General features: G+C 42.2%; 2 protein-coding genes across 3 annotated transcripts; one reads left to right on the forward strand and one right to left on the reverse strand.

Moving 5' to 3' along the window:
• The first annotated feature begins 424 nt into the window (after window positions 1-424).
• Wdr33 (WD repeat domain 33) lies at window positions 425-113,945 on the forward strand. Of its 2 annotated transcripts, XM_069989489.1 has the most exons (23): window positions 425-571; window positions 28,992-29,066; window positions 37,139-37,365; window positions 39,916-39,984; window positions 40,509-40,613; window positions 42,711-42,806; window positions 42,995-43,146; window positions 44,602-44,699; window positions 84,511-84,637; window positions 87,468-87,622; window positions 87,725-87,803; window positions 89,241-89,351; window positions 90,183-90,277; window positions 90,846-90,932; window positions 91,812-91,951; window positions 93,527-93,679; window positions 94,964-96,034; window positions 100,103-100,211; window positions 103,196-103,631; window positions 106,703-106,866; window positions 106,947-107,039; window positions 109,691-109,906; window positions 112,150-113,945. In XM_069989489.1, exons 3-23 carry the CDS (start codon window positions 37,162-37,164, stop codon window positions 112,380-112,382), a joined length of 3,993 nt encoding a protein of 1,330 aa, XP_069845590.1. In that variant the 5' UTR covers window positions 425-571; window positions 28,992-29,066; window positions 37,139-37,161; the 3' UTR covers window positions 112,383-113,945. The 2 variants fall into 2 exon arrangements, with proteins under 2 accessions (XP_069845590.1, XP_069845591.1); XM_069989490.1 differs by lacking the exon at window positions 28,992-29,066.
• Window positions 113,946-115,848: 1,903 nt separating this feature from the next.
• On the reverse strand, window positions 115,849-116,847 carry Sft2d3 (SFT2 domain containing 3). Its single transcript, XM_069989491.1, has one exon. It carries the CDS (start codon window positions 116,797-116,799, stop codon window positions 116,149-116,151), a length of 651 nt encoding a protein of 216 aa, XP_069845592.1. The 5' UTR covers window positions 116,800-116,847; the 3' UTR covers window positions 115,849-116,148.
• Window positions 116,848-121,479: the final 4,632 nt, after the last annotated feature.

Genomic DNA, 121,479 nt, shown 5'->3' on the forward strand with positions numbered 1-121,479 from the left:
CTCAGGGCCTGGGAGCTCAGAGGAAGAAAGGACACCCACTGACAAAACCACAAGAGGTTTAAAAAGAACTCTGCTTAGTTGTACACAGGGGCTTCTTCATCTCAACAAATCAGTTTATACAAGTGTCTTGAGCACCGTCACCCATCCCTGGTTCTCCCCAGACGGGTGTTCGAAGAGCGTCCGAGGCACCTCCGCGAGCCAGGCCTCATACTGCCACAGGCCGCTGCGCCCGCCGCGGCGGAACAAAGGAAGTGCGGGCCCTTAGCCTGCAGCGCCGCGCGCCGCCCCAGGCCCCGCCCTCGCTCCGCCCCCGTCCTCCCTCTCGCCGGCGCACGTGCGCAGATGGGCGCCTACCGGGGCCGGCGGCGCACCCGCGCGTGACGCACCGCCGCACAGCGGCGCGTGATGACGCAGGGACGTGCGCTCGGAGCCTCGTCGGGAAGATGGCGGCTGCTCCTCTGGAGGAACGGGGTTGAGAGGGGAAAGGACCGGGGCCAGGCCGAGGGGACGTTCCCGAACAGCGAAGACGGACATTTCGCTCGCCGTTAGGAGCCCCGCTCCGCGCCGGACGGTGAGTGCGGCCGCGACGGGGACCGCGCGCCCGTGGCAGGCGGCTGCGCTCCGCCATTTTCAGGCCCGGCGGTTGCGTGCTTTGGGGGGCCGGCTGGGAGGCCCGATATCCGGAGGCCTATAGAGACGGGCGTGGGCCTCTGTGGAGCGGTCCGGAGCCTGCAGGCCGGCGGAAGGGGAGGGCGTGAGCGGCCCGGCCGGGGTCTGCCGGCGGGCGGCGGGCCCGGGCGGGCCGGGTTCGGAGGGGAAGAGGTTTAAACTTAACAGGGGACCGGGGAGTCGCGGGCCGGGGGCGGAGGGAGGCCGGGGTGCGGTGGCCGGGCCGGGAGCGGGGTGGACGGGCGCAGAGCGTCTGGGAGCGGCCTGGCTCCGGGGCTCGGGACCGGTGCTTCTCACAGGAGTAGCATCTCCGCTCCCCTGGAGCAGTTGCGCTGCCCCTTTGCTAACTCCGCAAAAAAAACAAACAAAAAATGCCTTTTACTGACGCGGAAATGAGGACTTGGTAAGACATTCCGAGGCTCGGGTTGGCGGGTTGGGGAGCGGGGTTGCTCGAGTGGCCGCCGAGCGGGCTAGCTTTTTTGTGATCAAGTGCGTGTGGGTGCCTGGTTTTAACCTTCGTGGCTACCAGGGTCACCGAGAACTCCCTAAATCAGATCTACAAGGTTACTTGTAGAAACACGTCAGAGTTTTTTTTTCTTCTTCTTCTTATTTTGTTGGGAGACAAGGTCTCGAAAGGTGTTGCTCCAGCCGTCTTGTAACTTGGGCTCTTTCCAGGTACAGAGACTACAATGTATTCTATCTAACGCACTAGATAAGAGTGCCTTTAGGTAGTCTTCTACATAGAAATGAAGTTAACTGTGTAAGAACTTTGGAAGACAGTATATGAGCAAGACGCTGGTGTTGACAGGCACATCTCTTGGGAGCACAGCTTTTAAGCACACTCCGCCGATTGAATGCACACAGAACTTTCTTTGTCTTTGAAAGTGGTGCAGTGGTAGATCTAACTCAGACAAAAGGTGTAGGGACTGTGAAAACATGTTAATTGTTTCCTTTGTGGTATTTTCCTTTTATTTATTTGGCCAGTCCTGGGGCTTGAACTCGGGGTCTGGGCACTGTCCCTGAGTTTCTTTTGGTCAAGCCTAACATTCTTACCACTTGAGCCACAGCACCACTTCCAACTTTTTCTGTTCATGGGGTACTGAGGAATCGAATCCAGGGCTTCATGCATTCTAGAAAAGCACTGAGCCATATTCCCAGCCCCTTCTTTTGTTTTTATTTTTATTTTTTGGTGCTGGGGCATGAATTCAGGGCTTGAGTGCTGTCTCTTAGGTTTTTTGCTCAAGGCTGGCGCTCTACCACTTGAGCCACTCCACTTTGGCTCTTTGCTGGATAATTGGCAGTAAGAGTGTCACAGACTTCTGTTCTGGCTTGGAATAAGGATCCACAGAGCTCAGCCTCCTTAGTAGGACTGCATGTGTGAGCCACCAGCTCCCACCATCTTAATTTTAATTGTATTTGATGCTCAACTTTTATTACTAAAAGTTTGTGGAGTGAGTGTGTGTGTGCGTGCGTGCGCGCCCGTGTGCGTGTGCATGCATGTGCGCGTGTGTGCGTGTGCATGTGTGCGTGCACGCTACTGAATTCAGGGCCACATAATCACTGGGCTGGTTCTCTACCACTTGAGGAACACCTCCAACCCTGTTTTTTGCTTATTATTTTGGAGGGGGGGGTCTCATTGACTTTTCTCCTAGGGCTGGCTTGGAACATATGTCCTTTTTTTTTTTTTTATTTGTGGCCAGTCCTTGGGCTTGAACTCAGGACCAGGGCACTGTCCCTGAGCTTTGCTGCTCAAGGCTAATGTTCTACCACTTTGGCCCACAGCTCCAGCTTCCAGTTTTCTGGTAGGTTAATTGGAGACAAGATTCTCAGGGACTTTCCTGCCTGGGCTGGCTTTGAACTGTGGTCCTCAGATTTCAGCCTCCTGGGTTGCTAGGATGACAGGCATGAACCACCAGCACCTGGCTATACATTATACTTTTGTATTCCTAAAACTTAGGCATACAGATTGAAGAATGAATGACGTTCTTATACATTTCTGGCTTCTACTTAAGTTTGTATTCACACTGACCAGGTTTATTCCACTCTTTAGCTTTCCCTTGTGATCTTCCCTGGACTCTCTTCTTCCTTTCAGGCCACACATTTATATCCTGTTAACTCCTCAAAATCCAGCTAAATCTCATACCATTGATAAAGTCCTCAGTGATTGTTCTGTCTCTGTTCTCTGCTGTACTGTTCTGTTCTCAGGCTTACAACTTAGGACCTCTAGGTCTGGCTCTGCTTTTTTTTTTTCCTCATGGCTAGCACTGTACCACTCAAATCATGCCTCCAGCATGTCTTTTATTTTTTTATTTTATTTTATTTTTTATTTTTTGGGTCCGGTCATGGGGCCTGAACTCTGGGCCCGGGCGCTGTCCCTCAGCTCTTCAGCTCAAGGCTAGCGCTCTACCACTTGAGCCACAGTGCCACTTCCGGCTTTTTTCTTTTTGCTTATGTGGAGCTGAGGAATTGAACCCAGGGCCTCAGGCATGCAAGGCAAGCGCTCTACCACTGAACCACCTTCCCAGCCCCCAGCTTGTCTTTTATTTATAACTTGTCTCTATTCAATCTAGGATCTGTGCAGCCATCTTTTCTGTTACTTCATGTCCCATAGTACATAGCATTGTGAGTGGGTTGATGAAGTTTAAAACTGCCTTTAGCTGAGATTGTTATAAGACTCCTGCTCTTCTCTGTTTGCCTGCATCATTTAATAGACTACTGTAGCAATTGTTTTTTGCTTTCCTTTCTATGTTGGTGTTGGATTTGGGGGGGGGGCAGTTGTGGGGCTTGAAAACAGGGCCTGGGTGCTATCCCTGAGCTCTCACTTAAGGCTAACACTCTCTACCTCAGCACAGCTCCACTTCCCATTTTCTGGTGGTTAAGAGTCTCACAGGAACTTTTCTGCCAGGGTTGGCTTTGAACCATAATCCTCATATCTCAGCCTCCTGAATAGCTAGGATTACAGGCATGAGCACCTGGCTGTATGTTGGATTTTTATCATAACTTACTTTTTTTTTTTTTTGTCAGTTGTGTGGCTTGAACCCTGGGCCTGGGTGTTGTCCCTGAGCTCATCAGTGCAAGGCTGGCACTCTACCACTTGAGCCACAGCACCACTTCTGATTTTCTGGTAGTTAATTGGAGATGAGTCTCACGGAGTTTCCTGCCTGGGCTTTGAACCATGATCCTCAGATCTCAGCCTCTTGAGTAGCTAGGATTACAGGCGTTAACTACAGGTGCCCAGCTCTCTCTCTCTATTTTTTTTTTTTTTTTTTATCGGTCATGGGGCCTGAACTCTGGGCCTGGGCGCTGTCCCTCAACTCTTCAGCTCAAGGCTAGCGCTCTACCACTTGAGCCACAGCACCACTTCCGGCTTTTTCTGCTTATGTGGTGCTGAGGAATGGAACCCAGGGCGTAATGTATGCAAGGCAAGCACTCTACCACTGAGCCACCTTCCCAGCCCCTCTGTGTGTGTGTGTGTGTGTGTGTGTGTGTGTGTGTGTGTGTGTGTACGTGTGCCAGTCCTGAGTCTGATATTAGGGCATGGGTGCTGTTCCTGAGCTTTTTTTTTGCTCAAAGCTAGTTCTCTACCACTTGATCCATAGCTCTACTTCTGGCTGGTTTTGGTGGTTAATTGGAGATAAGAGTCTCATGGACTTCCTTGCATGGGCTGGCTTTGAACACTTGCCTTCACATCTCAGCCTCCTAAATCCATGGGATTACAGACTTGAGCCACTGGTACCTGGCAGCCCCCTTGATTGAGTTTTTTTTTGCTCGAGGCTAGTGCTTTGCTACTTGAGACACAGCTCTATTTTCAGCTTTTGGGGGTTAATTGGAGATAAGAGTCTCACAAAGACTTGCCCTGGTAGCTAGGATACAGGAATGAGCCATGGGTGCCTACTTAAGAAAATGGTACTTACTGCCAAAATTTGGGTACTAAGCTGGGTATAGTGGCATGTGTCTGTAATCATATCAACTAGTGAGGGGTGTCTGTGCTTCTAGGCCTTTTCTGGTAGTCAGAGTTAGAACTGTTTCAGAACATGTTTAATAGTAGTGTTATAAATGCCAAATAGTTATTTTAGGAATTACCTACACAGAAAATGGAAATGTTCAATAACTACCAAGTATACTTGAATTTTCATGTCTTTTTCTTTTTTAAAATTACTATTATAGCCGTGTGCTGGTGGCTCACGCCTGTAATCCTAGCTACTCAGGAGGCTGAGATCTGAGGATCGTGGTTCAAAGCCAGCCCGGGTAGGAGTGACCGTGAGACTCCTATCTCCAATAAACCACCAGAAAACCGGAAGTGGTGCTGTAGCTCAAGTGGTAGAGCGCTTGCCTTGAGCTGAAGAGCTGAGGGACAGCGCCCAGGCCCAGAGTTCAAGCCCCATGACTGACAAAAAAAAATTATTATTATAAAGGTGATGTACAGAGGGGTTGCAGTTACGTAAGTCAGGTAAAGCATACTTTTGTTGTTGTTGGTTATGGGGCTTGAACGCTGAGCCTGGGCGCTGTTCCTGAGCTCTACAGCTCAAGGCAAATGCTCTATCACTTGAGACCACCACGTTCTGTTTTTCTGGTGGTTGGAGATGAGTCTCAGGGACTTTCCTGCCTGGGTGTGCTTTGAATCGTGATCCTCAAATTTTAGCCTGAATAGCTAGTTACAGGCATGAGCCACCAGTGCCTGGCTTAAAGTGCACATTTCTTTTTTTCTTTCTTTTTTTTTTTTTTTGCCGGTTGTGGAGCCTGAACTCTGGGCCTGGGCGCCGTCCCTCAGCTCTTTCAGCTCAAGGCTAGTGCTCTACCACTAGAGCCACAGCACCACTTCTGGCTTTTTCTGCTTTACATGGTGCTGAAGAATCAAACCCAGGGCCTTCTGCATGCAAGGCAAGCACTCTACCACTGAGCCACCTTCCCAGCCCAAGTGCCCATTTCTTTTTGGACAGTGTTACCCCTTCCTTGCTCTCTTCCAGTTTTTCCCTCCCATCCCCACCCACAAGTTGTATAGTTCATTTTCAACATAGTATCTAGTGAGTAAGTAAGGTATTTGTTCACCCTTTGTCCCTCTATATTTTTGTGCCTTCCTTTACACCCCCAGACAGATAAACAAGACAAAAATAAAAGAAAAACAGCAACAAAGAAAAACCTTGTTGCCATTTCCTGGAGTTCATAAGGATAAATACTTTATATGGTCAGCTACACATAGGCAATGCACTTTTGTGTTCTTCTCTATAGAATATCCTCCTTTGGTCTTTCTGTTTGTGAATGCCTAGAATCCTATATATCATGTCCCATTGTATTTTAGATTTAGCCTCATGAGAGAAAACATGTGCCGTTTGTGTCTCTGAGCTTGGCTTACCTTTTCATGCCTTGTTTCTCTTGAATATATTGAACTAAATACAAACAGAGAACTTTGTTCAAAACTGACTTGAAATAGTATTTTGTTTTTTAACTTTGAATGTTTTTATCAATTTACAGTTTTATTTTATCCCAAGTACTGGGGCTTGAACACAGGGCTTTCTGCTTAGTAGTCAGAACTACTTCCACTTGAGCTGCTTTTCTATTTCCTTTCTGGGTTCGTTATTTTTTTTAAATTGTGATTAAGTGATTACATAATTTCCCAAATTTCATAGTATTGTGGGATAGTGATGCTCAGTTAAAGTCACAAAAACATTGTAACTTTCCTGGAGCAAATTGTCTATCATGGTCTATAACATTTATGAGTTCTATGAGCTTTGCATAGTTATTTCTTCCACATTGGGTGGTATGTACATTTCTTTTTAGCGTCAGCTGTTCCCTCTTTCCCATTTGTTCCCTCCCTCCTATCGCCGCCATTAAGTTGCTTAGTTCATTTTGGCCAATGTCCTGTGCAGCTAATGGGTCCCGCTGTTGTATGTTTTTCCAATTCTCTCTAGTTCTGTGTCGTCTTCCTGGTTCCCCTCCGGTGTACACATATATACCATATATGTGATCAGCAGCATGGGGTTATTTAGTAGTGATTCCACCAGATGAGTGGAATCCTGTTAATTTTGTCGTATCACCTAACATTTTGGATTTAACATCTACTTATCAGGGAGACCATGCACCGTTTGTCTCTTTGCTCTTGGCTTACCTCACTCAACATGATTTCTTCTAGCTCCATCCATTTCCCTGCAAATGTCAATATTTTGTCATTTCTAATGGCTGCATAATATTCCATTGTGTATAGATACCACAATTTTTGGATCCCATTCATCTGTGGTGGGACATCTGGGTTGTTTCCATATCCTAGCTATTGTGAACAGTGCTGCAATAAACATGGAGGTGCATGTGTCCTTGTATACTGGTTCCTGTTGCTCAGGATAGATGGCCTAGAAGTGGTATGACTGGATCATAAGGGAGGTCAATCTTTACCTCCAGACTGCTTTCCAAAGTGGTTGTATGTACATTCCCATCAGCAGTGTAATAGGGTTCCTCTTTCTCTGCATCCCCTCTAGCATTTGTCATTGGCTGACTTGTTGATGTGGGACATTTCTCTGTGTTGGTTATTTTTGAGATAGGGTCTTGCTTTTGCCTGGGCTGGGCTGGGCTGGGCTGGCCTGGCCTGGCCTGGTCTGGTCTGGTCTGGTCTGGTATCCTCTTGTTTGTACATGTCTGTGCCCCTGGAGTGACAGGTGCACACCAGAGTTGCTCAGCCTGTGCTTTCTTCCGTATGGCTTGGCATCTACTGCTTGAACCATTCTTCCAGTCTGGCATTTTGCTATTTCATTGGAGATAGAATCTCAGGCCCATTTATGTCTCAGACTCGAGAGTAGCTAAGATTATAGATAATCTGGCCCCTTCTACTTTTTTTAAAAAATAATTTTTTATTGAGATTAAGTGAATACATACATTTCAGAAATTTCGCAGTATTTTGAGATGATACTTAAAAACAAGCACATTTTAATCTTTACAAGGCAAATTGAAATTATCATGTTATATAATGTTTGTGAATTCTGTGTGCTTTGATAGTAGTTATTTTTTTTTTTTTTTGGTCCGGTCGTGGGGCGTGATCTCTGGGCCTGGGTGCTGTCCCTCAGCTCTTCAGCTGAAGGCTAGCGCTCTACCACTTGAGCCACAGCACCACTTCCGGCTTTTTTCTTAATGTGGTGCTGAGGAATCGAACCCAGGGCCTCAGGCATGCAAGGCAAGCGCTCTACCACTGAGCCACCTTCCCAGCCCCATAGTTATTTCTTTCACATTGGATGATAATACATTTCTTCCTTTTGCTTAGTGTAAGCTGTTCCGTCTTTCCCTCTCATTCCCTCCCTCCTTTTACTTTTTTTTTTTGTCAGTTGTGAGGACTGAACTCTGGGCCTGGGCACTGTCCCTCAGCTCTTCAGCTCAAGGCTAGTGTTCTACCACTTGAGCCACAATACCACTTCCAGCTTTTTTTTTTTGCTTATGTGGTGCTGAGGAATCTAACCCAGGGGCTCATGTATACGAGGCAAGCACTCTACCACTGAACCAACTTCCCAGCCCCTCCTTCTTCTTCCCAGCCCCTCTACTTTTTTTTCTTTAAGATTAATTTTTTTTGGTTTTGTTTTGTTATGGTACTGGAACTTGAACTCAGGCCTGCTCTGCCACTTGAGCCACAGCTTCATTTCTAGCTTTTGGTGGTTAATTGGAGATAAGAGTCTCAGCCAGTTAGCCAGTGGTTCACAGCTTTAATTCTAGCTACTCAGGACTTTGAGATCTGAGAATCTTGGTTTGGAGTTAACCGAGGCAGTAAAATTCATGACTTTTATCTCCAATTAAAAAAAAAAAAGCTGGAAGTGGAGCTATGGCTCAAGCTTTGACCAAAAAAGCTCAGGAACTGCACCTTGGCCCTAAATTCAAGCCCCTGAGACAGACAGGCAGGCAGACAGATAGACAGACAGACACACAGAGAAGAGTCTTATGGGCTTTTCTGCTGGGGCTGGCTTTGAAAAGCAATCCTGAGTTCTCAGCTTGAGTACCCCCTTGTGCCAGATTACAAAAATGAGTGTGTGTGTATGCGCGTGTGTGCATGTTGTATTTGTGTGCATGCGTGTTTGCGTGTGTGTGTGTGTGCGCGCGCTCGCACACTGTTCCTGGAGCTTGAACTCAGTGTCTGGGCACTGTTCTTCAGCTTTTATTTTAACAAGCTTCTGCTCTACCACTTGAGCTCTACTTCTGTCTTTTTGGTGATTAGTTGGAGATAGTGTCACAGGCTGGAACCTGCCCACGCTGGGTTAGAACTGTGATCCTCAGATTTCAGCCTCCTGAATAGCTAGGATTACAGGCATGAGCCACTGGTGCCTGGCTACAAAAAAATTGAATTGTAGTAAAATATGTGGAATAGCTTCTGATAATTGTCTTCTGCTCTACCACTTGAGCTCTACTTCTGTCTTTTTGGTGATTAGTTGGAGATAGTGTCACAGGCTGGAACCTGCCCACGCTGGGTTAGAACTGTGATCCTCAGATTTCAGCCTCCTGAATAGCTAGGATTACAGGCATGAGCCACTGGTGCCTGGCTACAAAAAAATTGAATTGTAGTAAAATATGTGGAATAGCTTCTGATAATTGTCCTTTTGGTCAATTAATTAATTAATTAATTAATTTGTCGGTCGTGGGGCTTGAACTCTGGGCTTGGGCGCTGTCCTTGTGCTCTTCATCTCAAGGCAAGAGCTCTACCACTTGAGTCACAGCACCACTTCCGGGTTTCTAGCGGTTTATTGGAGATAAGAGTCTCAAGAACTTTCCTGCCCTGGCTGGCTTTGAACCACGATCCTTAGATATCAGCTTCCTAAGTAGCTAGGATTACAAGCCCAAACATCTGCATTTTTAAACTGTATTTTTTTTTGACTGGTTGTGGGGCCTGAACTCTGGGCCTAGGCATTGTCCCTCAGCTCTTCAGCTCAAGGCTAGTGCTCTACCACTTGAGCCACAGACCCAGAGTTCAAGCCCCATAACTGACCAAAAAAAAAGAATGCAGATGTGAGACTGAAAAATGAGTTTTAAAGACTGGTTTGTTTATTTATTTATTTATTTATATTTTTATATTTTAGTCCGGTCGTGGGGCCTGAACTCTGGGCCTGGGAGCTGTCCCTCAGCTCTTCAGCTCAAGGCTAGCACTCTACCACTTGAGCCACAGTGCCACTTCCGGCTTTTTTTTTGTGCTTATGTGGTGCTGAGCAATTGAACCCAGGGCCTCATGCATGCAAGGCAAGCACTCTACCACTGAGCCACCTTCCCAGCCCCTTACATTCTTTTTTTTTTTTTTTTAATTTAATTTTATTGTAAAGATGCTGTACGGAGGGGTTACAGTTACATAAGGTACATTTCTTTTTGAACATTGTTTCCCATTCCATTATTGTTCTCCAACTATCCCTCCCCTCCCCCCACCTCCCAAGTTGTAAATTTCATTTCTGACATAGTGTCTTGTGAATATCGTTGTTGCAATGGGTCATTGTTTGTACTTCTTTCATCATTTTGTTATTTCCCTTCTCTTCCCCAAATCAGATATTGACTTAGAATCTTTAGGAGCTTTTTCCAGGTAGGCACTAAATATTTTGTTAACTGTGTTTTTTTGTTTGTTTGTTTTTGGTTTTTGGTTTTTTGTTTTGCCAGTCCTCAGGGCTTATGCATTGTCCTTGAGCTCCTTCTGCTCAAATCTAGCGCCCTGCAATTTGAGTCACAGCACCACTTCTGGTTTTCTGGTAGTTAATTGACAGACTTTCTTGCCTGAGCTTGCTCTGACTGGTGAGTCTTGGATCTTGGCCTCTTGAGTAGCTAGGATTACAGGTTCTAATAATAAGAAACTCTTAATTTGGGTGCCAGTGGCTCATGCCTATAAACCTACCTGTTTGGAGGCTGAGAGCTGAAGGTCACAGTTCGAAGCCAGTCAGGGCAGCAAAACCGTGGGACTTTCAACCGTGATCCTCAGATCTTAGCCTACTGAGTAACTAGGATTATAGGTGTGAACCACCGGTGCCTGGCTTCTGTTTTTTTTTTTTTTTTTTTTTTTTGCCGGTTGTGGGGCCTGAACTCTGGGCCTGGGCGCTGTCCCTCAGCTCTTCAGCTCAAGGCTAGCGCTCTACCACTTGAGCCACAGCGCCACTTCCAACTTTTTTTTCCCTATATATGTGGTGTTGAGGAATCGAACCCAGGGCCTCATGCATGCAAGGCAAGCCCTCTACACTGAGCCACCTTCCCAGCCCCTTCTGGTTTGTTTTTGAGAAGGGTTTCAGAAATATCTGCTCAGGCTGGCTGAGCTCAAGGGATTCTTATACAGCTAAGCTAGTACTCACACTACCTAGTTGATTATACAGGGACAGGGCTGTTGGTTATCACCAACAGGTTATGTATTTTTTTTCTTTTTGTCTTATTTTTGAGATAGTCATGCTTCCTACTTGGGTATACACATAGGCTATAGTTTGCTATTTTAGGCTTCTTTTTCTTCTTCTTCTTTTTTTTTTTTTTTGCCATTCCTGGGGCTTGAACTCAGGTTCTGGGCACTGTCCTTGAGCTTCTTCTTCTTTTTTTTTTTTTGGATACAGTCATGGGGCCTGAACTCTGGGCCTGGGTGCCGTCCCTCAGCTCTTCAGCTCAAGGCTAGCGCTGTACCACTTGAGCCACAGTGCCACTTCCGGCTTTTCTTTCTGCTTACGTGGTGCTGAGGAATCGAACCCAGGGCCTTGTGCATGCAAGGGAAGCACTGTACCACTGAGCCATCTTCCCAGCCCAATCCTTGAGCTTCTTTTGCTCAAAGCTAGTACTCTACTACTTGAGCCACAGCCCCACTTTTTCTATTTATGTGGTGCTGAGGAATGGAATGCAGGGCTTCAGTTGTGCTTGGCAAGCACTCTACCACTAAGCCACATTCCCAGCCCTCAAAAGTATTTTTTCAGTTTGATGAAAACTTTAGCTTAGTCTATGATCAGAAACAGAAAAAATACTGCTATTAAAAATTACTTTATTGTTATTATAGAGGTGATGTCCAGAGGGATTAAAATTACATCCTTTCATATGGTACCATCTGTTCCCTCACTCTCTCCCATTCCCTCCCTCCCATCTCCTCCCAAGAGTTGTATGGTTCACTTTTATCAACATCCAGTGAGCTCCACTGCTGCACTTTTTTACTTTTTCTTTGAGTTCTGTGTCCTCCCCCTGCCCTTCTGAAGATATACATTTGAATGCAGTATATATAAGGAAAAGAAGACAGAATCATCAAAAAATTAAAAAAAGTAAAAAAGAGGTCTCTTGTTTATCTTGTATGTAATTTTACATAAATATGAAGAGGCCCTTAGGCACCTTTGTGTCTCTTTTGGTCTCTATGTATATGAGTATCTAGAATTGTGTGTAATTTATCATATCCCCATGTATTTTAGAGCTAATTTCCGAGTATTAGAGAGAACATGTATCCTTTGTCTCTTTGAGCTTGGCTTACCTCAATTAAATGACATTTTATTCTTTCTAATGCCTGTGTAATTCCATTGTGTATAGGTACCGCAGTTTTTGGATCAACCCATCTATTGTGGGGCATCTGGGCTGTTTCCATATCTTGGTTGTTGTGAATAGTGTGTCAGTGAACATGAATGTTCATATGTCTTTATCAGATCCTAGCTCATGTTGTTCAGGGTAGATGCCCAAGAGTAGTATGGATGGGTCGTAGGGAAGGTCTATGTTTAGTTTAGTTTTTTTTTTTTTGGTCCGTCGTGGGGGTCTGAACTCTGGGCCTGGGCATTGTCCCTCAGCTCTTCATCTCAAGCTAGCATTCTACCACTTGAGCCACAGTACCACTTCCGGCCTTTTCTGCTTATGTGGTGCTGAGGAATTGAACCCAGGGCCTCATGCATGCAAGGCAAGCACTCTACCACTGAGCCACCTTCCCAGCCCATGTTTAGTTTTTTTGAGGAACCTCCAGACTTGCTGTCCAGAGAGGTTGTATTAGTTCAGTTTTCCACCAACAGATCCCTTTTCCCCATGTCCCTGCCAACATTGGTTGTTCAAATTCACAGTGTTGGCAGTCTAACTGTGGTGAGATGGGATCTTAGAGTTGTTTTGGTTTTCATTTTCTTTATGGCCAGGGATGATGAGCATTTCCTCATGTGTTTCTTTAACATTCTTACTCTTGGAAGAAGTCTCTCCTGAGCTCCTTTGTCCATTTAGTTATTGGTTTATTAACTTTGGAAGAAGTTAGTCTCTTGAGCTCATTGTATATTTTGGATATTAAGCCTTTTATATATTGCTGGGAAAGATCTTCTCCAAGTCTGCTTTCTTCTCCTCCCCCCCCCCCCCCCCGTTTTCTTTTTGCCAATCCTGGGGCTTGAACTCAGGGCCTGGGCATTGTCTCTGAACTATCTAACTAGGCTAGCATTCTGCCACTTGAGTCACAGAACCACTTCTAGCTTTTTGTTTGTGTGGTACTGAGGAATCCAATCCAGGGCTTCATGCATGCTAGGCAAGTACTTTACCATTAAGCCACATTCCCAGCCCTATTATTTTGATGAAATTACTGCTATTTTATAAGCCAGTATTATTCCTGCTAGGACTTCTCTGTATAGTTTTTCTCTGTGTAATTAATAAGTGTTGTAGGGGGAGCACTTAGGAATTATGTAAATACACTGTTCTTGACCACTAATTTTTTTTTTTTTTTTTTTTTTTTTTTTGTCGGTCATGGGGCTTGAACTCTGGGCCTGGGCGCTGTCCCTCAGCTCTTCAGTTCAAGGCGAGCGCTCTACCACTTGAGCTACAGCGCCACTTCCGGTTTTCTGGTGGTTTATTGGAGATAGGAGTCTCACGGTCTCTCCTGCCCGGGCTGGCTTTGAACCGCGATCCTCAGATCTCAGCCTCCTGAGTAGCTAGGATTACAGGCGTGAGCCACCAGCGCCCGGCTTGACCACTAATTTTATCTTCAATTGAGTGAGTTTATTTGCAGCGGCAGTTTCTTGGTATTCTAATGGTGATTTTCTGTTAACATGTATTTTTCTTTTATTTTGCACTCAGCTTGTACTGGTGGTTGAACTTAGGGCTAGGGCATCTCCCTTAGCCTTTTCTTTCAAGGCTGACTGAAGCTCTACCACTTGAACCACAGTTCTAGTCCAGATTTTATTTTTATTTTTATTTTTTTGTCGGTCGTGGGGGCTTGAACTCTGGGCCTGGGCACTGTCCCTGAGCTCTTCAGCAGAAGGTGAGTACTCTACCACTTGAGCCACAGTGCCATTTCCCAGTTTTCTGAATGGCTTATTGCAGATAAAACTCTCATGAGGCTGGGAAGTTGGCTCAGTCTGTGGTAGTGCTTGCCTCGCATGCATGAGGCCCTGGGTTAGATTCCTCAGCACCACATAAGCAGAAAAAAAGCTGGAAGTGGTGCTGTGACTCAAGTGGTAGGGCGCTATCCTTGAGCTGAAGAGCTAGGAGACAGTGCCCAGGCCCAGAGTTCAGGCCCCATGACCAACACACACACACAGACAGACACACAGACAGATACACACACACAGACACAGACACACAGACACACACACAGACACAGACACACAGACACAGGCACATGCACACGTTTCATGGCCTTTCTTGCCTGGGCTGGCTTTGAACTGAAATCCTAAGATCTCAGCCTCCTGAGTAGCTAGGCATGAGCCCCTGGCACCCAGCTACTTCCAGATTTTTTCTGGTTAATTGGTGATAAAATTCTCACAGACATTCCTCCCTAGAGATCAGCCTTCTAAATAGCTAATACTATAGGCTCAAGCCACAGATGTCCAGCTAGCTTTCTGAAATCTAGATTCAGATAGATACTTCAGGACATCACTATAGATTTTTTGTTGTTGTTGTTTGTCATGGGGCTTGAATTTAGGACCTGGGCTCTTTTTGCTGAAGGCTAGTGCTCTACCAGTTTGATCCACAGTTCCACTTCTGGTTTTCTGGTGGTTAATTGGCGGTAAGAGTCTCACAGACTTTCCTGCCTGAGCTAGTTTTGAACTGAGATCTTCAGTTAAGCTTCCTGAGTAGCTAGGACTATAGAGATGAATCACCAGTGCCTGGCTTTCTTTTGTTCTTTTTTCTTTTTCTTTTTGGTCGGTCATGGGTCTTAAATTCTGGGCCCACGCAAGCTGTCCCTGAGCTCTTCAGCTCAAGGCAAATGCTCTACCACTTGAGCTACAGTACCACTTACGGTTTTGGACTTTCCTGCCTGCCTGGGCTTGCTTTGGACCGTGATTCTCAGATCTCAACCTCTTGAGGAGGTAGGCATGAGCCACTAGCATCTGGCTTTTTTGTTGTTGTTGATGTTGGTTCTGGGGCTTGAACTCTGAGCTGGGCGTTGTCCCTCAGCTCTTCAGCTCAAGGCTAGCATTCTACCACTTGAGCTATAGCACCACTTCTGGCTTGGAGATAAGAATCTCATGGACTTTCCTGCCTGGGCTGGCCCTCAGATCTCAGGTCCTGAGTAGCTAGGATTCCAGGCATGAGCCACCAGCGCCTGGCTGGCATTGTTTTTTTTTTTTTCCCCCCTGTGTATGTGGTACTGAGGAATTGAACCCAGGGCATCATGCATGCAAAGCAAGCACTCTAACCACTGAGCCACCTTCCCAGCCCCATTGTTTTTAAATGCAATTTTTTTTACTTTTTTTTTTTTTTGGTCGTTCGTGGGGCCTGAACTCTTCAGCTCAAGGCTAGCGCTCTACCATTTGAGCCACAGTACCACTTCTGGCTTTTTCTGCTTATGTGGTGCTGAGGAATCAAAACCAGGGCCTTATGCATGCAAGGCAAGCACTCTACCACTGAGCCACCTTCCCAGCCCCTTTATCACTATTTTTAAGCAGATGGACAAAGGGGTTACCATTCAGCAAATTACTTTATAAATTCAATGCATTTTGGTTGATAGCATATTTTTCATCATTCTCCCCTATCCCTCCCAACTCAACCCTTCTCCAAATACATTTTACTGCTTAATATCTGTGAGAGGACAGCTGTCTTTTTTTTTTTTTTTTTTTTTGCTGGTGGTTGGGGTAGGGATGAGGATGGGAGTGGCTCCTGGGGCTTGGATTCAGAGTTGTCCCTGAGTTTTTGTGCTCAAGGCTAGGGCTCTACCGCTTTGAGCCACCACTCTACTTCCAGTTTCCTGGTGGTTAGTTGGAGATGATAATCTCTCAGACTTTCCTGCCCAGGCTGGCTTTGAACCGTGATCCTCAGATCTCAGCCTCCTGAGTATATAGGCATGAGCCACTAATGCTGGCGACTGCTGTCCTTTTGATTGCCATATTTAAACTTTGTTTTGGTAATATAAATGAAGTAAAGATATTAGATTAAAAAAAACACACCAGTATCTGTCATGAACATAGATACAAAGCTCACAATAAAAGTTTGTCAAGCCAGGCGCTAGTGGCTCACGATTTTTTTATTTTTCATAAAAAGCATTTAAAATCCAAAACTTAGCCGGGCACTGGTGGCTCACGCTTGTAATCCTAGCTACTCAGGAGGCTGAGATCTGAGGATCGCGGTTCAAAGCCAGCCCGGGCAGGAGAGACCGTGAGACTCCTATCTCCAATAAACCACCAGAAAAACGGAAGTGGCGCTGTAGCTCAAGTGGTAGAGCGCTCACCTTGAGCTGAAGAGCTGAGGGACAATGCCCAGGCCCAGAGTTCAAGCCCCACGACCGACAAAAAAAAAAATCCAAAACTTAGTGCAGGAGATGCTGCTTAGTAATAGAGGGAATGAGGTCTTTTCATTTCTGGCATTAAAAAAGTCAGTGGAAGACAAAAAGAAAGAAAAGTTTTTTTTTTTTTTTTTGTTGTGGGGGGGTACCAGTTTCTGGGGCTTGAACTCAGGAACTGGGCTGTTTCCCTGAGCACTTTTGCTTAAGCCTCTTCCCTTCAGGCTTTTTGGTAGCTAATTGGAGATAGGGAGCTCAAGGATTTTCTTGCCCAATCTAGCTTTAAACCCTAATCCTCAAATTTTAGCCCTCCTGAGGAGCTAGTAACCAGCACTTGGCTAAAAGAAGAAATTGATCCTAATTTAGATGATCCTAATTTATGATTGTCTTATTTAATTTAACTTATTTACTTTTTGGTGCTGGTCCTCGGTCTTGACCTCAAGGCCTGGCTCTGTTCCTGAGCTTTTTTTTTTTTTTTTGGGTCCAGTTGTGGGGCCTGAACTCTGGGCCTGGGCGCTGTCCCTCAGCTCTTCAGCTCAAGGCTAGTGCTCTACCACTTGAGCCACAGCACCACTTCTGGCTTTTTTCTTTTTGCTTATGTGGTGCTGAGGAATCGAACCCAGGGCCTCAGGCATGCAAGGCAAGCACTCTACCACTGAGCCACCTTCCCAGTGTTGAAGTGTTCCTGAGCTTTTGTGCTGAAGACTAGCATTTTACTATTTTTACTTCATGGACTTTTCTGCCTGGGCTGGCTTTGAATCACAGTCTTCAGATGTCAGCCTCTTGACTAGCTAGAATTACTGGTGTTGTGACCCTGGCACCCAGCTTGATATGCTTGTCTTTATAGAATGTTATATGGAATTTCCAAGAAAGAAAACTTCTAGGACTTTTAAGTTGAGTTTGACAAGCTTACAGGACATATAAATAATATATAAGAATTAATTGTATTTCTTTTTTTTTTGTTGGTTGGTTGTTGGACCTGAACTCTAGGCCTGGGTGCTGTCTCTCAGCTCTTCAGCTCAAGGCTAGCGCTCTACCACTTGAGCCACTGTGCCACTCCACCTTTTTCTGTTTATGTGGTGCTGAGGAATTGAACCCAGGAATGCATGTGTGCAAGGCAAGCATTCTACCACTAAGCCACCTTTCCAGCCCTTAATTGTATTTCTTATGTGATATGAAGCAAGACTAAAACTACCATTTAGATAAGACTCAACAATCTGTATCTTCGATACAGATTTGACAAAATGTACACAGGATGTATATTGAAAACTAGAATATTGTTGAGAGAGAAACAATCAGAAGTCTTAGGTCTATTAATTGTAGATATACTAACTTGTTCTTGACTCTGAAGACTCCATATTAAGATGTAATTATTCTTTACATCAATTCATTCTACAAAAAATCCGGTAACTTTTTTGTAGATAATGAACAATAATCTGCTTAAAAATTATTATTCAAGCTGAGCGCCGGTGGCTCACGCCTGTAATCCTAGCTACTCAGGAGGCTGAGATCTGAGGATCACGGTTCAAAGCCAGCCCGGGCAAGAAAGTCTGTGAAACTTTTTTTTTTTTTTGGGTCCGGTCGTGGGGCCTGAACTCTGGGCCTGGGCGCTGTCCCTCAGCTCTTCAGCTCTAGGCTAGTGCTCTACCACTTGAGCCACAGCACCACTTCCGGCTTTTTACTTTTTGCTTATGTGGTGCTGAGGAATCGAACCCAGGGCCTCATGCATGCAAGGCAAGCGCTCTACCGCGCTCTACCACTGAGCCATCTTCCCACCCTGTAAAGTCTGTGAAACTCTTAACTCCAATAAACCACCAGAAAACCAGAAGTGGCGCTGTAGCTCAAGTGGTAGAGTGCTCTCCTTGAGCTGAAGAGCTGAGGGACAGTGCTCAGGCCCAGAGTTCAAGCCCCACAACCAACAACAAAAAATATATATATATTATTCAGTAGTTGTACAAAGGAGTTAGAATTCCACAAGCCAGATTATGCTTCTTGGTTGGTGTCACCTCTCTCTTTTCACCAATTTTCCTCCTCCCATCCCTACCCTCAAGGTATGTAGTTCATGCTTTTCATAATGTACATTGACTATAATGACTACATTTACTCATCCTTTCTCCTTTTCTTGCTCTGCCAGAACATATTTCTATTTCCTGGTATTCATTTTGATGAATAGTGCATTTGCTGTTTAGAGGAGTTAAGCTGCCGTGTGTTGTGTCTGTGGTCTTGTCTGTCCACCCCCCCCATGTCTCCCCCTCCCCCCATCCTGAGGGTTGAACTCAAGGCCTGAGTTTTTCTGCTCAAGGCTTTTTTTTGAGGTACTTAGTTGGAGATAAGAATCTCATGGACTTTCTTACGTAGCCCAGGTTGGCTTCAAACTGCAATTTTTCAGATCTCAGTCCTGAGTAGCTAGGATTACTGGCATGAGCCACTGGCACCCAGCAATAAACTTTTTTTTTTTTTTTTGCCAGTCCTGGGGCTTGAACTCAGGGCCTGGGCACTGTCCCTGAGCTTTGCTCAAAGCTAGCCCTCTACCACTTAAGCCACAGTGTCACTTTTGGCTTTTTTTTTTTTTTAATTTATGTGGTAATGAGGGATCAAACCCAGGGCTTCTTGCATGCTAGGCAAGTACTTTACCACTAAGCCAGATTCCCAGCCCTAAACTGCTTTTTATTTATTTATTTATTTTTTTTTTTTTTTGGTCCGGTTGTGGGGCCTGAACTCTGGGCCTGGGCGCTGTCCCTCAGCTCTTCAGCTTAAGATTAGCACTCTACCGCTTGAGCCACAGCACCACTTCCGGCCTTTTTCTTATGTGGTGCTGAGGAATCGAACCCAGGGCCTCATGCATGCAAGGCAAGTGCTCTACCACTGACCCACCTTCCCAGCCCCCTAAAATGCTTTTTAAAAAGGAGAGTGGGAGGCAAGGTTCATTTAGCTTCAAGGGGTAGAGCTCTTACCTAGGCAGCCTGAAATTCTTGAGTTCAAACCCCAAAAGTACCTGGGCACTGTCTTGTAATTTTATGTTTATTTCCTTATATACAATATGATATTCAGGAACTCATACATTAGGCCAGCCCTCAACCACTGACCTATATCCCTAGCCCTAAGTTGCGAGTGTGTTCCCTCCCCTCCTCTCCTCTCCCCTCCCTCCTTCCTCCCTCAGCTCCCTCCCTCCCCCTTCCCCCTACCCCCTACCCCCTTCCCCCCTTTCTTTCTTTCTTTTTCTTTTTCTTTCTTTCTTTCTTTCTTTTTTTTGGATTATGGGGCTTGAACTAAGGGCCTAGGTGCAGTCCCTGAGGTATTTTTTGCTCAAGGTCTGTGGTATACCACTGTGAGCGACAGCACCACTTCCCATTTTTGAGTGGTTAATTCAAGATAAGTGCCTCTAGGAGACTTTTTTTTTGTTGTTGTTGTTGTTGTCCTGGCTGTCTTGGAATTGTGATCTTCAGATTTCAGCCTCCTGAGTAGCTAGGATTACAGGTGTGAGCCACTGGCATCTGGCTCAAGGCCTGTGTTCTACCACTTGAGCCACAGCTCCACTTTTGGCTTTTTGATGGTTAATTGGAGGTAAGAGTCTGATGGACGTTCTTGCCCTGGCTGGCTTTGAACTGTGATCCTCAGTTCTCAGTCTCCTAAATCGCTAGGTGATGGAAGTCAACCACTGGCACCTAGTTTGTACTTTTAGTTTTAGAGTATATTCCTATTTAAAATAAAAAAAAAAAGGTTTAGCTGAGTATGGATGGTATCTCACCCTTGTAATCTCAGCTGTGTGGTGCTGGATGTTGGTGTATCACATATGAATAAGGGACACTTAACTCAAAAGGAACTTGGCAAGGCAAAGTTTACTTCTGCAGAAGGGTTCCCCATCAGCCAAAAATCTGGTGAGCATGCACAGAATAGGCAGGTTGCTTTTTATCCTGAACTTTGCAGTCCCTGCCCCTCTGTTCTGATTGGTTAAGTTCAGGTTCACAATCTGCAAAAGAACATGGCTTAATTAACAGGATGAAACTAAAATTCAGAGAGCTTCTAATAGGATGTCTAAATTAAAATACAACAGGAGAAGGATGCAGAGTATCCCTGTGTGTGTTGGTACCAGAGCCTGAATTCAGGGCTTCAAACTCTGGTCTGGCACTCTACCACTTGAGTCACACCTCTAGCTTGGCTTTATGCTGGCTAATTGGAATTGGAGTCTCCAACACTTTTCTCCCAGATTGGTTTTGAACCTAATCTTCCAAGTCTTAGTCCTGAGTAGCTGGGATTATAGGTGTGAACCATTGGCTCCCTAAATATCTTGATTGCATAGAGAGACTATGTAGAGTCATATGGTGTTCCATAGTGTGTAAATTTACTGCTGTATACTGTAGTGTGTAAAAACACTATGATAGGGCTGGGAAGGTGGCTCAGTGGTAGAGTGCTGGCCTTGTATGCATGAGGCCCTGGGTTTGATTCCTCAGTACCACATAAGCAAAAAATAAAAAGCTGGAAGTGGCTCTGTGGCTCAAGTGGTAGAGCGCTAGCCTTGAGCTGAAGAGCTGAGGGACAGCGTCCAGGCCCAGAGTTCAGTCCTCATGACCGACAAAAACAAACAAAAAAACAAAAACCACTATGATAGTCACACAGCATATTGTCATATCAGAGTACATTTCTTTTTCTTTTTTCTTTTCTTTTCTTTTTTTTTTTTTTTTTTTTTTTTGGGTCCAGTCGTGGGTCTGAACTCCGGGCCTGGGCACTGTCCCTCAGCTCTTCAGCTCAAGGCTAGCGCTCTACCACTTGAGCCACAGCGCCACTTCCGGCTTTTTTTTCTGCTTATTTGGTGCTGAGGATCGAACCCAGGGCCTCAGGCATGCAAGGCAAGTGCTCTACCACTGAGCCACCTTCCCAGCCCACAGAGTACATTTCTTACACTTAATGCCCTCTTGTTAAGTAAGCAGTGTATATCTGTAATAGGAATTTACCTCTCACAGTCCAGGGAAGTCTGTAGAGCTCATGAAGACCACAGTCTCTACTTCTAAGGTGACACCTAGTGCTGCATCCTCTGGAGGAGATGAATTCTGTATCTTCATCTGGGGCGATTAGACTTGGACAGACCCACTCTGTTAACCCTTTCATTTACTTTTTTTTTGGTCTGTTTGTGGGGCCTGAACTCTGGACCTGGGCACTGTCCCTCAGCTCTTCAGCTCAGGCACTTGAGCCACAGCGCCATTTCCGGCTTTTTTCTTTTTGCTTATGTGGTGCTGAGGAATCAAACCCAGGGCCTCATGCTTGCAAGGCAAGCACTGTACCACTGAGCCACTTTCCCAGCCCTATTTATTTTTTTATTTTGACCTTTTTTTTTTTTTTTTTTGGTCGGTGGTAGGGTCTGAACTCTGGGCCTGGGCGCTGTCCCTCAGCTCTTCAGCTCAAGGCTAGCACGCTACTATTTGAGTCATAGCACCACCTCCGGCTTTTTCTGCTTATGTGGTATTGTGGAATCGAACCCAGGACCTCATTCATGCAAGGCAAGCATTCTACCACTGAGCCACTTTCCCAGCCCCATTTTTAACCTTTTTGTTGGTACGGGGTTTTGAAGTAAAAGACCTTGGTGCTTGTTAGGCAGGCATTCTACTATTTCAGCCACAACCCCAGCCCTTAATTTTTTTTTTTTAAATTTGGTTCTTGCCCTGGGGCTTGAACTTAGAGCCTTGGCTCTGTCCATGAGCTTCTTTTGCTCAAGGCTAGCACTCTACAGTTTAAACCACAGCTCTATTTCTGGCTTTTTTTTTTTTTTTGGTGTGTGTGTAATTTTTGAGACAAGCATCTTATAGACATTCCTGCCCTGGCTGGATTTGAACTGTGATCCTCAGATCTCAGTCTTCTAAGTAGCTAGGATTATGGGCATGAGTCGCCAGTGCCCAGCTTTAATTTTTATTCTTTGAGACAGTGTTTTACTATGTAATCCAGGTTGACTTTTAACTTTGGAGTGCTGGGATTACAGAGGTGTGCTAGCACATCTGATTGTTTTAAATCTTACAATTACGTTTAATGTATATGCAAATATGTAGAATACATGTTATTTATTCAAGTGTGTATATATATATATATATATATATATATATATATATAAATGAAAATATGCTCTATTACCCAGGCTAATCTCCAGTTCTTGGACTCAAGTGACACATGCCTCTCATCTTAGGTTGAGATTGAGAGGATAGTGGTTTCTTCCAAGCCATCCCAGGTAATTACGTCCATTGTACTTTGCACCAGTGGAAGAAACTTGGCGTAGTGACACATACTTTTTATTCCAGTTATTACAGCCTAGGTGCATGCTGGGCAGGAAGGAAACTCTATCTCCAAAATAACTACCACACAAAAAGGGATAGCTTGCTAGAGTGACAGCCTAACAAGCAGGAAGCCCCTGAGTTCAAACCCAGCACTAAGTTGTTGACTTTTTAGAAGGCTATTAAATCTTGAGAGCAGAGCCCTATTAGGATTTAAGGATTTACCAAATAAACGAAAGATCTGAACAGGCAGATTAACACAGATGATATACAATGAGCACGTGGAAAGATGTACAACATCATATATTTGCATAGTATGGAACTGTAAAATGAAAATGAGACATCACTATACAGCTGTAACAGTGACTAACATAGAAAGCACTGGCCATACCAAAAGTTGTTAATGTTTCTGTTGTCAAACAACAGGAACTGTCATTCATTGCTGGTGGAATGTGATATGATACAGCCATTTTGAAAGACAATTTGACAGTTTCTTACAAGACTTAAGAATACTCTGGCATTATTGTTGGAATAGCAGTTTTGCTTGTTGCTTCTACTTAAAAGTCTGCACATGTATGTCTTATTCAAAGCATACTTGCCAAACTGAAACAAACAATGTGCTTCAGTAGGTAAATAAACTGTGGCACATTCATATGATGGCAAAAGACCCTTAAAAGGAAGTGAGATGTCATTTAAAGACCCGGAGAAACTTTTTTTTTTTTTAAGTGTTTTTTTTTTCCCTTTGGTACTAGTCCTGGGTCTTAAACTCAGAACCTGGGCACCATCCCGGAGCATTTTTACTCAAAGCTAGTGCTCTGCTGCTTGAGCCCTAGCTCTACTTCTGGCCTTTTGGTGGTTAATTGGAGATAAGAGTCTCATGGACTTTCCTGCCTGGGCTGGCTTTGAACCATGATTCTCAGATCTCAGCTTCCTGAGTAGGTAGAATTACAGATGTGAGCCACTGGCACCTGACCCTTTTCTACAACTGTTTTTATAGATAATAAGGAACATGATAAAAATGCTATAAACAAAGCCTATTATATAACTTGTACAAAGGAGCATGCATCTGGCAATTTTAATGTATCACTTAATGTTTCAGTAACTTTATAGCTAAGTATACAGTTGGAAATTGCTATGAAGTCGTACAGGTAAAACTGTGTCTTAAATGCTATGCAGGAGGAAAACCAACTACATTTGAAGGTTAATAAAAATTGAGCTTTTAGTTGGTCTCTAGTGACTTATCCCTGTAATCCTAGCTACTCAGGAGGCTTAAATGTGAGGATGTTGGTTCCAAGCCAGCCCAGGCAGGAAAGTCCATGAGACTATTATCTCCAATTAAGCACCAGAAAACTGAAAGTGGCATTGTGGCTTGAAGTGGTAGAGCACCAGCCTTGAGCAAAAGAGCTCAGGGTCAGTACCTAGGCTCTGAGTTAAAGCCCCTTGACAGATAAAAAAGGAAAAAAAAAAAAAGAACTTTATCATGACAAATTCAGTCATCAGTTTATGATGGTTTTATGTTTATCTGTCTATCTATAGTCATATAGATAGTTTATATACACGATAACACACACATATGATCTTTCCATGTAGCATATGCTGGTGTGATCTTCCCAAGTACTAGGATAACAGGCCTGCCTTCCAGCTCTAGGCTTATAACAATCTTTTTTTTATTGCGAGTCCTGGGGCTTGAACTCAAGGCCTGGGCACTGTCCCTGAGCTTCTTTTGCTCAAGGCTCTACCACTTGAGCCAGAGAGTAACTTCTGGCTTTTTCTGTTTATGTGGCACTGAGGAATCAAACCCAGGTCTTCATGTATGCTAAGCAAGTACTCTACCACTAAGCCATATTCCCAGCCCCATAATAACAATTTTAAAATGCTCTTTTTGGGGAAAGTTTTAGGAAAGATTTATTATATAATAGTTAAAGTAGGGAGAGAGAGAGGAGAGAAATAGTTCCTGCTCCCTTCCCTGTACATGACGTGTGAATTAAAGACTCAAAATGATTTATTGACTATTTTACATGTGTTGTCTCAGCAGGCCCTTGCTTGCATACTTGTTAGGCAAGCACACTATCAAATGAGCCCTACTCTCCCTTTTTAGCCTTGTGAATGGTAAGCAGATTTCATACCACTGATCTAGACTTTCAGTTTACATTAGTTATTTTTTATTAGCATGTATTATTTGTATAATGAGCTTTTCATTGTGTATTTCCATACATGCATCCAATGAATCCTAGTCAAACTTACCCCTCAATCACTTTTCCTTGACCTGTGTTTCCTCACTCATGGTGTGGGCCTTGAACTTGAACCTCATGTTCTCACTCTGATTTTTGTTGTTGTTGTTGTTGTTGTTCATTGATGGCTTTCCTTCACTTGAGCCATACCTCCAGTCCAGCATTTTTGCTGGTTAATTGGAGATATAATGTCTTGGACATTAATGCCTGCTGGTGAACTTTTGATCTCGTGTCTGAACCGTTTGAGTAGAGTAACTAGAATTTCAAGCATGAAGTGCACCTTACACAGCTTAATACTATAAGTAAAATTTTATTTATTTTCTCTTGGCCATGGGGCTTGAACTCAGTGCCTGGCTGCTGGTCCTGAGCTCCTTTTCTGGTGTTCTACCACTTGGAGCCACTGCTGGTTCCAGTTTTCTGGTGGTTAATTGGAAAGAAGCATCTCATGGACTTTCCTGCCTGGGCTGAGTTTGAATTGTGATTCTCGGATCTTAGCCTCCTAAATAGATACATTACAAACATGAGCCACCACTGCCTGACTTGTGAGCTTTTATTGATAATTCTAGATTCATGTGCATTTGTAAAAAATGATACAGAAATTCTGAATATCCAGTTTCTCCCAATGGTAACACACTTGCTAGACTGTTACAACTTAGGGCTAGGGATATAGGTCAGTGGTTGAGGGCTGGCCTAATGTATGAGTTCCTGAATATCAGGAAACAAACATAAAATTACAAGAAAAGTGTTGAGAGTATAATGATCAAAAGATGAGATTTGCTTTCATTTTACTTGTATTCATTTTGTGTGTGTGTGTATGTATATATATATATGTGTGTGTGTGTGTGTGTGTATAGTGTGCTACAGTTTTATTATATGTATTATGTATTATGATATTATTGTTATATGCTTTTTTATCTACTACCACAGTCAGGCAGCAGTTCATTTCTGCAAGAGATCCCCATTTTATAACTACATATACCTACAACCGCCTCTCCCAACACTAGTCTTTTCCATGCCTATCATTTTTTTTTGTTGTTGGTCATGGGGCTTGAACTCTGGGCCTGGACACTGTCCCTCAGCTCTTCAGCTCAAGGTGAGTGCTCTAACACTTGAGCCACAGCACCACTTCCTCATTTTTTTTTTTTTTCTGGTCGTGGGCCTGAATGCTGCCCCTCAGCTCTTCAGCTCAAGGCTAGCCCTCTACCACTTGAGCCACAATGCCACTTCCAGCCTTTTCTGCTTATGTGGTGCTGAGGACTCGAACCCAGGGCCTCATGCATGCAAGGCAAGCACTCTACCACAGAGCCACCTTCCAAGCCCCTCCATGCCTGTCATTTTGTTAAGTCAAAATGCTTACAAGAGGCTCATCTATCTACTACGCTAGTCAAGATACAGAATCATGAGAACATGTAAAGACTGCCTATTTTAGCCTTTCTTGTTTATCCCTTTTGGTTTCTGTAAATTGTGATGATTTGTCTGGGAGTCATTTTTATTAATGTTAGGACAATAAAGAGAAAGACTGTTTGCTACTGATCCAGTCTTCTAGCCATGTAGATCCTTTCAAAATTTAGTGACAGATTTTATATTGGATCTCTGAGGGAAAATTCCTTTTTTTTTTTTTTTTTTTGGGTCCGGTTGTGGGGCCTGAACTCTGGTCTTGGGCGCTGTCCCTCAGCTCTTCAGCTCAAGGCTAGCACTCTACCACTTGAGCCACAGCGCCACTTCCGGCTTTTTTCTTTTTGCTTATATGTTGCTGAGGAATCTAACCCAGGGCCTCATGCTTGCAAGGCAAGCGCTCTACTACTGAGCTACCTTCCCAGCCCCTCTGAGGGAAAATTCTTTAAAACATTTTTTTATTTTTTGATCCAAGTCTGAGGCTCAGAGGCTGGGAAGGCAGCGCAGTGGTATAGTGCTTGCCTTGCATGCTTGAGGCCCTGGGTTCTATTCCTCAGCACCTCATAAGCAGAAAAAACTGGAAGTGGCGCTGTGGCTCAAGTGGTAGAGCACTAGTCTTGAGCTGAAGAGCTGAGGGACAGAGCCTAGGCCCAGAGTTCAGGCCCCACAACCGACAAAAAAAAATTAAAAAGCTGGAGCTACGTGCTGGTGGCTCATACCTGAAATCCTCCTAGCTATTCAGGAGTCTGAGATCTGAGGATCATGGTTCAAAGCCAGCCCAGGCAAGAAAGTCCATGAGACTCTGATCTCCAGTAAACCACTAGAAAACTGGAAGTGGTACTGTGGCTCAAGCTGTAGAGTGCTTGCCTTGAGCTGAAGAGCTCAGGGGCAGTGCCCTGGCCCAAAGTTCAAGCCCCACAGCTGACAAAAAACATACCAAAAAACCAGTAGCTGTATATGGAAAGTATAAATAGGATTGCTGTTTAAGGCCAGCTCGGACTAAAGTGAGACCCTTTGAACAGTAACTAGAGTAGCGACTTGAGGTGTGGCTCAATCATAGAGTGCCTGCCTAGCATACATGAAGTCCTGAATTTAAACCTAGTACTGTTCCTGCTTCCCGCCAGAAAGAAGTTCTTTCTAATGTACACTTTAGGTTTTTTTTGGGTCAGCTGTGGGGCCTGAACTCTGGGCTTGGGCGCTGTCCCTCAGCTCTTCAGTTCAAGGTTAGTGCTCTACCACTTGAGCCACAGCGCCCCAGGGTCTCATGCATGCAAGACAAGCATTCTACCACTGAATCACCTTCCCAGCCCTGGGTCTTAACATATTTGGCCCAAGCAGGTCTTACACCATGATCCTTCATGGCCTCTCATATAGCTGGGATCACAGGCACCTACCAATACTGGTTGCTTAGCTTATGCACATGGAGACTAGACAACATTTGTGTTCCAGCTGGCCTCAAACCAAGATTTTTCTGGTGTCTTCCTCCTGTGTTGTTGGTATTACAAGAGTGAACCATCTTGTCTGGCTTGGGTTTTGATGACAGTACCTCAGATCTATAAACTTCTGAATCTTAGTTTGAAGCCATTTCACTTAGTTGTATGAAGAGTTTAGTGAATTGAATTTGGTTTAATTTGTGGAATTAGTTGAGCTTTAGGTAGGCCACTTTCTATAAGAAAGACACCCTTGTGTTCTAGTTGAAGATACAGTACGGTAAAATATTTCTGTATTATAATGTGAGATATCTGGTTGAGGAATAGATTATTTTGGATTATTATTATTATTTGTGTTATTATTATTTGAACTCAGGGCCTCTCATTTTTTGCATAGCTTTTTGGCCTAAAACTTGTGCTCTACAATTGAGTCACAACTGCACTTCAGGCTTTTTTTTATGGAAAATTGGAGATAAGTAAGAGTCAAAAAAGTCAGAAGACTGTTTTGCCTCGGCTGGCTATAAATAGCAGTCCTGAGACTTGAGTCTCACAAGTTGCTAGATTACAGGCATGAGCCACTAGTGCCCAACTTTTGGATTGTGTTGGGTGGGAAAAAGTTATGCTGGCCATTATACTTTCAGTGAATGAGAAAGAGCTGTTCTTTGTTTCCTTCAAATGTTTTTTTCCAATCATTTTAAGCTCCTGCTCTTCAGGAGAGAGAGAGAGAGAGAGAGAGAGAGAGAGAGAGAGAGAGAGAGAGAGAGAGAGAGAGAGAGAGAGAGAGAGAGAGAGAGAGAGAGGGAGGGAGGGAGGGAGGGAGGGAGGGAGGGAGGGAGGGAGGGAGGGAGGGAGGGAGGGAGGGAGGGGGTGTAGTGAGGGGTTGTACTTGTCTTTGTGCTCTCAACCCATTTACTACTGGATTCATACCTGTAGTCTAGCATTTCTGCCCATGCTGGCTTTGAACTTTGACCTCTAATTTTCACCTTCTCAAGTAGCTAGGATTACAAGTGTGAGCTACTAGTCAGCACTCAGATGATTAGTTCTAGACATAAATGCATTTCTCATTCTAGATCCCTTTGTCACAGGGTTTTCAACTATTTGGTAAGTCTTAAGTGTGTGGCTACTAATATCTGCTTAGTTATTTTGGTGTTGCTTACTTGTAATACCGTTACAAAATCTGTGTCTGATTTCCAATTCGGTTATTTATTGTTGCACTAATTTAAAGATTTTTTTTTGTTTTTATATATAATTACTATAGTTGTAGGTATAGTTTTTGTGAATAAGTTACTTTGTAGAACAATTGTAAAATGTGAAATTTGTCGTAACTTTTTTCTTCAAGATAAGCATTTATATTTTTCCCTATCTGCTTTTTCTTCAACTATAGTTGTGGTTGCATCACATGACTAAGATTATAAATGAAGATACTATGTGAGCAGTTGGGACAAGAAACAGAATTACAGTAAGCTCATCTTACTTGTAGATTTCCTACATGCTTTTTCTTTGGTGGGTGTGTGGGTGTGTGGGTGTGTGCACAAGCACAAGCACACAGGCACTGGGACTTTTACTTGGCCTGGGTTCTGTCTTTTTTAGCTTTTGCACTCAAGGTTAGTGTTCTACCATTTGAGCCACAGCTCCCCTTCCAGTTTTTGTTGGTTAAGTTATAGATAAGAGACTTCCTTGGACTTCTTGGCTTGGTCTGACTTTGAGCCATGACCCTCGCAGTAGCTGGGATTACAGTCATGCACCACTGATGCTGGGCTACATGCAGTTCTGACCAAGCACAGTCAAAACAATTTTTAAAAATCAAGACTTTAAAACAAATAAAAAAACTTTTGCACCTGTATTATGCAGTTCTGTTAGTGTGGAGAAGCTCTTAGTCCTGTTATTTTCAATTGTGTTTAAATAGTTGTATGACTGGTGAGTTTTTCTCTTCCTTTAATTTCTTGAAACTGTATCTTACAAAAACACAATAGAAGTAAGTACACTTAATTCATATGACAAAGTAGATGTGACAGAGTTGACTGGCTTGTCTTACTTTGGTAAATAATTGAAAACTTGAATGTTTAGTATGTACTTACAGAGTTTTATGTATTTGGGAGTCTTTCTGTTTGCAAAAATGTAGAGATGGGGACCAGACACCATGGAATCTGAAAACTAAATGCTGTGTCTAATTTTATATTAGAGCAATGTACTATACCTGATGTAGTATATAATAGATGGTAAGCAGTTGATAAAAAATTGTGCTCATGGGTTAGAACATTGACGATTGGTGTGTACAAGACAGTCAAGATGAATTCATTTGTTTGGATTTATTTGTTTCCTTTTTTTTTTTTTTGGGTCCAGTCGTGGGGCCTGAACTCTGGGCCTGGGCACTGTCCCTCAGCTCTTCAGCTCAAGGCTAGCACTCTACCACTTGAGCCACAGTGCCACTTCCGGCTTTTTTCTTTTTGCTTATATGGTGCTGAGGAATCGAACCCAGGACCTCAGGCATGCAAGGCAAGCGCTCTACCACTGAGCCACCTTCCCAGCCCCTGGATTTAATTGTTTCCTGTTTATTAGTTACATTAGTTCTACAAGGAGGGTATTATTATGGCATTTCTACATATGTTTACAATGGATTTGGATCCATCCTATCCTCTTTTTGTCCTTTATCACACTCCCTCCCCTCCTTATGACAATGTCAGCAGGTTTATTTTTGTTTTTATTTATTGTTTTGTCTTTCTAATCCTGTGGCTTGAACTCAGGGCCTGGGCACTGTCCCTGAACTTCCTTTGCTCAAGTGGTAGGCTAGCATTCTTACCACTTGAGCCACAGTGCCACTTTGGCTTTTTCTGTTTATGTGGTACTGAGGAATTGAGCCCAGGGCTTCTGCCTGCCAGGCAACTTATCTACCACTAAGCCACTTTCCTAGCCCCAATTTCAGCAGGTTAAATTGCTTTGTTTTCTTTCCTCCCTTCCTCCCTTCTTCCCTTCTTCCCTTCTTCCCTTCTTCCCTCCCTCCCTCCCTCCCTCCCTCCCTCCCTCCCTCCCTCCCTCCCTCCCTCCCTCCCTCCCTCCCTCCCTCCCTCCTTCCCTCCTTCTCTCCTTCCCTGTCTCGCTCCCTTCTTTCCTCCCTTCCTCCCTCCCCCTCCTCTCCCCTCCCTGCCCCTCTCCTTTCTCCTTGAACTCAGGGCCTGAGTCTTGTTCCAGAGCTTTTTTTTTGCTCAGTCATGGGGCTTGAACTTTGAGCCTGGGTGCTGTCCCTCAGCTCTTCAGCTCAAGGCTAGCTCTCTACCACTTGAGCCACAGCACACCACTTCCAGATTTCTAGTGGTTTATTGGAGAAAAGAGTCTCACAGACTTTCCTGCCCGGGCTGGCTTTGAACCGTGATCCTCAGATCTCAGCCTCCTGAGTAGCTAGGATTACAGGCGTGAGCCACCGGTGCCCGACTAGAGCTTTTTTTTTTTTTTTTTTTTTTTTTGCCAATGGCTAGGGCTCTTATCACTTGTGTCATTGCACCACCTTTTTGGTAGATTGGAGATAAGAGTCTTCCTAGAGTTTCCTGCCCAGGTTAGTTTTGAATCACAACACTCAGATCTCGGCCTCCTGAGTAGCTAGGATTAGAGGCCTCAGCAAAAGTCCTTTGGTCATATTTATCCTTATTCACTGTCTTCAGTAGCTTTACCCCTTCCTGCTGGTCCCCACTCCCATCCAAGACTTTTAGTTTCCTGTTACTTATTTTTTTTAGTATGTAGTAATTGCACCAGTGAAATCAGGGCATGCATATATTATGTATTTTATTATGTTTTATTCAGAGCAACCCTCTCTATTTTTTCCCCCATAAACAGTTTTCATTGAACTTCCATGTCTTTTTTTTTTCTTTTTTGTTGGTTGTGGGGGCTGAACTTTGGGCCTAGGTGGTGTCCCTCAGTCCTTCAGCTCAAGGCTAGCACCCTACTGCTTGAGCCACAGTGCTGTGTCTGGATTTTTTCTGCTTATGTGGTGCTGAGGAATTGAACCCAGGGCCTCATGCACATGAGGCAAGCACTCTACCACTGAGCCAACTTCCCAGCCCTCTTTATGCCTTTTCAAACACAGTTGCATTATAATTTGAAGTTATTTGTCTGCCATTTTTCTTTTCCCCTCTCCTTCCCATCATCTTCCTACATAGTGCTATAGTTTAGATCATATTTTTACATATGTATATATGTGTGTTTATATATGTATGTGTGTTTGTATGTAAGTTTATATACATTTTATACATTAATATGTTTGTCCTTTAGATCTAGTTTCCATATATTAGTAAAAAAATACAAGGTTAAAAATTTTCTTTCAGTACAGGGTTTGAATTTGGGCCTTACACTTGTTAAGCAGGAGGACTATACATACTTATCAGACCTTTTGTTGGTTAATTTTGAGATAGGGTCTTGCTTCATGCACAGTCCGCTCTATACCGTGATTTTTCTGTTTGTGCTTTCTACATTGTTGGATGACAGATGTTTGCCACTATATCCAGCCATTGGTCTAGATGTGTCTTATAAACTCACCAGGTACAGGTGGCTCACCTCTGCAATTCTAGCTACTCAAGAGGCCTGAGGTCTGAGGATCACAGTTTAAAGCCAGCCTGTACAGGAAAGTCTGTGAGACTCTTTATCTCTAATTAACCACCAGTAAACTGGAAGTGGCTCTGTGGCTCAAAGTGGTAGAGCACTAGCCTTGAGCAAAAGAGCTCAGGGACAGTGCCCAGACCCTGAGTTCAGGCTCCATGACCAATCCCCCCAAAAGTCCTATGAACTCTTTTTTAAAGTATGTGCGTGTATGCTTGCCCAGGCTGGCATTTATGAACCCTTGATGTCAGCTTCAAAAGAAGATCCTCAGATCTCAACTTCCTGAATAGCTAGGATTATAGATATGATGCTGGTGCCTGGCTTAAAGATGCTTTTTAAGAGTAAGACTGTGATGGTGCATATCTGTGATCCTAGCACTCAGGAGGCTAAGGCAAAGGATCAGTATCACAATGCAGCACAGGCCATACAATCCTGTGATACATAGTATGAGGCCTGGTAAAAACAATTCCAAAAAAAAAAAAACAAAAACCAAAACAACGTTCTTCAAGAGTGAATCCTGACTTAGAAAACTTGGTGTAAATCTGAATTGAAGCTGTGCCCCTTCATCTTCCCCCCAGTCTTGGTGCTTGAACTCTGGGCCTGGGCGCTGTCCCTCAACTCTTCAGCTCTAGGTGAGCACTCTACCACTTGAGCCACAGCATTCACTTCCGATTTTCCGGTGGTTAGTTGGCGATAAGAGTCTCAGGGACATTCCTGCCTGGGTTGGCTTTGAACCACAATTCTCAGATCCCAACCTCCTGAGTAGCTATGATTACAGGGGCGCCTGGCTGCTAGGTGCTTTTTGTACTACTTAATTCATACATAGCCTTGAGAGGTGCAGTGTTTCTTATTTCATTACAAATCAGCAGGCTAGTGATGTAGCTCAGGGATTTCTCCAGTACTGAAAGACTGTTAAGTGCATGTTTTATTGCACTGTGCATTTATTTTCCCTTTACTCTGTTTCTTTGTTCTTTTTGTTATTACTATTGTTCCAGGAGGAGCCAGAATCAAAATGAGGCAGAGGTGGGAGGAAATAGGGATGAAAGAGATGGGGGGGGGGCAGGAAGAAAACGAACAGATTTCCTGTGTGTGTGCGCGCGCGCGCGTGTGTGTGTGTGTGTGTGTGTGTGTGTGCGCGCGTGTGCGTGTGCTCAAGCACATGCGCTAGGGATCAAAACCAGAGCTTTGCATGTGGAAGCAAGCACTATCCCACTGAGTTAGAAATCTTAACTTCTTTTCATTTAGTGTTCTTTTTTTTTTTTTTTTTTTTTTTGTTATTGTTGTTGGTTGTGGGGTTTGAACTCTGGGCTTGGGCTCTGTCCCTTAGCTCTTCAGCTGAAGCACTCTACCACATGAGCCACAGCACCACTTCTGGCTTTTTCTGCTTATGTGGTGCTGAGGAATTGAACCAGGGCCTCATGCATGCTAGGCAAGCACTCTACTACTGAGCCACCTTCCCAGCCCTTATTTTAGTGTTTTAAGAGTGAAAGAAAGTAAATATAAGAAGACAGAAAAATACAGGGAACTATAAACTGCTTTTGAAGTAACAATAATTGTCAAAATTTCTTTAATTTCTTGTCTTTCCATGTGCAGTACTAGGGATTGAACTCAGAGCCTGGCCATTGTCCTTTAGATTTTCTTCTTAAGGCTAGTGCTCTACCACTTGAGCCACAGCTCCTCTTTCTATGTTTTTGGCAGTCTAATGGACTTTTTTGCCCCAACTGGCATTTAGCTTCCAACCTTGATCCTCAGCCTCCTCCTCCTCTTTTTTGGGGGGGGGTTGGTCAGTCGAGGGGCTTGAACTCTGGCACTGTCCCTGAGCTCTTCAGCTCAAGGCTAGCATTCTACCACTTGAGTCACAATGCCACTTCTGGTTTTCTGGTGGTTAATTGGAGATAAAACTCTCAACGTACTTTCCTGCCTGGACTGGACTTGAACCTCTATCCTCAGATCTCAGCTTCCTGAGTAGTTAGGATTATAGGCATGAGCCAGGCGCTTGGCTTGATCCTCAGCCTTCTGAGGATTACAGGTGTGAGCTCCAAGCTCCCTGCACTTCAAATTTCTATCCTGTGCCTTTTTAATGGGCTTAAGAAAAAAAAATACTTGCCTGCTTCTGATGGCTCTCACCTGTAATCCTAGCTACTTAGGAAGCTAATTGTTGGGATCACAGCTCAGACAGAGCAGTGTTTGCAACACCCGCTTCTCAATGAAAAGCTGGACACTGCACACCATGAACACTGTGCAGACTTGTTATCTTAGCCAATTGGAAGCGTAACATATGTTGATTTCGCGCATCAGCTTATCTCAAAAATTGTGGGCAAAATGAGGGCTAGAGGTATGGCAGTAGTCAGAGTGCCTGTTTTGCAAGCTCTATGAACTAAATTCAAGACAACCCCACTACTGCCAAAGAAATAACTAAAAATTTTTCTCTTATACATTTAATTTTTTTCCTTTTTAAAAAATTTTTTTTATTGTAAAGATACTATACAGAGGGTTACAGTTACATGAGCAAGGTAATGAGTACACTTCCTATTAAGCATTGTTACCCCCTCCATTGTTTTCCCCCTACCATCCCTTCTCTCCCTACCTTCCCCGAGGTTCTTTTTTTTAAATTGTTACACATTTAATTTAAAAATGATTTTATCCTCTGTAAGATAATAAAAAACATTAAAATTACTTTAAAATCAGGTATATTTGGCCATATGTATAACTACTGGTTGAACTCATATATGAGTCTCTGAGTTCAGTCCCTCTGAAAAAGAAAAAAAAAACTAAACAAAAGCATATTAATAATATTAGCAAATAAATTTAAATGTAGAACACTGAAGATGATAAACTTTAAGATCTTGATGAGTGTGTATGTGTGCGTGAACATGTGTGCCAGTATTAGGGCTTGAACTCAGAGCCTCTTGATCATGCTTGGCTTCTACCACTTTAGCCATACCTCCAGTTTGGCTTGTTTTGGTTAATTGGATATTAAAATCTGTAGGATTTGTTTGTCTGTGCTGGCTTTGAAGCTTGATCCTCAAAATATTAGCCTCCTGGGCTAGGAATGTGGCTTAGTGGTAGAGTGCTTGCCTAGCCTGCCTGAAGCTCTGGGTTTGGAAGATTCCTCAGTACCACATAAACAGAAAAGGCTGGAAGTGGCACTGTGGCCCAAGTGGTAGAGTGCTAGCTTTGAGCACAGAAAGGCTCAAGGACAGTGCCCAGGCCCTGAGTTCAAGCCCCAGGAATGGCAAAAAAAAAAAAAAAAAAAGATAACAGCCTCCTGAGTAGCTAAGATTACATGTATATAAGCCACTGACATACAGCTTCTTCTTTTTTTTTCTGTGCATGTTAGCATAATGTGCCTTTATATGTGTAAATACACATAGAAATAAATTTCTCAGTAATTTCATATGCTTTTTGAATTCATTATGGAACAAAATAATTGTTTATTTCTTTCTATACTACTAGGAAATTTGTTTTGGTACTTAGCTCAGATTGGTCTTGAATTTGTGATCTTCCTTTCTTTACCTCCTAGGTGCTGGAATTAGATGTTTGGTACCATTTCTGGCCTACTAGGAAAATTGAAAGCATAAAATCAGATTTTAAAATTTTGTATAAAGCTCAGCAATTTTATATAAAATTCATTCCTTAATTTGATGGCTGAAGGCATGACTCAAATGGTAGAGTGCCTAAAATAGGCAAATTGACAGACAAAAAGCAAAACCTTAACTTAAAAATAACCAGTGGTTAGGAGCTGGTGGCTCATGCCTGTAATCCTAGCTATTCAGGAGGTTGAGATCTTAGGATCGTGGTTCAAAGCCAGCCCAGGCAGGAAAGTCCAAGAGACTTCTTACCTACAGTTAACCACCAGAAAACTGGAAGTGGTGATGTGGATCAAGTGGTAGAGTGCTAGCCTTGAGCTGAAGACCTGAGGGACAGCGCCCAAGCCCAGAGTTCAAGACCACAACTGACAAAACAACTACTACAAATAAAACCCATCAATAGGCTCAAGTGGTAGAGCATCTGCTTAGGAAGCATGAGCCCTTGAGTTCACAATCCAATACTGCCAGAAAATAGTTTAAATAGCAAGCATTTAAAAGAAAGTTTCAAAGCTGGGCGCTGGTGGCTCACGCCTGTAATCCTAGCTACTCAAGGAGGCTGAGATCTGAGGATCACAGTTCAAAGCCAGCCTGGGCAGGAGAGACCGTGAGACTCTGATCTCCAACAAAACCACCAGAAAACCGGAAGTGGTGCTGTAGCTCAAGTGGTAGAGTGCTCGCCTTGAGCTGAAGAGCTGAGGGACAGTGCCCAGGCCCAGAGTTCAAGCCCCAGGGCCAACAAAAAAAAAAAAAAAAAGAAAGTTTCATTAAAAATGTTAATAATAGTCGGGCGCTGGTGGCTCACGCCTGTAATCCTAGCTACTCAGGAGGCTGAGATCTGAGGATCGTGGTTCAAAGCCAGCCCGGGCAGGAGAGACCGTGAGACTCCTATCTCCAATAAACCACCAGAAAACCGGAAGTGGCTCTGTAGCTCAAGTGGTAGAGCGCTTGCCTTGAGCTGAAGAGCTGAGGGACAGCGCCCAGACCCAGAGTTCAAGCCCCACAGCCGACCAAAAAAAATAAAAAAAAAGTTAATAATAGTTTATATTTGCTTATTACACACACTCTCCATCTCAAACTGTTGTAGAATTATGCTGTTTTATAAGAAATGCCTTCTAATAATACTTAGGCTCTGAATTAGCATTTTTTCAAATTTTTTTCTTGTTTTGGTGCTGGGGATCAGATCTGGTGCCTCATGTATTCTAGGCAAGCTCTATAACACTGATTCTACAACCCCAGCCTTTGTAGTTGATTTTGTGTCATGACCGGAAGATATAAACACTGCATATACATAAAATGATCATTGAAAATTTTGTAGTGCTGAGATTTGTGATGAAAATACTTTTTTCCTCCCTAGTGCTCTAGAAGGAAGACATCACGATGGCTACAGAAATTGGCTCTCCTCCACGTTTTTTCCATATGCCAAGGTTCCAGCACCAAGCACCTCGACAACTGTTTTATAAGCGACCTGATTTTGCACAGCAGCAAGCAATGCAGCAGCTTACCTTCGATGGGAAACGAATGAGAAAAGCTGTAAACCGAAAAACTATAGACTATAATCCGTCTGTAATTAAGTATCTGGAGGTAAGTTTAATTAACGTATTTCAGATGATCAAAGGTTGTTTTCTTTTTTCTCTTAACTATGCTGGAGACTAACTCAGAACCTTACACATGGTAATAAGAAAGTATTCTACTTGTGCCACTGCTTGAGCTATATCTGCCTCCCCTTGGACCCCTAGTCTTGGGGCTTGAACTATGGATTTGGGCACTGTCCTTGAGCTTTTGCTCAAGGTGAACACTCCACTGCTTGAGCCACAGTTCCACTTCTGGCTTTTTTGAGTAGTTTACTGGAGATAAGAGTCTCACCAACTTTCCTGCCTGGGCTGGTTTTGAACTGCTATCCTCAGATCTCAGCCTTCTCAGTAGCTAGGATTACAGGTGTGAGCCCCTTGTACCTGGCTTTGTATTTTGTTTTTGAGGTAGGATCTCACCAACTTTGTCCTGACTGGGCTTGGAATTTGAGGTCTCTTATAATGCTTTCTGAGTATAGGTGTCTGCCTTTATATCAGGTTTGATAGTTTCCTAACTGAAGGGGTATTAAGTATATATGTTGCTTGAATTAGTGGAATTAAGTGAATTTCAGATGAGGCTATTTAAGGAAGTGTACTATTTAAGGAAGTACATATGTAATTTTCTGAAAAATTGGTATTGCAGATACTCTGTCACTTGAGCTACACCTCCAATCCATTGCTGATTATTTTAAAGATAGAAGTAGCTGGGTGCCGGTGGCTCATGCCTGCAATCTTAGCTACTCAGGAGGCTGAAATCTGAGGATAACAGTTCAAAGCCAGTCCAGGCAGGAAAGTCTGTGAGACTCTTATCTCTAATAAACCACTAGAAAACCCAAAGTCTCACTTTCTCTGGGATGCATGGTTTGCAGCCCCCCAATTTGGTATTATTTTCTGGACAAACTTGTGCCACAGTCATGTGTCTAGCTTTCCTCCATTGAGAATGGAGTCTTATGGACTTTTCTGCCTGGGCTAGAGTAGAGCCATGATCCTCCCAAGATGACATGCATACTGCATCCAGCTATGAATTGAAAAGGGGTTATCATGCACTTTCTATCTGGATTGGCCTTGACCCATGTTCCTCCCATTCTCAGTCTCATCTAGGAGCCAGTGAGCACAGCTGAGACTTACTGTTTTTGAGATTAAAGTCTTGTTATGTTGTTCAGTCTGTGCTTAACTCATGAACTTACTTTTACCTCACCTTCCTGAGTAGCTGTTAATGGAGGCAGCCCTTATTTTGCCTGTGTGAAAAACGATGAAAATCAGACTCCAGTTTAGAAAAATTGGTTGTAAAGGTTCACAGTAAATCAGAGAGGGTATTTTAATCCCTAGTCCAAGTATAAAGGTCTTTTTAAGCTCACAGTGTATAAGAAATCATAAAAGACTACCAACATAGCAATATTTCTGTGAGATAGTGGTGCTGGGAACATTGATTCTCCCATTTCCAAACTCCTAGTGGTAGGAAGTTCTACAGTCTGGGAAAAATTCTGTTTACTTGAGGACTGAACAACTCCTACAGTCCTATAGGATGGAAGCAGCTCAAGATGGTAAGTAATGATAAGGTACAGGGCTCTGCCCCAGATATCCTCAGTGCTGTTTCTCCCCTTGTGAGTGCTTCACTAAGGTTACTGTTACAACCATTGGATTTGTCTGTTTTTATTACCCTAGATCCCCTTTAGTTCAGGACCTATTTGCACGTAGGCCTGATTAGAGTCTTGTTACACATGGCAGTCAGAAGTAAGAACAAATGAGACTTTCCTAGAAATTTTAGTTGTAAAACTAGAATAAAAAGCTAGGATATGAGAGGAATCAAGAAAGCCAAACAGGGCTGGGAATATGGCTTAGTGGTAGAGTGCTTACCTAGCATTCACAAAGCCCTGGGTTTGATTCTTCATTACTACATAAATAGAAAAAGCCAGAAGTGGTGCTGTGGCTCAAGTGGTAGAGTGCTAGCCTTGTGCAAAATAATCTCAGGGACAGTGCCCAGGCCCTGAATTCAAGAAAAAAAAAGCAACCAAATAAGCAGGATACACTGATGACTCAGGCCTGTAATCCTAGCTACTCATGAGGCTGATATCTGAGGATCACGGTTCAAAGCCAGCCTGGGCAGGAAAGTCTCTGAGACCCTTATTCCAATTAACCAGAAAACCAGAAGTGGCATTGTGGCTCAGAGTGGCAAAAGAGCTCAAAGGTAGCACCCAAGCTCTGAGTTCAAGCCCATGATTGACATCGCCACCCCCCAAAGAAGAAATGTTTTGTACAAAAGGTTTTGAAGGAATTCAGGATGCCTGTGTACCCTCTGCCTTTTGACTTTTATTAATGTATAGTTGGTGAGTATTTTGTATGAGTAGAGTAGAGGCTAAAAATGAAGAAGGAAATTGTAAGCAATGTTAGTAAGAAAAATAGAAGTTGTTTTTAAGAACTGGAATTAGTAGTTTTAGAAAACAGTGTTTTGAATTTCATTTTTCTCCTTACTTCGATATACTTTACATTTCATTAATAATTTAATTTCACATTGAGTATAATAGATTGTACACTCATTAATTAATTGATTTATTTTTAACAGAACAGAATATGGCAAAGAGACCAGAGAGATATGCGGGCTATTCAGCCTGATGCAGGTTATTACAATGATGTAAGTACAAGTTATATCATACTAGTTTAATGCCTTTTGGTTTGACAATCCTAGAAATATGTGAATGCAAGTTCAAAATGGTCTTTTCTATTTGCATTTTAATAACTATTTCCAAAAGGATACTGTAATACAACTCTGAACTGTGCATTAATTTTGTCTTAGACATTCCTTTTGATCTAATGCTAGTTAAACTTTTGGATTGAACTTCTGTCCAGAAATAGATGGAACTACATAAGACTTTTAATAGGAAAGTTAACTTTAAACATGGCTTATTGTGAATATTTTTCATTGTATTGACTTAAGAACTAATTAATGAATTCTGATAAAGTCTAGTACTTGATTTTTCTTACATAATACATTTTTTGTACATTATGTTTTCTTAATCTTACAATAATTTTTAAAGAAAGACTTATATAGTCCTAAATATGTCTTTAGAGGTTGAAATCATTATCTTCACCTGTACCTGGCTTCTTCTCTCTTATGTTGTCAAGATCTCTAACAATTAAATTTTTATTTTATTGTAGCTAGTCCCACCTATAGGAATGTTGAGTAACCCTATGAATGCAGTAACAACAAAATTTGTTCGGACTTCAACAAATAAAGTAAAGTGTCCAGTATTTGTTGTAAGAGTAAGTATCTGTTGGGTATTTTTGTGAAGAAAATGTATCCTGAGTTTGTCTGTAAATGTAAATTTCTTTTTTTTTGGTCTGTGGTGGGGCTTGAACTCAGAGTCTGGGTGCTGGCCCTGAGCTCTTTTGCTTAAGGCTAGCGCTATACCACTTTGAGCCACAACTCCACTTCCAGCTTTTGAGTGATTAATAGGAGATAAGAATCTAAGGGGGACTTTCCTGCCTGGGCTGGCTTCCAACCAGGATCCTCAGATTGCCTCCTGAGTATCTAGGATTACAGGCACGAGCCACTGGCACCTGGCATAAATTCTCTTTTAAAAAAAAATTATTTCTTTTGTGTGGGTTGTGGGGCTTGAATTCATAGCCTGGGTACTAACCTTGAGCTTTTTCACTTAAGTCTGGTGCTCTATCACTTTGTCACAGCTCCACTTTGGCTTTTGAATGGTTAATTGGACATAAAATTCTTAGGGATTTTCCTGTCCACTTTGTTTGAAACTTAATTTTCAGATCTCAGCCTTCTGAGTAGCAAAAGAAGCTCAGGGACTGTGCCTAAGCCCTCAGTTTAAGCCCCAGGATTGGGGGGGGGTAGAGAGGGGGAGAAAGATCTTTGCATATTTCCTTTGAAATAATTATTGAACGTGTGTACTTTCATGTACTTTTTTTTTTTTTTTTTTGGGTCCGGTCGTGGGGCCTGAACTCTGAGCCTGGGCGCTGTCCCTCAGCTCTTCAGCTCAAGGCTAGCGCTCTAGCACTTGAGCCACAGCGCCACTTCCGCCTTTTTTTTCCTTTTTGCTTATGTGGTGCTGAGGAATCGAACCCAGGGCCTCAGGCATGCAAGGCAAGCGCTCTACTACTGACCACCTTCCCAGCCCACTTTCATGTACTTTTAACAGAAAGTTAATGAAGTAGAGTGCTAGTGCTTTCTGTCTATTGTGTTAATGTTTCTTTTCAGAGAAAAGATTCGATTATAAAGCTGAGCTAGCTGGGCATGGGTGGCTCATGCCTGTAATCCTAGCTATTCAGGAGGCTGAGATCTGAGGATCGCGGTTCAATGCTAGCCAAGGCAGGAAAAGTTGGTGAGACTCTTATCTCCAATAAACCACCCGAAAACCAGAAGTGACTCTGGCTCAAGTGGTAGAGCTCTACCCTTGAGTTGAAGAGCTGAGGGACAGCGCCCAGGCTCAGAGTTCAAGCCCCACAACTAACCAAAAAAAAATAAAAAAGCTGAGCTATACTTATTAAGTGAAACTTATTAAGTGAAAGCTGCTGCTGCTTTTTTTGTTTGTTTGTTTTGTTTTGTTTTGTTTGTTTGTTTGGTCATGGGGCTTGAACTCTGGACCTGGGCACTATCTCGTGCTCTTTAGCTCAAGGCGAGCGATCTACCGCTTGAGCCACAGCACCACTTCTGGTTTTCTGGTGGTTTATTGGAGATAAGAGTCTCACTGACTTTCATGCCTGGGCTGGCTTTGAACCATGATCCTCAGATCTCAGCCTCCTGAGTAGCTAGGATTACAGGCATGAGCCACCAGCGCCTGGCTTTCTTCTTCCTTCTTCCTTCTCCCCCCGCCTCTTCCTCTTCTTCTTCCTTCCTCTTCCTTCTCCTCCTCCTTCCCTCCCTCCTCCTCCTGCTCCTCCTGCTCCTCCTTCCCTCCCTCCTCCTCCTGCTCCTCCTGCTCCTCCTGCTCCTCCTCCTCTTTCTCCTCTTTCTCCTCTTCCTCTTTCCTCCTCCTTCCTCCTCCTCCTCCTCCTCTTCCTCCTCCTCCTTCCTTTTCCTCTTCCTCTTCTTTTCTTCTTCTTCTTTGGCAGTTCCTGGGCTTGCACTGAGGGCCTGGGCACTGTCCTTGAGCAGCTTTTCTTGCTCAGGGCTAGTAGTATTCTCCCAGTTGAGCCACTTAGGGCTTTTTCTGCTTACGGACCCAGGGCTTTCACGCACATTTAGGCAAACACTGTACCACTGAGCCACATTCCCAGCCCCAATATTGTCTTCTTAATGTTGACTCTTGGATATTTTATAAGTAGAAACTTGGTAAATGTTTTCAAAATTGGTGAAATTGGAAGACTTGGACCCTTATGTAACCTGTCCTTTTCCTTACTCAGTGGACTCCAGAAGGAAGACGGTTGGTCACTGGAGCTTCTAGTGGAGAGTTCACCTTGTGGAATGGACTCACTTTCAATTTTGAAACAATATTGCAGGTAACTGTAATCACAAGTTCATCCTATGTTATTTATTTATAGAATCTGAGAAATAATCAGATTTACAGATGTTGTAAAACTTAACTGGAGGGCTCATTGATGTTGAGTTTGTATAGGCTCCTGTAAGCTTTCAATCGTATGTTCTTTAGTCAGTTAAAAAAACTTATAAAAGTTTTCTGTTTTCATAGGCTCATGATAGCCCAGTGAGGGCCATGACTTGGTCACATAATGACATGTGGATGTTGACAGCCGACCATGGAGGATATGTGAAATACTGGCAGTCGAATATGAACAACGTCAAGATGTTCCAGGCACATAAGGAGGCGATTAGAGAGGCCAGGTTTATACACAATATACCATTTTCTGTAGTCCCTATTGTCATGGTTAAACTATTCTCTAAGTGTATTCTGGGTGCAGAGATGCATGGGCTCTGTCAGGTTCTGGGAAGCTTTCTGCACCCTATAAACACGGTATTTTTCTTTGTTTGCACACATTCACCATTTTGCTGGCACCTTTCTGAAGTAGTGTGTTCCGGGTATCAGCCTTTGCAATGTGTTAGAGATGTATTGTCTGCCACATTTTGCACTGGTTTTCTCTTTATATTTATGGTTAATAATGTATATACGTTACTCCTTTTTATCTACTGTGTAAGACAAGAATATTTTATTCCAAATAAAGCATTCAGTCTTTAATTATACAACTGAATAAAATCTAAAGCCTACAGAAAACGCTTCAGGATTCACACAAAATACAAGAAAAAAAGGCTTAAGTGAAGACCTGGTTGGCTTGGTTATGCCACGACTTCAAAAAGAAAGTATAGGACCCAAAACCCTCACAGATAACTCCCTGGATGTGGCAAACATTAACGGATTATTGAATGATTGAATGGGTTCTACATGCTTTCCAGCTGTAAGCAGACATTTGTCAAGAAGACGTAGGACTTCTGATTCACGGTTGATAACATCAGATATACACATGTATAATAAGTGGAGTTGAAAATATTTTCAGTGAGTTGTATGTTTTTACATATCAATGAGATACGTATAGTAAACTGCAAGAACAATCCTGAAGAATTGCTACAGCCTCAGAATAAAGCTAAGCAGCATTCTTTAAGGTTGTGCCACCTGTGTGTGGGAGGTTGTCTCTAGAAATACGGTCCACTGCAGTCACTTGTTTCTTCTTTCAAAATCAACAGAAATGGTTGGATATATGTGCTACGGTTTTATGGACTTGGCCATATTGTCCTGCTCTACCTTTTTTTTTTTTTTTTTTCCACAGTTGGTCCTAACTTAGTCATAGATTCAAAAGTTCAAGGGACTTTTTACAGTTACTTGAGAAACTTGATATTCTTTCACTGTTGGGAAGAAAAAAATGGCTCTCACTTTTGTCTTTGAACATAATTCAGAACATCCATGTTTTAGTTTTCCTCCAAAGGTACATTCATGGGATAGTTTCATAGCAGGGAGATGTTTCAACAATATCAACAGCTCTCATTGTTTTACTAGTTTGATTAGAAAAATACTGAAAGGAGCATAGGTAGTATTAGGATTAGTAATACACCAGTACTGAATACTTAATGGTTGAAAACGGAAACAACTACTCTGTGGAAGTCTTCTTTTGATGAGATGCTTATTTTAGCTGACAACAAACATTCTTTTTAAGGGCTTCTTCGACTGGATACTTCCCTCTCCTGTTTATAATGCAGCACAGTGTTTTTATTTTTCCCTGTCTGAGAAGAACAGATAATCTGTTAAATGCTGACTTCTTTCCCCTGCTGTGTGTCTTCATGTAACAGTTTCTCACCCACGGATAATAAATTTGCTACATGCTCTGATGACGGCACTGTTAGAATCTGGGACTTTCTTCGTTGCCATGAGGAAAGAATTCTCCGAGGTATGTGTACTAACAGTACTGATTGGAATATTTAAATAGGAAAGGCATTTGTGGTTAAATCATCAAGATACCACAATACCTGCTTACATCTTCATTCAAGTTTTTTACCTACACACCATTTCAAGGAGACTCTTTAGAGGAACAGACTCTGTAGTTCACAATCATTTTGTAGAATTTACTACCAATATTATCTTTCAGTTCTTAGCTATAAGTTAAATATAACAGCTCCTTTCCCATTACTTGCTTGTTGTATGAATCTCTTAGGGCTGAATTCCTTCTCCTGTCTTAATCTCAAGATACTTTTCCTACCAGGAACTGGTGGCTCACGCCTGTAATCCTAGCTACTCAGGATCCAGCCTGGGCAGGAAAAGTCCGTGAGACCACCAGAAGTGGAGCTATGGCTCAAAATGGTAGAGTGCTTGCCTTGAGCAAAAGAGCTCAGGGACAGTGCCCTGGCCCTGAGTTCAAGCCCTGTAACCTACCCAAAAAAAAAAAAAAAGCGGGGGACGGGGGAACGACAACCATTGCCAATAAATTTGCACTTCATAATTTCATTTAGCTAGTTTACATTCTTTTGGCATTCCTTTTATATACAATACATTAACTGACAAAAAAATAAGGTAATAATAGCTATACTTCCTCAGTGTTATATTTCTAAAAGCAATTTGATTTTCATTGTACCACACTTTTACTATGTGGTTTATATGGAGTTTGAGGATGATTACTTGTTTTATTGATTTCATAATTATAAATAAACCTATGAATTATTAATTATTCCTACCCTACAAAAGAAACTCTTGCAGTATTTTAGGTTATTTGAGTAATTAGAATTTAAAAATAAGGCTATTAAAATATTTACAGTATACTATTTGTGTGAATCGTGGTTAGCAATTTGGGAATTAACTATGTGTTGTATATATGCAAATGCAAGCATCACAACAAAAACATTTCCATGCTGCTTTTAAAAATACATTAGGAATATAGTATATTTATAGTGTATATATACTATATACATTAATATAGTATACATTAGGAATATAGTATTCCTAATGATTTCACTTGGACTATACTGGTTTAATAAACAGAATAGTACTTTGATACCCTTGATTCCAGTATACCACAGATGTAACATACCCTTGATTCCAGTACACCACAGAAATAACATACATTCCTCTGACAACATAAATTCAGGGTGGGAGGGAGAATGGGCACACAGATACCATATGTGAAGAAATTACCAGTCAAGTGGTTGGGGACATGACTCAGTGGTAGAAAACCTGTGTAACATGTGAGATGCCCTGAGTTCAAACCCTAGTACTGAGAAAAAGAAAAAGTGAGAGAAATAAAGTTTGTTACAACTTTTCACATATTATAATTCATATTTCAACTCAGTATCTTTGATCATATTTGCCTGAGCATTCTTTTTGCACATCTTGTTTGGGTTCTTCTGCATTCTTCCAACACTGTGGTTAGCAACAGGATATAGTTCCTGTCATCCTAATATTGTGTAGCTTCAGAGCAGATGGAGGGATGACCTGGACCAGAAAATTTTATGTGATAACATTCAAAATAGAATTGATTCTTATCCCTTGACTCCTAGCCTAATGCCACATTCGTATTTTCTTTGCTCACTAGTAGTAGAAATCTTAGTTGTTAAATAGGAGTAGCATAGACAACAGTTTGTAGGCTTTGAAAATGCTTAGAAATTGAGAGGAGAGGAATGTACATTTAAATTCTAAGGTATCAAGATGACTAATTTCACAGTGGGCTGAAATGTGATATAAAACCTCTCAAGTTTGAACTAATAGAAAATTTGTTACAACTTTTCTCAGTCATTTTTTCCAGTGAATGAATTCCAATTTTAGGTATTCAGTTTTGGTAATGAAAATGTTTTTGCTTGTTTGTTTGTTTATTTATTTATTTAATTTCTCCTGGTTCTGGGGATGGAATTTAGGGTCGGAGTGCTGTCCCTGAGCGCAAGGCTAGTGCCTTTTGACCCACAACTCCACTTTTGTTTTTTTGATGGTTTCAAGACTTTCCTGTTTGGACTGGCTTTGAATTACAATCCATAGTAGCTAGCCTCCTGTAGCTAGAATTAGAGTCTGTAAGCCTTCAGTGCCCTGCTGAAAATGTTTTTGTTTTTGGTCAGTTGTGGGGCTTGAATTCAGGGCCTGGCCACTGTCTCAGTTCTCTTGCTCAACGCTAGCACTCTACCACTTTGAGCCATAGCTCCACTTCTGGATTTCTGGTGGTTTGTTGGAGATGAGAGTCTCATAGACTTTTTGTCTGGCCTGGCTTTGAACCATAATCCTTAGATCTCAGCCTCCTGTGTAGCTAGGATAACAGGTGTGAGCCATCAGTGCCTTGCGTGAAAATGTTTTAAAATAGTACTTAAGAACTCCTGAAGTTGAGGGGCTGGGAAGGTGGCTCAGTGGTAGAGAGCTTGCCTTGCATGCCTGAGGCCCTGGGTTCGATTCCTCAGCACCACATAAGCAAAAAGAAAAAAGCCAGAAGTGGCGCTGTGGCTCAAGTGGTAGAGTGCTAGCCTTCAGCTGAAAAGCTGAGGGACAGCACCCACGTCCACGACTGGACCAAAAAAAAAAAAGAACTCCTGAAGTTGAGACTGTATGGGAGATAATAACTAGCAGTTAAATATTTTCAGGTTCCCTATTGAAAACTAGGCAATGTGGTTCAAGAAAGTTAACTGGTAGCATTTCTAGTTAATTGAGTATTGAGTTTTATTTGTATATGAGAACTCTTCTTTTAGATTTTCAGTTATGCATAAGAATATAATGATTTCACTCATCTTTGTGCCCATACTAGGAAGGACTTGAAGTCAGAGCCTCTCCCTTTTATGTGGTTATTTTTGAGCATGGCTAGCGTTCTAACACTTGGGCCACATCTTCTGGCTTCTTTTTGCTAGTTTATTGGAGATGTAAGTCTCTTGGATTTGTCTCCCCAGTCTGAGATCTAAAGAGCTAAAGATCTCAATCTCCTGGGTAGCTGGGATTATAGATGTGAACCACTTTGGTGCCCAGTTTCTTTACTTACTTGCGTGGTGATACTGGGGATTGAACTTAGTGCCTTGAGTTTGCTAGGCAAAAATTGTACTCCTGAGTTACCCCTACAGCCCTAGCTTATTTATTTTTGCCTCTTTGCAAAAACTATTCCACTTACTCTTTATTTTTAATTTTTATTTTTTTAGTATTTCAGTGACTATATGGGGTAAAGATGAATATATTAAATTATGCTATTGTACCATAGAAGTAGTCTGACTAAGAGCAAGTGTCATGAGATACATGTTGTTAGATCCCACTTACTGATTTTCTCATTCATTTTTCAATTTAGTTAACTAAATGATTTCTGACTTACAGTTGTGGTTGAGAGTTAGAAGGCTAGTTATCTTGGGCTGTGAAATTGGTCAGGTAAATTAAAAAGGACTCTATACTCGGGAAGAAAATTGGGTCCCAAAGTCAAACAAATAGGAAAATGATGTTCTAACCTCTAAAAAGTCTTTTATTCTATCTACATTTAGGGCATTACTTGTGTATTACCCACATGGACTATAGTACCCTAGGCAGATACACTCTTTTTCATTGTTTGTGTTGTGCATCAAGTCTTTAGTTTTGGGTTTTAAGTGTTAAGAAGATCCAAGAACACGCTAAGCATTGAGTTTGTGATCATAGTATTATTTTTTTTTAAATCACATATGTATCCTTTCTCTACTATCTCTAAGAACCAGTTTTCTCATAAAGATAAAAAATTAGTTGTCTTTTTGGCTTTTTGACAGCTCTAATTTTCAGAATGTTTTTTCTTTTATACCAGTAATTTGGTTCCCCACAATTTGTCTTTCCTTTTGGACTATCAAAAAGTAGACAATTAAAAAAATAACCACTAACTGGGCGCTGGTGGCTAATACCTGTAATCCTATCTACTTAAGAGGCTTAGATCTCAGGATCACTGTTCAAAGCCAGCCTTGGACAGAAAAGTTCCTGTGACTCTTTACCATCAGAAAACCAGAAAGTGGCCCTGTGGTTCGAAGTGGTAGAGTCTCACAGACTTTCTTCCAGGGCTGGCTTTGAACTGTGATCTTCAGATCTCAGCCTCCTGAGTAGCAAAAGATTACAGGCATGAGCCACTGGCTCCTGGCTTGTGAGTGTCTTTATCTCCAATAAACCACCAGAAAACCGGAAGTGGCGCTGTGGCTCAAGTGATAGAGCATTTGCCTTAAGCTGAAGACCTCTGAGACAGTGCCCCAGGCACAGAGTTCAGACCCTATGACCAACAACAACAAAAAAAACCAAAAACCAACCACTTCACACCAGCAGCTTTGTTTGTATTATGCTCTCTCCCCTTACCTGTAATCTCTTCTACATGTCAGTTCATTAAGTAGTCAGATGAGTCAGTTGTTTTCTGAGTAGTCTTTTAACTTTAAGTGGTCAGTGAGTGATTGGGTGCAGAAATTATTACTCCATATTGGGGCTTTAAATGAGAGCCTCATGCTTGCTAGCTACTCTACCACCTGAGCCACACTCCTAGCCCTTTTGTTTTTGTTACTTTTATATGGGGTCTTGCTCCTCCCCCCTCCCCTCTCCTCTGGCCTAGAGTGTGATTCTCCTATTTACATTTCTCACTATTCCGTAACAGGCCACATTCTTTTTATTGATTAAGATGGAGTCTTGAGCTTTTTCTGGCTGGCCTCAAACTGTGATCTTTCTATCTCTGCCTGCCAAGTAGGTAGGCTTACAGATGTGAATCACTGTGTTTAGTGATACTATAAGCATAACATTTGCAGTTGCTTTTTAGTGTAATTTAAGAAATTTACGAAGAACTTAAGAGAAGTAGGTAATATTTTCTAAGGTTTTAAAATGGGCATATAGCTATTTTTAGAAGTTTTGCTATGCAGAAGCATTTGTTAGCTATTCATAGCTTGATAAAAGTAGCATTTTATAGCACAGAATTGAGAGCACCATATTACAAAAGCGTGTGTGTATACACAGTTCTTTTTCCTTTTCCTCTAATATAAAGTAAGTACTTAATTTATGGACTGGGATTAAAATAACATTTTAATAATGCACCAAGGGGATATGAAGCAAAATGCCCCTCTTGGTTACAATTGTTGATGCATTTGACTTCAAGTGAAGTAGCACCATTAAAATCTGTATTTTGTAATAAACTATGAGTATATCCAATGTGCAGGATATATAGTTTTTTAAAAAATAAGGTTCATATAACAATATGCTTCAAGTTTTGTGTGTAAGGTATTTTTCACAAGCTTTTAATATGAAAGTTAAAAGTATACTTTTATCAAATACACTTTTATCAAATAGATTGGGAAATGTATCACTTCCTCCTGGTAGGTTGAAACATCTGTCAGAATATGGTTTTAGCTAGGTGGCTGGTGGATCCTAGCTATAATCCTCCCTACTCAGAAAGCTGAAATCTAGGATCAAGGTTAAGCGGTCACCCAGGCATATGAATTTAAGAGGCTCTTAACCTCCAGTTTACCAGCAGTGGGACTGGAGTTATGGCTCAAGTGATAGAGTGCAAGCCCTGAGCAAAAACGCAGTGACTGTGATTATCTGTGAGTATCAGTGTATGTTAGCATCTTGTTGCATGAAGGGACACACACACACACACACACACACACACACACACACACACGCGCGCGCGCGCGCGCGCGCGTGTGTGTGTAGAATTTCCATTCTACCACTTGAGCTGGACCTCCAATTCATTCATGATGAGCCTGCTGGAGATGAAACTCAGATTTGTCTGCACAGAAACCTTTGAACCTTGATCCTCAGTCTTCTGATTAGCTAGGCCACCAACACCTAGTTTAGGAGTATTAAAGTTTCAGTGACAGACATACTTATTAAAATATTTAGTTCAGAATTTGAGTATGCTTCAGCTTTGTTTTACTTTTTTGATTTTAGCAATAATAGTTGATAAATTTCTCTTTTAAGAGTTTATCAGGAATGTTGTAACTTCTTCAGTTAATCTTTTAAGTACCCTTTAAATAGTTTTACCATTTTACAAGAGTAAAGAAAAGCACCAAAAAGATTAATAAACCTGCCAAAGATCATACAGTCCATAAGGGGTCAGGCTAGGATTTGAACCTAGGCTGGTTGGCTTCAGAATTTATGCTCTCAACTCATGGGTTAAACTTACTATTTTATCCACTTATCCACCAACCCACTTCTTTTCTTTTTTCTATGAGGGTTAGGAATCAGGTCTAGTGCTCGCTTGGCTTTCATTTCTCTATTGCTGCTCTACCACTTAAGCCATGTCTTCAGTCCATCTTTTTGCTGATTATTTATTGGTGAACATTAATTAAACATTTGTCAGTTAACAGTTTTTTAGTATTTTTTCCCATAGTAACTTACAGATATTAAGTGAGATGGAACTTTTAACAGTTTTTTAGTATTTTTTCCCATAGTAACTTACAGATATTAAGTGAAATGGAACTTAATTTTTTAATTAGTATTCTCTTATTTTTTCCTTCTAGTCTTAAAATCTTTTGTTCTTGACCGCGTTGTAGACGCAGCACTGTGGCTCTGTAGAGCTTACTGAAATGATTGTATTCCCAGTTCAGGATTATAGTAGATAATATGATGATAGAAATTAAAAATGTGAAATTTAAGAGAGAAATATGATGTCTTATATTTGAATTTTTAATCTGAATTCCAAAATTTATTAGAATGATTTGTTAGAGATCATGTGAAAACCATCCTGATTTGGATACATGATTGGTGTGAACTCAAGGATGCTTGTCCTCAACTTAGAGATATTAAAAGATATAGAACTTAACTTTTGAAAGGAATGGTTAAAATGGAGAAAGAATCTGGAAATCAGGAGGAACAGTAAAGAGAAGGTAATTATTCATACTGGTTAAAAGAGAAGAGGCAGAGTACATGTTAGTCTTACCTACTTAGAGGTTGAGGCAGGAGGGATCATTTGGGTTCTGGAGCTCTGAGGCCAGCTTTGATTATGTATAAAGATTCATTACCAAACTCTATACTTAACCCAATCCAAATCCTAATCCTTAAGAGACAGTTGAATCTGAAAGTTAAGCATGTGGACATATTCATTAAGAAGGGAAGTCAGCCTGTCATCAGTGGTGCATGCTTGTATTCCTAGCTACTCATGAGGCTGAGATTTGAGGATCTGAGTTGAAAGCCAGCCTGGACAGAAAATTCTGTGAGGCTCTTTATCTCCAATTAAACATCAAAATGCTGGAAGTGGAGATGTGGTAAAGGGCTAGCCTGAGCAAAAATGCTCAGAGAGAGTGCCCAGGCCCTGAGTTCAAACTCCAGAACTGGCAATGGGAGGGAGTAAGATCAGATACAAATCTTAGGAAATGGTGCCAACTTCTCTTTGTTGAGACATTAGATAATATTCATCCAGTTGTTTCAAGTAGTGAAGGCAACCCCAAAATCTTCATCTTAATTAAAATTATACTACTTTGTAGTTATGTACTTAAAGTGCACAGATCTTAAATGCAGTTTTACATGTAACTACCTGAGATAAGATGTAAAATATTTCATTACTCTAGAAATTCCTTCCTGCCTCTTGTTACCTGTAGCATTAGTACAGAATTTTGGTTGTATTTTCATTAAATTCTTATTTCTCTGCTTTCCTTCAAGTTTATGATTTTGTGGTTTCTATGATCTCAGTTTCCTTTGAGTAGAATTGTTTCCGTTCCCTTTTTGATTTGCCTGTATTTTTTTTGGAAGATGGTCTTATTTTCTGATTAACTTCACCTGGTAGTTTCCTGCTAGAAAAAGATCACAATGGAAATTAGTATAGTAGGCATGGTAGGTTTGTTCATGTAGTAGGATTTTTGCAGGCAGCCTAGATAACATAGCAAGACTTCACCCTCCCATCTCCCCACCCCCTCACCGAAAAAAAGAAAAGGTCTAGGAAGAGATAATATTGTATATGATTGTAATCACAGACTTTTTTTTATTTAGAGAATACTTTATTAGTTTCTGTAATCAAACCCATGTAGATAAGACCTTACATAAATCACAGACTCTTGAACTTGGATGACAGTCATATTTTCGAACACCAGGCTGAGTAGTGCTCTGTGTCCTTATGTATAAAATGGTGATTAGTAATAGCCTCATTAACTTACAAAAATTTAGCTAATTCTGGTGATATACTCACTTATTTCTATTTAAGGACTAAAATGGTTATCTCAGAAGTATACAGCCATCCCTTCAATCTTGTGTGGGGTGTGTTCCAGGACCCCTGCTGGTAACTAAATTAGTAGAAGCTCATGTCCTTTATACAAAATGGTGTAGTATTTACATTCATATGTACTTTACTCCCTTTGGTGAAGGGGATCAAACTCAGAGCCTTGAATATGCTAAGCATGTTCTATCATTCACTTCCAGCCTTGCTCTTCCACAAACCTCTCTAGATTATTTGTGTTTCTTATTTTTTTGTTTTTGGTGCTGAGGTGTCAGCTAGTTGCAGTTGTTATATTGCTCAGGGAATAAAATCAAGCAAAAAGCATATGTGTTTAGTTTATACTCAAATTTTTCCTGAATTTTTTTTGTCCAAAGTTGAAAACTCAGGTATGAAACCCACAGATATAGATGGTTGACATTTTTTTATTTTTCCTTAATTGTTGCTGATTGTTATTGTACAATGCAATTCTTATGTATAGATAGTCCATAAATACAAAATTGTCCTGATTTTCTATTTTGAGTGTCAAAATGTCTACAGATTTGTACATAGAATTTACACCTTTTAAGCTCACACAAAAGCATTCCTTTTTGTTTTTTGTTTTGTTTTAGCAGTACTAGGTTTTGAATTGTGGAACTCTTGACTAGGTAGGGTAGTTTTCTGTAACTGTATGATGCCTCTAGCTCTTTTCTGCACTGGTTATTTTGAGATAGGATTTCCTTTCTGCACAGGCAGGCACCTAGACCGTAATATCCAGTTTCAGGTATTTCCTAATTGCTGAGATGACAGGTGGGCACCAGCACACCATGCTTCTGTTGAGGTAACCTTGTGGGCTTGGTTGTCTGAAGATGGTGTGGAACTATGATTCTCGTGATCTTAGTCTCCCTCATAGCCAGGATGACAACTGTACACCACCACACCCAGCTGTGAGGGGTCTTGTGAACTCTTGTTTGGGCTGATTTCAAACCATAATCTTCCCATTCTCAACCTCCTAACTACCTAGGATTATAGGCAATAGTTAGTTATCTGCTACTGTTGTTAAGGTCTGATGTTTTTGGGAGGGACACCTGTTCTGGAGTTTGAACTTAGGGCCTGGGCATAGTCCTTGAGCTTATGATCAAAGCAAGTGCTCTACTACTTGAGCCACAGGTGCGCTTTGGTGTTTTTGTTTTTGGTAATTAAATGGAGCTAAGAGTTTCATGGGGGCTTTCCTGCCTAGGCTGGCTTTGAACCATGATCCTCAGATCTCAGTCTCTTATAATCATGAGCCTTAGTTACAGGAGTGAATTTCTAAGCCCATTTCATAACAACAAAAAAGTTAAATTAACAAGTGGTAGCTTTGATAAAATGTCTCTTTATGTAATCTGTTGCAAGTTATGAGTATTGCAGAAGTTGTACTGTGTGTATTTTTAGTTAGAGCAGATAAGGTTTAAATATGCAGATATAAGATCCTTGTAGGCTTCTTGGTAGCTATGTGGCTCCACCTTATTTGATGTGACAGATTGACAACAGACTGGCTAGAATGTATTGTGATGTGTCCCCAGAGTCTTTGGTGTGTTATGTTTAGTTGAGAGCCAAGTTCCTTCCCAGACATTACTTGTTTAATCTTTTCTTTGAACATCTGGTAAGAGGTTTTTTTGTTTTTGTTTTTGTTTTGCTTTTGTTTTGCAGGTCCTGGGCACTGTTCCTGAGCCAAGGCTAGCATTCTACTGCTTGAGCCACAGCATCACTTCTGGCTTTTTCTGAGTAGTTTATTGGAGACAGGAGTCTTGTTGACTTTTCTGCCTGGACTGGCTTTGAACTGTAATTCTCATGTCTCGGTCCCCTGAGTAGTTTAGTATTACAGGCATGAGACACTAGTGCCAGGCAAAAGTTTTTTTTTTTTTTAAACTGTTGCTAAGCTGGATGCTGATGGCTCACCCCTGTAATCCTAGCTACCCAGGAGCCTGAGACCTATTAGTATTTGATAGTTCATAAGCATCCCGGGCAGAAAAACCTGCAAGTTTTAGTCTCCATTTAGCCAACAAAGTTCCAGACTGGAGACATGGCTTAAGTGGTAGCGTGCCAGCTGTGAGCAGCAGCAAAGCCATAGGAGAGTGAGAATCCCTGAATTCAAGTTCTGTTACTGGTGGGAGAAAAAGTTCTCTCTGGGAATGGTACAGACCTGTAATCCTAGCACTTGCAGGCTGAGTCAGGATGATTAAGAGTTTGATGCTGGTCTGGGAAGGTGGCTCAGTGGTAGAGTGCTTGCCTTACATGCATGAGGCCCTAGGTTTGATTCCTCAGCACCACATAAACAGAAAAAGCCAGAAGTGATGCTGTGGCTCAAGTGGTAGAGAGCTTGCCTTGAGGGGCAGTGCCCAGGCCCAGATTCAAGCTTCACAACAGATCTCCCCCCCCAAAAAAAGTTTGCTAATTAGGGAGATCTTGTCTCCAAAAAACTTATTCTCATACACTGAAGTTGGGAATTTGAATTGCATGGTAACACCAGAAGCTGAGTTTAAATCGTATAATAAGTCTCTAATTTTCATGATTAAAAAGAAGAAAAGATTGTAATGAAGGTATGAAACACTTTATATCCAATACCAATAATATGTAGTGAGGAAGACATTTGTCAGCAGCTAAAAAAACCCTACATGGTTCACATGCCTTCAAAATGACGTTTTTTTGAAGACAGTATATTAGGTCTTACAACAAGCTCCAAACTTATATCTTCTAGAGCCATGAAAGCGGTAGGAACTTTGGTAGCTGACATATACTTCCAATGCCTTGGGTTGGGAATGTGTGTCCTTATAAAAGCTGATTGGTGTGTGCATATGATTGCATGCACACCCCAGGACTGGGGGCTTGAACTCAGGTCTCAGACACTGTCCCTGAGCTTGCTTATGGCTAGAATTCTACCACTTGAGCCACAGCTCCACTTCCGGCTATTTGCTGGGTAATTGGAGATAGTCTGTGGAGCTGGTGTGCCACTGGCTCGTGCCTGTAATCCTAGCTCCTCAGGAGGCTGAAATGTGAGGACTGGTTCAAAGCCAGCCTGGGCAAGTAATCCAGTAAGACTTTTTATTTATTTTTTGTTTGTTTGTTTTTGGTTGATTGCAACTCTGGGCCTGGGTGCTGTCATTCAGCTCTTCAGCTCAAGGCTACCACTCTACCACTTAATCCACAGTGCCACTTCTAGTTTTCTGGTGGTTAATTGGAGATAAGAGTCTCACGAACTTTTCTTGCCTGATTGGCTTTGAACTTTGGTTCTCAGATGTCAGCTTCCTGAGTAGCTGGGATTACAGGTGTGAGCCACCGGCACTCAGCTCCATGAGACTCATGTCCTGTAAACTACTTCAAAAAAGCCAGAAGGGAAATTGTGGCTCAAGTGGCATTGAGCAAAACAAAAAAACACAAAAACTCAGGGACAGCATTAAGGGCCTGAGTTTAAGCCATAGGACGAATATCACCAAAAAATTAAAATTAAAGTCTCATTGACTCTCCTGTCTGGGATGGTTTTGAACCTCAGTCTTTGCCTTCTGAGTAGCTGGGATTGTAGGCATGAGCCACTGGTACTAAGCTCTATACCCTTACAGGAAAAGTAGTTTTAAGAGAGAATAATGTAGTTAGTGAATACCTTAGGGAGGAAGAGAGATGGGGGGAAGAGAGAGCTCTCTTTTTGCTACACTAATCCTAGAATTTAGTGTGTTAAGACTATGTGTTTTATTGTTTCATGAGTTCTTCATAGCTGGGTTGAGTCTTGTGTTTCTTAGTTAATACAAAACAGTAAATGTAAAAGAGATTTTAAAAACTTTAAATAGATATATTATTTAAATAGATATATTATTTAAATAGATATATTATATCACTTTACAATAAAAGTATAAGCTGGTGCTGGTGGCTCTCACCATGGCTCTTGCCTGTAATCCTAGTTACACAGTAGGGTGAGCTCTGAGGATCATGGTTTGAAGCCAGTCTGGGCAAGAAGGTCTGTGAGACTCTTATCTCCAGTTAATTAGAAAAAGCTGGGAGTGGCACTGAAGCTTAGGTGATAGAGTGCTAACCTTGAGCAAAAGTAGCTCAGGGACAGTGCCTAGGTCCAGAGGTCAGCTCTAGGACCGCCTTTCCTGCCCTCCCCCCATATATACATACACACACACAATTTTCAAATTTCTTATGAGTTATCAGACTGTCGGCTGATACAATTTTTTTTCTCTGTGCTGCAGATATATTAGACAAGTCTTCCATCTCAAGTAAAATGAATCACATTTCTACAGTTTCACTTTCTAGCTTAGTAACACATGATCATTCATATACTAATAAAATTTGTGTGTTCTGTGTATCAGTTGAAGTGCCAACACCTGGATGTATTTATGAACATAAGCAATGTAAATGATGAGGAGAGAGACTTGTTTTTTAACAGTAAATTATCTTAATTTTACATAATACCTATTTTAAAGTAAGTGCAAAAATGTCCCTGGAATATAAAAATGGAAACTTCATGTGTGTTTATAAATCATTTCTCATGTAAGTGTGGAATATCTTTAAAATATGGAGGTTTTCAGAATCAAATTGGTTTTCTTTTTTAAAATTTTTTTTTCAAATTCTTTGTAGTGATTAACTGATTACATAATTTCCCAAATTTCACAGTATTGTGGGATAGTGATGCTTAATTAAAATCACAAACACATTCTAACTTTCATGGGGCAAATTGTCTATCGTGGTCTATAACATTTATGAGTTCTATGAGCTTTGACAATACAGTTACTTCTTCCACATTGGGTGGTATGTACATTTCTTTTGTTTTGCATAGCGTCAGCTGTTCCCTCTTTCCCGCTTGTTCCCTCCCTCCTATCGCTGCCATTGAGTTGGTTAGTTCTCAAATTGGTTTTCTAATAAGAGTCAAGAAATGTTTCTTCTGTAGCTTCCCCTTCATTGATAAATTGACCCCCCCCCTTTTTTTTTTTGCCAGTCCTGGGGCTTGAACTGAGGGCCTGGATACTGTCCCTGAGCCTCTTTTCCTCAAGGCAAGCCCTCTAGTACTTGAGCCATGGCGACACTTCTGGCTTTTTCTGTTTATGTGGTACTGAGGAATTGAATCCAGAATTTCATGCATGCTAGGCAAGTACTCTACCACTGAGCCATATCCCCAGCCCTTGGAAACCCTTAACAGTGAATTTGTTTGTTAGTATGTGAAAAGTACTTTTTTTTTTTTTTTTTGGTTGGTTGGTTGGTTGCGGGGCCTGAACTCTGGGCCTGGGTGCTTTCCCTCAGCTCTTCAGCTCAAGGCTAGCACTCTACCACTTTAACCACAGCACCACTTCTGGCTTTTTTCTTTTTGCTTATGTGTTGCTGAGGAATCGAACTCAGGGCCTCAGGCATGCAAGGCAAGCGCTCTACCACTGAGCCACCTTCCCAGCCCCCAAAACTACATTTTTTTAAGTCAGGAAAATTTGTTTTGTAACTAAGACTTAAGAATTAATACGTAACCAGACATCCAGATGGTGTTTGGGTAGTGTTCCTTAAGTAAAAAATTCAACATGCTACCTCCATTGTTTGACATATTATAGATGGATTATAAGCCTCTTCAAGTAGAACACTTAATTTTGATGTAGAGAATTTCCCTGTGGAAATAATGTTGTCATTTTTGTAATTGAAATTGGTATAGCTCTGTGTGTGTGTGTGTGTGTGTGTGTGTGTGTGTGTGTGTGTGTGTGTGTGTGTGTGTGTGTGTGTGTGTGTGTGTGTGTGTGTGTGTGTGTGTGTGTGTGTGTGTGTGTGTGTGTGTGTGTGTGTGAGAGAGAGAGAGAGAGAGAGAGAGTGTAATGGAAGATTTCATTATTTTTCACAGGCTTCATGAGTTCATATGTTGCTTCCACCTCCTAGGCTCAATGAACCTTAGCTCCCTGAGTAAGAGTTAAGACTGTAGCTAGATATCATGGCACCCAGGTTTGTCAGCTTCTTTTATGTTAGCTCTGAGTGTTTATAAGAACCCTGGAAATTTTTAACAGTGCATTTAGATTATAGAAGTATTTATCTTTTTATTTTTTCATTAGAGCAGCCGTAATGTTGAAATCCTTGATTTGAAATAAACTTAAAAAATTGAAACTTTTTTCTTTGCTTTTTGATACCTGGTTTAATGAAACCTTTTGTTGCCCAAATAAGCCTACAATTGAGAGCCTTCTTTTTCTAGCTTTCTTTTGTATCCAACAAGATTAAAACTTTTTTTTTTTTGAACTCTGGGCCTGGGCGCTGCGCCTCAAGATTAAAACTTTTTAGAACAAGATTCTTCCTAAAAATTTTAAACACAAAATATTTGTGACTCCATGCTAGGCACTGGGCTCATGCCTATGATCTTCGTTACTTAGGAGACTGAGATATGAGAATTGAGGTTGGAAGCCAACCTGGGCAGATAAATCTGAGATTTATCTACCATTGACCACCTGGAGTTTTATGGCTCAAGTGGTAGAGTGTCAGCCTGGAGCAAAAGAACTAAGCAAGGGATGGGAATGTGGTTTAGTGGTAGAGTGCTTGCCTAGCATGTATGAAGCCCTAAGTTTGATTCCTCAGTACCACATAGCCAGAAGTGGCACTATGGCTCAAGTGGTAGATCACTAGCCTTGAGCAAAAGAAACTTAGGGACAGTGCCAAGCCCTGAGTTCAAGACCCAGGACTGGCAAAAACAAAGACCAACCACCAAAAAACCAACTAAGCAAGAGTTATAAGCCCTATGTTAAAGGCCCAGTGTGCCCCCCGCCCCCCCCCCCCCAAAAAAAAAAAAAGTTGGCTATTCTATACAAAATATTGTCCATTTTTGGTCTCTCCCCTTCGGTCATGGGACTTGAACTCAGGACCTGGACACTGTCCCTGAGCACTTTGCTCAAGGCTGGTGCTCTGTCCCTTTGAGCCACAGCTCCATTCACAGTTTTTGAGTCATTAATTGGAGAGAAAGAGTTTCATGGGGACTTTTCTGTCTCAGCTGGCTTTGAACCATAATCCTCAGATCTTAGCCTCCTGAATAACAAGTATTTAGCTTGGTCTAATTTTTTTTGGGTCTGGTCGTGGGGCCTGAACTCTGGGCCTGGGCGCTGTCCCTCAGCTCTTCAGCTCAAGGCTAGTGCTCTACCACTTGAGGGCCTTATGAGGTACCAGGGTCTCATTCTTGCAAGCACTCTACCACTGAGCCACCATCCCAGTGTCATTTCAGATTTTTATGCATTTGGTACAGTTCATAAGTTTTCATTGAAAAAGTTTTAGTATATTGTAGAGGTACCACAGATTTCAAGGATAGTAGAAAATTTATTATATAATCCTTTAAATTATGAAGCTAAGTATGGTTTGAGTAAAATACTACTTTGTGATTTTCTTAATGGTCCTAACTATAATCTGTACATTTATATTATGGAGGTCTGTATGTGGTGTATATGTGTATATGTAGTGTGGTATGTTTAGCTTTTAATTCAGTTCCTGGCAAGTCATGCACTTGAGTGAGCTAAACTCCAAGTCCTGTGAAGGTTTGGTACCAGTTTGTGATATCTTTTCAGTTATTAATCAGTACAAGCCTGTTTCTAATATGTTTTATTTTCCTGTGAAAATGGAGGGACAAGGGTAGCGTGGACAACACAGGAACACTTCGTAAAAACAGAACAAAAATCAAGCTGGGTGTAGTGATTGTGCACACCTGTAATCCCAGAGGCTGTAACGACTCAATCCCTGTAATCAAGAGGCCAAGGCAGGAAGGATCAAGAGTTTCCAATCTGGGCTATGTAGCAAGACCCAGTCTTGCAAAGGAAAGAAAAAACAAAACAAAACAAAATAATGGAGGGGAACTATTAGAAATATTTCTGCCCTTACATTTTAATGAGGGAAGAAGATGGAATAATTATTGTTTATCGTGATTCAGTGATAAGGATAAAGAAAATTTTAAACTCTAGCTCTTCCAGAATTCTCAGTATGGGGCTGGGAAGGTGGCTCAGTGGTAGAGTGCTTGCCTTGCAAGCATGAGGCCCTGGGTTCGATTCCTCAGCACCACATGAGCAGAAAAATCTGGAAGTGGGGCTGCGGCTCAAGTGGTAGAGTGCTAACCTTGAGCTGAAGAGCTGAGGGACAGTGCCCAGGCCCAGAGTTCAGGCCCTATGACTGACCAAAAAAACAAAACAAAACAGAATTCTCAGTATATAGTTTCTACTTGTTGCAGTCTTCATTCTCTGTTATGCAAACATGAGCTACCTACTCATCAAAAGTCAGCAGTCTGGCTTTGAATCTTAGCCCTGCCACTGGGCAAGTCTTTTCTAGCTTATATCTCCTTGTTTATAAATTGGACTAATAATACTATCATGCACAGAAGGCACTCCATACAGTCCTGGGTGAAGCAGTCTTCCAGCTTACATCTTCTTGTTTATAAATTAGATTAATGGTACTACCATGCACAGAAGGCACTCCACACAGTCCTGGTTGTGTTATTTAAATCATACATGTCAAAGAATGATACTCAGAGGACTTAACAGGAGCAAAGGAAAGAATATATTGAAGTACATTGTTGGTATGGGTCGATAGATAAATAGTTCCAAGGAGACTCTGTCTTTGAGAAATACCTCAAGCGTTCTGGATGCATAGAGTTCAGTGTTGCACTGTGGTTGCTTCATTCATTTTTATCATAACATTGCCCAACTTTCACTGAACACATACCATTTTTCCACACTAAAAATTTCACTTTATCACTTCAGTGAAGCACATTATGTGCCTTGTTTGGCTTGGGAGGATTGCAGTGACTTTTACCTCATTTTGGGGTACCATTTGTTCTTGGTCAGCATATCTATAAAATAAAGGATAGGGAAACACTTGGGATAGGTCCCATGATGTACGAATGAATACATCTGATAATGCTGAACTGAAAGCACCCCTCCAGACCAACTGAGCTGTGTAATAACGTGCTGGGAATTGACAACTTTTGGTTTTAGAATTTCTTTTGATTTTTTTAGTTTACTGTTATCTTGAGTGTGCTGGACAAACCTATGTACAATAAAGCTACAAATAAGGTACATTCTAGTTTAATATAGGAACTGATAAGTGGTAAAGGGTTGATTTAAGGGAAGAGATTATTGCATTAAGTTTGGATACTTAAGGGTACTACTTTTCAGTAGTGAGTCTTAAGTTTGATAACCTTTACTGTTAATGTAAATCACATGTAAATAAATAACATTGCTTTGAAATGGAACTATGATTTAATCTTTTAAACTTCACTAGTCCTTGTACCACTCTGCATCTCAGTCTTATTTAAGGACAGTTTCACTCCCAATGTTCATTGTGCATTGTTCCCAAATTTGGCCCACACTGGCCTTGATATCACCATGTAGCCAAGGATGATTTTGAATTGATGAGGATTCTGCTTCAACCGCATGATGGTTGGGATTACAGGCAGACATTTTCTACCATACCTGACCTTTTCTTTATTTTTTTTTGTAAATAATGTAATTTAATTTTCCTGAGAACCACTGCCTGTATTTTTTTTTTGAGTTTGAGATAAGTAAACACATCTGCAGAGTTTATCTTACACTGAGTTATTATGTAGATTAAAAAAAATTTTTTTTGGTCCGTTGTGGGACTTGAATTCAGGGCCTGAGTGCTGTCCCTGAGCTTTTGCTCAAGGCTATTGCTCTACCACATTGAGCTATAGCACCACTTCCAGTTTTCTGATGGTTAATTGGAGATAAGAGTCTCATTTTCCAGCCAGGTCTGGCTTCAAACTGTGATTCTCAGATCTCAGTCTCCTGAGTAGTTAGGATTACAGCGTGAGCTACCAGTGCTTGACTTTATTATATAGATTTATATTAGGAAATTCTTTTCAATACTACATATTATTGGGTTTGTCATATCTTGGAAAAAAAATAAAGTCCCTATCCAATGATGTATACCTTTGTGATATAACATTTAATAGGTATTTTAATTTTTGAGTTCGATTAAGATAAAAATTCCATGATGAATATTTGTATAGCCTAAAATTTGGTTGCTTTTTATGTCCTCATTTTGTCTCTTTTTCACAAGTCTTTGATTTTTCTGCTTTTATTATTGGTACTCCTTATAGTATATAGTGAGCCAGGTACCAGGGGCTTGTGCATGTAATCCTAACTAATTAGGAGGCTGAGATCTGAGCATCGTGGTTTGAAGCTATCCTAGGCAGGAAAGTCCATGACCTTCTTTTTTTTTTACATTTTTTTTTTTTTTTGGGGTCCGGTCACGGGGCCTGAACTCTGGGCCTGGGCACTGTCCCTCAGCTCTTCAGCTCAAGGCTAGCGCTCTACCACTTGAGCCACAGCACCACTTCCGGCTTTTTTCTTTTTGCTTATGTGGTGCTGAGGAATTGAACCCAGGGGCTCAGGCATGCAAGGCAAGCACTCTACCACTGAGCCAACTTCCCAGACCTCTATGACATTCTTATCTCCAATAAACTACAAATAAAGTCAGAAGTAGAGCTATGTCTCAGTTGGTAGAGCGCTAGCCTTTAGCACAAAAGTTCAAGGACAGCACCCAGTTCAAGCACCAGGACTAATCCCCCCCCCCCAAATACAATGAAATAAAAGTCATTTTTTATTGATAAGCGGATTTGAAATCAGATCCTTGCTCTTGCCAGGCAACAGCTCTACTACCCGAGTCACATTCAAGGATTATAGTAGGGAAAAATTAAAAAAGAAACATTTCCTTCTCTCCATGGAATGGGAGTTAAAGACTCAAAATGGCAGCAGTTATTGGTGCCATTTCTGTTTCAGAGCTGGAAAATACATGTGGACATTCATGTGTCCAGTGACTCCCATTCCTTAGACAGTATGCTTTGGTCATTTTTCAGACAGATCCTGCTTGCTTTTATGCTGGCCTTGAGCAAAATTATACTATTTATGCTACCCATATTACTTGGATGACAGGAGTATTAGTACTGCCCAGCTTTTTTTTTTTTGGGTTGTGTGGCTTGAACTCTGGGCCTGGGCGCTGTCCCTCAGCTCTTCAGTTCAAGGCTAGCGCTCTACCACTTGAGCCACAGTGCCACTTAGGTTTTCTGAGTGGTTTATTGGAGATAAAAGTCTCACAGACTTTCCTGCCCGGGCTGGCTTTGCCGTGATCCTCAGATCTCAGCCTCCTGAATAGCTAGGATTAAAGGAGTGAGCCACCAGCGTTAGGCTGCCCAGCATTTGTTGGTTGAGGTGGAATCTTTCACTTTTTTTTTTTTTTTTTGCCTAGGCTGGCCTTGAACTGCAATCTTCTATGATCTGTTTTCTGAGTAATTGGGACTGTAAGTGTGAACCACTGCATTCAGTCTGAAAAGTTTTTTTTTTTTTTGGTCCGGTCATGGGGCCTGAACTCTGGGCCTGGGCACTGTCCCTCAGCTAAAGGCTAGAGCTCTACCACTTGAGCCACAGTGCCACTTCCGGCTTTTTTCTTTTTGCTTATGTGGTGCTGAGGAATCAAGCCCAGGGCCTCTGGCATGCAAGGCAAGCGTTGTACCACTGAGCCACCTTCCCAGCCCATGAAAAGTCATTTTTTTTTAAGACAGTGAAGACAAGAGTCCTTCATTCTGCCACAGTGCTTTTATTTATTTTCAGTGGGCTAACTGAAGATGAGAAGATGAGAACACAAACTGGTAACTTTGTGGTCCACACATCCCAACATAACACAGATTTTCTAGAGTAGAAGGGTAGTTCTGCTTGTATCTACCTGCTTAACCAGTATTTTCTCTCTGGGAAGCTCTGATGAAGTAGCACACTATAGCTTTCTTTGTGCTTGCCTCACAAAAATAATGTACAGTTTCTGTTTGTACATATACGCTGATGTGTCCTATAGAACACAATAGCCACACCATTGAAGCCTTTTCTCAGTATGTTTTATACGGAAATGTTCCCACTACTTGGTTAAAAAGAATCTACTTAGACCTTTCCTTGTTTTGGCCTATAATCGGGAAGGTGGGCAGGCAGGCTGTGTAACATTTCTGACCCTTTGGAGTTCTTCACTTTCACAACCACCTTCACTAGAACTACCATTTTCCACCAACCACGCTGAAGACCAAAGGAAGCACTAAGATGCAGTCACTCCAGGCAGCAAGTATATTCTCTATTCTATGAATCCAGTGGAAGTAAGAATTGGAAATTGTTGTAAGGTTGATTAAAACTGTGCTACCTGGAAGGCTGAGATCTGTGTTGGGGAAATGCAAGGGTGGAAAGGTAAGGAAAAACTGAGTGGGTTGTATGTAGGAGTTGTTTTTCTTAAAGAATTTCATCTTTAGCAAAGGTAACAAACATTTATTATAAAATTCAAACAATTAGAATTAAAAAGTTAGTCACATTGTCTTTTTCTTAAGTTCACATCCAGAAGTAAATATTACTCTTAATTGTTTCATGTGTGTCTTTCCAGAACTCCTATACATATCGAATTAAAAAATACCTCAGGAAGGGGCTTATAACACATTTGCTTTTCTTACTCTATGCTTTATCATTTTTCTATATTATTACAAATTTCTCTGTAACATTCCATAATATATAGCTTCCACAACTTACCCATTCCTCATTGATAGGATTTGCAAAAGGGTTTTGTTAAGACAAAGCTGTGTACTTAGCTTCTTTGTTCCTTTATATTTATGTCTCTTTGTGTCTATTTTCCTTTAGGATGGATTCCTGCCAATAATCAGTAAATCAAAGGATGTAAACTTTTTAGCTTTTTTTTCCCCCCTATTTTTGTGCCAGTCTTGGGGCTTGACCTCAGGGCATGGGCACTGTTCCTGAGCTGCTTTTTCACAAGGCTAGCACTTTACTACTTGAGCCATAGCGCCTCTTCTAGCTTTTTCTGTTTATGTGGTACTAAGGAATGGAACCTATGGCTTCATGCATGCTAGGCAAGCATTCTGCCACTAGGCCACATTCCCTTACTTGTTTTTTCTTTTGATAACTCTGGGCTCTAGGTTTTCTACCTATAAGGCAGGTGATTTACCACTTGAGCCATAGTTTTGTGTTGTCCTTACTCTCCTAGAAGTCATTAAAGATGGAGTATAAAGTAGTTATTCCAGAAAATCTCCACCATTTAAATTTTTAACCTTATTTTTAAAGTTTTGTTTATTTTTATTTTATATTTTGTCAGTCATGGGGTCTGAACTCTGGGTCTGGGCACTGTCCCTCAGCTCTTCAGCTCAAGGCTAGCACTCTATTACTTGAACCACAGTGCCATTTCTGGCTTTTTCTGCTTATGTGGTGCTGAGGAATTGAACCCAGGGCCTCATGCATGCAAGGCAAGCACTCTACCACTGAGCCACCTTCCCAGGCCTTTGAAACTGGTTTTTAAAATGTTTTGTGGTAATTATAAATAATATTCTTTTCTGTCTTTGAATCTGCTTGCCATGCATTGTTTTCTTCCAGTCCAGTTTTGCTATAAAAATTAATTGTGCTTGTTTTAGTGGTTTATTTATAGCTTGAAACATTCTTGAACTGTAATTGTTTTAGACTACTATTTCTCTAATCACTACCAGGAAAAAAAAAAATCTTTCACTATTTTTTCTACTTTTCTGCCTTCTAAAAGGTTCCCTTTACATTTTCAGTGATTTTATTTATTTTTTATTTTTAGTGCCAGTCCTGGTACTTGAACTCAGGGCCTTGCCACTGTGTAGTGCTATACCATTTGAACCACAGCTCTACTTTGGCTTTTTTGGTAGTTATTAAAGGTGTAACAGTCTCATGGACTTTCCTGCCCAGGCTGGCTTTGAACTGTGATCCCCAGATATCAGCCTCCTGAATAGCTAGATTGATAGGCTTGAGCCACTGGATCCTGGCTATTGTCAGTGATTTTTAAGCCATTTTTATTCTCTTCAACTAGTTACTTTGTTATCTTTCTAGTTAGAAATTCTAAGACATGAAAATCGGAAGACAGTTTCTTCTATGAATAGTTCTGTTGGTCACAAAAACAGTGTGATTGGAACCTGGATAGGAAATGATAACACTGAAAATTGAAAGTTGTTCTGCTTAGGGCTGGGAAGGTGGCTCAGTGGTAGAGTGCTTGCCTTGCATGCATGAAGCCCTGGGTTCGATTCCTCAGCACCACATAAGCAAAAAGAAAAAAGCTGGAAGTGGCGCTGTGGCTCAAGTGGTAGAGTGCTAGCCTTGAGCTGAAGAGCTGAGGGACAGTGCCCAGGCCCAGAGTTCAGGCCCCACAACTGGGCCCTCTCCCCTTCCCTCCCGCACCCTCCCCCCCCCCCCAAGAAAAGAAAAGGAAGTTGTTCTGCTTGAACAATAGGAAGGTCAAGTTAAGATTTTCTTAAATCTCATCTACTGGTGAAAACCAAGCTACTATTTAGCATTCTGATGTTTTTCTAAAAACTGAATTACTTGTTCATTTTTGTTAATGATACTAAAATTTTTCTTAGGTAAAATTTTCAGCTAATATGGTTTGAGTAAATAGATTTTTTTTTGTTTGTCTTTGAGAGTATATTCCACCAAGTTTTCTGACTTCTCATTTTAACTAGCTTTTTTTTCTGTAGTAGTGATTGCAGTTTACTGTTTTTTGATGTGATATCCTCTTAAGTCTACTATTTAAGTTTAATCTACATTTTTTTCCCTCAAAAACACTACTTAGAAGGTAAGTTTCAAAATTGTTTGCAAAGGTCTTCAATTTGTCATTACATTTGTCTCATGTTTGTCTAGTTTGCGCGTTCTTGTTTTGAAGCCTTTTACCTCAGAAATGTGAAGGCTCACATTGTTCCCCTCAGGCTCTTTAATGAGAAAGCGGACGCCATTCTAGTCCTCTGATGTTCCTCTGGACATTCTTTATCCTTTTTCTGTGAACTTGTTTTTTTTTAAACTATAAATTTAGTTAAAATGGTCTGAGCATCTTTATTACAATCTTTTTTTTTTGGTCAGTCATGGGGCCTTAACTCTGGGCCTGGGTGCTGTCCCACAGCTCTTCACCTCAAGCCTAGCGCTCTACCACTTGAGCCATAGTGCCACTTCCATCTTTTTTCTGCTTATGTGGTGCTGAGGAGTCGAACCCAGTGCCTAATGAATGCAAGGCAAGCGCTCTACCACTGAGCCACCTTTCCAGCCCCTTAGAATTCTTTAACTTCAATGTTGTCCTTCATTCTAAGGATTTTTCTTTGCTGTTTCCTATTCTTCTACTTATATTCCAGAATTCTTAACAGATGCATAGTGGGTATTTTGGTAATGTTTGTCTTGTACCACTTTTCTTTCATATGTTGTGGGTTTTTTTTTGTCCTTCTAAGTACTAGGAGAGAGATTTATCTTCTAACTGCTAATTTAGTCTTTACTCATAGTCTTACTGAGCATTCTGTTGAAATTCTTGTTTTATAAATCATATATTTCCAGCATTCCTAGTATTTCTCTTCTTCCCATTTTTCTTTTTTTGAGGGATTCACACTTGTTAAGCAGGTGTTATACCATTTGAGTCATACCTCTAGCCCATATTATTCTGGCTTTTTTTTTTTTTTTTTTGTCAGTCCTAGGGCTTGAACTCAGAACCTGGGCACTGTCCTTGAGCTTATTTTGCTTAACGCTAGCACTCTACCACTTGAGAGCCACATCTCCACTTCTGGCCTTTTCTGTTTAATGTGGTACTGAAGAAGAATTCAGGGCTTCATGCATGCCAGGCAAGCACTCTACCACTAAGTCACATTACTAGTCCTATGGCTTTTTTTTTTTTTTTTAAATTTAATGATAGGGTTTTGCTATTTGCCTAGGTTGACCCTTCTATTTATATGCAATAGCTGGGACCATGTCTAGACTTTTTAGTTTAGATGAGATCCTGTGAACTGTTTTGGTCCTGGTGTCCAGGAACCATGATCCTTCTTTGTGGCTTGGATGATAGGCTCATGCCATTATTCCAATCTACTGGTTGAGATGGGGGCTTGAAAACTTAGTTTAAGCTAGTTTTGAGTTTTGAGGTTCATGATCTTCACCTCTCAAATAGCTTGGATTACTGGCATAGGACATTGGCTCTGGCTAGACATTATTATTATTATTATTTTGCCAGTCCTATGGCTTGAACTCAGGATCTGGGCACTGTCCCTGAGCTGCTTTGCTCAAAGTTAGCACTCTACCACTTGAGCCACAGTGCCACTTCTGGCTTTTTTTTTCTGCTTATGTGGTGTTGAGGAATCGAACCCAGGGCCTGATGCATGCAAGGCAAGCGCTCTACCACTGAGCCACCTTCCCAGCCCCAACATGTATAGTTCTACTCCTTGTTCTCTAGGCTTTTATTACATATTCACTTAATAAGGAACAAGGAGATGCCATTTATAATCACTTCCAAAGGAAACACTGATAATTTAATGCTTAGGATAAAGTTTAATCTGAATAGGTTGGTATTTTCTTAATAAGCTACAATTGTTTTCCACATTGATAGAACAGATACAATTTTTATTTATTTATTTATTTTTTATTTATTTATTTTTTGGGTCCGGTTGTGGGGCCTGAACTCTGGGCCTGGGCGCTGTCCCTCAGCTCTTCAGCTCAAGGCTAGCGCTCTACCACTTGAGCCACAGTGCCACTTCCGGCTTTTTTTTGCTTATGTGGTGCTGAGGAATCGAACCCAGGGCCTCATGCTTGCAAGGCAAGCACTCTACCACTGGGCCACCTTCCCAGCCCCAGATACAATTTTTAATGCAGTTTATGAGCAAAGCATTTAAAAATTTTTTCTGTAGTTTTATTTCATGTCTAAATGTATAATAAGGCCTTTACCAGATAGAAGGTTTTATATTCAGTGTCTTTTCCCAACCCCACTTTGAAATAGGCAAAATTTTGTTCCACTCTCTCTTTGCAGCTAGTGAACTTAGGAGGCTTTAGTTTTGAGAGGTGTTTGTTGGCTGAGGTGTATTTGATAATTTTCTCAAGATCAGACTTGATACTATGGATTTTGGGGAAGAAGATCACAGAAGTGCTCTTTCATCATGAGTGACTTGATACTAATCTTGATTACCTGCTTGAGGTAGTGCTTGTTCAGAAGTTCTGCTGTAAGCCTAGTTTTTCTTCCACATGATAATGGATTTTTTTTTTTTTTTTTTTTTTTGGTCGGTCGTGGGGCTTGAACTCTGGGCCTGGGCACTGTCCCTCAGCTCTTCAGCTCAAGGTGAGCACTCTACCACTTGAGCTACAGCGCCACTTCCGGTTTTCTGGTGGTTTATTGGAGATAGGAGTCTCACGTCTCATGGTCTTTCCTGCCTGGGCTGGCTTTGAACCGCGATCCTCAGATTTCAGCCTCCTGAGTAGCTAGGATTACAGGCGTGAGCCACCAGTGCCCGGCGATAATGGATTTTTTTAAGAAGGAGTAATGATGCATACTCCACCTTTGACAGGTGGGAAGTTACATCCCACATCTATTTTGGTGGAGTAAGCTATCTTAAATTACTTGAAATTCTTTTTTTTTTTTTTTTTTGCACAGGCAGCCAGGGGAGTTGGTCCTGGGACTTGAACTCAGGCCTGAGTGCTGTTCCTTGAGCTCTTTTGTTCAAGGCTAGTTCTCTACCACTTGAGCCATAGCTCCACTTCTGGCTTTTCAGTGGTTAATTTGGATTGGAGTCTCATAGTTTCCTGCCTAGATTGGCTTTGAACCACAATCCTCATCTCAGCCTAGCTAGAATTACAGGCCTGAGCCACTGGGCTCCTGTTTTGTTTTTTTAAAATTGAGATTATTCCTTGAGTAACACAGCCAAAAGAACTAAAAATATAAAAGGCTACAAAAACAAAATCTTACAATCATACACAAAACAGGGATGATTGTATCTCTTGCACATTTAATATTTTAAGCATACCAGACACTGTGATCATTGTAAAATCAGAATATCTTAAATGTGAGAATGTTCCATATATACAGATCAGAATTATTATTATTCAGAATGAAGACAATGGAACTATATCTATCTATCTATCTATCTATATATATATATATATTTTTTTTTTTTTTTTTGGCCAGTCCTGGGGCTTGAACTCGGGGCCTGTGCACTGTCTCTGAGCTGCTTTTGCACAATGCTAGCACTCTACTTGAGCCACAGTGCCACTTCCAGCTTTTTCTGATTCTGTGGTATTGAGTCACATTCCTATTCTGTAATTTTTTTTTAATTTGCTCTAAGAAAGGAGTTAGTGTTGGTTTGATTATATTGATTTATCAGAAATACTGTTGATTATTAAAGTACATGAGTGGATTAATGAAACAAACTCTTGGTAGCCTTTTATAATTCTCATTTATACTTGTCATGCTACTAAGAAAATATTTGAAAGCAAATATGAGCCACAAATTTAAAACTGTACATGAATTAAAACGGAGGAACACTGGTATTTCATGAAGTGTTTGTGTCTCAACACCAACAACTAGAAAAATTACAGCCAAAATTTGTAATTTGAAATTGAGACAGAACAATAATGGTAGTATAAAAAGCACAGTAATTAAAATAAACCAAGAACCAGTTTCAATTCTTGTTTCAGTTGAACAATTTCGTATTTTCATACACATTTTAAGATACTGTGTATGATTTAGGATCTTTGTGTCATTTATTTTGGTAAGAAGGCAGATTTTGATGATGACATAATAGTTGTCTGAAAATACTCATTGATGTCATTTAGAATGGAATTTGTCAGTGTCAGATAATCCAAGCTTTTGACTCTTAAATTTCTGAGTTACTTTGTAGTAATCCCTAAATCCTTACATTAAAACAAGAAACTTTATTTCCTGCTCCTGTCAGTCCATATAAGACCCATAAAATCCTTTGGTATATGACAGGACATTTGTAATGGCTGTCCTTGGCTCATCTGTAACCAATAATATTGTATGACCCTCAAATGATGTTATAAATACCCAAATAGCTACAGTCAGAAAAAAAATGTTCCCCATCCTTGTTTTAATAAAGCTTGTGTGTGATATCAATGCATATTTCTTTTAGTTAATTCCCTAATCAGCTTCAAAAAGTTTGATTTCCAGGGATTTTAATAAGTCTGCCACCCAATCAGTTATTCAGGCAAATATTACTATCCCCAAATTTCCATTCTTACTATGCCAATTATTTGGAATTCTTATGCATTGAGATTTGACTTCTTTGACTTTTTTATTCAGTTACTCAGTTAATGTGGACTAAGGTAGTAATATTACAAGACTATATATATATATATATATCTTTAGAATGATGGAAACAAATATGTAATTATTTCATAGTTGAATTTTTCGTAGCTACTTATGCCTTGTAACAGAAATGGAGATAATTTTCCAGATACATTTGGAAGCTAGGCACTGGTTTCATGGTTTGCAGCCAGCTTGGCAGGAAAGACTGAGACTTTCATCTCCAATTAACCACCAGAAAATTGGAAATGGAGCTGTGGCTCAAAGTGGTAGAACACTAGCCTTGAGTAAAAAGAGTTCAGGGACAGTACCCCAGGCCCTGAGTTCAGGCTCCCACCACTGACCAAAACCAAAGATCCCACTGGAGCTGGGCTCTGTGGCTCATACCTGTAATTCTACGTCCTCAGGAGCCTGAGAGCTGAGGATTGAGGTTAGAAGCCAGCCAACAGAGAAGTCTGTAAGACTCTGCCTTCAGTTAACCAACAGAAAAGCTGTACTGGAGGTATGGCTTAAGTGGTAGGGTGCCAGATGTTCAAGCTCCAGTATGGACACTTCCCCCTCCCCCCCAAGGTGAAAAATAATTAGCAACCACTACAAATTACACAATTTGTACACCTTACCACAGCAGTATTTAGTGCTTTTTGCAACCTTGTTCATGAACCTAGGTTCATTTTTTTGTTTTGTTTTGTTTTTGCTTCTCGTGGGGCTTGAACTCTGGGCCTGGGCGCTGTCCCTCAGCTCTTCAGCTCAAGGCTAGCACTCTACCACTTGAGCCACAGAGCCACTTCTGGTTTTCTGGTGGTTTATTGGAGATAAGCCTTTCCTGCCTGGGCTGGCTTTGAAATTCGATCTTCAGATTTCAACCTCTGAGTAGCTAGGATTATAGGCGTGAGCCACCAGTACTGGACTCATTTTAAATTTAATTTTAATTTTAATTTTTTTGGTTGATACTGTTTCACTCAAGATGTGAGCTCTGTGAGGCAAAGATGATAGGGGCCATGTTTACCAGGCTTGCCTAATTGTGGCCTGTAAAGTCTTTTACTTTGACTAGATTATCTATTGATTTTATGTATGTAAACTTTAAATTATAAGGAAAATGTGACAATTTCTGACCAACTGAGACTGTTCACCTTTTTACCTTAGTTTTTGAAAGGAAGTTTACTGTAGAAATACTCCTAGAATATTACTTACATCTCTTTTTTTTTTTTGCTAATTCTACTTTTTTTTTCTTTATTAGGGATTTCAGTCATGGCTTCTGTTGTTTCTTGGTCCTGGTTATCTGGTGGCACTAATAATTATTAATGCAGTATAGGTACAGCCTCCCTCCCCTTTCCTTCGTTACTATTTATTTATGTATTTATTTAATTTATTTATTGCCAGAGCTTGGGCTTGAACTCTGGGCTTGGGCATTGTCCTTGAGCTTCTTTTGCTCAAGGCTAGCACTCTTCCACTTGAGCCACAGCCCCACTTCTGGTACTGAGGAATAGGCAAGTAATCTACCACTAAGGCACATTTCCAGCACTCCTTTCATAATAATTTTTAAGAAGTAGTCTTACTTTGTTGTCCAAATTGATCTTGTGTTGTGGGTTCAAGTGATCCTCCCATCCTAGCCTCCATAGGGAGGACACTGCCTGTCCTCCCTGGCATACTGCCTGTCAGTGCCTGGCGTACTACCAGGCTTGGCGTACTACCAGGCTTCTATCCATCTTGTAAATAAACATTTTTATGTTTGTCTAGTTTTTCAAGTTATGATTGTGTGTTTTTTTCCTTGGCCCTATGCTTCTATTCAGTTAGAATCTATAGGTATTATTTGTTCCCATCTGTCTGTACTCCTTCTAAAAGAATCAGTACTACTTTTATAAAGTATGGGACACAAGTTTCTCTCATCTCAGAAAAACGACTAACTGCCTTAAGATACTAGTATTAAAGTGGAGTCATTGGAAAAACACAGTTGCTCTGCACTTGAAGAGTATTTGGTTATTACCTTCTTTCCCTTACTCTTCAATGAATACTCTCCAAAATATACTTTTAAAATAAGTGATTTACATTTTTAGAAAGCCAACAAAGTGGATTTTCTGGCTGACATAAAACACTGCAAGTAGTTTCTGGTTGTTTTACTAGAAGCATATAGCTTTGGCACACATTCTAAACATGTTAGACAACATTTTAGGGAAATAGTGTAGCTTTTCCTATTGTATCAATCTTCTGATTATATATTTTTTAAGGTTCTGAATAATTTTCTAAGTCTAGTCTTTCAACTTGGCTGAAAAGGAAATTGTGCTCTTCCTCATTATGGATAGAACTCTTGTTTGGAGTCTGAATAATTTCAACAGAATTTATGCCTGTAGGTTTTTTTTAAAAAAAAACTTATTCACAGTATATAGTAAAAGAATTTTTTTCACTTTGATGTCAGAGAACTTTAGTTTCATGGACTAAAAGCTTATAAATTATATGCTTTATATCAGTTTTTAATATACTTAGTTTTCTTGAAAGACAGCCCTGTCAGTTTTCCATTTAAGTACAAATCCATAGAAACCATATTATCTGCTTATGCAAGTATGTTTTAGGTAGGAATTTGGGGAATTTTTGATGTATCTATCACTTTATACCACTAAGTTTTTAAGTTTGACACCATGTATTTCAAAGTTTATTTACCAATATGATAAACACTTTTGAGCCTCAGTTCTAATCAAATACATTCTATCATATTCTTTTTTTTTTTTTTTTTTTTTGCCAGTCCTAAGGCTTCAGGGCCTGGACACTGTCCCTGAGCTTCTTTTGCTCAAGGCTAGCACTTTACCATTTGAGCCACAGCACCACTTCCAGCTTTTTATGTTTATGTGGTACTGAGCAATTGAACCCAGGGCTTCATGCATGCTAGGTAAGCAATCTACCACTAAGTCGCATTCCCAACCTTTTATCATATTCTTTTTTTTCCTTCTTTTTAGAGAAACACAATACAGATGTGGTAGAAAGCTCCTTTGTGTGTTCTTCCACAATCCCTTCTTTCTATCCTTCTCCAGATGTGCCTACTCCTGAATTTAGGTTCCTTATTGCCAGACAGAATACTGAGATAGCATTGTCAATTTCTTAAATTGGTCTAATAATGGAGGTACTCTTGACAAAAGAAGACTCAGGATAAAATGCTGCCAAATACTTACAGCACATTTTACAAGACTTGAAAGCTCCCAGACATGGAAAAAAAAATCTTGTTCATTAAAAAAATTCATCATCACCCAACTTAGTTGATCACCAAACCCCTTTACTATGGTTCTATGTGATTTTGCTTTGAACATACTTTGTGAGAACTCTGTATAGACATATCTGTTCTAGAATTAAGTTTTAATTCTATAGTTTTTCTCTAATGTAACTTTTTAGCTTTTGGTGATAAACATGCTAGTAATAATCACTCTTGATTGATACTGATGATTGGATCATGGTGAGAAACATTTATAAAACCCAGGTAAAGTGCTAATAAACTGCACATTTATTGACCAGTGCCCAAGTTCTTTATGCTCTTTATTTTTCCCAATTCTTTAATCTTCTGGTCTTCTAAAGTGTCTATCAATGGACCATGGCTTTGCTTACCCTGTGCCTTAAATTGATGTTACATTTTATGTTTTCATAGCTGGCAGTAGCCCGGGTTTACTGTTAATGTTTTAACACATTTTCTTAAGTGACAGTTGTTCAACTGTTAATATTGTACATGATGGTACTTGAATTCTGTTTGCCTTTTTTCCTCCTGTATTAGAAAATCTTGGTGCTTTTTGTAAGTTTTGTATAAAAGAAAATTTTCTTAACGTTTGTTCATATAATGACCTGATCCAGGAAAAATAAAATGGGAAAATCGACATTATTTCTGACCTTCAAATAAAAACTCATTATGTATTGGTTTTCAGACTGTTTGCGGAGCCTTTGGTCAATGCACTGTCTTAAGGCAGGGTTGTTTGCCTGTGTGAGTAACAGGCATTTTAGGATTGGATGAGGTTGTGGAGGAGGGAATGAGGTCCTGGGAAAGAAATTGCACAGGAACACAACATGTACAGCACATTTCACAGAAACCAAGGCATTTTCTCTGAAAGGAAATGTCCAAACCCACACTTGTGCTTCCTGTCTTCTAGCTTTTGCCACACTTTTCTGATGCTTCTGGGATGAGGAATAATGAGTGGGAAGCGTTCCCTGTCTGCAAAAGTCTAGCACAGTCCTTCAATGAATTAAAGCCTGAAACACCATGAAATTATGCATTTTCTTTTTAAATTAAAAAAAAATAAAGTTATCAGAGTTACATTCTGCAGAGGCTATTTAAGGCATGATTATGTTACATTTTAAAGGAGACACTGTTTTTGTGGTGAAATGTCTCTAAACTGCATTAGTTTCTTTTTTAAGTTTGGTGTCAGTTGATTTAGAAGACTTTGTAACTTTTTTGAAAGTTAATGTTCTAGGGTTTCATAATCCCTACAAATACCAATTTTATTCTCCCTTTCTTTGATGATTATAGAGTCTGAATACCCATGGCAGGAATCCAATGAATGAAACACACTAATACTGAAATAATGAATGAGTAGACTAGTACATTAACAAATGTGTGAAGTGACCCAGTAAAAAACCTGATGTCATTGTTTACCTTATGTTTGGTTTCAGTTTTAGTGCACAATTAAGGTTACTTTCTGTAAGTAATAAGTTGAACATAATTTCTGATGGTACACATCATGTACAAAGGAGTATCACCTGCCTTCAAGAAATGGTAATTCTGTCATTATTCATGTAGCTGTAGTCCCAAGGGAACTCTCTTAGCTAGCTAAGAATTAACCTTCAAACATAACCCAATGTGATTAGATTAATTTAGAGCCTCTCGGTGGATTTTTTTTTTTTTTTTTGGTAAATATTTTCCTTCCACATACTGATAACACAAAACATTTTTCTGGGGAAGATACTTCAACTGAATACATCCAAATAATGCGTATGGAAGGTGGATTTTTAAAAGCAATGGTTTTGTTTATGACAGTCATTTAATACAGAAATGAAGAAAGTAACTGAAATCACAGTCTTTCTCACAGGAATAGAGTTCAATTAATGAAATGCTTAGTTTCAAAAATGATAGTTAATGACATTTGTAGACCTTTGATTGTCTGAAATGCTGTGGAAAGAGGGAGGGTTGAGAATGAGCTACGCCCTGGGCTCATACCTATAACATTAGATACTAAAGAGGCTGAGATCTGGAAATTCAAGAGTTCAAGATCAGTTTGGATAGAAATGTTTTCTAGATTCCATCTCCAGAATGACCAGCAAAAAGCAGTTGCTCAAGTGGGAAAGTATCATTTGATGGATGTTGCCATATTCTTTTATTCTTAGGAAGACCCTGTTCTTCAGAATCAATCTGATTACCTGTCAAAATAGTTAAGACAATTCTTATTTGCATATTTTTTGGTATGTTATCCCTAAGTGTTTTTGAGAGATGGAAAACAAGTTGCTATATACAGTCTCACCAGTTACAGTTGAACAAGTAGAGAAATTTTATAATTGAAACAAAAGGAACTATTCTTCTACTTTGCTAGCATGTCAGGTTTAGTGAAATGAAAGATGTTGGCCACCACTAGACTGTTAACTCAGGCCTCATTGTTCTCATTGGTAAGAAGCAGGGCTGGATGACAGTTAATTTTATATTTTTGTAGTTGCTGTTGATTGTGTAATGAGATAAGAGAATAAGAGTAAGGGAATAAAAGATATATACATTTAAAGAGAAAATTGTAGCTACTCAGGAGGCTAAGATCCCAGGATCATGATTTGACTCCAGCTAGATTAAGAAAGTGTGAGACTCTTTAGCTATCAAAAAGCCAGAAGTAGAGGTATGCCTCAAGTGGTAGAGCACTAGCCTTGAGCTAACTAAGGGACAGTGTGTAAGCTCTAAGTTCAAGTTCTGGTGCCAAAATTAAAAAAAATAAGAGAATTTTTCCTTGCGGCTAGTTATTGTCCAATAATACTCTTGGATTGCCTTTTCATTATGGTAGCCACTAGTCATATGTGACTTGAGTACTTAGGATGTCACTAATAGGCCTGTGGACCTAAAGCAAATTCATATAATTACATGGGGCTAATAGCTACTGTATTGGACTATTCATTGTGTCCTTTTGTATTTGTGTTTTAAATCATTATATAAAATCTATGATTGATAAAGGTTTTGATATAATGATTTAAAATAGGAATTTCTTTAATTCTGAACTTTTGCCTTTACACCTCCAATCTCACCATTGGAATCTTTTTATAAACTGCTTCTGCTTCCACTTGCTAAGAGCTAAGGTCCCTTGGCCTTTCCCAGAGATCTGAGGCTCTACTTTGTAGCTGGCTGCCTGTGCCACCACCTTCGGGTTGTATGTGTGTCCTACAGCCTGCCTGGTGGCTCCTGTGCCTCAGTCGGACATGATTTGTCTCTGTAATAGCCTTATTAGGTGTTGCAACTTTGGTAAGAAGTACTCAGTCTTCCAATGACAAGCAATTTTGAGTTCTAAAAACATTTACCATGGGGCTGGGAAGGTGGCTCAGTGGTAGAGCGCTTGCCTTGCATGCATGAAGCCCTGGGTTCGATTCCTCAGCACCACATAAGCAAAAAGAAAAAATCCAGAAGTGGCGCTGTGGCTCAAGTGGTAGAGCGCTAGCCTTGAGCTGAAGAGCTGAGGGATAGCACCCAGGCCCAGAGTTCAGGCCCCACGACCGGACTCAAAAAAAACAAACATTTACCGTATTAGCCAGATGTTCTTAATGCTAAAACATCCCAATCATGAGGTTATAAAAGCAGTTACCCCTGAGTGAATCTTCCATCAAGTCTGCAGTAGTTGTTTTAGTGTTGCACAGTTTCCATGGGTGGGGATGCAAAGAACATATGATTCTATCATTTTTGTGCTCTCAAAAATGATCAAGATTAAAATAAAGGCATTCTTAGGGATGATACTTAAAAATTGATAAACCATTAGGGATGATATTTAAATTGGTTAAGCCAAGTGTTTGGTACAAAATCATTTTTTCTTTTTATATTTTTTAATGATCAAAGTGATGTACAGAGGGGTTACAGTTACATAAGTAAGGCAATAAGTACATTTTTTGTCAAACTTGTTGCCTCTTCCCTCACTTTTCTTCTTTCTCACCTCCTCCCCTCCCCATCATTTTTTCTTTTATTCTTTCATTTTTATTTGTCAGGGGGCTTGAACTTAGCCTGGGTGCTAAACTCTTTTGCTCAAGGCTAGTGCTCCACCACTTTGAACCATATCTCCACTTCCAGTTTTCTGTGATTAATTGGAAATAGAGTCTGACCAACTCATCCTGAATAGCTAGGATAACAAGCGAGATCCACTAGTGCCCAGCTTCGTTTTTTTTCTTTTTTCTTTCTTTCTTTTTTCTTCCAGTCCTGGGGCCTGAACTCAGGGCCTGAGCACTGTCCCTGAGCTTCTTTTGCTCAATGCTAGCACTCTACCACTTGAGCCACAGCACCACTTCATGCTTTTTCTGTTTCTGTGGTACTGAGGAATAGAACCCAGTGCTTCATGCATGCTAGGCAAGCACTCTACCACTAAGCCACTTTCCCAGCCCTCATTTTTTTCTTTTAAATTATATAAGATCATGTTTTGTATATGGCTTTCCAGTTCAAAAATATTCCTGAGACTTTTTTCAACCATACTGCCTCTGAGGTCTGTTGGTGAAAACTCTGCCTCTCCACTGAGAATCATCTTCTTGGGACCACAGGCAATGCTGAGCTCTGTCTTGGCAAGCAACGTTGACACTTAATGACAATCTTTCCTGTAATATATGAATAGAGGAAAACCAAAGGCAGTTACCATTAAATAAAGTATTACAAAATGCAAGAGAGGCAACTTCAAGTAGTACAGGAGATTTGTTTCTTCTGAACTCCATTTTGTTTTTCTTCTCTAAAACATTATCACTTATCATTTATATAAGATATGGGCTGGGAAGTTTGGCTCAGTGGTAGAGTGCTAGCATTGAGCTGAAGAGCTGAGGAACGGCGCCCAGGCCCAGTGTTCAGGCCCCATGACCGGACCAAAAAAAAAAATTATATAAGATAAAAAATTTTCTAGATGTCTAGACCTATTATTTTGACATATACTTACTATAACCAAGACACCAAATTCCTAACATCCCCGAATCCTGCCTTGAGTTTTAACAACTGGTCATATTCAATTAATGTGAATTTATCTTAGTTTTCCTAAGTATTCTCTCAATTCATATTTAGTATTGGTAGTATTTATACGCTAGTCTTGATATTATAAACACAGTATCTTTGTACATAAATTCTGGGATGGTTTTGCAGTTACAGGATAAATTTTGACTGGGGCATCACAGGTTGTGTGCCTTTAAGAACAGAGCCAGTGCTGGTGGCTGATGCCTGTGAGTTACTTACTACTGGTTACTCAAGAGGCTGAGGTATGAAGACCCTAGTTCAAAGCCAGCCTCAGAAGATAAATCCAAATGATTCTTGTCTCTAACCAGCAAAATCTGCAAGTGGAGGTGTGGTAGAGTACCATCCTTGAGTGTGAGTTCTTAATTTCAGTGTACTAGCACGGAATGAAAAAGATTTTGATGGATTTGACCATGTAGTCTCCCCATGAAGATGCAGGGAAGTGAAAGTGTCTATTATTTTCTCTTACTTGAATGGAGCAGCACCAAGTATATGTATAAAGTGGTAACATAGGTTCAATGTTGTGTTTTTTTTTTTTTTCCTTCCTATTTAATTTTGTTCTGGTCTTGGGGCTTTAACTCAAGGCCTGGATGCTGTCCCTGAGCTTTTTTGCTCAAAGCTTTTATTCCACCATTTGAGCCACAGTTTCACTTCTGGGTTTTTACTAATTAATTGGAGATAAGAGCCTCAAAGACTTTACTGTCTGGCTGGCTTCCAACTGCAGTCCTCAGATAGCAGCTATGAGCCACCAGTGCCTGGCATGGTTACTTAAAAATATTTTTATTGTTTTTATGATGATGAAGAACAGAAGGTTTACAGTTACATAAATCAGTTAATGAATACTCTTCTTTCTGGAAAGTATCACCCTTCTTCCCTTTCTCTCTTCCAGTTTCCAGCATGAGGTTTTTTTGTTTTTTGTTTTTTGTTTTTTAATTTGTTTTTCTGGTCGTGAGGCCTGAACTCTGGGCCTGGGCACTGTGCCTTAGCTCCAGGCTAGCACTCTACCACTTGAGCCACAGTGCCACTTCCAGCTTCTTCTGGTTATGTGGTGCTGAGGAATCAAACCTAGGACCTCATGCATGCAAGGCAAGTACTCTACCACAGAGCCCCCTTCCAAACCCCTAACATGAGGTTTTTAAAGGTGGGTCTCTGTTTAGTAGCCTAGATGGACTTTCAACCTTCAATCCTGTCTCAGCCTCTTAAGTGTTGGCCTTATAGGTATTCCAGCACGACTGTATTAAAAACTATACCAGGGGTTAGGGCATGCCCCAAATGGTAGAGTGCTTGCTAGGCAAGGCTTTGCTTTCAAACAACAACAAAAGAACACAATCACGAATTCATGTACACAATCTAACTTACTCTTAAAGCTGCAGTTTCACCTTAGAGGAAACATGAACAGAAGATTTTTTCCACACTATAATTTTTGTTTTCTGCTTATCTGAATCAACATTTTTGTAACCATGTACATTTAATAATCATCCTTAAAATAGATGTAGTTTGTGTTTCATTTGCGTTTTAATGTATCTTATTTCATGAGCCTTTTTCTTTCTAGGGCCTTCTTTTCATAACAGTATGGTTGTTCATTTAGGGGCGTTTGACCAATTTTATTGTTCCTCTTTTAATTTGTTTTCTGGGTTTTTTTTTTTTCTGTTAGGAACACAGTTTCCAGTACCATTGTTTGCATATATAAAGTTATTTCCCTTTTTCCTTTTTGTATTTTTATTTTTTGACCAGCCTTGATGTATTGTCCAGGCTGACTTTGAATTCCTGGGCACAAATGATTTTGCCTTAACTTCTGGAATAGCTGGGACTTCAGGCATGTGGTACTACTCTTAGCTATATGTAAAAGTTGAATAAAAAAAAGTCCTCTTAAATTATGTTAGCCCAGGCATCAGTGGCTCACGCCTGTAATCCTAGCAACTAAGGAGGTTGCGATATGAGGATTGTGGTTTGAATTCAGCCCAAGCTGGAAAGTCTGTGAAACTGATTTCCAATTAACCACAGAAAGCCAGAAGTAGAGCTGTGGCTCAAGTGATAGAGCAGTTGTCTTGAGCACAAAAGCTTAGAAATAGCACCCAGCTCAGACTTCAAGTTCTAGGACTGGCCAAAAAAAAAAGAAGGAAAAAAAAAAGATAACCTAATAGAGAAACTCCATGTAGGAAATGGCAGCTAAAGACTTGTTCTTACTCTTCATCTTAATGTATCAGCATTGTCTTGAGAGGGTGCCCTTTTATCATAGGATTTTTTTTTTTTTTTGGGTCCGGTCATGGGGCCTGAACTCTGGGCCAGGGCGCTGTCCCTCAGCTCTTCAGCTCAAGGCTAGTGCTCTACCACGTGAGCCACAGCGCCACTTCCGGCTTTTTTCTTTTTGCTTATGTGGTGCTGAGGAATCGAACCCAGGGCCTCATGCATGCAAGGCAAGCACTCTACCACTGAGCCACTTTCCCAGCCCAGGATATTTATTTTTTGTCAGTGCAGTGGAATTCAGTAGCTTTTACCTCCTGGAAGCATGAATCAAGTCCTGTGGAGTGGTTTGCACTGCTTGTCGCCTTGTTTATTAGGAGGCTAAGGCATGAGGACTGGTCTGGGCAACATAGCCCTGTCTCAAAAACATCCTACAAACAAAACAAAAGTGGGAAATGCAAGTGCTTTGCCACTGAGCTACCCCTCTAGCCCTTTTGTATTTTTCCAGGATTATTTTATGCATTTTTGAACAAGTGCATGTTTTGCTCAAGTATATGCTTATGCTCTTGAGTGTGCTTGTCTGAGCATCCCTTTTTAGGTCACCAGTGTTCAGATGAGGCTCTTGCATATATTAGGTACCTTTCTTTGTAATTAGGTCATTAATATTATCTCTAAATAGTTGTACAAAGTCATTTCAGTTCCACAATTCAATTTATGATTACAATGCACCTTGAACCATGTTTTTTAAATTCTTGTGCACATCTTTTTAGAACCCAATCTTTAGTAACTTAGTTCCTTAAGACAAGAAGGAGCTTCTCTGATGAAAGTGTTTTACCTCTTCCAATTTTGGTTCTTTTTGTAAAAGATAATGTAATAGCAAATCTCCCTTTCTCTTTTCTGTCCTGAGATCTCAGCTATAAAATATGTTCATTGGTAGAAGACATAAGAACCAAAAAACATGAAAGAATTACCTTAACACTACTTTCCAGCTTAGTATAATTTGCATTTGCAGCTTTGTGTCTGAACCTTTTCCTTTCCCTCTATGTAGATGTGTACATCGTCACTTGTGAGATTGATGTTTGCCTTTCACAGTGAGGCACACCTCATGGTACTTCAAAACAAACCAAAACATTAACAACATGATTGCCACCAGATCACCTGTGATGAGCCATTTATAATGATTAATTGCATTCTTTTGAGTACATACAGCATGCGGCAGTTATTTTATGGTATATTCATATCATACTGCAGGAAATTTAAGAACAAAATGCTTGTAGATAAACTCTTGTGTACGTCTAGTATTAAGTCTGGAGAAAGGGTTATGGAGCCATTGGGGTCATTTGTTTTTGTGGTGGACATCTCCCTCAGTAATTGCCACTCACTGTGAGTGCTGTGTAGCCCAGTCCTGTGTGAGGCTCTAACATATACATCATCTCCAATGACTGGAGACTGTCCCTTCCTATTTTCCTGGCATCTAATCCTTCCTGGAGCTTGAATTGATCAAAGCAGGGCAGCTATTTGAAATGTTTTTATTCTTTCCTTACTTTTCCATGCACTTATTCTTGATAGTCTGACTAGCACCCAGTTTTTCCATTTTGTTTCAGTTCTGTTAATTCTGAATTTCACATTTGTGATTTTAGTAACTTATAGTATATGTTAACCTGTGTGTGACTCGGGCACAGGTTATTTTTCTCCTTTGCACTTGAGAGAAAAGAGCAGAAATCTAAAACACTTTCTTGTCTTTCCATCAACAAAGTTGTGATATGCAAACCTGGATTTAGCTTTTGACCAGTAAGGACTAGTGACCTCAAAGCAGGAAAAGTGAAGTGAATGAGAGGAGGTGCGGTCTGATAATGAGGATTGTTGAGATTAGCATGTGAAGCTTTCAAAACTTGAAGTGTTAGGGCTTGAGGGTTGCAGCTTACTTAGAGCTTTGGCTGGCCTCCAGCAAATACTTCGTTCCAGGGGATAAGGGGTGGTTTTTGACAGTCCTGGCATACGGTGGAGCTTGTGGGTCCAAAGACTTTGTCATGGAGGCCAAAGAGTCCTTTAGAAAGTTTGAATCCACAGAGCACTATTAAAACATTGATTACACTTCTCTGCTTTGGTTTAAATTAGAGTGGAATCCTGCCTTCAATGTCTATGACTGATTAGGTTTTTGTCCTAACTTGTTTCTGACAGGCCATGGTGCTGATGTGAAATGTGTAGACTGGCATCCAACCAAAGGGTTAGTTGTTTCAGGAAGTAAAGATAGTCAACAGCCAATCAAGTTCTGGGATCCTAAGACTGGTCAGAGTCTTGCAACACTGTAAGTGACGGGAATCCTACTTTGTCCCTGAACAAAGGAAGCAAAGCAGCCTGTGTTCTTTAACTTTCAACAGCCTCTGTTCTCATATATTCCTTAAAAAGTAGGGTGGACCATAGATGGACTTCAATCTGTGGTCTTCTTAAGTCATTAAATAAGTTTTATCTCAACATTCCTAATGGAGTAAGGCTTGGTTTTTCACCTCAGCCTATGTTGAATGGGGTTTTTCTGGGCAAACGAGAAGATGAAACAGGCATGTTCTTCCTGTTCTGGCCTCATCCAAACAAACACCTTTTGGCACTTCATAGATGGTTCATGTGTGTGCTTCTTCCTAGTCACAGCTCAGCCTTCTCTGTCCACTTCATGTAATTACAAACATAGTGTTTTTTTCCTCCCAATTTTTAGACATTTCTCATTTTTTTGATCTGACATGTTAGAGCTGCATAGTATAGTTTTCTATTTGAATTATTTATAAGCATTCAGTGAATATGCCCATTTTGGGGGGGGGCATGAGGGGCATATTTTAAGCTGCTGTATTCTGGTCCTAATTGGGAAGTAAACCTCCCATACCTTGATTGGTTGGTGCAGGGTTACCTTATTGCATAACTTCAGTGACCTCAACCACACACTGTGCCTTAGGAGTTATGTTCCCTGGAGATGTGCATTGTACAGGCTTTCGGGCATGATGTAAATTAACTCTCAAACTGTCCCTAAACTAATACCTACTTTTATTCTTTCTTTTGTCTCTTTACTTATTTTTTATTTTTTGGCAATCTGAACTCAAGGCCTTGGCTTGAGTTGAACCATTCAGGCATGCATCCAAGCCCTTTTTGCTTCAGTTATTTTTCCAATAGGGTCTTGAATTTATCTATGCCTGGTCTGCCTGGAGCTTGATTCTCCTTTTTATGCTCTTGCACAGCTGGGATGACACCCACTTGTTGGTTGAGATGGGGGTCTTGTGAACTTTTTGCTCCATCTGGTCCCAGACTGTGATGCTCCTAAGAAGCTAAGATTATAGGCATGTATCACTCTGCCTGCCTGCCTGCCTGCCTGCCTGCCTTGCCTGCCTGCCTGCCTGCATGCCTCCCTCCCTCCCTCCCTTCACTCTGCCTTCCTGCCTGCCTCCCTTCCTTGCTCCCTCCCTCCTTCTCCCCGTCCTCCTTTTTCTGCTTTAATTCAGGGCCTTTCTTGCTCATGGCACAGGCATGGCATTTAAGCTGTGCCTCTAGTTCAGCTATTATTATTACTACTATTACACTATTTTAGTCCATCATGGGGCTTAAACTCAGGACCTGGGTACTGTCCCTGAGCTCTTTTGCTCTAGCCACAGCGCCACTTCTGGTTTTCTGGTGGTTAATTGGAGAAGAGAATTTCAAGGACTTTCCTACCCTGGCAGGCTTTGAACCACAATCCTCAGATCTCAGTCTACTGAGTATCTAGGATTACAGGTGTGAGCCAAAAGTACCCTGCTCAGCTCAACTTTTTGCTGACTGTTTTAGAACATTTTCTGCCTGGGCTGGCCTTAAACCACCATTCACTAGATGTCAGCCTCCTGAGTAGCTAGGACTATGTGTGTGGGCCACTGGCACCTAGCTTTTTCTTCATGAGAGATATGTCAGTGGATTTTTAGAATCTTAACAAATAGGCTTTATTGAATGCTAATTTATGCATTCCAAGTACTTTCTATGCTTCTACACTTTTCTGGCAAAGCATGCTTCTATTTTGCCAGATAGAGCTATGCTTAGGTAGAAGTTACTTTTTGTCACTGACCTGGATTTTTCAAGTATGTAGGTCCTTCCTTCCTTCCTTCCTTCCTTCCTTCCTTCCTTCCTTCCTTCCTTCCTTCCTTCCTTCCTTCCTTCCTTCCTTCCTCCTTTCCTTTCCTTTCCTTTCCTTTCCTTTCCTTTCCTTTCCTTTCCTTTCCTTTCCTTTCCTTTCCTTTCCTTTCCTTTCCTTTCCTTTCCTTTCCTTTCCTTTCCTTTCCTTTCCTTTCCTTTCCTTTCCTTTCCTTTTCCTTTCCTTTTCCTTTCCTGTCCTTTTCCTTTCCTGTCCTGTCCTTTCCCTTTTCTGATCAGGATCTGAACTCAGGGCTCCCTGCTTGCTAGGTAGAACCAACCTTCCTTCCCTCCCTCCCTCCCTCCCTCCCTCCCTCCCTCCCTCCCTCCCTTCCTTCCTTCCTTCCTTCCTTCCTCTTCTTCTTTCTTCTTCCTCCTTCTTTTTTCACCAGTCATGGGTCTTGAACTCAGGGTCTGGACACTGAGCCTGAGCTTTTTTTTGCTCAAGCCTAGTACTCTACCTTTTGAGCCACAGTGCCCATTTCTGGCTTTTTTCCATTATGTAGTATGGAGGCATCAAACTCAGGGCTTTTTGCATGCTAGGCAGACATTCTACCACTGAGCCACATTCATTCCCAGCCCCTAGGTAGGACCTTTTCTCACTGAACAGTTCCTGCAGCCCTTGCTGTTTACTTTTTTTACCCCCCACTCCTGGGGCTTAAACTCAGCCTGGGCACTGTCTCTGAGCTTCTTTTGCTCAAGGCTAGCACTCTACCACTTGAACCACAGTGCTCCTTCTGGCTTTTTCTGTTTATGTGGTACTGAGGAATCAGACCCAGGGCTTCATGCATGCTGGGCAAGTACTCTACCACTGAGCCACATTCCTACCCTTCAAGTGTACTTTTAATTATGGTTCTGTAATGTATGTATATGTCTTTATTACTTCTATGCCACACTTCTTGCTATCTTAACCTATGTGCTTTTCAATAAAAATTATCATTGTGTTTAATGGTTTTATAACATTCTAACTGATAGTTTTTTTGGTGCTTTGCTTCCAGTCATGCCCATAAAAACACAGTAATGGAAGTTAAATTAAACCTCAATGGTAATTGGCTGCTCACAGCATCACGTGACCATCTCTGTAAACTTTTTGACATCCGAAACCTGAAAGAAGAGCTCCAAGTATTTCGAGGTCATAAGAAAGAAGCCACAGGTCAGTGGCTGTGATGTACTTCTCATTTTTTTGACTTTACCTCTATTTTCAGGTCCTACTAATTTGTCTTTTTCTACATGTTTTTTGTTGTTTTCTTTTTAGCGGTAGCCTGGCATCCGGTTCACGAAGGACTTTTTGCCAGTGGAGGATCTGATGGTTCTTTGTTATTCTGGCATGTTGGGTATGTAACCTTTATGATGTAAAGGAGAAGTATGTGGACACACATCATTATAGCAGGGGTGTTTCATCTTTGCTCTGCACCGTTTGGGCAGCCAGCTGCCAGTAGTTAGTGGTCGAAGTCCTGCCCCGCAGGGCATGTTCTCTTGAAGCACCCCCACATATTTTTCCCCAAGTGTCAGCTGCATCCCTTCTGGAAACTTTTGAAGAAAGATAGGACAACTTTTATCTGCTTGGATAAAAATGCTTGATCTGAGCCAGGTGCTGGTAGCTCACGCCTGTAATCCTAGCTACTTAGGAGGCTGAGATCTGAGGATTTCAGTTCAAAGCCAGCCCAGGCAGGAAAGTCCGAGAGAGACTTTATCTTCAACTAACCAGAAAACCTGAAGTGGCACTGTGGCTCTAGTGGTAGAGCACTAGACTTGAGCTGAAAAGCTGAGGGACAGTGCCCAGGCCCAGAGTTCAAGCCCCACAATGAACCCATCCCCCCCCCCCCCCCAAAAAAAAAAATGCTTGAGCTGTTCTGACCTGGCCTACTAGTCCTGCAGTGTGACTTGGGCATGTTCTGGTGATTGCCAGTGAGTTTAAGAAGTAGTCTATTTCATGAAGACAGCCTATGAATGTATACAAATAAGATAATGTCTTGTGTTTTTATCTGAGTGGTAGTGGTCCTGTTGCAGAGACTGCCTACAGTTTTCAATTCTATATATCCAGCTTGGAATAGAAAACAGCACCTGAATTTAAGAGAGAATAAGATAGATTTTTCTAGTTTCTTAATGGTGAAACCAGTAAAAAAAAAAAAAAAAAAACACGCTTTTTATTGTAAAAATATTGTACAGAGGGGTTACAGTTACATGAGTAAGGTAATGAGTACGTTTCCTATTGAGCATTGTTACCTCCTCCTTTTTTCCCCTACCATCCCTTCCCTCCCCCCCCCCCCCCACAACAAGTTGTAAAATTCGTTTTCAACATAGTATCTTGTACAGCTCATTGTTAAAATGGGTAAACCTGTATCCCTATTTAAGAATTTTGTTTTTTCCCTTCCCCTCCCCAAATTAGAAAAGTATATATACAAGATGCAGGGCACCGGAATCAAATACATTGAAAACAGGGGTTATACCATGGGGGAATGAAACAATTCTTTATTAGCAAAAATAGTACAATGGGGTTTCATTGTGGTATTTCTGTACATATAATGTATTGTGATCTAATTCATTCCTGCTTAGTAATGAAATAATTCTTGCAGCATTTTTCTTGATTCTTTCATCTGTGAATGCAAGAATGTGTTTGTGAAGATGAATCAGGACCCTGGCACCTGTGGAATTGACTTGGTTTAAAGTAATAGATGCTGATAGCATTGTCCTGAGGCTTAAAGAACATGTTTTATTGTTATTGTTGCTGTTTGTTTTCATCACAGACTTTTTCATTGGTGCCTTTGCAGGGTGGAGAAGGAGGTGGGTGGGATGGAGATGGCCCATGAAGGGATGATATGGAGTCTGGCCTGGCATCCCCTTGGACATATCCTCTGCTCAGGCTCCAATGACCACACCAGGTAAACTTTGTATTGAAAATAACAAGGAATTGCTTTTATTGAAAATAACAAGCCACTGCTCCGTGTACATGCATGTGTGCACACGCACACACACATAAATATCTTTAATTCACTGATCAATATGTTGGGTTTGTATTCCCACGTGTGTGTGTGTGTGTGTGTGTGTGTGTGTGTGTGTGTGTGTGTGTGTGTGTGTGTGTGTGTGTGTGTGTGTGTGTGTGTGTGTGTATACACGCGCGTGCATGCGCTTGCTCTGGGGCTGGAACTCAGGGCCTAGGCGCTGTTCCTGATCTTTATTTGTTCAAGACTAGTACTCTACCATTTGAGGCACAACTCTGATTCTGGCTTTTTGGTAATTAATTGGAGATAAGAATCTCACAAATTTTCCAGGGCTGGCTTTGAACCACAATTCTCTGATATCAGCCTCCTGACTAGCTAGGATTACAGGTATGAGCCACTGGTTCCCAGCTTTACCACTTACTTTTAAAAGGATTTGTTTAGTAGAAAATGCTACATTGTAATAAAGCCATTGTTTATTGACCAGGGCTATTTGAATTTCATTCTGTCTCTGATTAAAACGATCCATGAATACATTTGAAATATTTGGAAGAAAAGCACTGGAAAACTTTTTTTTTTTTTTTTAATTGTAAAGATACTATACAGAGGGTTACAGTTAAATGAGTGAGGTAATGAGTACACTTCCTCTTGAACATTGTTACCCCCTCCATTTGGAAAACTTTGATGTGTTTATTCATGGACTAGTTAATTCTATTAAGTGCCCAGAAGAATACTAAAAACACCCTCTTCACCTCCATTACTTTTATTTAACAGCAAATTCTGGACTCGAAACCGACCAGGTGATAAAATGCGAGATCGATATAATCTAAACCTATTACCTGGAATGTCTGAAGATGGAGTAGAATATGGTGAGGCTTGTATATTTACCCTTCTTTGAAATCTGATCTTCTACTCCAAGAGCATTAATTATTTGTAAGGTTGTATAAAACTAATTTTGGACTAGGAATGGACTTCATAATTATAGTGCTTCCCTAGCATGCTTAAGGCCTAGACTCAGTTCTTAATACCAGAAGAAAAAGAAGGAGGAGGAGGGGAAGGAAGAGAAAGAGGAAGAGACACCGATGTTAATTTTGTAATTTATTGATATATAAATCACCAGTGATATCATTCAATTTTTTTTTTCTTTTTTCTGCTGGTGTGGGGCCTGAACTCTGGGCCTGGGCGCTGTCCTTCAGCTCTTCAGCTCATGGCTAGTGCTATAACACTTGAGCCACAGCACCACTTTTGGCTTTTTCTCCTTATGTGGTGCTGAGGAATCAAACCCAGAGCCTCATGCATGCTAGGCAAGCACTCTACAACTGAGCTACCTTCCTAGCCCCATATTATTCAACTTTATTAAGTGTTAGTTTTTCCATTACTACATCATATCAATAACACCATTCTCATTATTGACAATGAATATATTTTTACTTGTAGATGATCTTGAGCCTAATAGTCTGGCAGTAATTCCAGGAATGGGAATTCCAGAACAACTAAAATTAGCCATGGAACAAGAGCAGCTGGGTAAGAGAAGTCACATACATGCATTAAATTTTCTTTTCCTTTCTTGTAAATGAAATTTTTCTTGAGCTTTTACTCCCAAGGCTAGCACTGTACCTCTTTCAGCCATAGTACCACTACTGGTTTTCTGGTGGTTAATTGGAACTAAGAGTCTCAGGGACTTTCCTGCTCTGGCTGGCTTTGAACCATGATCCTCAGATTTCAGCCTGCTCAGTAGCTAGAATTACAGGCGTGAGTTTTTGTTTTGTTTTTGTTGGTTGTGGGACTTGAACTCTGGGCCTGGGTGTTGAACCTGAGTTCTTCAGCTCAAGGCAAGTGAACCACACTGTCACTTCCAGTTTTCTGGTAGCTAATTGGAGATAAGAGTCTCATGGACTTTCCTGCCTGGGCTGGCTTTGAATTGTGATCTTTCAGTCTCCTGAGTAGCTACAATTACAGGCATGAGCCACCAGCACCGAGCCATAATTTTTTGTTTGTTTGTCCTGGGAACAGACAAGTTCTGGGAACTGTCTCTGAGCTTTTTTGGGCAAGGTTAGAGCTCTACCACTTGAGCCATAGATCCACTTTGGCTTTTTGGTGGTTAATTGGAGATAAGAATCTCACAGACTTTCCTGCCTGGGGTGTCTTTGAATCATGAGCCTAGGATTACAGGTGTGAGCACCTGGCTATTTTTGTAATATTTTTGTCTGTCTGTTCTTATTTTCATGATAAATTTATTAGTTTTTATTATTTATTAGTATACTATGTCAAAATGCTAATGTAATACATGTTGAGCAGTGTTGATGGAAATGATATAAGCTGTATATAATATTAAATAATCTGTTCATTGATCTAGTGGCCAACTTCTTTTACAAGACTAAGGAGCTCTTTATCTGGTTACAGGGAAAGATGAATCAAATGAAATTGAAATGACAATTCCTGGTTTAGATTGGGGAATGGAGGAGGTAATGCAAAAGGATCAGAAAAAAGTACCTCAGAAGAAAGTCCCTTATGCAAAACCTATTCCTGCTCAGTTCCAGCAGGTAGGTAGCTAAAAGTGAGCCTCACTTCATCCTTGTACTGAGAGACTGGAGTTGTTCAATGAAGGAGAAAATGTAAACCTGGGTGGGAAGTAACCCAAAGAAAGTAACCCAAAAGACCACGTGGACAGAAGTTAAGTAGAAGGAAAGATTTTTTGCCAGCAGACCTGACAAGGTTAAGTTCTCAAGAGAAAGGGCTCTTTGGAGGCCCCTTTTATATTGGAGTCCAGAAGTGGGAGGTGCCTATCCTACTGCACAGGTGCTGCTCTGGAGAGTAGAGATTAGGCCTGCAAGATGGGTGTTTCCTTACATTCAGAAGTAGATGTCTCTTGGATTATCCCATCTGTTGACAGCTTTTCTGTACTATAGATTCTTTTGAAGCCTCTTTCCATATTCATATGCTCTTTGGTATAGTTTCCGTCTGCTGCCTTGCTTTTATTGTTTTTTTTTTTAATTTATTTTTTATTTTTATTTTTTGTCGTGGGGACTGGGTGCTCTCCCTCAGCTCTTCAGCTCAAGGCTAGTGCTCTACCACTTGAGCCATAGTGCTACTTCTGGTTTTCTGGTGTTTAATTGGAGATCAGAGTCTCATGGACATTCCTGCCTGGGCTGGCTTTGAACCACAATCCTCAGATTTCAGCCTCCTGAGTAGCTAAGATTACAGGCGTGAGCCACTGGCGCCTGGCTTGCCTTGCTTTTATATTGAGCTTGCCCTGAATTTTCTGTATATCTTATTTTATTTTTTTTATCTTCATTTGCATAATGTCATCTAAGTTGTCAGGGGAGGAGAGAGTTATGGAACAGAGGAGACAGTCTTTTCCATTGCTTATCTGACTTTTGCTTTACTTATCTTCTCAACACAAGATGCCTTTTGGCAGTCCTAGGCTTGAATTGAGGGCTTGAGCATTTTTTGCTTAAGGCTTGCATTCTACCACTTGAACCTTTCTGTCTTTTTGATGGTTAATTGGAGATGAGAATCTTATGAACTTTCCTACTTAGGTTTGCTTTGAATTGTGATCCTCTGTCTTAGCCTCCTGAGTAGCTAGGATTATAGGTTCAAGCTTCTGGTGCCCAGCAAAGATGCCCTTTTGAATCGGACCAGAAGCTTTGCCTTCTTAATAATATGTAATATGTTGCAGTGTTAGTCTGCCTTCTTAACATTGTGCCAAAATACCTGAAATAATCACATGAAAAGAAGGAAAGGTTTGTTGCTCACATTACTGATTTGGTACTTTGGCAAGGCAAAACATCCTGGCAGGGAATGTATGATGGAATAAAGTTGCTGACTTTATGGCGGCTAGGAAGCAGAGAGGGAGCACAACCAGGTTCACTTCACATTAATGTCCCCTATGACCTACTCACTCCCAGAAGGCTTTGCCTCCTGATGTTTCCACTGCCTTCCAATGGTGCTGTCCGCCAGAGATCATGCTTTAACACATGAGCTTCTGGGGAACATTAGGCAGGTTGGACTGAGCAGATGATATTGTAGAATGGTCTTTTTTTTTTTTTTTTTTTAAATAACTGATTGTTACAGTTTTCATGCTTAGAGTGTATTTTAATTTTATCTTCTTTTTCCAGGCTTGGATGCAAAATAAAGTTCCAATTCCTGCTCCAAATGAGGTTATGAATGACAGGAAAGAGGACATTAAATTGGAAGAGAAGAAGAAAACACAAGCAGAAATTGAGCAAGAAATGGCTACATTGCAGTACACCAATCCACAGCTTTTGGAGGTGTGTTACAAAGAATGAGAAGTGAAGACAGCTCTGTAGATTAGACTGAGCAGATGACATTGTCGAATTGGTCTCAGCCTATCATAGTTTTCATGCTGTGTGTGAGGTAATCTAAATAGCACTAACAGCCTTTTTTTTTTTTTAATGCTCTTAGGGAAAAAGAAAGAGACCTGTGGGTAGTTCTGATGAGCACCACCATTTCTTACTATATAAGGAAGTTAGTTTCTAAAATAACCTATTTTTAGAATTTTAAAACCACATCCTTGGAGCAGTAAGCAGACCTAACTAAGTATGGTGTTTTTTGGGTTTTTTTGTCCGTCATGGGGCTTGAACTCTGGGCCTGGGTGCTGTCCCTCAGCTCTTCAGCTCAAAGCAAGTGCTCTACCACTTGAGCTACAGCACCACTTCTAGTTTTCTGATGGTTTATTGGAGATAACAGTTCCATGGACTTTCCTGCCTGGGCTGGCTTTGAACCGCAATCCTCAGATCTCAGCCTTCTGAATAGCTAGTATTACAGGTGTGAGCCACCGGTGCTTGGCTAAGTATGCATTTTTAGTAGAAAACAGAAAGTCAAGAAGAGTGGCTTTGGTGTGCCTGTAGCCTCACCTGCTGTGGCAGCTGCAGCAGGGTGACTTCTTGTGCCCAGAAATTCAAGACCAGCTTGGGCAACAAGCTCATTTTATCTGATCTCCTTTCATACCAAGTAGGGGCTGTGTTGGGTGTTTCACACCTGCAGTTCCAGCTGCTTGAAGGGCTGAAGTAGGAGGAGCATGTCAAGACAGCCCAGGCAACAGTGAAAGACCTATTTGAAAAACAAGTGAAAAGCAAAGGAATGGACAAAGGAATGGAGCATGGTACAAGTGGGAGAGCACTTAGGCCCCAAGTTCAACCCTTATTACTACAAAAATAAATTAAACTAAAAAACATAGCCAGGCACTAGTGGCCCATGCCTATAAACTTAGCTACTTAGGATGCTGAGATCTGAGCACTGCAGTTCAGAGCCAGCTTGGACAGACAAATCTAAGAGACTCTTATCTCCAGTTAAGTGCTAGAAGCTGAGGTATGGCTCAGTAGTAGAGCACTAGCTGTGAGTGAAAGCAAGATCTTGAGGCTCAGAATTCAAGTGTAGGTACTGGTACTCCCTTCCCTCTCTCCAGTATATTCATATGTATCATATATAGCAAAACAAAAGTGAATAACAAAAAATAATATTAGCATTACTGCCATCTTCAAGGGCTCTAGATTTTTTACCATGCTCATTTTGTTTTCTTTCTTTCTTTTCAGCAACTTAAAATTGAAAGACTTGCACAGAAACAGGCTGAGCAGATTCAACCACCTCCCTCGTCTGGTACCCCTCTCCTGGGACCTCAGCCCTTTCCAGGACAAGGGCCAATGTCTCAGATTCCTCAAGGTTTTCAACAGCCCCACCCATCTCAGCAGATACCAATGAACATGGCACAGATGGGTCCTCCGGGCCCTCAGGGACAGTTTAGACCCTCTGGGCCCCAGGGACAAATGGGACCACAGGGTCCTCCACTGCACCAGGGAGGTGGGGGGCCTCAAGGATTCATGGGACCACAGGGGCCTCAGGGCCCACCCCAGGGCCTGCCCCGGCCTCAGGATATGCATGGACCCCAAGGGATGCAGAGGCATCCAGGACCTCATGGCCCTATGGGACCTCAAGGGCCGCCTGGACCACAGGCCGGCGCTGGTCCTCAAGGCCCTGTGGGTCCTCAGGGGCACATGGGCCCCCAAGGCCCACCTGGTCCCCAAGGCCACATGGGCCCACAGGGGCCTCCTGGTACTCAAGGAATGCAAGGACCGCCTGGTCCCAGAGGAATGCAGGGACCTCCTCATCCTCATGGGATCCAAGGTGGACCAGGATCTCAAGGGATCCAAGGTCCGGTGTCTCAGGGGCCTCTGATGGGTTTGAATCCAAGAGGAATGCAGGGACCCCCGGGGCCCCGGGAAAATCAAGGCCCTGCTCCTCAAGGCATGATGATGGGCCACCCTCCTCAAGAGATGAGAGGACCGCACCCTCCAGGTGGACTGCTGGGACATGGCCCTCAGGAGATGAGAGGCCCTCAGGAGATGAGGGGCCTGCAGGGCCCACCGCCACAGGGGTCCATGCTAGGCCCTCCTCAGGAGCTGAGAGGGCCTCCTGGCTCTCAAGGACAGCAGGGCCCGCCCCAGGGCTCTATGGGACCTCCACCTCAGGGTGGCATGCAAGGGCCCCCTGGACCTCAGGGACAGCAGAACCCAGCAAGAGGGCCACATCCACCTCAGGGGCCAATGCCTTTCCAGCAGCAGAAGACGCCTCTACTGGGCGATGGGCCCCGCGCCCCCTTCAACCAGGTATTATGCATTTCCAGCCGTAGGCATCAACACTGGGGACATGCGCAAACTCGTGGACTGGGAAAGTGGCCACAGCTAGATAAAAGTGTTGCTCAAGCAGTGATGGCTCATGGCATCTCAGCTGAAGAAGGAAGAAATTATTAAGAGCGAGGAGAGTTAGGTCATACCACCATCAAGTAGAGTGTAGTGTTAGTCTTCTCATTGTAGCATCATTATTTTGATAGATGTTCTTCCTGAAAAGATAAGCTCTCAATCAAATACTGTTTAAATTGTCCCAGGGTTAGCTGAAACTGTGGTACTTCCAAAAACGAGAATAACAAAAAAGGCAGAAAGAAAACAATTATCCTAGGGCTCCAACAGCCCTGTTGCCTTGAGTAAGAGACCTGTGTTTCTGAGAGTGTTATGCTTCTCTTTGGGGCCCTTTCGTCTGGTGTTCCAAGGGCCCTCAACCAGCCTGCCTCCACCCTGTTTGTTGGCTTTTACTTTTATATGTAGTATAGGGTTTAACTCCCAATATGTTGGAGACATAGTGAGTAGTGAGCTAACATTGGCTGTCTAGGTTAGCCAAGAAAGGCAGTGTGTGTGTGTGTGTGTGTGTGTGTGTGTGTGTGTGTGTGTGTGTGTGTGTGTGTGTGTGTGTGTGTGTGTGTGTGTGTGTGTGTGTGTGTGTGTGTGTGTGTGTGTGTGTGTGTGTGTGTGTGTGTGTGTGTGTGTGTGTGTGTGTGTGTGTGTGTGTTGATAGAGCAGTTCTGCTTTGTTCTCTTTTCTTTCCCTTTGAAGGTACCTAGGCCCTCACACGTTCTAGGCAAGCCCTCTACCACTGAGCTAAACCCTAGCTCTGTTTTGTTTTTTAAACATCAAACGGGAATCTGAAATCAAAATCATTGAAGTTATGAGCTAAAAGGAATACCTAAATAACTCAGTTATGTGGTATTTTTCAGTGGATCTTCCAGAAATTAAGAAGAATGTCATAAAAATGAAGACTCCTATGGCTTTTCATTTTTTTCCCCCAGGTTTTTAATTTTTAAAAAATATTTTTTTCTTCTTTCTTGTGGGTCATGGGGCTTGAACTCTGGACCTGGGCACTGTCCCTCAGCTCTTTAGCTCAAGGCTAGCACTCTACCACTTGAGCCACAGTGTCACTTTCAGTTTTCTGGTGGTTTATTAGAACCCCGGCTGGCTTTGGACTGTGATCCTCAGATCTCAGCCTCCTGAGTAGCTAGGATTACAAGTGTGAGCTACCAATGCCTGGCCTTCCCAGGTTTTTAGGAGGCACTTTACAAAATTTAGGATGAGTTAAATGAAATTTCAAATTCTTGTGAACTTAAGTTCCCATACTATTTGAATTATTATGTATTTTATCACTTTACTGTGTACTTGTATGTGCATAGTATTTATTTGTTATAATATATATTCTTAACCTTATTACATTTTATAAAAGAATAATAGTTCTCATTTGCTAGATAAAAAAATTATAGCTGAATTTATGTGTCAGAGACAAGAGGACAGCAGGTTCACAGAACTGAGACAATTCATTATGATTTTTATTATGTCATGTAGTAAAAGATAATACATATGAAAAAGCATCATGATTTTTAATTTATATATATATATATATACATATCTATCTATCTATCTATCTATCTATATATATATATATATATATTTTTTTTGGTTGTGTGGCTTGAACTCGGCCTGGGTGTTGTCCCTCAGCTCTTCAGCTCAAGCACTCTACCACTTGAGCTACAGTGCCACTTCCAGTTTTCTGGTGGCTTATTGGAGAGAAGAGTCACATGGACTTTCCTGCTTGGGCTGGCTTCAAATCTCAGATCTCAGTCTCCTGAGTAGCTAGGATTACAGGCGTGAGCTACTGGTGCCTGGCTAGCATCATGATTCTGAAATTGTAGTTGCTTCATAGATATATCCATAGAATGAGTCTGAAATTTGATGGGGTGGACACAGTGACTCATGCCTATAATCCCACGTACTGGGTAAAGACCACAGTTCAAGGCCCACCCAGGCAAAAAGGTACCACAATCCCGTCTACCTTAGTATGCCACTCATGGTAGTGTATACCTGTCATTCCAGCTACTTGGGAGGCCATATGTAAAGGAGTGGAGGTCTGAGGTTAGCTCTGAGCAAAAACATGAGAACCTACCTGGGGGGGGCGGAGAACAATAAGCAAGGAAGGGCTGGAGGCATTGCTCAAGTGGTAGCAGGCGTGTCTGGGAAGCTTAAGGGCCTGAAAGTGTTTCAGAAGTTGACTCATAGAAACCTTGGCTCATATTTTAAAAAGCTAAAATCTTAGTGTTCTTTATTTTTTACTAGAACATGTATTTAAAGCAACCATTTAGTTGGTTTTAATTACATAAATGTAGAATTGTTTTCAGCTATTGAAGTAGCAGCAGGGAGATATTGGTAAGAGCTGTCCTGAGATACAACCAGTTTGTGTGGAAATTGCTGTAACTTTGAGTTAAATGAAGGATGCTCCTCCCAAACTGCTATCCTGGTTTTTGACTAGTAGCCAGGCAAGGGTTGAACTGCCTACATAGCCCTAGCTGGCCTTGGTCATCTTCATTCTCTTGTTTTAGCTTCCCAGCTCACTAAAGTTAAACATGTGAGCCACTGATGGCTGTTTTAAATTAGTGGTATCATATCTCTTTCTCAGTATTCTTTTTGTGACTGGTTTGAGACATGAGAACAATTTTGCTATCTTCTTTGAGATTGCTTTTTTTTTTTTTTTTTTTGGTTGGTCGTGGGGCTTGAACTCTGGGCCTGGGCGCTGTCCCTCAGCTCTTCAGCTCAAGATAAGCGCTCTACTACTTGAGCCACAGAACCACTTCCAGTTTTCTGGTGGTTTATTGGAGATAAGAATCTCATAACCTTTCCTGCCTGGGCTGGCTTTGAACCACAATGCTCAGATCTCAGCCTCCTGAGTAGCTAGGATGACAGGCGTGAACCACTAGCACCAGGCTTCTTTATTTGTTTTATAAGAAGTAAAAGCCAGATGTTTGTTTGTTAAGAGCCCCGCACTGGGCAGCATGGGAAGTCAACTTAGACACAGCTAGAAAACAGAATGTTAGGAATAGGGACACAGTGGAGTTGAGCTCTGGAATTCAGGGTTGGACATTTTTATTGGACGGAAGCTTCATGAACTGAACTCACTCAGCAGGATGGCAGGACAGGCATAACTGGCATTTGCAGTACCTCAGCAAGGGGATATTCTTAGTAGAAGTGGGCTACTTGGGAGCAGAGATGAGGGGAAGGGTGTAGGAGTCAGCAGGACACTTTTCTCATCCTGGGCCCTGTCCGGAGAAGAAAGCCCTGTCCTAACATTACTTGGACAGTGTCACTTGGACTAGGGCTCACTTCCTGTTGCTGGCAGTAATCAGTATGACAACCAAGTTTGCTTTTGTTTTTATTTATTTTTGTTGGTTGTGGGGCTTGAACCCAGGGCCTGAGCCCTGTCCCTGAGCCTCTTTGTGCTCAAGGCTAGCACTCTGCCACTTGATCCACAGTACCACTTCTGGTTTTTGAGTGGTTAATTGGAGATAAGAGTCTCATGAAGACTTTCCTGCCCAGGCTGGCTTCAAACCGTGATCCTCAGATCTCAGCCTCCTGAGTAGCTAAGATTACAGTGTGAGCCACCAGTGCCTGGCTGTTTTTAAATTTTATAAACACATTATGTTTATTTGAAAGTGAATGGAAAGTCTTGAAAGTAGGGAGACTCTTCATTTGCGGATGGGCCACAAAGAGGAGTCACCAGGCCTTTCCTTGTGCCAGTCATTCCTTGGGCTGATTCTTGGCTTTCTGTTTCTCATTTGACATTATGGGAAAAGATTTAGCTTTAAATAAAACCTATCATTAGGCTTAAGATACAAGGGATTTCTTTATTATGGCAATAGATATCCCTTGAATTAGTTTAGGAATAAGTTTATCATGTCTTTAGCTAAATACTTAGTACTGATAGCTTTGGGGGTAGCCTAGTATTTATTTCTTGACACAGTATTCATAAAGCACAAGTCTGTGATTTTATACCCTACTTTAAAACCATTTTTTTTTCCCCAGGAAGGACAGAGCTCAGGCCCTCCACCCCTGATACCAGGCCTGGGGCAGCAGGGAGCACAAGGCCGTATCCCCCCTCTGAACCCTGGACAAGGACCTGGCCCTAACAAAGGTGAATATCACTAGCTGTATCAGATTGTACTCCAGCACTGTTATGTGTAATTCACATGAAATAGTTGTTGGTAAGTAGTTTACAGAATGGTCACATGAACCACAGGGAAAAGCAAGGCTTGTTCATTGCAGGTAATAGCTTTATTTTATGTTGTAATAGTCACATTTGAGTCAACAATGCTGGCCAGAGGGAATAAGTAATAAGCTCCTAAACAGAGGCTGGTTTGTGGTAAACTGCTTGGACCAGCTTTGGTAATAGCATTTGCATCCAGGCCTTGCTTGTGCACCACTGGGAAGGGAAGCTGTTGCTGTGCTATGGGATACTGGTGCCTATGTCTGGCTTGTCAGAGAGTTGAGTTACCCCTGTTTAAATTTTTTGACAAGGCAAAAGATTCAGGACTTTGGCTGCCTTTATTATCACTTCTCCTGTCCCCTAATTTATGTCAGACATTGGATTTGTTTTTTTGTTTTGTTTTTTGCCAGTCCTGGAGCTTGAACACAGGGCCTGAGCACTGTCCCTGAGCTTCTTTTGCTCAAGGCTAGCAACTCTACCACTTGAGCTACAGAGCCACTTTTGGCTTTTTCTGTTTATGTGGTACTGAGGAATCAAACCAGGACTTCATGCATGTGAGGCAAGCCTTCTACCACCAAGCCACATTCCCAACCCTTACATTGGATTTTTGTCTGCTTACATGGTTGTGTGCCATTTGAAAAGAAGGAAACAATGTAATGAAGTGTGGTGCTTCCTATTTTTGACAGTATAAAAGATGAAGAGATGAGGTTTCTTCTATTTGGGAGTGGAGTAATGGGAAGTTCAGAGATAATCCCTCTTGTTGAAAGAGCCCTGTAGAGTATTGGAGTTGAGCTCGACTCTCTATGGAACAGGGTTGGAGTGGATGTACGATGGGTACACTTTTGAAGGGAGAGTTGAGGACATGGAGTGTGGGTACAGGGTTGACTAGCAGTTATGTCTAGCTAGCCCTCCTAGGGAAGAGAAGTCACATGTCTGTAAATCAGGATTCTGGGAGATTACCTCACAAAACTACTCTACTACACTGTGTTAGATACATAGTAGATGCTTTTACTTCCAACTTACCAATTTAAGAGGAGTCTTCAGCATTTAATAGCTCTGGACTTTTGGAATTTATGTGTTGGAGGTCAGTGTTGAATTTATGTGAGACTAATGGTAGGAAAGAGCAAGACAAGGTCACTGAGAAAGTGTTTCTTTCCATCCTATTGCATGCAAAGGGTCATTACAGACACAGAATCGCGAGAGCCATAGTAGAGAAAGTGTCAAGAACCACTTTTGAAGCTTAGGGACCCTAAGGAAAAAAGTACCACACAAATGCTCTTTCCATCCATCTCCTGTGTGTTCTACTTCTTCCTCATTTCCCCCCTTTCTCTGCCCTTCTCTCTTCACTTTCCTTCTTGCCTCCCCTCCCTCTTTTCCTCCCTCCCCAGAACCCAAAGAAAGAAGGGAGAGCCAGGAAAGTCCCTGTTGTTCCCAGCTTGATTAGCTGCTCTACTGCCCCATCTGTAATGGCCTCATCCATTCTCATTTGTAGTGTGGGCTTTTTCCTTAGGGAGCAGGTACTTTCATGTATTCAGAGAAAATGAGAGGATTAATGTATATTAGTATGTTCAAGAAGAACACGTGTAGCTTTCTCAGGCCAGAGGTTAGCTGGGTGAAGTTTCACAAACTTAAGCAGCATGAATCCAGAGAAGTCTTTCACTGCAGGGACACACTGAGAACTGAGAGCCCATCTACTAGAGGAAATTGGGAATCACTTAGAAGGGGCTTTCCTTAGCACAGAGGAGCAACACTTCCTAATGGCATATTTTTATACTAATATTTCTGTTTTTATCCATGGTAAATGGTGAGAGGAGTAAATGAGGTGGTTAAAAGAAAGGAAAGGGAGCACACCGGATGACAAGGTTATGACTGACGCATGGAGGACTTTCTGCCAGGGAGCTGCAGTAAAAGGCATGAACCCAGCTTGTCATTTTCATCTTAAAAACATAGTTGATTTAGAAGCATGTGTCCCTTTGTGCCTCTTTTTGAAAAAAAAATGTTTGATTTAAATAACATGTTGACAAAACATAAGTGTACTATGCAGTGGTCACTGGGAAAACAACTCCCTGGCCTTTCATTTTGTTTAGTTGTTTGTTTGTTTTGTTCCCTGTGGTCCTGGGAATTGAACCTGGGGCCTGACACATGTTAGACAACCCTGTATCATAGAGCAAGACCCCCAGTTCAGATACTTGGAGCATATTGCATACATTCAAATATTTTCAAAGGTCTTGAGTGGGATTCCTGTCTGCAAACACTGGAAGCACATCATTCATCATAAGGAGCAGAAAAGGTGTGCATGCAAACCTAGGAACCGAAGCCCAGCCTGGCTGTTTGGTCATCAAGCAGTGAGACGAGGGCCTATGGCTCCATCAGCTCTGTGGAAGGATGTGTTAAGCTTTCTAGGGAGTTAGGAAATCCTGTAAAATGAGCCAGGGGTGAGGGGTGGCCTCAGCATGGAGACGCTTTGCAGTGCTCACCTTGGCGGCCTTCCCAATTGCACAATGCACTCCAGGCCTCCTGGCTTGCAGAATTGCCTTTCTCTGTATGTTTGCCTCCAGTGTGGAGTCTGTGGACCAAATGAAGTCTGAAGGCTAGGGAAGGGAAGCTCATTCTTATACCAGGAGGCTTGCTTAAGCTTTTTATTTTTGTTTGTTGCTTGCTTACGCTTTTTAGCATGTGGTTGGAGGTGGCCACTGCTGATTTCATTGGAGGTTCGTGATTTGTCCCAGGTCAAGTTGCTTGAGATTATCTATGCTCCAAGGCCTCTGGTCTTCAGTGGGCATGTCTCCTCAGCGTTCTGAGAAGCCAGAACTGTTCCTAAGGAGGAGTGCACTTGGAACCATGCTTACCCTGCAGGTCAGGCCTGCAGGCATCCTGGGAGTTCTGGTAACAGTCAGCTTTGTTTTCTTTAGGTGAATCCCGTGGCCCTCCCAACCACCACCTGGGCCCGATGTCAGAAAGACGGCATGAGCAGAGTGCTGGCCCTGACCATGGGCCTGAGAGAGGGCCTTTCCGGGGTGGCCAGGACTGCAGGGGTCCCCCAGACAGGCGTGGCCCCCACCCCGATTTCCCAGACGACTTCAGACCAGATGACTTCCATCCTGACAAGCGCTTTGGCCACCGGTTGCGGGAGTTTGAGGGACGAGGAGGACCTTTGCCACAAGAAGAGAAGTGGAGGCGAGGGGGGCCCGGGCCGCCATTTCCCCCTGACCACAGGGAATTCAGCGAGGGGGATGGCCGGGGTGCTGCCCGAGGCCCACCAGGGGCTTGGGAAGGCCGCAGACCTGGAGATGAACGATTCCCCCGGGATCCTGAGGACCCACGTTTTCGAGGGCGCAGAGAAGAAAGGTGGGAAGCACACTGTGTTGGGTCTGCTACACCTTCCCCGGGGCTTGTTATAAACTGTTCTCCCTGCAAAAGTGATTTTTCGCTGAGGGAGAGCACAATAATAATTACTAGCCTGTTCTCTCTAGGCTTTGCATTTAGACTTCAAAGTTATGCCATATGTGGTTCTTTTTTTATTTGCTGTTTAGACATGTTTTGGGGAAGGGGCTTTTAGAGAGGAGAGGAGGGGAAAAAGAACAAAAAATAGATCCGTGTCTTGGATCTGATTCAAAATTTCCAGGTTCATCTTGATTAGGTGGCGAAATAGCCCAATACCTTGATTGAAAATAAATATATATTTTTTCCCTGATTGGAAAATATAGTTCTTGTGTAAAGATCTTAACAAAGTCAAGTTGAACTGAAAACACTCTTCGTTTTAAGTTTAGAACAGACTTGGACACTCAATTTGCTTGGAACATAAAAAGAATAGACAAAATAGAAAAAAACCCATGAATTGGTTTAATATTGAGAGACTCAAAATAATAGTGAGGGCTATAATTCTGATAATTGTTTACTCTATGCCAGTGGCTGTCACCTTCTTTGACCTGTACTAGAAATCTGTGAGTAGATAGTACAGTCAACATTCTCTTGACAGGGGCCAGACAACTAGGGCTGGGTTTTTCCATTTTCAGGGGTATGCTTGTTGAAAGCCAGCCATAAAACCCCTTCATTAAGCATTCCTGCCTTGACTACTCTTCTGTGTCCATCCCTTGTCTTACTACATTTCCCACTGTTGTTGCCAGTATGTGATGCACTCGGGACTGGCCATCATTCACTCTAGAGATGGTATTCAGAACAATGCCTAAGCCAAGTGCTGGTGGCTCATGCTTGTAATCGTAGTTACTCAGGAGTCTGAGATTTGAAGATTGCAGCTTGAAGCCAGCCTGGGCAGAAAAGTCTGTGGAACTCTTTATCTCCAGTTAACTGCTATAAGCCACTTGAGCCACACCTCTACTTCAAAGCCATAAGTGGAACTGTGGCTTAATTGATAGAGTGCCAGTTTTGAGCAAAAAAAGCTAAGGGACAGCACCAAGGGCCTGAGTTCAAGCCTATCAGCACCAGAAAAGAAAATGAATGACTGATAAGTCTCTAAGGTAGCAGAGCAGAGCAGAGGCATTTCTCCCCTCCCCACTTTTGTGCTGGTCCTGGTGCTTGAACTCAGGGCCTGGGCACTATTCTCTTAGCTTCATTTTGCTCAAGGCTAGAGCTCTACCACCAGCTTTTTCTGAGTAGCTTATTGGAGATAAGAGTCACACAGACTTTCCCACCTGAGAAAGTCTTGAACCATGATCCTCAGATCTCAGCCTCCTGAGTAGTTAGGATTACAGGGGTAAGCCCCTAGCACCCACCCAGCTTCATTCTCTCTTCTTTTTGAGTCAAAGTGTGTGTGGGTGCGAAGTGTGTGTATATGGGGAGTGGGGGGTTGGGGAAATGGGACTGAAAAGGAAACCATTAATTGCTTAGGCACTGTCCCTGAGCTCTTCAGCTCAAGGCTAGTGCTCTACCACTTGAGCCATAGTGCCACTTTCAGCCTTTTCTATTTATGTGGTGCTGAGGAATCAAACCCAGGACCTCATGCATGAGGGGCAAGTACTACCGCTGAGCCAGTTTTCCAACGTTGGTGTTCTTAAGGGCTTCTCAATGATACTCAGGCATGCTCTAAAGTACCTACAAGAGCTTAGCATCTGCATAACTGTTATTGATTACGTGACTCTCTGTCTTGTGCAGAATTCTCACATTTTGTTATATCTCATTGAATTGTACTTTATCTACCAGTGACAGGCCCATAGCCTGCCTAGGCTTGTGCTATCCCAACTTTGTGCTGCTCTTCAGAAACACTTGTACTTCTGGGTCTTGAACACCCTCTCCAGGTGTGTGTCTCACTCTGGTGAGATCTTCTGCCCATCTTTGTATTTCTATGTAGTACTTAGCACTGCCTGACATTAATATATAGTTGTCTGTCAATATCTGAGAGGCACTGGTTCCAGGACATACTAAAATCTGAAGATGCTCAAATCCCTTATATAAAGTGATATAATATTTGCATAGTATATAATACTATGGTATAGTGGTATAATATTTGCATTGTGCAGTCTCTTTCTGTGTATATATTTGCATGTATTTGTATGTATATACACACACACTTTTCTAATGGTCTGTCTGCAAGATGAGCCCTGTGTATTGTTATGGACATCCAGCTTAGAAGCGTCCCTGTCTCAAAAAACCAACCAATTTGGAAGTGGAGCTGTGGCTCAGTTGGTAGAGTGCTAGCCTACCACTTGAGCACCAAGAGGCTCAGGGACAATGCCCAGGCCCTAAGTTTAAGCTCCACAACCAACCAAAAAAAGAAAAAAAAAAGAAAAACAACTAAACAAAGAAACAAAAGTAGTTGACATTGAAATATATTTGGGAAGCAGGGTAACGAGTCTGTGCTAAATGTCATGACTGGTTGATAGCTGTTTGGCTGAGATTTGAGGGCCTTGGTTCAAAGCCAGCTGAGGCAGGAAATCCATGAGTCTTCACTTAACCACCAAAGTCTGGAAAGTTGAGCTGTGGTTGAAGTGGTAAAAGAAAGGGAGAGTTCCTAGGCTCTGAATTCATGCCAGCATGTACATGCACATACCTTCCTCCCTTTCTTCCCCCTATAAGACTGGCTGAGTTCAAATCACAGCCTGTACTTTCTACGTGGCTTTGGGTCTCAGTCCTCAGCATAGTCATCAGAGAAAGAGTTAATAGGACCAGCTGTAGATGGTAAGGTAAGAAGAGGAAATAACACAAAATAATACATGGAAACAGTTGGTGTGATGCAAGCACTTAAAAATGTTCACCTCCCTTACATGTCCTTCTGGTCTCTTTGACCTCTGATATTAGGATTATCAAGTGGATACTTAAAAAACTGTGTAGTGTTATCTTGTTTTTGTTTTTGTTTTTCCTCCCCATTAATCTTGTACCTTAGCTTCTCCTGTCACATTCCTCTGGCATCCGTGGGGTCACAGGGTGTTCCAGGATTTGGACATACTGGTCTTTCTTCACAGCTTCAGAAGAGGAGCCCCCCCGAGACATGAGGGTCGAGTCCCCCCCAGAGGAAGGGATGGCTTTCCAGGTCCTGAAGACTTTGGTCCAGAAGAGAGTTTTGATGCTTCTGATGAAGCGGCCCGAGGACGAGATCTCAGAGGCCGAGGCCGGGGTACCCCACGAGGTAAGCAGGGATGCACTGAGGAGGGGTGGCTGTGAGTGCAGCTGGGTGGCCTGTGACAGTGTTGTCTGCCTTCTGTGTAGGAGGGAGGAAAGGCTTACTGCCTACTCCTGACGAGTTCCCTCGCTTTGAAGGAGGACGGAAGCCAGACTCATGGGATGGAAACCGAGAGCCAGGTAAGAGATATGCTTGCTATCTCTTCAGGCATGTAATCTCTAGGCCAGCAGTTTACAAAGTTGGCGTCCCAGGGACCGTCACCAGGTCCTTTCTTGGGGAGGCTGGTTGTCTTCTTGTCCCTCTACTACAGCAATTTACCACAGGAAATGGAGTTTAGAAGTAGGTGACAGAATTCAGCCTTTTCTTTCAAGTCAGATGGTAATTTGTTCAATTATAAAATAATGCCATTCTTTTCACTGATTATGCATTTTGTTGTTGTTGTTGTAGTACCAGTTTTGGGGCTTGAAATCAGGCCCTGGACACTGTCCCTAAGCATTTTTTGCTTAAAGTTAGTGTTCTACCCCTAGAGCCCCAGCTCCACTTCTAGTTTTTTGATGGTTAATTAGAGATAAGTCGCATGCAATTTTCTGCCCAGGCTGGCTTCAAACTACAATTCTCAGATTACAGCCTCCTGAATAACTAGGATTACAGGCAAGAACCATCATCTTGTGTGTGTCCCAGTATTGGGCCTGGTTGCTGTCTCTTAGCTCTTTCACTTAAGGCTGATGTTCTACTGGTTAAGCCACAGCTTCACTTCTGGCTTGTTGCTACTTAATTGGAGATAAGAATCTCACAGACTTTCCTGGGCCCCCTTGGCTTTGAACAATGCTCCTCAGATCTCAGTCTCCTGCTAGGATTATAGGTGTGAGCCACTGGCACCTACTCATCTGGTTTTTGTAAGATAAAGGTAAATAAATTAACATTTTCTTTACCTTAAAATATTCTTTATCTGTATTTGAAGATAATAGTTTTTTTTTGTTTTTTTTTTTTCGTTTTTTTTGGTCGGTCGTGGGGCTTGTGGGGCTTGAACTCTGGGCCTGGGCACTGTCCCTCAGCTCTTCAGCTCAAGGTGAGCACTCTACCACTTGAGCTACAGCGCCACTTCCGGTTTTCTGGTGGTTTATTGGAGATAAGAGTCTCATGGTCTTTCCTGCCCAGGCTGGCTTTGAACCGCGATCCTCAGATCTCAGCCTCCTGAGTAGCTAGGATTATAGGTGTGAGCCACCAGCGCCCAGCGAAGATAATAGTTTTTATCATTACAATCTCATTGGTTGCGGGGCTTAAACTCTGGGGCTAGGCACTGTCACTGAGCCTTTTTTTTGTTTCCTAAGGCTAACATTCTCCCACTCTGAGCTATAGCTCTAATTCTGTATTTCTGGTGGTTTATTGGAGATAAGAATCTCATTGACTTCCCTGCCCAGGCTGCCTTTGAACTTTGATCCTCAGATCTCAGCCTTCTGAGTAACTAGGCTTAAAGTGTGAGCCTCCAGTGCCTGCTTCAGAATTTTTAAGAATACAAAGCATTTCACAAATATAAAAACTTCCAGGTACAGCCAGGTACCCAGTGGCTTATATCAATAATCTTAGCTACATAGGAGGCTGAGAATTGAGGTTTAACTTTAGCCTCGGCAGAAAAGTTCCCAAGGCCACTTCTATGCTGGGCACAGTGACTCATACCGGTCATTCTAAACTGTGTGGGAACCTGAGATTGGGAGGGTTATGGTTTTGGGCCAGCTTGGGCAGAAATGTCTCTGAGACATCATCTTCATGAAGGAAGCTGGATACAGTAGCACATCTGTCATTCCAGCAAAAACAGAAAGCCTAAAATAGACACAGGCCCAGACCAGAAGTGAGGTCCTAGTCAATGAAAAGTAGGGATGGAAGCAAGGCTCAGTAGTAGAGTGTTGGTCTGGTAAGCTCAAGACTTGAGTCCAAACCCCAATACCACTGAAAAAAGGATCTAGGAAGAAAAAAACAAAACATTGTATGACTAAAATGACTGAGAGCTATGTTTAGACTACACCTGTCTCTTATTATAGGCGATACAATAATTATATGAATTCATAGTGTGACTTAACACCTGACTGTTAACCAGATGTTTCCTGAGTGATTCTCTACTCTGTATTCTCTGTGTCATTTCCATCTGTTTCTCTCCTCCCATCACCCCCCACTTTTTTTTTTTTTTTTGTCAGTCATCGGTCTTGAACTCTGGGCCTGGGCACTGTCCCTGAGCTCTCCAGTTCAAGGCAAGTGCTCTACCACTTGAGCCACAGCACCACTTCCAGTTTTCTGAGTAAGTTTATTGGAGATAACTCTCATGGGAGGGCTGAGAAGGTGGCTCAGTGGTAGAGCACTTGCCTTGCATACCTGAGGCCCTGGGTTCGATTCCTTAGCACCACATAAGCAAAAAAAGAAAAAAGCCGGAAGTGGCTCTGTGGCTCAAGAGGTAGAGCGCTAGCCTTGAGCTGAAGAACTGAGGGACAGCACCCAGGCCCAGAGTTCAGGCCCCATGACCGGACCCCCCCCCCAAAAAAAAAAAAAGAGTCTCATGGGAATTTCCTGCTAGGCTGGCTTTTGAGTCATGATCCTCAGATCTCAGCCTCCTCTATAGCTAGGATTACAGGTATGAGCCACCAGCACCTGGGTCTCTCTTTCTAGTCCAAGACTAGGACTGTACCTCCATATCTGATGCTTTTACTCATTAATGGACTAACACTCTAACACCGGAGCCAGGCCTCCCACACTCATTTCCATCTGTTTTCAGCCACACTGTATTTCATGGTATTATCAGGCTCTTTGCAGCTACAGTGTTATATGCTTCCTATTTCAGGGCCAGGTCATGAACATTTTCGTGACCCTCCCCGCCCAGATCACCCCCCTCATGATGGCCATTCCCCAGCCAGCCGAGAACGGTCCTCTTCTCTTCAAGGCATGGATATGGCTTCCCTACCACCTCGAAAGCGCCCCTGGCATGATGGGCCAGGTACTTCTGACCTCAGAGAAATGGAGGCTCCAGGGGGCCCTTCTGAGGACCGAGGAAGCAAAGGTAGGAGGAGGCCTGCAGTTACAGTTGCAGGGGCTGAATGGGCACGGGAGGCCTCATTTATACCTGGGTTCTAGGCTATGCAGCATTGTTTGCTGTCAAGTCACTTTGTGTCCATTTCATATCTGCAGCTGTACCCAGAAATGAGAAGCTTAGCTTCCAGAAATCCCTGGTTTACTCAGGGTTTCCCATTTGACTCTTCAAATTGCAAAGAGCTCCTCTACTCTGCTATGTGTGCTTCCTGGTGACTGGTCAGCAGTGACGTCCTGCCTCCACTGATGACTATCTAGAGCTTTTCAAGTTGTCCTCAATGCTGGCTTTGGAGCTTGAAATTAAGGCCTGAGCACTGTCACTGAGCTTATTCACTCAAGGCTGGTGCTCTACCACTTGAGTTACAGCTTTACTTAAGGTTTTTGGGTGGTTAATTGAAAATAAGAGTCTCACAGATTTTCCTTCCTAGGCTAGCTTTCAATTGCAATCCTCTGATCTCAGCCTCCTGAGTAGCTGAGATCATCACAGTCATAGCCATTGGCACCCTGCTTGTGCTGCCTTTTTTTTTTTTTTAAATCTGGGACGAACACTGCTTCGGAGCAGATCACAGTACTCAGGGTATGTTTCCAGGATGGCAATAGATTATATTTCTACTTTGAAATTTTTGTGTCTGTATTTTATAAAAGGTAGCACTTTGAGCCAGGTAGCAGCCACCAAATGCTGACTACAAGTCTGGTCTCAGGTGGGTTAGGCAGTGGCCTGTGTGTGTGCTTGGGCGCTGCAAGAAACACAACTGTTGTGTGTCCCAACTTATGCATCACTGGTGTTGCATTTGCAGTGCTTCCAGAAATTACTGATGTATCACCAGGAGACCTCCTTCACCCAAATACATTTTGTTGCCAGTGTGCTGTGAAATGGCTTACTGGGCACTAAGAATACTCTTGTAGTCTCTTGGCCAAGGACCTGTGCTCTACCACTTTAGCCACTGTTTCACTTTTGGGTATTTGGTGACAAAAATCTTAGACTTTCTTACCTAGGCTGGCTTTGAACTAGGATCCTCAGATCTCAGCTTCCTAACTAGCTAGGATTACAGGTGTGAGCCACTTGCTCTTAGCTGAGAAAATGTTTTTCTTTTTTTTTTTTTTTTTTTTTTTGTTGGTCGTGGGGCTTGAACTCTGGGCCTGAGAAAATGTTTTTGAAAGATAAAATTAACATGTTTGACCAAGGCTAAAACAAGTTAATTCAAACCTAGAAGAAATAAATCTGAAAGCCAGTGTGTTTTGCTTTTTTTGGGGGGGGGGTTCAAGAAATACTTTATTTCCCTAAACTGTGTAAAAGGAATCCAAAGTGCCCCACAGAATAGTCATGGAATAGTCACAGTAAACACTGGAACACTGATCCTATCTGGAATCCTATCACTAACCTAACATCATTTCTTTTTTTTTTGGTCAGTTGTGGGGCTTGAACTCTGGGCTTAGGCACTGTCCTTGAGCTCTTTAGCTACCACTTGAGCCACAATGCCACTTCAGGTTTCCTAGTGGTTTATTGGAGATGAGAGTCTCATGGACTTTCCTGCATACCCCTTTTCCATTGACCCCACACCACCCCCTTTCAAATACCCACACCTGATTTTGCTGAACTTTGACTCTGCCTTTCTAAGCAATTATACTATTTGAGATCTCCCTTGAATTTACAGTATTTCAGTGAATACATTTGTATACACTTGCATTCTACCCTACACATTTACTTAGAAGTTTATAGGCTAAACCTGGCTTCCACCTGGAAGGGAGAGCATGGTCCTTTGTCTCTCTGCACCTGGCTTCCTTAAACATGATTGTTTCCCGGTCTTTCCATTTCTTTCCAAATGGTATCGTTCTTTCTAATGGATAATTACAATCCCATTGTGTTTATATAATCAGATGCCTTTATTACTTTCAGAGTCTAGCCACTGCTTTGAAATACTTCCTTAAAATAGGTGGCAAGGAGAACAGACACACTTCCATATGTTCCAGTGTGGTGGTTTCCTCTTAGCTTTTTGTCTTCCATCACACAGCCCTGGGGACCACGGCCACATGTTAGGCTGGGAATGGGACAGGTTCAGGTCAGGAAGTGGGGGTGGAGGCATACCTGTAGTGCTCTGAATCTCTTTAGAAGCTCCCAGAAATGATCTACTGTAATCAGTGAAAGCCTGTATACTAGGTATGGACAAACACCTAATGCAAAAAGTCACTTGTGAAATCAATGTTTTGTTTCAGGACGAGGGGGCCCAGGACCTTCCCAGAGAGTGCCAAAATCGGGGCGCTCCAGCTCCTTGGATGGTGACCACCATGATGGATACCACAGAGACGAACCTTTTGGGGGACCTCCGGGCAGTGGCACCCCTTCTCGAGGGGGCAGGAGTGGCAGTAACTGGGGTAGAGGGAGTAACATGAACTCTGGGCCACCAAGGAGAGGTGCTTCAAGGGGAGGTGGTGGTAGGGGTCGGTAGAAGTGGAGGCTAACCCCTAGGCCTCTCTGGACAGTATTTTAAGAATCTGTGTGGACTTAAAGCAAAAAGAAGCCTGCACCAATGTAGCTCTGAACTCTTCTGAGTGTCCCAGGAACCCCTGCTGAGGTCTTGGAGATGAAGAGACTGCTGCTGGCCACCTAGAGTGGCCGGCTGTCTTGTCCTGTCCACCTTCATTGCTCCAACTCCTATGTTGTTTTGTGAAGATAAAAGCTGGAATCTTTTTTTTTTTTTAAGTATACAAGACATGGAGCACCTCTATAATTTAAGTTCATGTCCAATTGGAAATTTGTTTCTATATGTACAGTTTGTCAGAGGAAAAAAAAAAACATTGTTTTTGTATGAATACAGAATGTGATTTACGCAAGAATTAACAGAAAAAAAACCCACCAAAAACTGGTCGTCAAGTGCTTGCCTTAAGAAAACCCTTGCTTTCCATCACATCTGATATGAGGGGTTGTTGTTCACTTACTGTTGGTGTTCAGTTCAGGGAACTGCTGTCTTCTAAATGGATTTCATTTGTGAACCGGGGTGCTTGCATCGATGTTTCATATCTATACTGTTACACTGTTGTTACAGAGGACACTTAATAACTAATGTAATTGGAAGCAGGCTCAGGGCTTCAAACAGGGTGTGGCAGATGGAAAATCCTACTCTGAAGAAAAACTTGAGCCTTGAGCTCTAGTTGTCCAGCTAGGAGCTTTGCCTTGGTTACATCTCTGGCAATCTCACTTTAGACTTAAACTGCTTTGTTTCTACGAGGAAAGGAATGTGCTGTAAGCCAGAAATTAATGACATACTTTACTGACAATCACTTCACACACTTAAGTTGAAGAAGAAATGGACAAAATATCCCCTAAATTTTTCAAAATATACTCCTACTTTTCCATTACTAGCTTTGTGGAAATACCAATGTTGAAAGTAGAAGATAACTCTAATTTATAATAAGACAAAAGTTCTTATCCATAACATGTTCTTGTTTTAAATAAAACATTTGGTTCAGTTTGGACTGAAAGTAAAAATTCAGTTTGAGATCCCACCCCTTTCCTATTTCCATGCTGATGCCGAACTGTTTTATTTTATAAGGAAGCTTTTATTAGTCTGTGGCAGCCCTATTAGTCTATGTGCAAGCCATTACTGTATTGCCAGCTTCAGTTTGGCATTGGACATAAGTTTACTGGAAATCTTGGTGATTGCTGATAAAAGGGACACTGGTGTAGTTGGGCCTTATTAGTAGGAAAATGGTAACAGCTAAGTTACTTCCACAGAGTGAGAAAATGTTGCAGTTAGAATTCCGGACTTTGAACTTGCTAGGCAGGCACTCTACTGCGTCAGCCATGACCTTCTGAACCCTTTTGAGGTAAGGACTTTTGTCTCAGACAGACCTGGTCCAAGATCCTCCTGTTTATGCATCCTGCTATAGCTGAGGTGACAAGCATGTGCCAGTGTGTCTGAAACATGACCTGTTTTGTCTGGGCTAGTCTGGAACAGTGATCCTCATTTCAGCCTCCCTGATTAGCATAGATAACAGGCACCCAGCTCACTTTACTTCAGAATTAAAAACATCAGTACCCTATAAAAACACAAATGCTCAGGATTGCTCAGGTTTGTGGATAAGTTTTACTTGCCCATCATTTGTATGGCATAAAATAAAACTATAATCCAATTCCAAGAAGCTAAAAAGGGCTACAAAGACTTAGAATAGGCTCCCATCTTTCATGTGGAAAGAACAGATAAATATCACAATCTGAGAATTCATTTAGGTAAAAGAGAAATCTCTACATTAAACATTAGACTGTATATGGCATTTTAAGGCAACACTATCAAAATACACAATATTGTGCTTTTTGAGTTTTATAGAACCTAGATTTTTTATTTTTTATTTGGTCGTCGTGGAACTTGAACTCTGGGCTTGGGTGCTGTCCCTGTGCTCTTCAGCTCAAGGCGAGCGCTGTACCACTTGAGCCACAGCACCACTTCCAATTTTCTAGTGGTTTATTGGAGATAATAGTCTCACGGAGTTTCTTGCCTGGGCTGGCTTTGAACCTCGACCCTCAGCTCTCAGCCTCCTGAGTAGCTAGGATTATAGGTGTGAGCCACTGATGCCCGGCTCAATTAATGAATTCCTAAGATAGTGTTGAGGCAGAATTTTTAAAGATCTAGACTTCAATATAACATCAACATAAAAGTGTGCTGAAATTGTAAAATCAGCCATGCAAATTCTAAATTCGTAACAGATTTTAACTGAGGTGGGCTAAAAAGTAGCCAGTGACACAGGCCTTCCCCATTAAAAAAAAATCATCTTGGAAATACAGTATTTACTTAGGTAGGAAGCCTTCTGCCAACATAGGAACAAAGTGTCCTTAGTCTTAAGAGTGGTAGCCCATCACTCTGTTCTAATGTCACATCTTGGGGAGGGGCTCATGGCGGAGCACACCTTTGGGGCTCCAGTGTTCATGTGGCCCTGCACGCTTTGTTAAGGTAACACTGGAATCTAGCACCAACAGCAGTGGCTTTCCAACTCTGCACACCTATACAGTGATCCCGGGCCTATCGCGAGAGTTAAATCCCAGAGACCCCGTGATAGGTGAAAAATCCTCGGGGTAGCAACGTTACAGTTGTCTCTTACTATATCGCGGTTCCTTTATTGCTACTTCAGATTTTCACCTATCCCAGGGTCTCTCCAACATAACTCCTGTGATAGGTGAGAGGTCACTATGTATTGTGTGATTCTTCAAGTCATTCTGCTGGTCAAGTGAGAGCTACATATGATTAAATTCTAAACATTTTATTTTGTAGTTTATGGTTACAAAATGTGTAATTTTTCTGGACTTGTCAGTATACTGGATCCATACTTTCTGGCAATAAATAAAGGTAGGCTTTGTAAAAGTAAGTGGTGAAGATCTCTACAAAATAACTTCCCTACCAAAACAAAACCAGGCTGAGCTGTGAAATAACAGCGATTGCATAGGAAAAGCATTTCCCACCGCATCAGGACCTGCCTGCAAATTGCAAACTGCTTTCAAAAGCGAGAGGCAGAATACGAATGAGAACACAAGAGAAACTGATCTTCATCCAACACTGCATTCTGCATGTAGAATTATCTTTGGAATTCCACAGGTCCGTCACGCAGAGACCTATACCATGAGCTTTACCTGAATTGACTACCAGGTATCGGAGGGCAGAGAATTCCTCTTTCGGTCCATTGCATTCCTTTTCTAATTTTCCTCCAATATTAGAAGGCACCATGTTAACAATTTAGTTTTAAAAAAGAGGTAAACCGTTGTTGCCTTTTAAAACTTAGTGTTGAATGTCGTAACTTTTATGTTCATTTACAATGAGCAAGGGAAAATAGCGGAGCATCGCCCAAACAAGATGTATGCCAACTACACACAGCCCTGGATTTTTCAAGTGACGAAAAGTCGAGAAAAGCCACGGAAGCAGCTAATTCAAAGTGCCTGTTTTTCTTCTTAACGGCGCAATCTAAAGCTCGCTGGCGCAGCAGCAGCTTCTTCGGGTGCGTGCACAGCATTTGGTCACCAACCCAGCGAGTGTCTCCTGCTCCAGGCCCGCAGGAAAAGCGGCAATTCTGGAGTTCCGGCTCAGCTCTGAGGTCACCGTCAAGGTCCAGGCCTTCGTCGCGGGGCGGGTGGCGGCCTGGGAACAGGCGCCGCAGTCCAGCTGGGCCAGCGAGTCCCGCGACGGCTCCGCGTCCCGCCCCGGTCCCGGGGCGGCGGGCTCTGCGAGCTCACACCGGCAGCGCGCCGCCCAGGCCGGCTCCGCGGCCCAGGCGGCCAAGCGCCAGGCGCAGGGCGGCAACCCCGCCCCAGGGCAGCAGCCCGGCCAGCGCGTACAGAAGCGCGGCTAGCTGCGCGCAGGCGCCGAGCGCCGTGAGCGGCGTACTGCGCAGGCCCAGCGCGGCGTACAGCGTGGCGCCCAGCGCGGCGGCGTACAGCAGCGCGGGCCGCGACAGCGTCTCTTCGCCGCGCAGCAGGCGCCCGCATGCCGCGCCGCCCCTCAGCAGCGCGCCGCCCGCCAGCGCCAACACCGAGCCCAGCGACCACAGCAGCGCGAACTTGCGGGCGCGCAGCAGGAGCAGGGGAGCGTGGAGCGCCGCGAGGCCGAAGCAGAGCGCGGCCAGCACTAGGCAGCCGCCGCCAGCCGCCCAGCGCTGCCCGCGCGTCACGCTCGGCAGACACGCCGGCCCGGCCTCGGGCTCCAGGGGGCCCGGCGCCCACGGCCACCGCAGGCTCGCGCGGCCCAGCCACGCGCCCGCCGGCCCGCTCCCACCCGCTGGCGCTTCTGCCGGCCCGGAGGCGAGCAGCGGCTCCGCATCCGCAGGCTTTCCCGCCTTCCCTTGTGCCAGGTAGTCCTGCAGCTGGCGGTGGAGGTCTGCCATGCTGTCCGGGGTGCCGGGGGCGAGCGCTGGCTACCACCGCTTCCGGCATTGCCCGGCCCACGATCGGCGGTTGGTCAGCCGCGGAGGAAGGGGCGGGGATTGTGACGTCCGCGGAAGCGCAGCTGTGGTCGCTTTGCGGAGTCTGCAGCCTTCGTGGAGCCGCGTTTTCAGGGCCGTCCCTGAGTTGTCTGCCGTAGGCACCTGTGTTTGGTTCGACCCTCGTGTTCGCAGCCGGTCACCACTGATGGCGTGGTCGTCACGAGAGCCTTCTTGATGGGAATGTTCTGTTTACAACTCTGCGATGTCCCTGAAACTCCAGTGTAGTTGGGTAAGATAGCGGACTCCGTAGGGGCGCTCCAGACCATTGATGGTACTTAAAAGGGCATGCATCTCTGCAGCTATCTCAGAACCAAAAAACTAACTCTTATAAACATTCAGATTTGCAGAAAGTAGGCGATTTCCTTAGGAAATCCAACCTGTTTTTTTTTTTTCTTTTGGTCTCCCTTTTTCTTGATATAGAAGAGATCAACCCAGTGTCTCCTGCATGCTTAGCAAATGTTTTACCACTTGAGCTACATCCTGTGTGTGAGTGCGCATGCCTGCCAGTGCCAGTCCTGGGCTTGAACTGTTGGTGGCTGTCCCTGAGATTTTTTTGTTCAAGGCGAGCACTCTAGCCCTTGAGCCACACTGCCACCTTCAGCTTTCTGGTTGTTAACTGGAGATAAAGAGTTTCATGGACTTTTCCTGCCTGGGCTGACTTTGAACCTTAAACCGCAGATCTCAGCCTCCTGAGTAGCTAGGATTACAGGTATGAGACACTGGCATCTGGGCTTTTTTTTTTTTTTTTTAATATGGTTTCAAGTACTTTTACCTAGGCAGGCTTCAAACTTGTTTTTTATCTCCTGAGGCTGTGATAACAAGCATGTAAAACCATACCTGACAATTATGACCTCTAAAGAGAGACAGTCCATCCAGGCACTGTTAAAGATGACAAAAAATTTTTTATTTACACCAGAAAGGAGGCCTCGACTACCTTGTCTGGGCTAGATACCAAGACTCAAGAGCAGCCTCAACCACCCAACCTCCAAGCCTCCAATAGGCAGCCCTGACCCTTATTAGTTGGTCTGCAAACCTCCAAAGCTGAAAACTTTTCCTTTTTTCTTCCTTCTCTGCAGGCCTCGCCATAGGCCTTCCCTGCTCTGCTCCAGGAAGCGCCTCTCCACAGGCCTCTCTAAAAACAGGCCCAAAATAGCTTCTAGGAAGCCCCAAATGACCTCTCAAGGAGGTTCCAAATGGCCTCTTGAGACTTTCCCTGCCCTCTTACAGGCCTGTTCTGCTCTCCTTCAGGATGCTTTCCTCTCCTGTCTTCCCCCCTTCCCATCTTGCCCTGTACTCCTTCCAAGATCACTCACCATGAGGGGCACACCCCACCCTGTGGCATGCCCCATGTGGTGGTAACATCAGCCTCTTGACGCTCCTCCCCCTCTGGTGGCCTGCCCTGACTTCAGAGTGGTGAGGCTTGCCTCTTGATGCCCTGCCCTTCTAGCGTGCAAGGCCATGGGGACATGATGATTATTGGAGCCTTGATGGTTATTATACTGGCCCTAATCTCTCTCTTCTTTTTTTGGGGGGGGGTCTGTTGTGGGGCTTGAACTCTTCTTTGTGCTCAAGGCTAATGCTCTGCCACTTGAGCCACAGTACCATTTGTAGTTTTTGAGTGGTTAATTGGTGATAAGAGTCTCACGGGGACTGCGCAGACTGGCGTTGAACCAGAATCCTTGGATCTCAGCCAACTGAGTAGCTAGGATTACAGGTATGAGCCACCAGCGCCCAGCTCTTGACTTCTTTGTGTCCAAGATGTGGTGGTGCTCCTGTATCTTTGGTTTGGCTTCCGGTAGCCCAGGCACATGTGTGATGAGTCATCATCATTGTGGCCTTTCCAGTGCTCTACTGTCTCTCAACTGGAGGCTGTAGTTCTGAGGCAGGCTAGAGTAGGGCAGGCGGCATGGGAATTTTGGCAAGCCAAACCAGGGGTTAGGACTGCAAAGTTAAACTGAAAGACCCCCGACTTCGGGTGTCCCCCAAATCAGGACCTCCCTGCCCCAAGCACCAGTCAGACGACACCAGATGCAAAAGCAAGAGGGTTTTATTTGGGCATGCCCAGGTTCCCAGGTGCACGTGACCTCAAGATCCGCAAGGTTCGGGTCAGTGGCTGGGAACCCCGAGCAGTCCCGGGGATGGTCCTTTTATGGGACCCCTCAGTCCGTTACAGTAGAGCCCGCGCTTTTTCAGCCAGTAAATTTAAAGTGCTACAACCTGGTCTGCACGCAGGCAGCCAATCCTTTTAAAACAAATCATGTGTTTTGGCCAATCACTGTTCGAGGGGGTCCCTCGTTGTACATGCCCCGAGTTGTGTGTCTCCCGCCCTTGGTATGAGGAAGTGACCTTTGTCCGAGTCAGCGCCTGTCCTTCGCTCACACCAGGGGGCTGACTGCGGGGTGGGATTAGTTAGTAGGGTGTGGGCTTGTTGATTAACTGGTGAGGTTAGTTATCAAAGGGGGAGTGTGGGGTAATATAATTTTCTTAGCAAAGCATGTTACAGAAGCCAGAAATAGCTTGGTTAGATACAAAACTCTGTTCCCCTACAAAGAGGCTCAGGGCCTGGTTGGTTGGGGAGGGGGTCTTTCAAAACATTGTGCTAAATATTAAGAAACTACAGGCATGATATGCATTCCTTGAAGTACACTTTTCCTCATCAGCTATACTATACAGTAGAGAAATAATTCTGATGCTGTTCCAGACAAGTATTGTTCCCTGAGAGTAAGAATACCTGGTATAAACCGGCAACTGTAGCTCACACCTGTAATCCTAACTACTAGAGGAATGGGTGTTATACTGAAATTCGGGGACCCCCAGAAGACCACCAGAGACCACGATCAATGTAAGCAACAAAGAGCTGGTTTATTGCAAGCTCGAGCTTGGTCCTCCGCGCACATGGTAACCAGTGACGCTAAGAGGCCCTCAGCATAGAATCAGGGCCGTTTTTATAGTATTAAACCAACAACTTTAAGGAACTTTTACATAAGAAATTACATGATTGGTTAACATTTATGTTTAAAGCAAGCTAAACTGGGCAAATAATGATTGGTTGACCTTTACAGAAAAAAATGTCCTTGGTCCATAGCTTGACCGAAAAAGGTTACGTCACACCCGGACCAACAGAATGCATGGCATGTCTTGCCCCGGGCTCTGAAGAATGAGTTGGTTAACAACTCTTAGTCCTAGGTGGGTGGGAGGCAACACCACTTGGGGACTAACACCTTCCTTAAGCAAATGCCATCTATGGCTCCAAGAATTGTGCATGGCTTTCTGTCATAAATTCCTAGCATTGGGGCTAAAGTGGATCACGAGTCAAGTCGCAGAACTGAGATGGAGTGTTAAACAAAAATGGAGTTGCTTAGGTTTCTTAAAACATTATAATTCTTCCCTAGGGCCTTACTGCCTCGGCCTCCAGGAGGGGCGTTGCAGCTGTGAGGATAATTCTGAGGACTTTGCCCCCTTGGTCAGGGCTGTAAACCCTTTGAAGTCTTTTACTAAGCAACTTTAGGCTCCCAGGCTGACATTCCACTACTAAGTAACTAAAACCAGTCACAGTTAAAATCATACAAAAACCATACAATCATCCAGTACAAAGCAATTCATACAGAAGCAAAAATGGCTGTTAGGTGCTGTCATTATATATATGTTTTTTTGCGTTCTTCATGGGGTTTGAGGATTGTGGTTCCCAGCCACTCCAGGCAGGCAAAGTCCATGAGACTCTTACCTTGACTTAACCAACAAAAAGCTGGAAGTAGAGCTGGGGCTCAAGCGGTAGAGTGCCAGCTTTGAGCAAAAGAAGCTCAAGGTCAGTATGCAGGCCCCAAGTTCAAGTCTCAACAACAAAAAAGAATGCCTGGAACAGCAATTCTTTTGATGAGAAGAATGCTTCTAAAAGTGATAAGAAATAGACTCTCCTACCACAAGATCACTCTAGCTCCATCATGCTTGGGTGATAGTGTTAAAACTGCAATGGCAAAGTGACTGAAAGTCATCAGGTAAGCCAGGCCTTACAGGTTGAAAAAGGGAGACTATTGATTTGAAGCAAATCCAGGCAGAAAAGTGTGAGACTTTTCTGGACATGTTGGGCATGTTGTAGTTACAGGCATGACTCAGTGGTAGAGGGCTTGTCTGCCAGGTATTAGGCCCTGAGTTCAAACCCCAGTGCTAACCATAAAATCAAGCAAACAAAAACACCATCAGATGCCTTACCTGTCTTTTTGTATCAAAGTGTATTGCTTCAAAGTTCCTGTTTGGCTTTTGTTGAAAAGAGGAACTGCTTTGGGATAAGGAAGGATTTTTGAAATGAAAGGTTTTGTCTTAAACTGGTGTCTTTTCAAGATGGAATTAACCTCCCCCACTCCCCCCCCCCCACTGTTCAAGAAATAGCAGATGGTGTGGGTATATTTTGAGATTACTTGTGAACTATTCATCTTATTTCAAAATCATCTTATGTAAATACATTTTGCCCTATTCAAACTAGCCAAACTTGGGCAGATTATGAACCTGAGCTCAGCCAGCCGGAGCAGAGGGGCAGGGCCTGCTTTAGTGATAAATACCAGAGCAGATTGCTTGCTCTTTGTG

Source organism: Dipodomys merriami, unplaced genomic scaffold (genome assembly GCF_024711535.1).
Source record: "Dipodomys merriami isolate MVZ:Mamm:240054 unplaced genomic scaffold, mDipMer1.0.p SCAF_38, whole genome shotgun sequence".
In the NCBI taxonomy this organism is placed as follows: domain Eukaryota; kingdom Metazoa; phylum Chordata; class Mammalia; order Rodentia; family Heteromyidae; genus Dipodomys; species Dipodomys merriami.

Excerpts from the sequence above, each read along its gene's own strand:
- Sft2d3 (XM_069989491.1), bottom strand. The coding sequence starts at position 116,799 with ATGGCAGACCTCCACCGCCAGCTGCAGGACTACCTGGCACAAGGGAAG.
- Wdr33 (XM_069989489.1), top strand. The coding sequence starts at position 37,162 with ATGGCTACAGAAATTGGCTCTCCTCCACGTTTTTTCCATATGCCAAGG. Across the intron at positions 39,985-40,508 it reads ATGCAGGTTATTACAATGAT|CTAGTCCCACCTATAGGAAT; the intron begins GTAAGTACAAGT and ends ATTTTATTGTAG. Across the intron at positions 43,147-44,601 it reads GAGGCGATTAGAGAGGCCAG|TTTCTCACCCACGGATAATA; the intron begins GTTTATACACAA and ends TTCATGTAACAG.